General features: G+C 31.6%; 3 protein-coding genes and 3 pseudogenes across 3 annotated transcripts; 2 read left to right on the forward strand and 4 right to left on the reverse strand.

The window, feature by feature from the left end:
* Nucleotides 1-15,072: 15,072 nt before the first annotated feature.
* LOC114395289 lies at nt 15,073-17,521 on the reverse strand (annotated as a pseudogene).
* Nucleotides 17,522-24,430: 6,909 nt separating this feature from the next.
* Nucleotides 24,431-25,455, reverse strand: LOC114396895 (zinc finger protein CONSTANS-LIKE 4-like). Its single transcript, XM_028359066.1, has 2 exons — nt 25,423-25,455; nt 24,431-24,973 (listed from the first exon to the last, which is right to left on the reverse strand). Exons 1-2 carry the CDS (start codon nt 25,453-25,455, stop codon nt 24,431-24,433), a joined length of 576 nt encoding a protein of 191 aa, XP_028214867.1.
* Nucleotides 25,456-32,850: 7,395 nt separating this feature from the next.
* On the forward strand, nt 32,851-33,679 carry LOC114395287 (protein DMP9-like). Its single transcript, XM_028357027.1, has one exon. The coding sequence runs from the start codon at nt 32,854-32,856 to the stop codon at nt 33,496-33,498; it is 645 nt and encodes a 214-aa protein (XP_028212828.1). The 5' UTR covers nt 32,851-32,853; the 3' UTR covers nt 33,499-33,679.
* A 3,173-nt stretch (nt 33,680-36,852) lies between these two features.
* On the reverse strand, nt 36,853-107,384 carry LOC114396897 (annotated as a pseudogene).
* LOC114394558 lies at nt 95,059-96,739 on the reverse strand (annotated as a pseudogene).
* LOC114396749 (protein DMP9-like) lies at nt 99,257-99,922 on the forward strand. The gene has a single exon (XM_028358893.1). It carries the CDS (start codon nt 99,451-99,453, stop codon nt 99,871-99,873), a length of 423 nt encoding a protein of 140 aa, XP_028214694.1. The 5' UTR covers nt 99,257-99,450; the 3' UTR covers nt 99,874-99,922.
* Nucleotides 107,385-122,075: the final 14,691 nt, after the last annotated feature.

Below are 122,075 nucleotides of genomic sequence, written 5' to 3' on the forward strand. Positions count from 1 at the left end.
ATCGACCAATCCAAGCTTAGCACGAAGAAGCCCAAATGCACGCTTAGTGTGAATCTTGCGCTAAGCACGTGATCACTACCATACTCATTAAGCCCAGAAGGCCCACTTAGCGCGAGATCGCGTGAATTTTAAGTTACCTTAGGCCTATAAAAGGAGTAGGAAGCAAAGGAGAAAGACATATCGAGACTGAGATCTCTCTAATGAATACATCCAAAGCCTGAGCATCTCAAATCAGGGAAACCCTCTTTCTATATCCATTATCCCTTTCTCCTCCTCTATTTATCCCTCTTCTTTTTCTATCCCCATCAACCCTTAAAGTGTAAAGCCTCTCATGACTATGAGAGGCTAAACCCCTATTGTTGGGAGCCTAGCAGTCAAACTCTTGTAATGTAATTCTTTCCTACTATCTATTTAATGCAATTGTGGTTTTTATTGTTCTTTTCTATGCTTTATTGTTGTTGATTATGGTCTGACCATCCATACTCATGTATTGTTTAGGAAGTAATGCATTGGAAAACGATTATTTTCGAAGGAACTAGGAAAATGCATCTAAATAAAATCATTGCTAGGAATAAAGTGATGTTTGTTTAGCCTATTTCATGCATCTTTAATCTTAATGTGATTTATTATTTAATCTTTGAAAGGAATTTGGGAGAGGAAATTAATAAATTAAGCTATTCATGCGGGGAACCAAAGATAGAGTATCATAGTAGATGCGGGGGGAAATTGGGATAACATTAGATAGAAAAAATTATTAATATTGCATCACAGGTAGTTTTAGCATGCTAGGTCCCAACACATTTGCATTTTGAATTCATCTTTCACTTTCAAGTTATTGTTATTTTTCTTGTTTTCTTATCCTTTACTTCTGCCTCCAATTTCCCACTTACAATTCCTTGTCTTTTCTACTCCTTCTAATTGCTTAAAAATTGGATTTGCACCAATCTAAATACAAACAAAGTTCTTGTTGACTCGACACTCGAACTTCCATTTTACTTTACTACTTGTGACAAATTGGTACATTTGTCAACAAGTTAACATTCATCTTCTTGTTTCTCATTTTAAGCATTAGTGCTATTTATATGTACAAATATATGTACTTGCTTGAGATTCTTTTGTAGCCTTACTTGATCTTAATAGAGATAATTTGATTTGAATAGCCCGTGACTTGTTCGTTGCATTGAAGGGGTTTTCACATTAAAACTTTGTTATCTCTTGTGCATTTGGGTTGTTCTATTTTCTACTATATATTTATTGTTGCTCCTTATTGATTCTTACAAGTTCGGGGAAAATTTATTTTCACTGCATATTGCAATGATATTGTGTTTCTGTTGGTGTTTCCCTGGTAAGTGGTCCGTATCACGACCTACTACAATATTTGGAAGCATTAATTCTCGATTTTCACGAATTGTTTGATTAATTATGGGCAAAGGTTAGCTAATTTAGAATATACCTTTTCTATAACTAGTGAAAGATGATCGAGTGAGGTTGGTTATGTGATCTAAAAAAAGTTGATCTACAAATTGTGATCCAATTAACCTATTGTATAATTGATAACTTATGTTCAAGAGAATGATAATGCTATTAAAAATTCGATAATTAAGATCTCAAGACTTGACTTTTGTTAAAAAAAAAGCTTGTATCCATCGAATGTAAATGATGGTGGTCCTTTTTTTTCCCATTATGTTCTTAATCCTCCGATTCATAAAAGGAAAAAGATTCTGACTGATCAAGAGTTCGGCTAGGAGATAAGTAAAACCTGACTAAGAATGATTTGCGTCAAGAGATTGAACTTAGGTACTACTTAAACGACTCTACCTTAACTTCAACATATTAACCATTGATTCCCAATCACTTGGTTGGTGGTGGTCCTTTTTATGGCCTACTACAATATTTTGGAAGTATTAATTTCAAACTTTAGTTAAATTTTTGGTTAATCAAAGATAAAGATTAGTTAATATTTTTTTGGGTTACCATAACATTGGTGTGAAATATCAATGTCATAGTGACAAAAAAACTAATTTGTATTTTTAATTTAAATACTACTTTTTAATTTTTTATTTTACTACCTGTGAAGGTTGATTATGTGAGGATTTGGAAAGATGTTTGAAATATTTTTTAAACAATAACATTATAGTAATAATTAAATATAATTGAAATAAATATTATACTTTGTCATTTTGTAGGAGAAAAGAATCAACAAAAGTACTAGAAAAATGGATTTGAACAACAAATTCTGATAAAAAGAAGTATAATGTTGGCTAGGTGAGAAACAAAAGTCTTATTTATTTTACAATTAAAATCAAATTTTCATGTTGTGACACGCTCAACCCCAATATAAATATTTATATAATAAAATACATGAAAATACGAAATTACATAAAATAGATTATTTTTTAAGCATAAAAGAGTTTACGTGGATAAAAAATACACATTCACGTTAATCATCAAATTAGAAACTTATCAAATAAGGGTATGAAAACATCTTCGGTCCAAAACAAGGTTGTCCAATTTTTTTTTTAGGAAAACAAGTTAAGCAGCGGAACAACATAAAGTAACATGTTCAAAACATTATGCAAATACTATAAAAACCTATGTCCAAATGCCACATCCTATCATAGCGTTGTGTCCTAGCATTCTCTAGCACGAGGTTCTTTAAAGCCACCCACCTAACCATCTGCTCCCATGAACACAAGGTTCAATATTCTCACAAGATCGAAACACAAACAACACATAGGGAGTGAGTTATCACATTTCTAAACAGGCCGAGATAAATGAAAGTGTGTGCGTACACACACACACATAATATAAGTATAACAAACTTAACTTAGCACAATTCACATTATTTTGTCACTCATTGCATAACATCACTTGTCCTAAGGATTTAATCACAGAATCATATTCCACACCTTCTCATTAATCACATGTTCAGAACAACACTTCTCAAGTACAACACAACATCTCACACTCATACAATTTATTACCCACCATCACGTAACAAGTCACAATGATCATTACACATACGTTATGCAACAGATACACTAAGACTCAATCCTATATGCAATGTGGTATCATGTCAGTGAAAAACCTCATCAGGTGCCTAGGAGTACGTGACAAGACAAGCCACACATTGGTAAATCAGATCACTCTCACTAGGTAAAATCATAGGAAAACTAGTCAGGGTCACGTTGTTTTGCAAGAGTGCTCCAATCATGTGGGATTGACACAAGTTTAAAGGAGCACTCAAACTAAGTGTATTTACCCCCAAGGCCTACACTCCAAAGAGTTCGTCAGGGCCTCTCCCTCCTGATTTAGGTTCAACCCATAAAATATTTTAATACGCAAACTCTATCTACGAACCATACAAAACATACGCCTTCTCAATTGTTCTCAAAATAATTTTAACTCCTCATGCCTCAAAGTAATTCAACTCGTTGGGTTCCCATTGTGGATCTCATCACAATAGCATTAACTCATTGCCCTTAAAAGGACTTACAATCGTGTGATTGTACGGTTCATAACTCACAACTCAATGTACACAACATCTCAATACACATGTGATCTCACAATTTAACACATACTCAACTTGTCACTTACACCCAGTTCATCACACTTTCATAATCCCAAGACATCACATTATCACAGCTCATGCATCATATACATATCATACAATAATAATGTTAATATCTTATATTCATATGACTAATCATCTCATTAAAATAGGCATTTAAACTCATATATGTGCCACTAGAGTTTGAACAATATAATATACACAACTACTCAAATGTTTTCAAAATCATTTTAACTTGTCACACCTTAAAGTGATTCAACTCGTTGAGTTCCCATATTAGGTCCCAACATAATACTCGTTGCACATTAACTCATCGCCCTTAAAGGGTCTTACAATTGTGTGATTGTACAGTTCATAGCCCACAACTCAATGTGTACAAAATTTCAATACACATGTATCTTACAATTCAACACATACTCAATTTATCACATACACTCAATCTCAATCACAATGTTATAATTCCAACGCAACATTTTATCACACGTTATGAATCATATAAACATCACAATATTAATATTTACATGGCACAACACATGTATATATTGAATCGAACTATATTATTTTCAATTAAAAATAGCTAATAAATAATTAAACTAAAAATGCATTGAAAGTATTTATCGTTGAATCTTAATATACTAATTTCCTTCAATTAAATTTTATTATTTGAACTATTAATTCCTAATTTTTTTTAACAATTCATATACATATATATGTGTTATAATTATCAACACGTAATAAACTTGAGGCCAGAACATGACAAATAACGTTTTCAACAATCTAATTCTCATTCTAATCTAGTAAATTTTATCCAAAATACAAATGAACTATACAAAAATGCTTCTCACAACATGTGGAGTAAAACCTCTCAAACAATTTCACATAATCATAAGTTTAAAAACACCAAGAACACTCAATTTTATCAACCAATTCGCATTAGGGGATCAATTGACCCGTCAAACATAACAATCTCATGATTATAATCATAAAGGCAAAATTACAATACAATAAGCATTCCAAAATAAACCTCAATTTGATCCTCTAAGGATCCCTACACATGTTCATTCTAATCCTAATTACGATAAACATATCCCTTACCTCTAAGCGGGCTCACGTGTGTGGTCTGACAGTGATAGCGGTCTCTCTAGTAGTTCCTTAAGATTCCTTAAGCTTTTCCTTTGGTTACTTTGCTAGGGTTTCCAAGTGTAAGAGAGAAGGAGAAGGGATTGGAGCTTCAATTTCATTGTCTCCGAGCGAGGTAAATTTCTCTGTGTAAACATTATTTAGAAAATCCAAATGGTGGGAATGTAAAAAAATGAGTTTCGAAGGTGGTATCCAAATTTTAGAACGATTGAACGGTTAATGAGTTCCAGATCATAGTTTTACCGGGACAAATTTGGGTGTATGCGAAAAAATAAAGGGTTTTTGAAAAGGAAGAAGGGAGAACGAATTTGAGAGGAAAAAAGAGTGTAGAAACATATTGTAAATACAAAAACTAACCTAAAATATCTCTATTTATTGCTTGGGTACTCTGAGCTTAATATTTACTCTATTTTTCTTTATTTTACTATTTTATAAAAATAAATTCTATTTTACTCCCTATCAAATTAATAAATAAAACATCCTTTTTATTTTTTAAAAACACATATTTATTTTATTTACCTTAAAATCATTATTTTAATTAATAAAAATATTTCTCCTTATTTATTTAATTATAAAAATCTCATTCTTTTTTTTAAAACTTTATTTATTTTTAAATAAAACCATTTTTAATTTATTTTTAAAAAATAGAGCGTTACACACGTTGTATATACATTTGATTATAATTATTAAGAAAAACATCAAACTTTCACAATTATTTATTATTATTATTTATCATTTTGTGCCTTAATGAAGAAGAAAATAAAAATAACGTCAAGGAACAAAGTGTAAAAGAAGAATGAATTTGGGAAATAAATTGGAAAAAGACAATATACAATAAGGTAATAGATGTGAAATTAAATTCTCATTTGTTTTATATTAAAATCAATTTTCTACTTCATGTTTACATCCAATGTAATTCCTAATAGTATCATCAAATATACACTATTTTTTTAACTAAGGGTAATATTTACTTAATTTACAAGTTACTTTTCTATTATTTGTGAATGATGATCAAGTGAGCTCTTAAAAAAAACATTTGAAATAAATTTTTAAATGATTACTTAAAAATAATTATAACAACATCAACAATAAATATAATTAAAATAAATATTCTAGTTTGTCATTTTGTTCCTGTTGAAGAAAAAATAAAAATTCAACAAAAGTAAAAGAAAAATAAATTTGAGAAAAAAAAATGGAGAATAAAGTGTTTGGTTAAATAGGAAACAAAGTCACATTTGTTTAACTATTAAAACCAATTTTTCACATGGTGTATACATGGAAAATGTAATTCCTAACAGAAGCATTAACTTCCATCTAATTTTTGGTTATCAAGGATAATAATAATAATAATAATAATAATAATAATAGTAATAATAATAATAATAATAATAATAAATATAAGTAAAACAAATATTATATCTTCTTGTTTTGTCCCTTAATGAAGAAGAAAGGGAAAAGTCAACGGGAGCAAAAGAAGAATGGATTTGAAAAATACATTGAAGAAAAAAGAATTATAAATAACATGTTGGATTAGATGAAAAACTAAAATATCATTTGTCAAATAATTAAAACTATTTTTTTACAACATGTTTCCGTTTCAAGGTAGTTCCTAATAAAGCATCAAAATTTCATCAACTTTTTGATTAATTAAGAATAAAAGTTAGTTAATTTAGAAGTTATCTTTCAACAATTGACGAAGAAAAATCAAGTGAGCTAGCAAACTATTACAAAGAATAATCTGAATTAATTTTTAAAATTGTACCATATAATACTATATAATTCATATAAATATTATACTTTTTCATTTTGTCCATTAATGAATAACGAAAAAAAGTAAGTGAGCGTAAAAGAATAATGGATTTGGAAAATAAATGGGAGAAAAACAAAATATATAATAAGGTGTTTGGTTATATGGAAAACTAAATTTTATTTTATAATTAAAATAATTTTTTTATTGTGTAAAAATTTCAAGGAAATATACAACACACCATTAAGAATCACCTTTGAAACTTTAAACAAGTCAATGACATGTATGTGTTGTATATTTCAAAATGTTATTATCTTCATTTTATTAAATTAATTTTTTTTAAAATTAATTTAGTTTTTATGCAAACTATATATTTATTTTGACTTGGTCTCATATTATTTTTGTCTTTATAAATATCCATTTTTAATTTTTTTTTCTAAGATTTACTTTCAAAATCTTTAAACAAGTCAATGATCTTGTATGTGTTATATGTGTTGTATATTTCAAAAGGTTATTAGTTAATTTAAAAAATATTTTTGAAATTAATTTAGTACTTATCAAAAGTAGATTTTATTTTAACTTGTCTCACTTTATCATTTTGACTTGGTCTCCTATTATTTTTTCTTTACAAATATCTATTCTTAAAAATGCTTGCTAAATCTCATTAATTTTCTCTCACATTTTTTCATACTTTTTCTCTATGATTTTCTGAGTTCATATCAAGAACAAATCTTGCTATCAAGTTTTGTTTCCTCACCATGTTGGGATGATGTTTATCAAAAGTAGGCTTTTATTTTGACTTGGGCTCATCTTATAATTTTGACTTGGTCTCACTATATTTTATTTAGTAATATCTATTCTTAAAAAGTTTTCTAAGACTCACTTTCAAAATCTTTAAACAAGTGAATGACTTTATATGTATTGTATATTTTAAAAGGTTATTGATTATATTTTTTAAAATTAATTTAGTTCTTATGAAAAGTAAATATTTATTTTGACTTGTCTCACCTTATCATTTTGACTTGGTGTCTTATTTTTTTTTTTATAACTATCTATTATTGAAAATGTTTTCTAAGATTCACTTTCTTCTACATTTTTTGTTTTCACTTTTTTCTCGGAGTTTCTAAGTTCATATGAAGAATAAATCTTGCTATTTAGTTTTATTTTCCCCAACATGTTGGGATGATGCTTATCAAAAGTTGATATTTATTTTAATTTGGTCTCACTTTATCATTTTGATTTTGTCTCATACTATCTTTTGTTTATAAATATCTATTCTTAATTTTTTTTTCTAAGGCTCTCTTTCAAAATCCTTAAAAAAGTCAATGATCATATATGTGTTGTATATTTCAAAAGGTTATTAATTAATCTAAAAAATCTTTTTGAAATTAATTTAGTGCTTATCAAAAGTAGATATTTACTTTGACTTTTCTTCCCTTGTATTTTGACTTGGTCAAGCACTATTTTTTTAGGCAAAATTGCACTTTTGGTCCCCCACTTTAGCTCCAATTTCGCATTTCGTAACCCGGTATTTTAGTTCACAAATTTGGTCTCCCTATTTTATAAAATCCTGCAATGTTGGTCCCAGATGTCTCAATTGGACGTTGATCGTTAAGCAGTGACGTTGACTGTCACGTGTCAACGTCTGATAGACACGTGAAACAGTTTGCGATTTTTAACCCTCAATGGTATTTTTTTACTCTCAAAGAAACCTTAAAAGCAAATCCCTAACCCTAAACGCTCTGCAATTTTTTTTTTATTATTCTCTTTCAATGGCCTCATCCTCTTCCAGAACAAAGTCTAGTGGACTTGTTCTACACTCCCTCTCACCCTCCACCAGATTTTGCTCATACACCACTTCCAAAACTTCTTTCTCTTCTCATGCAATACCCTCGCTCTGCAACTCCATTCTCCACCCGCAATTTTCTTTTTGGTCACAACCTCGTTGAAACTCTGAAAGCAGAAGCAGCACACGCATTCTCTCTAATCTGTGCACCTCGTTTCTGTTGTTCAGCCATGGCTCCTGCTACCTCTAAGCGAGCCGAGCTAGCCAGGGTCTTCGATTCGTTCGTTTCTCAGTCTGGTGCAATCCAAGACATCTGGTTCGCGCACATAACACACTTCTTCGTACTTCCATTTCTTTTTCGGTTTCAACCTTCTTCAACTAGGCATGTCAACATCACTCTCACAGGCATCACTGTGCGGCATCGCCCACCCGTGTCAATCTATGCAGCCCTACCCGTGCGGCATGGCATGCGCAAGATCTATTTTTTTTTTCCAGATCTAAACATTTTTTTTTCAGATTTGAGTTTCTTTGTTTCAAATCTGAGCTTTTCTCCCACACACATTCCCATTTGAGCTTCAATCGTTCATGGTTTTTGCAACCTTCGTGACTCTGTTTTGTGTTCATTGTTGTTCTTGTGTTCATAGTTGTTGGTGGGTATAAGGGTTAGGGTCACGAGTGGAATTGGTGAAGGTGGTTGTGGTGCGTGTCGACGACGATGGGTATGAGGGGTTAGAATGATTGTCTTGGAAATGAGTTTTTTGGTTTTTTAATAATTTTTTAAATAAATTAAAGATAATTAATTAGGATTAGGGATTTGTGAGGGATTTGCTTTTAGGATTTCTTTGAGAGTAAAAAAAAAATTACCACTGAGGGTTAAAAATCGCAAATCGTTTCACATGCCTATCAGACATTGACACGTGACAGTCAACGTCACTGCTTAACAGTCAACATCCAATTGAGACGTTTGAGACCAACATTGCAGGATTTTATAAAACAGGGGGACCAAATTTGTGAATTAAATTACCGGGGGACCAAATGCGAAATTGGAGCTAAAGTGGGGACCAAAAGTGCAATTTTGCCTTTTTTTTATATCTACTCTTGAAAAAGTTTTTTTAAGACTCACTTTCTCTCACATTTTTTTTTTGTTTTTGCTTTTTTTTTTCTCTTAGAGCTTATAAGTTCATACCAATAATAAATCTTGCTATCTAGTTTTGTTCCCTCAAACATGTTGGGATGATGCTTATTAAAGTAGATATTTATTTTGACTTGTCTCACCTTATCATTTTTACTTGGTCTCATACTAATTTTTCTTTATAAATATCTACTCTTAAAAAGGTTTTCTAAGATTCTCTTTCAAAATCTTTAAACAAGTCAATGATCATATATGTGTTGTATATTTCAAAAGCTTATTAATTAATTTAAAAAATCTTTTTGAAATTAATTTAGTACTTATCAAAAGTAGATATTTATTTTGACTTGTCTCACCTTATTATTTTGACCAACAAGAAACACTCAGCTTCTTAAAATTGTGCATACTAATATTTGTGGACCTTTTGATGTTAGTTCTTTCAGAAAGGAAAAATACTTTATCACTATTATTGATGATTATTCACATTACGGTTATGTCTACTTACTGCCTGAGATTTCTCAAACAATGGATGCCTTAGAAATTTACTAGAATGAAGTAAAAGGCAATTAGACAGAAATATGAAAATTATTAGATATGATACAGGTGGTGAATATTACGAAAGATATGATGAAATTGGGTAACACCCAAGTCCATTTGCTAAGCTTATTCAGAAATGTGACATTTGTGTGCAATACACAATGCTCGATACACCACAACAAAATGGTGTATCAGGAAGACATAATATAACTTTAATGGATATGATTAGGAGTATATTAATCAATTTGACTATACCCACATCTTTGTGGATGTATGCTTTGAAAACTGTCATGTATTTGTTGAATAAGATTCCTAGTAAGGCAGTTCCAAAGACACCTTTTGAACTGTGGACAAATAGGATACCTAGTATAAGGCACCTGCATGTTTGGGGTTGTCAGGCAAAAATAAGGATTTATAATCTGCAAGAAAAAAAATGGATGTAAGAACAATCAGTGAATATTTCATTGGTTATCCAGAAGACTCAAAGGGGTATATGTTTTATTGTCCTAATCATAGTATGAGAATTGTCGGAATTGGAAATGCAAAGTTCATTGAAAATAGTGAAATCAGTGGGAGTGAAGTTCCACGAGAAGTGGATATTAAAGAAGTTAGAGTGCAAGTCCTTTTAGTCTGTGCCTCTAGCTGTAAGGTGATTGCTCCTTTTAGTGGTTGTTACAAAATTAATGAAAAGGAGCAACGCAATAATGAACATATTATGGAAGAACCACAAGAAGTAGCATTAAGGAGGTCTCAAAAGAGAAAGGAGACCAACTATTTCGAATGACTATGTGGTATACTGACATGAAACAGAAACAGACTTAAGTATTAATAATAATGATCCAGTTTCGTTTTCATAAGTTGTAAACTGTGATAGTTCTGAGAAGTGGTTAAATGCCATGAAAGAAGAGATAAATTCCATGGAACATAGTGGTGTTTGGGACCTTGTAGAATTACCAAAGGATTGTAAGAGAGTTGGTTGTAAGTGAGTCTTCAAGACTAAACGTGACTCTCATGGCTGTGGAAGCAAAGCTTCATGATGAATCAACAATGATTCAAAAGTTTTTTGATGATAACAATGATGACAACAAAAAGATGATGACAAAGGTGATGAACAAAAAGCTCAAAAGATCAAAGAACAACTCAAGTGAATCAAAGAACATCTCAAGTGAATCAAGAACAGGTCAAGAGTTCAAGAATCAAGGAGAATTTAAGACTCAAGAAGAAAGCCAAGAATCAAGAATCAAGAATCAAGAATCAAGACTCAAGATCTCAAGAATCAAGATCAAGATTCAAGACTCAAGATTCAAGAATGAAGAAAAGACTCAATCAAGATAAGTATTAAAAAGTTTTTTCAAAACATTGAATAGCGCATGAGTTTTTGACAAAACCTTTACCAATGAGTTTTTACCCTCTGGTAATTGATTACCATATTGTTGTAATTGATTACCAGTAGCAAAATGAGTTTGAAAAAGTTTTCAAACTGAATTTACAACGTTCCAAATATTTTCAAAAGGCTGTAATCGATTACAATGTTTTGGTAATCGATTACCAGTGCCCTTGAACGTTGAAATTCAAATTTAAATGTGAAGAGTCACATCCTTCACTCAAAAGCTTTGTGTAATCGATTACACTTATTTGGTAATCGATTACTAGTGTTTGTTTCTGAAAAATCTAAAGATGTAACTCTTCAAAAAGGTTTTAACTTTTTCAAATGGGTTTTAAGTTTTTCTAAAAGTTATAACTCTTCTGAATGGCCTTCTTGACCAGACATGAAGAGTCTATAAAAGCAAGGCTTTGTTTTGCATTTTCAATTAATCTCATACAATCCTTTACAAGCCTTGAATCTCTTTGAATCTCTTTGAACTTCTTCTTCTTCTTTGTACCAAAAGCTTTCTGGTTTTCTAAACCTTGAAAACTTGTGCTATTCATCCTTTTCATTCTCTTCTCCCTTTGCCAAAAAGAATTCGCCAAGGACTAACCGCCTGAATTCTTTTTGTGTCTCTCTTCTCTCTTTTCCAAAAGAACAAGGGACTAACCGCCTGAATTCTTTTGTGTCTCCCTTCTCCTTTGTCAAAAAATTCAAAACGACACAGTCTGAGAATTCTTTTGATTCTTCCCATTCTCTAATACAAAAGTGTTCAAAGGTTTAACCGCCTGAGAATTCTTTTGTATCCCCATTCACAAAGTATCAAAGGTGTAATAGCCTGAGATCTTTGTCTTAACACATTGGAGGGTACATCCTTTGTGGTACAAGTAGAGGGTACATCTACTTGGGTTTGACTGAGAACAAGAGAGGATACATCTCTTGTGGATCAGTTCTAGTGGAGGGTACATCCACTAGGGTTTCAAAGAGAACAAGGGAGGGTACATCCCTTGTGGATCTTTGCTTGTAAAAGGATTTTTACAAGGTTGAAAGAAATCCCAAGGACCGCAGGTCGCTTGGGGACTGGAGGTAGGCACGGGTTGTTGCCAAACCAGTATAAAAACTCTTGTGTGTTTGTTTCCTTCTTCCCTACTCTTTTACTTTCCGCTATGCATTTAATTTCCGCTTTTACTTTCTGTTAAGTTTCTCTTCTACTCCTCATTCTCTTAACAATTTAGTAAAAACCTTAAAAGAGTAATTTTTTAATTAGTAAAGGTTTAGGAATAATTAATTCAACCCTCCCTTCTTAATTATTCTGAGGCCACTCGATCCAACAATGGCAACCTTGAATGTTACAAGACTAGACTTGTTGCTAAGGAATTTACTCAGAAAGATGACATTGATTATAAAGAGACGTTTTCACCGGTCTCACAAAAGGATTCTTTCAAAATTATCATGGCATTTAGTAGTCCATTATGACTTGGAGCTACATCAAATGGATGTGAAAATTGTCTTTCTTAATGAAGATTTAAAGGAGAATATTTATATGGACTAACCAATGGGGTTCTTAGTTGAAGGAAATGAAGACATGGTGTGCAAATTAAAGAAATCAATATACAGTCTTAAAGCTAGCTTCCTGCTAATGGTATTTGAGGTTTAATGATATCATTGTTTCCTTCAGATTTAAGGAAAATACTATTCATCGGTGTATGTATCTGAAGGTTAGTGGGAGTAAGGCTATTTTCTAATTCTGTATATTGATGATATCTTGCTTGTAGTTAACGATCTTGGTCTTCTTCATGAGACTAAGAAATTTGTCTCTAGAAACTTTGAAGTGAAAAGATATGGGTGAGGTAAGCTATGTGATAGGGATGAAAATATTCCGTAATAGATCACAAGGATTGTTAGGCTTATCTTAGAAAACATATATCAATAAAGTACTAGAGAGATTTAAGATGAAAAGGTAGTTAACGTCACCTGTTCTAATTTAGAAAGGAAACAAATTTAGTCTCGCACAATGTCCTAAAAATGATATGAAACGAAAACCAATGGAAGCAATTTTGTATGCATCAGTTGTTGTTGCATCTGAAAGCTGAATTTGTTGTATGTTTTGAGACTACAATTCAAGCTAATTGGCTGCGAAACTTTATTTCAGGGCTTGGAATTGTCAACAGTATTGCTAGACCGCTGAAAATGTATTGTGATAACTTCGCAGCAGTATTTTGTAAGAACGACAAGTACTCCAAGGGTGCTAAGCATGCGGAATTGAAGTACTTTGTCGTGAAGGAAAAAGTTCGGAAACAAAGAGTGTCAATAGAACATATTAGCACAAACCTTATGATAGTTGGCCCTTTGAACAAGGGATTACCGCCCAAGACATTTGTTGAAAGTATGAACATTATTGTTATTGATGATCATTAAGTGTAATTTATCTTATGATTTTAGTGACACTCTGAGCTCAATTATGATATGTTTCTGATAACCTGTTCTCTATGTTTGCATGCATGTTTGTGTTAGAGTAATGTTAATAGGTTTTGTCTTGAATGAAGACATTATGTTGGACCAATTATGTACTCCTAACTAATGATCATATTAAGGAGAAGACTAATTTGTAATACATGGAAGAGACTATGTCGATTAAATGATGTACAACCGCCATGACTCGAATTGGTTCCTATCCTTAATCATGAAATTATGATATACCCAATGTATAGAACAATTTAGTCATTTTTTAATGTGCATTATGTTAGTTAATCTATTTATTTATTTAGTCCATAATGTTTATTAATGTCACATGAGTCAAGTGGGAGAATGTTAGAATTAATGTCTCATGTGAAAGACATGTGATTTATGTAGGGACTAATAAATAAATATAATTAATAATCAAGAACTAAATTGTAATTGAATTTAATAGAAGAAGTTTCTAGGATTAAATGCTACTTGATGAGAGTAGTGGTTATAAAATGAGATTAATACCCACTAACGTGAAATAAGGTTTTCTTCTTGACCGGAAAGTGTTTTCTCTCACTCATAGTCATCACAAACGAACGAAGAGATGCAGAAAAAAAGATCTAAGGAAGTGAAATCTTATTTCTCTTCTCTTTCAAGGAAATCAAAGTATACGGAAGAGAAGTCTTCCTATGGAGAAATATACGCATTATTATCTGTTTGTTTATTGATTGTTTGTGAGAATCATAAGTTTCAAAATCCTATTGTTTCCTATAATTGATAGTTTAGAAAACCTTTTAACAATTTTACAAATTCCCCTCATTTGTAAAAGTTAGCTAAATTTATTTATGCATATCAGATAATTCTTAATATGCTATGGTAATGAGTATGTTTTATATTTCAGAACTAACTCATGTATATAATCAAAGTCAATGACTAAACTGCAAGAGAGAATATATTTTTTAAAAACTAAATTACGTATTCAGTATAAAAGACAATAATCTAAATCGAAAAAAGAGAGTATGAAATGACACTCCAGGTTGAAGATCTATGTCCATGGCCGTGTGAACTGATAGGAATAACTCCAATATGTGTAATGTGCCATGTGCACACATCCAAGTATAATTTTGAGGGTTGAGGATAAAATATTGAAAATTAATCCAAACAATTCAAGAAGTTGGATTGCTATACCCAGAAGATAAGGTTCATTACCATTTATAGGGATATATATTACTAATACATTATGATAAATTTGACTATGAAGAAATTACCTCAATAAATTATGACAGAATTCTTGTTTTCTTAGGCTAATTGAAACCACAAAAGACAATATGGAATAACTGGTGCCAGATGAAAACAAAAACTGAAATGATCTGATTTTCCATGTTAAGTGTCTTCTTAATAAGGAAAGAGGTTACTGCCTTTGAAAGGTGTAACCATGATTCACCTCAAAAGTAAAACGTTGAGGAGTTGAAAGGATACAAATTTCTGTTCATGAAGTCAATATTTACAAGGTAGCAAAGAATATGTACGTGAAAGCATGAAACACCATACATAGACAGATCAAACAGAAGGACTAGATCTGAGAACCTTCTCAAGCTTCTCAGCTTTAATGTAATCATTGTCATTAAGGGGTCCAGTGGGAAAAAGGTGTGATTTCCACAATGATATGGGGTGTTGGGAGCTCATCAAAAAGAGCTCTCACATTGTTGCAACACACACTTTCTCCATGAGCACTTTCCCTACGGATTTGGCAACCCTACAATGGTTGTTTATTAGCAGCATGTAAGTCAAGCATGTCTTGCATCAAACTATATTAAACTATGGGTAGAAATAAATCAGATAAAAAAAGAGACCAACAATTGAAACAGGACAGAGGGGAAATTCCAACCTTGTGAGAGGTGGCATCAACAAAGTGGTCATATCTGATAATAGAGATGCAATAGCTTTAAGAAGACGTCTCCCCTCGGGCTTGGATGGGACTCTATAGTTCCTTCTAAGTGTACCCTTTGTTGTGGGATGCCATTTGCTAACCAGTTTCCTTCCATTAGCAGCTTCCTTTGCTGATCATATAAAAAATACACATAACTGAACATGTACTTTGAAACAACATCAATAATGAAGAAAAAACATAGATAAGGAAATAGGATTTGCATGCATTGGAAATGTCAAGAATTACAAATTTAGGGCAAGGGAAAAAAGAAAGGCTGACTAACAATAATAAACAGAATACAATAGGTTAGTTGTATGATATTGTAATCCAGTAGTCCTATTTATGCAGATATTTAGGTCAAGGACTAGTATTACCAGTACAAGCTCAAAGCCACTAACAATAAGACCAATAACCTTAAAATGTTATAACACTCCCCCTTAAGCTTAAACTTGTTACAAGTACCAGTAATCCCATAACAAGAGAACAAAGACCATCAATATTTAAACCAACTCAACTGATCTCATCTGAACAAGGGAAACTAGTACCACCGATCCTACAAAGGGTTGAAGTTGAAAACCGCTTGATAGAATAAGTCATATGGATCTCCATCAACTTGGGATATTTTTGAGGGAACGAGAATCAATGTTTGGTCGAGCCAAACTTCTTTCTTTTGCTTCCCCACCTGTGACTAAGGGAATAACAAAACATTGGAAACATCCTTGGCAGATAGCCCATTGCTTCTCCTCAGCATACGTCCCAAGCATATGAGATTGTTTCTAGAGTCCTCAACCTTTCTCCTCAGTGGTCCACTCAACCAATAAACTGGTCTCCAAAACACTAGTATCATACCACTCGACAGCATGGTGTGACATGGTTCACAGATAACCATGCTCCTTAAGCATATGGCACGGTTCAATCTCCAGGTCTGTGTATATGGAAAAACATTTGTTGGGAGAAGTCAACCCCTTAAATGGATCTCGGTATTTCAAGAAATTAGTATGTGATTCTCAGCTGGGGATACCCTGGGTTCACCCAAAAAAGTATCATAAAGATACTAGCCAGTAATAACCTCCTACCAAGTCTCCAAAACACTGTCATATAATACCACCCAAAAACACAAATGGGGCACTTTACTACCATCCACAAGTCTTCATTGTTCAAACCAATTACTAAACCAGAATAACCTTCACCTCACTGAGCAACTCACCCCTATGTAACTTAACACCTCACAAACCACAGTAGAAATATCCACACTTTAATAAGTTATCACTAATATAAGGGAAAATGGGACAACAACAACAACAAGTATATTAGACATTAATTGGACAGACGTGGTTTTCCTAGTATTTCCTGGGCCCATTTAGAGAATCCCAAGTCAGTAGCAGCAGCAACAGATTCATCATTAGTGTCCCCAATTTCCAAATCTGAAAGAAAACATACACCTATCTTACATAAAAATGAAGCAAATTTCCAAATGAAAAAAAAAGTAACGAATTCATTTTCCCACCTAAGACAAGTGGGTTGGCTTGAGATCCAGCCAAGCCAGCCTTGAGGAGGGCATAGAAGATGCAGAGCCTTCCAGCCCACAAAACTGGAGCCTCAACCAAAGAGGCATTCACACTGATACTCCCAACTCTCACTCTTCTTCTTCTTCTTCCATACACTGAACTACTTTTACACCAAAACACCAACCCTTTCAATTTGAGGGAAATTCCACAAGGAAAGAGGGATTTGGGCAAAAGGGTCACATGTGATGATGATGGATTATTGTGAAGAAGAGAGACACACCCGAGTTGCATAAGGGATACAGAAAGAACCATTGTTTTGCCTTCTTGGGCCAACAAATCACAAATCAAATAAACATACTCTCTTCGAGTGAATAGGCAATTTAGTCTCTGAAATTGTACCTATTTTGCATATTAGTCCCTAACTTAATATTAAATTCAAAATAGTCCCTATCTTTGCATAAGTGTTGCAAAATAGTCCTTCCGTTAAATTTTAAAGTAACGCCGTTAGTGAGGTCAATTTTAGTGCCACGTGGACTATCCACGTGGCACTAAAGGATGACGTGGCATGACACGTGGACGTGCCTGATGCCACGTCATTTGATGATAACAAAACGAGTAAATAGACAATTTAGTCCCTGACTTTGTACCCCTGTTGCATATTAGTCCCTAACTTAATGAAAAATTCAAAATAGTCCCTATCTTTTACATAAGTATTGCAAAATAGTCCTTCCATTAAATTTTAAAGTAATGTTATTAGTAAGGTCAATTTTAGTGTCACGTCATTTGATGATGATAGAATGAGTGACTTCTTCAAATTTAATGGTTTTGAACCAATTGAGGCATATATACGAAAAAGAACTCACACACACTTGCACAAATAAAAAGAACCAAAAATCCACAGCAACAACCTTATCTCTGTAGCTGTCAACACCAATGGGCGAGGTCTGCATAACCATTCTTTTTTCTTCTTTTTTTTTCCTTCAATTACCATCAATGTATCATTTTGGGTTCTGATTTTTGTGTGTGTTTTGAATAGGAAGAGAAAAAACCAGAGGAAAACAAAGTGGAGGAGAAAAAAGCAAATGAAGAAGAAAAGAAAGAAGAAGAGAAAAAACCAGAGGAATCAAAAGATGACAAGGAATCCAAGGAGGAATCTGCGCTGCCAGAAATCGTGCTAGGCACAACCTTTGCAATGCATGGACACTTTAAGCATGATTTCTGGCATCTTTTAAGTTAGGGACTATTTTGCAACACTTATGCAAAAGATAGGGACTATTTTGAATTTTTCATTAAGTTAGGGACTAATATGCAATAGGGGTACAAAGTCAGGGACTAAATTATCTATTTACTCGTTTTGTTATCATCAAATGATGTGGCATCAGGCACGTCCACGTGTCATGCCACGTCATCCTTTAGTGCCACGTGGATAGTCCACGTGGCACTAAAATTGACCTCACTAACGGCGTTACTTTAAAATTTAACGGAAGGACTATTTTGCAACACTTATGTAAAGATAGAGACTATTTTGAATTTAATATTAAGTTAGGGACTAATATGCAAAATAGGTACAATCTCAGGGACTAAATTGCCTATTCACTCCACTCTCTTCTCTTTCTGTGTGAGCTAGAAGTGATATTTTTTTTTCCCTCGTTCCACTTCCTGACGAGCGACGACGTCGTATTGTATACTTGTGGGGTCGAACCATGCTTCGGATAAGATGATCATTGATGTTTGCTGATATTAGAAAAGAAAGACCAGTGATATATAAATAATCACTTATTTATAAGTCTTGTTAAAATTTTTATTTATTTTTATTTTTTATTTTTTATCACATTATATTATAGACCTTATAATACTTAAAACGTTTTATAAACATTTATTATGCTAAAAGACATCTAGAAAGAGAAAAAAAATATAAGTATTATAAAATTTATGATATAATGAAAAGAAAGATTAAAAGAAATTAGAGATATTGATGACCTGTTTAAAATAAATAAATATTTATGTATAATTGCTCATTAGAAAATTGTTTCTTAAAAATAATGATCAAAATTACTACAGTTTTTTTTTATCAATATCAATAATAAATCATTGATACCAAACATTAATTTTAAAAGTATAATTTTGTATGGGTTGAAAACATAAAATATTTTTATATTGTAAGCCAATAAGGAATTACTGTAGCTATAATTTATAACTAATTACTGTAAAATCAATTAACTTAACATACGTCTCAATTTAGGATTGAATGAGAACATAGAAATAGAAATAGAAATAGAAATAGAGAGATAAACAAAAGTAAGTGAAAAATGACAAATAAAAATAGGTGAAAATGACAGTACAAAATGTAGGCAAAAATAATACAACGAATCTTACAAATTTTAAAATTAATTTTCTTTTAAATCTATTAAACCAAACACCATTTATTTTCATTTCTTATACTATATAAGACTCACAAGTTGTTGATTTTTCATAGAAATAAGTGCATGTATGTATGTATGTGTCAATACTTTTACTATAACAAAAATTGTATTTTTATTAGTGATTAATGTTATATAATTTTGTAAATCATATGATGTTTCTATTCTCAATCTTAAATATATTTTTATATTTGATATATATTTGATTGTTGTGTTATTATGATAAATTTTTTCTTTCAATTGGTCTCCTAAAAAAAGTGTTTTAGATCTTTAGATGATGTATTCCTTGAACATTTAGTCACAATTTGTGATAACTAAACTCATCAATATTTATTTTAAAATCAAATTTAAAATTTCTGCTTATTCATCAAATTTAAATTTTTAAAAGATTTTTTAACCGTTCAGATAATAAAAAAAATAAACTTTTTCAAATAACAGAACCACAAGAGACACATTTCTGAGGCAAATTTAAAAATGAAAAGAGAAAATTTTCAGAGGCAAATTTCTTCATATTTTCAAAACTCAACTCCACCGGTGGTTTGGGCGAGCGGATTTGTGGTGGTGCAATCGTGCATGGTGATTTTGAGGTTGAGAGAAGAAAACAAAATTTTACAAGCTGGAGCCTGTTCATCTTTTAGAATGAGAGAAAGAGCCTTTGATTTTTTGTGGATGGCATATGAGTTGTTGAAGGCTTGAACCTTCTCGAGAGTGTAGGGACACGTGCCCATGGAAATGAAAAAAATAAATATAATAGAACCAGTAAGATACGGCCTACCCACGGATAGCTCCGCTTCTTCTCTCTCTTATGTTTTTTTTTTTTTTTTTATGTTTTATTACTGAAATTCTCCTTAGATTAAAAAGTAAAATGTGTCAAAAAAATTGTAAGAAAAAATATAAAAAATTATTTGTATTTCTTTTCAAACTATTTTTTTGTGAATGAAAGGAATTGGATCTTCTTGGTTACCAAGAAAATGAACTCTTATTTTCTTCACATAACACTTGATTGTTATGAGTAAGCCGTACAATCTATTTCGTGTATTTCTCATGTGAATCTTTTAAATTCCCATTTTGCTCATGTTTAAGCGACATGTCAATGATACATTATAACTGAAGCCATATAATTGTGAACAAATAATTTATTCTAAACAAAATAAATGAAAATAACTTATATTTTGATAATTTTATCCTCTCAAACTATAATTTAATAAATGAATAACATGTGCATAAATTATATAGTTATTTAACCACAAAATTATCACATATGATAAATTTATTATTTTTATAATAATTATTTTATAAGTTATATTAAAAAAATTTATGATTAATTAATGACACAAAAACTTTAACAGACACCAAACTTTTGAATTAACTTTTATATAAAATTTCACTTTTGATAATTTTACCCTCTCCACCTATAATTTAATAAATGAATAATATGTGCATAAATTATATTGTTATTTAATCACTAAATTATCATATATGATAAATTTATGATTTTTTAATAATTATTTTATAGGTTATACTGAAAAAAAATTATATTTTTATTTTATAAAAAAAATTATTTTTTGAAGGAATCAAAAAATAATTATAAAATTTTAAAAAATATATTTAAGCCAAAAAAACTAATCCTTACCATTGAAATGTATAACAAATGAAAATATAAGAAGGTTATCCTGTGATATTAGAAGGTCTCAATAAATTATATTTTTATATATTTATACACTCTTTTAATACGATGTTTTTGTTATCCTACTCTTATATATATATATATATATATATATATATATACACACTAATCTTTTATATTTATACTATATAGATAAATTATAAAAAATATTTTTAATGATGAAAAATCACTTCAAATAAATTGTGATACTATTAACACAAAGAATAAGAAAAACTAAAAATAACTATAATTTAATAAAGGAATAACATGTGCACAAATTATATTATTACTTAACCACAAAATTATCATATATGATAAATTTATTATTTTTTATAATAATTATTTTATAAGTTATACTGAAAAAATTATAATTGATCAATGATATAAAAACTTTTACATTAATCAAACTTTTGAATTAACTTTCATATAAAATTTAACTTTGATAATTTTACCCTCTTCAATTATAATTTAATAAATGAATAACATGTGCACAAAGTATATTGTTATTTAATCACAAAATTATCATATATGATAAATTTATCATTTTTTATTATAATTATTTTATATGTTATACCGAAAAAAATTTATGATTGATTAATGATAAAAAAACATCAAACTTTTGAATTAAATTTCATATAAAATTTCTTATACGACTATTATAGCTATTAGCTATTGTTATATTTCGTCTATGGGTTTGGATAAGGAGGTCACCCCATGGTATTAGAAGGTCCCATGATATTAGAAAGTGTTAGCAAACTATACCCTTTTATGTATTTATATACTATTATAAAATGGCTTATAAACTTTGATAATTTTATCATCTTCAACTATAATTTAATAAATGAATAATATGTGCACACATTATATTATTATCTAATCACAAAATAACCATATATGATAAATTTATTAAATTTTATAATAATTATTCTATAAGTTATATTGAAAAAAAATTATGATTGATTAATGATAAAAAAACTTTTACATAAATCAAACCTTTGAATTAACTTTTATATATAATTTCTTATACTACTAAAATTGTTGTATTTATTATTATATTTAAGGAGGTTATCCCTTGGTATTAGAAGGTCCATTTGTATTACAAGATCTCAACAAACTACTATACTCTCTTATATATTATATATTTATATATTCTTTTGAACGGGTGTTTTTGTTAGCCTACTCTTTTATATATTTATTATATATATACTACTCTTATATATATATATATATATATATATATATATATATATATATATATATATATATGTGTGTGTGTGTGTGTGTGTGTGTTATAGATTAAATTTTAAAAAGTATTTTTAATGATGAGAAATCACTTCAAATAAATTGTAATATTATTAACACAAATAATAAGAGAAACTAAAAATAACTTTTTAAAAATTAGAAGGACTAATAAAAAACAAATTATTTTTTTGAAGGATGTGTTCCTTTACTGAAAAGAGAGTATACATGAAAAAAAATAACAATAAAATAACATGGGACTTATGCTCACTAAAAAAAGCTTAAGCCAATAAAGTAGTAATGAACAGAGTAAAATGCGTGGAGTCACAGGCAACCAAGTGAGGACAGAAATGTAATTTCATTGGACTATTCCTATATATATATATATGTAAGTGCATAACACTAAGAAAAATTTAGTATTTTACTTTGGCAAAAACAACTTATAGTTGGATATAATTTAGTCATGTTCTTATGAATAACCAAAAAAAAAAAAGTTTAGTAATGTTTTTATAAATTGTCTTGTTACTTGTAAGTAGTCCTCACGATTTCTATATAAAAAAAAAAAAACAAATGTAGTCCTTCTAATTCTAAATATTAAGAAAAATGCATGAATTCATTTTCTTTAAAATTTGACAATATTAAATTCTTTCTTAATTTTCATTTAATAGTTAGAAAAGACTTCTTTTGATTGGCAAAGTACATAAGTCGTTTATTGTCTCAATTCTATTACATAAATGCGTAAACTTACTATGTATTTATGTAGGTCCTCAATCCTCATACATACATGTCGCTCTAAGCAGGAGTAACTTGAAATTAAATTAGGTAGCAGAAATCTAAGTTTTAAATATAGGTTACCAGACGTCTAGTTAGGCTTAATCTACACTTATTTTAGAAATTTTTGGAATTTTTCTAATTATATCATTCACACTTATTTTAACACATTTTTTTCATAATTATATCATTCATAATTACTTTTTTTCTACTTAAAAAGATGAATTAGATGATAAATTCTTTACTTAGGTATGCTATGTTTCATGCATAGGTATATTCTCAATTGTAGTTTAAAACAAAACAAATTAATCTGTTATAGTATTTACTTGATGATGGACATGTTTGTATTGCTTTGGTGGTTGTAACTTCTTGTAACAACTATCCTTTTATATGAATGGTCGAACAACTGGTGGAAACTATATCCTCCTCCTTCTTCGTTTCTGTGGTCACAAACCAACCAAGGTGTCCCCTATAGACCAAACAGTTGTCAGCATATTAATCAAGTAAGCCACAACACTACCACACATGAGTGATGCTTGATATATATCATTTGCATATCATCTATATAGGTGTTTTTTTCTGGTTTGCATAACAGTACATGTATGGGATTTAAAATTAAACATGTAAATTCACCATTCACCATATCAAATTATCCCCAAAATATTCAAACAAAAGAAGTGAAAAAATACAATTAGTCACTACCATTGTTGTCTATTAAAATAACCGCAACAACTCAAATTCAAACCAAAACACTTATAAACTAAACAACATCTTCGACCAATGCATCTCCATATAAACTTATTCATCACCACCACCTTTCACTATTAAAAAAAGGGTTTTCCATGACGCAGTTTTTATGACAGTTGTGACGCAAACGTCTTAAAAATATACGCGGTGGAATTTTCGTAATTTGAAGTTGCTATACGAAGACGGTGTTACTCAAACCTATCTTAAAATTACTTGTTCAATGACGGGTACACTGTTGTAGAACGCGCAATGACATTTATTTTATAAAATAAATTATTTTATTTAAAATGATTTAAGACAGTGTGAATATGTACTGTCTTTGAAGCCGAGAGAGACAACGACAGTGATTTTATAAACATCGTCTTTAATTGGTTTAATTAAAATTAAAAAAATAATGCCCACGTCTCTTTATTTGCTCTTACTTTTCACTCCGAAGGTTCTAGATCGAGAGAAGTAGCTGTGAAGAAAGAAGTTTGGTGCTCGTAGGTGAACGACTTGAAGTTGCTCTGCATCAGAACGACGTCGTCGGCGGTGGCGGAACTGTTCTGCTCCGTCTTTGGATCCATGGCCGCGTAATCCAGATCTATGTAAGGAACCAGTTTGGTTTCAGAGAACAAGTACTGAGACGAATTTAGATCTGTCTTCGGATTAGCTAGCAGCCAGGATGTGACCTCGGCCTCCTCGATGCTGACGTTAGCGTCAGCGTCAGCGTCAATGTCGGAGAAGAAGCGGTGGTGGAAGTTGATCGGCGAGGAGGCCTTGACTGAGTGTTCGGACTCGAAGAACAGTGTGATGGGGATGCATTCGTGGCAGCTGGCGAGGCGGTTGGCGGAGTGGATATCGCGGTCGCAGGCGAGGCAGAGAGCAGCGGCGTCAGCCTTGCTGGTCACATGCGCCAGCGCCTGCTCGCGCAGCTCGCAGAGCGCGACGCGCGGGTGGCGCGACTCGAGCTTGTTGGCGGCATGAACCTTAATGTAAGGTCCGAGAGTAATTACTCATTATAGTGATTCTGTTACTGTCATGTATTAATTACTCATTATAGTGATTAAATCAATCTGTTGTTGAGGCTCTAGAATGGCAGTGTAAGGTCCGAGAGTAATTCATCATGTTCTTTGCAGTTAAATTTTTGCTTAATTAACAATATGTCAATGAATAAGTACTTAGGTATAATTACGTTTGTTATGGAAAAGAAATTTCTTCATTTCTAAGGCAAAGACTGCTTCATGCTAATGCTACCATGATCCAGACCAAAGAAAATTACTACTATTGATATCTGACCAAGGCTATACAGTTTGTTGTTGTTTGGAATTATATTACAAGCCTTTATTTATGGTCAATTTGATACACAATTGGGTATGCAATTTAATATTGAATGAGTCCTAGTATCTATGGTCAGAACCTCGCATAACTCTCATACTCTGTATTGGTTGAGCCATATGCACAGAGCCATGTTTTTCACATGAACAAGGACTTAAAATGTAGAAATTGTCTATATGTCTCTAGGCTTTATAATGATTGAAAAAAATTGTAATTCTACACATCAAATAAAACTTTCATTGATTATTATCCAAATGCATGTCAATTATAATTTAGAATTTACATTCAAAGAATTAATTATTGTTTATTTAATTACATTCAAAGAAAATGCATGAATGTTTTCAGGCCTTGGTTGTTCCTCAATTGGTTATGGAGAAGCAGAGGAGCTAGGACCCTTCTTTCCTCAGGACAGCAGCCAACCAAAGCTAAAGTTAAATCCTTATTCTTGGAATAACGGTTGGTGAATTTAGATTCGTAGCCAATAATTTTTCACCACATACCAAAACATATATACTATACATGGTCATTAATTCTCATAAGTTGATTTGTAAATTTGGTAAATGTGTTTATTCAAGATAAACTATATACTAGAAAAAGCAATGATCCTTAACCAATATAATTTCTATTTCTATAGCTGCCAATCTTTTGTTTTTGGAATCCCCTGTTGGGGTGGGGTTCTCCTACACAAACACCAGCAGTGATATAAGTGAGCTTGGTGATACCATTACCGATAATGTTAAATGTTGCTGTCATCTAAATATTTGTACTTTTTTTATCTTGCTTTTACTAAATGTGATTTATTGATGGTACGTTATTTGTCAACATCAGCTAAAGATTCACACACCTTTATCATCAAGTGGTTTAGAAGATTTCCATAATTCAGATCACACAAATTCTACATTTCTAGTGAAAGCTATGCAGGTATCTAGCAATGTTCTAAAACAAGCTATTGCTTGCTGCAGCTGCAACTCCCAAGTTGCTTCCTACACCTTCTTTATAACTTCCAGAATAAACAATGCAGAATGTAAAATCACATTCCGGAATACACTTTTTTTTTTTTTACTTCTAGAATGACCAATTCAAAAAGTAAAAAATCATTCCAGCATCTGGTTCTTGGCAACAAGTATGACACCAAATTGCTAGAAATCATTGATGCAAGGTGAGTTCATGAGTTCATGAATAGGTGGAATATGTCAGCATCTAGTTTTCCTTATTTTACAAGTACTTTTAAATTATGAGGGTAGGCCTACAATCCATTTTATTTTGCGTTTTCCCCCCTTGCTTCTCAACTTAGAACTTTAGTTGATAACTCATGTACCATGTATGGATCCAGATTCCTAAACTTACTATTATGCAAATGCAGATGGTCCAGAATGGTGACAAAAAATGTTCTAAAAGTGAGAAGGAGCAAATGCTGAATGCAACTATAACTCGAGTCGATGACTTGGAGCAAATGAGCATTTATATGAATGTGGTATAAATTATTTATTGTGCATGTTGGGCCATCTTGCTTTCCATTTCACTCTATGATTTGTGTTTATAACTTCATATGGTCCTAGTTTGTCTCATTATCTTGTAGTTCCTTGAATTTTTGTTGTCTTTAATTCTTGTCGATGTTGTAATTGCTGACTTGCTGTTTTTGGAAATGTTTATGTTTTCACCTCAACTGTTAATATGTAAAACTTAAAATCTGTATATTTCACATTTCATTTTAGGTTTGGCTAGTGCTTGCGGCGTCTTGAACGTGCTCATTCTCAAGGTGTCACAAGTGTTTGCTTCTCTCGTGATGGAAGCCAGTTATTAAGCACTTCATTTGACAACACAACAAGGTTTTCATTTAATTTTACTCATTTGATGCAATTTTTCGTTCTTATTTATATCTTTATTTGGAGATTAAGCCAGTTATTAAATTGAGAAAGCAATACAAGGTTTATAAAAATGAATTAAGGGTTATTGAAGGGTTACAAACATGAACGCTCATATTTTATTCCTTTTGCTTTTGAAAAAAAAGAAAAAACTCAAATATGAGAGTATTTACTTAGAATGAAAGTTTTACCTTCTGTGTGAAATTTTTTAAATTAACATAATATTGATATGAATTAATTCTAATATGTGTCAAATTTATACTCATGACGTTGTTTAATATTGATTAGCTTCTAGCTTATGGGTGTTGAGAAAGGCATCAAATTGGAAGGCTTGAGTTATATGTACCGATAATTAGTATAATTATATTTGTTCTGTTCACAAGTGCCATAATGCATGTATTGCTTGAGTTATATGTCCTGCATTAGAAGATTAATATGATTTTTTTTTAATTCTCTGGTATTGGCCTATGACCAGGATTTTGTCAAGAGATTTTTTCCTAGTACTTTCCTGGTTTCCTTTGTGGCTTTGGTATGTTTATGTCAATTAGCTTAGCATTTGATTCATCTATGTCCGTTTTACCAAGTATCTAATATGAGCCGGAAAGTATCTTTAATGAGTATTATTTGAACAACATAATGTTAGAGCTGATGCATTACCCTATCTTATTATAAAGTATTACAATTATTATATGAAAAGTCTCTTTAAGATAATTTTTTATTGTTTTTATTTTTTTAGTGACATTAAATTGAAACATGTTATTCTCTTTTATCTTCTTTTTTTCCAACGTTGTTTGGTCCTTGTGTTTGCTTTGTTGCTTTCTTTTTTGGAACTGAGGTCTTCATTTAGATCTGTATTAATTGTGCCCCATTTAGATGTTGTTTTTGTCATTTCATAATAATGCTTTTATTATTTTAAATTATTTTTTTTCCAAAATAAAATTCTAAGACGGTCGTTAGCTAATGACCGTCTTAGAAAGATACATTTCTAAGACGGTGATTAGCTTAACAACGTCTTAGAAAGGCACTTTCTAAGACATTGCTTAGCTAACGACCGTCTTAGAAAGTTACCTTTCAAAGACGTTGCTTAGCTAATGTACCTTTCTAAGACGGTGCTTAACTAACCACCGTTTTAGAAGGCAACGTTTTTCTAAGACGGATTTTATAGAGTCGTCGTCAAAAGTTTTGGCTTTCAACGACGTTAGATTCAAAGACAGGTGACAACCGTCTTTGAATGCTCTTTTCAACCGATGTAGAAAGCGCATTTTTTAGTAGTGTTTCAATTAGTTAATTAATTAATAATCCCTTAAACCAAATAGCACTTACCGGAATAGTGATGGTTAATAACTACTTATCTTGCTTACGCTCACGTGTGCGACCAAACGCGTAGTTGGCAGTTTCCAAATTTCAATTTTTTCAACACCTCCGTGTGCCACGTTATCTGACAGCACCGTAATAGACTTTGCAGACCAAATAGGCAATCATGGACAAAGAAACAACCTTCTTGAGCTGATCTTGCTACATCTTTTTTTTTTTCTTTGCTCCTTCCTTGATCAAAGATCGAGCTACAACATTAAAATTCAGGATGAAAACAAAAAAAATTGATCTAGTTAACCCAGTTTGGAAATGGAGATGAAACCCTATAACGGAAGCAGAAAGACTTAACAAGAGACGCTGAGAGAGTAATTCAAAGACCAAAAACTATTTCGTGAGGGAGAGGTGCCAATAAAGAAAAGCTGGTTCAAATTTTTTAAAATTCCAACAATGCAATGAGGACAAAAATGTATTTTCATTGGACTACTCTTTTATATTAGATATATCAGATGTTGCAACTTGAGGAAAAATACAAAAATTAATTATCATTTAAAATAAAAAATATATAATATGTAATTATAAATATGTGGGGGTAATATCTGAGATCAACTAAAGTTTATGACATATACACACAATTGTTTATGACACAAGAGTCAAAGAAGTGTTGCCTAGCACTATAAAACCAAGAGCTCCAGAATATTCCTTAGGAATTGGTGGTAGGGACGGCCATAGATGGTACATAGGATCCAATGCATGCCATGATATTTTTCCATTTGGGTTCCTCTTAATGACATATATCCACTCTTCTGCAACTCCAAGACTCTTGCAGAGAGAGTCAAAGAAATTACCAACCGAAAGACAATACCATCTTTAGCCGACTAGCCCAAGTTTACGGTGTTCAACTCGTGTGACTCGGATTAGGCATCTTCTCTGCTTGAATAAGCCCATTCGAGTCCATTTTTGGGTTTTGGGTCGGGTCAGATTTTAACCGACCTTGGCTTCCTTTCTTTGTTCTCTTCATTAATCTAGAATCTTTTGCTTCTCCTCTGATTTTGGAGTCCTGACTTGATCGTGATTTTTTTAGACAGGAGGATGGTTCTAGAATTGGGAAATGATTAAGAGAAGTTTATTTATTTTTATATTTTAATTGATTAGGATGATTTTTAACCGATAGAAAATATAAATTTGATTTTATAATACATACTAATGATCTTTTGAGCCGTCATAAATTATGTAGTCAAATATTTATTATTTATCGGATGCGTTATCACTTAATTTATAACATAGATTTAAAAAAAAAACATTTTAAATATTAAGGTGCCGATTTGAAAATAAAATTTATCCACGGCCCCGCCGGTGCCGTCTACTATGGCTTCGTCACCCCGTCGTGGCCTTCCCAGAGGATGGTAGGTTCAAGGTCGAGTTCACCGACTTCGTCCACGCAATCATGTCAATGATGGTGTCCATGGTCATTTCTATTTTGGATTATAGGGTCACCAATTTTCTTTCCCCTTGGTAGGGAGAGTTTCCTTTTGATGGTAGAGATTGTTTGCAACAGTTTGTTTCTCATCTTCCCTACTTTCAAACGTGGGATTGGTTGGATGTCTGCTAGTTAATTATGTAAAACATGTAACATGTACGTGTGTTGTGTTTCTTTTTGCTGTTTCTTTGCATTGTTTTTTTTATGTTTGTGTGACAATAATGACCAAGGATCAACAACGTTGTTGGTTTGGTCAGGTTTGGATTATTGGTTGGATAAATGTGCTTAATTAACTGTCCATTGTATAATGACATCATTGATTCAAATAAATTTAATTTTTAGTTTTAGAATATTCATTTTTGTACCATTGCTTTTCTAGAACTAGATATTATTTGTTAGAAAACCGATCAGATTGAATATCAATGTATCCTCTGATGATCCATCTTAGTACCATCATTGCAACTTTTGTGACAATTTGCAGTTTTTGTTCAGTTCACTTTTGTTTCTACTTTCGAGATTCTACAATTTTCAGAGGTCAATCTGAATTTCGAAGGAATTTTCATTTGTATATGGTTATTTATAGGATAATTTTTTTATTATATAACTAATAAAAACACTCATTGTACACATAGGATTTTTTTATCCATTAACATATGATATTATAATTATAATTATTTGGATTTGGACAAATTCAAGTATCAACATATATATGTACTAGACCCAAAATATTTTTATGGGTCTGATTTAGATCACATCCATCAAAGTTAGGTGCTCCAAAATCTTACTAACCTTTTTAGAGAACATTATTATTACCTAACACTTTTGAATTTTTTGGGGAGTTAATGTGTTAGGACCAAATTATGTCGCATGTGACTTACCTGCATATGAATTTTATAAACAAACAAAGGAGGTCTCAAACTATTGAAGCATCAACTAATTTGAGTATCAATATATCTTTGCAAGTATCTCATTCACCCATAAAATCCATCACACCATAAGATCTATCAAAGAGGAATACAAACCACAAGAAAAGGGTGCCTAATTACATCCTAGATCTTTGCTCATACATTATACAAATATTAAACTAATATACATGTATATATGAATATATGTATAAATATTTATTTTATCAATTGCTTATTTATTTTGGGAAGAATTAAAAGTGTGTTTGAATTAACATTGAAAACACATTAAATGAAAAAAATTACGCGTTTCATTGCAAAAATTTCAAGCAATTATGTTATAACTTTTATTTGAAAGTCTGTTGACATTGAATTCAACAGCTTGCCAAACACACACTTAGTTGATGATACAAAGTACATATATCATTAGTGTATACTAACGGAAGATAGATGTGCTTGAAATGAATGGAGATCCAATATAAGCATCAAAATAAATATATTTTCTAATATATAAAACAATTTTATTTATAATACACCAACACAATCAATTCGTAGTATCTTTGCTCCACTAGGCGAAATGCAAAATTGAATTTCTCTAGTGTCACAACAAAGAGTCCACTATTCCCCTGTAGTTTCTCTATAGTCCTACTTCAGTGTCTTCTTTGTTGATGCCATTATCATTGTTCCCTTGAAATTTGATATATTTATACCACCTAGCCATTAGTACATAAATTACAAGGTATGCTGTAGTGAGTGCTGCTAAGAAGAAGTAAAACATATCCAAATGTCCTTTGTTTAACTTTCCTGGGATCCATCCTGGCATCTCATCAGTGGCAGAAATCTTCATCATAATTGCAATAAGCAAGCTACTAACGCAGTTTCCTAGTGATATTGAAGTCATGCAAAGTGCACTACCAAAGCTCTTTAATCCAATGACATGAGCAAAAGTTACCCAAGGACTTGAGCAAAAGTGATGATATGGATTCCAATGACATGATTCTTTCAAATTGTAAAAGAAGTAGAGCTCATGATGGGGCAGATTTGGAGGACAATCCACTAGGGAATGTAGCAGATGACTGTATGGAAACCAGTAGACAAAATAGTCCGTTATGTTCATCGATGTCCCCATGTGCAATTGAAGGTTGTCTGTCTAAGGGATTTGCAGGACTACTCTCAACTCGTTCCTTTGTGCAGTTTGGTAGGGAGAGAAGGGCTTCCTTTTGATGAAGGACCCCCACCTATAGTTAAAGAAGTATATAGAAGTTTCTTTTGCTAGTTGATATCTATTGATGTATTCATTTTGAATGTTGGTGGCATTGTAATTTGTAACATCATCATGGTGAGTGTTAAATAACTTAAGTATCCATTGCCTTTGATTAAATCAATAAAAAAAAGTTGTGTTTTGCTTTTATGTTGACATTTCATCCCATTGTTTCAATATGTATACTTGAATTTGAGAACCAGGTACATATGTTGAACAGTTATATAAAATTTTAGAACTTGAATGAAATTTAAAAAATTCTTTGTGCTGTTTCACGTCATGATTAGTAAAAAACGTAAGACGTCCAATTCTATTTTTATTAGTTGGCTGTTTATTTATTTTTATTCGTAACGTGTTTTTATATAACACAATTAATTACTTGGCCTCCATAAAATTTTCAATTATGTTCTCAAGTGGGTTTTATTTATTGCTATTGAAAATTATGTTTTACTATGACTAAAAAATTTAAGCTTGCATCACATTCTATTTTTTAAGATTAAATCAAACATAAAAATAATGACATCATGAGTCATGTTCCTTTTCAAATTTCTGGAGAATAAAAATAACAATTTAAACTTAACCATTTCAAATTGTCACAATTTAAACTTGTAAAACCGTCAATAACCACCTAACTTTCAAATTGGCAGAAATCCTTACACTATATAAAACCTTCCATCCAAATCCACCATTTCAATTCCTTACACACAGGAATATGGATCTAAACGAACAACAAATCGGCATCAAAGTGTACAACAACAATGCAACTCCACCACCCGAACATGAAACACTGAACCCCTCTTCCAACCCTCCACAACCCAAGAAACATCGTGCCCTAATGGCAAAGGGCGTCCAAAAAACCCTATCAAAAACCTCCCTCCTCGGCAACTTCCTCCCCACAGGAACCCTCCTCACTTTTGAGATGGTCCTCCCCTCCATATACAAGAACGGCCAGTGCACCCACGTTCACACCCTCATGATCCACTTCCTCCTCTTTGTTTGTGCCCTCTCCTGCTTCTTCTTCCACTTCACTGACAGCTTCCACGGCCCCGATGGTGCCGTCTACTATGGCTTCGTCACCCCGAGGGGCCTCGCCGTCTTCAAGCCCGCCGTGGCCGTCCCGGAAGACGACAGGTTTAAGGTCGGGTTCACCGACTTTGTCCATGCTGTCATGTCGGTGATGGTGTTCGTGGCCATTGCTATTTCAGATCATAGGGTCACCAATTGCCTTTTCCCCGGGAAGGATAAGGATATGGAGCAAGTGAGGGAGAGTTTCCCTTTGATGGTGGGGATTGTTTGCAGCGGTTTGTTTCTGGTCTTTCCTACTTTCAGACGTGGGATTGGTTGCATGTCTGCCTAGTTAATTATGTAACATGTAACATATGTATGTGTGTTGTGTTGTTTTTTATATTGTTTCCTTACATTGTTTTTTTTTTTTTTATGTTTGTGAAAATAATGGCCAAGGATCAACAACCCTATTGGTTTGGTCAGGTTTGGATTATTGGTCGGATAATTGTGCTTAATTAACTGTCAGATTCTATGTTCATTCTATAATGACATCTCAAATGAATTTAATTTTTAGTTTTAGAATATTCATTATTGTACCATTGCTTTTCTAGAACTGTATATTATTTGTTAGAAAACCGATCAGATTGAATATCAATGTATGGTCCATGTTAGTACATCATTGCGACTTTTATGACAATTTGTAGTTTTTGTTCACTTCACTTTTGTTTCTACTTTCGAGATTCTACAATTTTAAGAGGTCAAGTCGTGCTTCGAAGGAATTTTCGTTTGTATAAGGTTATTTATAGGATAACCTTTTTATTATATAACTCATAAAAATACTTTGTGATACTTTAGCGCGTTAGAATCTCTTTTTCATATATTCATTCAACTATTAGAGAATGAATTCCACGGGAGAAGATGTTTATTGTAAGGTCGGGAGACAAATAAGCAAGCAAGAACAAGATTTTGACTTGGAAAATTTCTCATAATAAGGATAAAAATTTCAAGTCATCTCTCGACCAAAGAAATACTTTTACTATGACCAAAGTTGTTGCTGTGAGCAGTTTATCTCACATTTTAGATTATTGATCAACGATTCCATCGTTGAAAATTAAGAATTTTGTCTATTGAATCTACTATCTAAATTTAAATTTAATTATAATCCCATAGTAAACAAATCTTAAGTCGTGTTTGGCCGTTTGACTCTCTGGTGAGTATGTTAGTTAAACACTTAGCTTTTCATCTTTCTTTTTGTTGTTGTTCTCACAATATCTTTTAATTCTAATTTGATCCATTTATCCTTAAACAAGTGAGACAAATGAACTTATACACTTTGGGCCTCTAATTCTCCCACATAGGAATGAAGTTCAAATTAAAATGGAACATTTCCTTTCAAAATAATCATGTTCATACACAATCAAATGTTAAATATACACACATATCTCTGACAAAGATTTGAACTTTAATTTATTATGTTTTGAAAGGCTAATTTCTTATAATAAATCCAAACTCTATATCTACACAACTTAACCTTTTATTGCTAGTGAAAAGGGACCTTCTAGATTATTTTTGGTCATTGCAGGCAAACTATAAAAAAATAGAAAATAATAAGCAAATATCTTTTTCACTTATCATTTTGCGGATTGTCTGACTCATCAATGTAAAACTTTCAACCAAATTTTCTGGTTTTCATCTTCCCTTGGATAAGCACAAAGATTATACGTCGGTAAGTTCAATAAGGATATTTTTTTTTCCGATTTCTTATGTTTATTAATTTCTTTAAGTGCCCCTTAAGATTGTTCAATATAATGTGCACAAATTTATACATGGAAATAAATAAACAAAGTAGATGTTGTTCCTCTTTATAGTTTGGTGGATGTATTAAAAGAAATGCTTCAGATTATGCAATACTGCAATATGTTCCCTAACTAAATAAATTAATAGGCAGAAGCAACTGATTACTTTTTGCCCGTGACTTTGTGGTATTTGACTCAACATTTTGAGAACTTGCAAAAAGATAATTGTGTGGTTTCCACTATCTTGGACATAAATAGATTGACTACGCCAGTAAGTTTAATTAAGAAAAAAAATGTTTTTTTGACAAGAGAAAAGAAATGTTAATTATAGTTAAATAGGCAAAGCCAAATTTGGTTAGGCAAGAAGAGTCCTTGAAGGTGTGAAGTCCTCTTTAATGTTATGCTGACAGTGGATCCAGCTGTTTAACATACGACAGTTTTTGTGTGTGTGTGTGTGTGTTATGCGCTGTTTATACTTTTTTATTGTTAAAGATTTTATAGGAAAGTTCAGAAACATTATCATAATGGAAGAGAATTAGAGAATGATAAACAGATGTATGAAATAAATGTTTAAAATGATACAAGTTATTTAATAAAATCACTAAGGTCCAGAGTGTTATGCTTGGTAATATTCAGAATTTCAACTACTTGATAATAATCTTGAAGTGTATGCACCAAAACAAATATATTTTTAATATCAAATATAATTGTACTTGAAATACATCATCGAATACAATCTCTAGTTCTTCTTCTTAAACAAGAGAATAAAGCATAATAGATTTTCTCCTCCATTATTGCAACAACACTACTACAAAAAGATGATTCTACATCGGTTCTTGAAAAATCGTGTTAGAAAAACTGCACATTCTAAGACGGTTATTTTCCTGAAAACCGTCTTAGAATATGCAGTTTTTCTAAAACGATTTTTCAAGAACCGTCTTAGAATATAATTTTTTTAAGAAAAATAAAAAAAAATTAGGATTCTAAGACGATTTTCCAAAAAAGATCGTCTTAGAATACATTCTAAGAGAGAACCGTCTTAGAATGTATTTCATTTTTTTTAAAATAAAAAATATTGAAGATTCTAAGACGGTTTTCTCATAGAACCATTTTAGAATATATTTGTTAAAACATATTAAAAAAATTGAACTTCCTCCATTGGCCTTCAGGCTTCTACAGTATACAGTCATTCATCTAAAATTATAAACGTCAATTCAGTTGAAGGATCCTTAAAAATTATAAACTAAAGATGTATTTTTTTATTTTGTGGAAATTAAGAAACTAAGGATGCATTTAAATAAAGAATTTCATTGAGCACTTATTTAATATACTCCTACCAAATAAAAATTTGTTCATAAAATTAACAAAATTACTGAGATAAGTTAAAAAAAAACTTATTTTAACAAGTTTATTTGTAAATCTTATTAAAATAAAGGCTTAAATTTAATATTTGTTAATAAAAAATATGAAGATAAAACTGTTTTTTGTTTTAAAATTAGAAATTTAAATACACGAGTTAAGAATATTAGACGTACCAATCTACCCAATTTTTGGTTCACTAAATTGGAGCGTGATGCCTGGACTTGGAGCTTAATTTAGTGTTTTTTATATAACTTCAAAATAAAAAATAATAAAACCTAATTTTTAATTAAAGTTTATAAAAAATTAATTATTACAATTAGATTCTATTATTTTTAAGAGGAGCAACTAAATTGGAGCCTGATGCCTGGACCTAAAGGTGCCTAATTTACTTTTGTGGAATCTATCATGCTACATCAAATTTAAGAATTCATCATTTTTTTACTTATTTAAAAATACAAATAATTCATACATATTTAATTAAAAATTTGTTAATCTATATCACATTTGTAGACTCTAAACTAGTTGAAGAATATAATTTATTTGTTAATCTACACCATAACCTCATGATTTTCCTTTTTGATATCTTCTTCATTGTTTCCTTCAAAATTGATATACTTATACCACTTAGCCAATGCAACATAAACCACAAGATTAGCTGTTGTTAGTGCTGCTAAGAGGAAGTAAAACCTATCCAAATGTCCCAAGTTTAGGTTCCCTGGTATCCACCCAAGTATGTCACCTTTTGTGGAGATTTTCATCACAATTGCAATAAGCAAACTACTCACATAGTTTCCTAGTGATATTGATGTCATGTAGAGTGCACTGCCAAAGCTTTTCAATTCATCAGGTGTTTGTGCATTGAAGGTGGCACTTGCCAGAAAATGGAAAGTGAACTTGACCCATCACAATTGTTACAATCTTTTATTGCATACTTCAACCTGAATTTCTCTACCAACCCTGTTGAGACCATGGCCATGATTGCAAGGACTAGACCAATTCCCATCCTTTGAAGCTCTGTGAGTTTGGATTTCGTTACTTTGGCCACAAAAGGGTCGGGGGCGTGCCTATAGATGAAGATGAAGAATGCCACGCCCAAAATGTCGAATATGGACATGCTTGCTGGAGGGATTTTGAAACTTGAAATTCCAGTGGCCATAGCATCGCCTTGCACCACAAAGAGTGACGCTATTTGAGCAAAAACAACTGAGTACAATATGGTGCATAGCCAAATTGAGAGTAGTCTTAGTATGCACTTCACTTCTTCTACTTGTGTCACGGTGGATAGACACCATGGGTTGCATTTATTCTCTTCTAGCTGCTCCAAATCTTTTGATGTGATAAATGCTGCTTTATCTAAGTACCTAGCAAATCAATCAGTATAAATTCCATCAATGACTTGATACATACTTTTCAACCTTATTTTTTAAAAAGAAGTATGCTAAGAATTTAATTATAATTTAGATTTGTTAAAATGCTTGTTAACCTCGTCATGCATAATTAAAAAAGTTCTGGTGGTGGTAATTGAACGATAAATTTTACATTGAATTTCAAAATTCTTATTATATATATATATATATATATATTAAAAAAATAAAATTTTATGTATATATGCAACCACTTTATCCCAAAAAAATTGTAAGCTTAATTCAGTCTCTAGAAAAAGCCATGTCAAAATCATATCCATTGGTCTTAACATTTTCCAGTGTAAGTCAAACACATAATAAGAATATAATTTTATTAGATGGCAACATTTGTTTAAGCAGTCCAATCAATCCACACTACCACTTCAACTTTTTCCAAGTGTGTGGTTGTGCCTTACCATCACGCGGGAAATATATTTGATATCTTGTACAATCATATCCATCAATCTTTAGCACTTTCTAAACAAACAAAAAAGGTCAACAAAGGAGCAAAGCTAATACATGAACACAGTAGACACTTCGTGAATGAAAAATATGACAAGATAACAAAAAACCTTACTCAAACAAAATTTCAAATTAAGGTACTAGAAGGTTCCCATTTCTCTCTCCTTTTTAAACCAAACTATGCCCCCTCCCCTCCAAATCAAGCCACTGAAGAAAAGGTGGAACACCATCCATCATACCCTTGTAGTTGAAGTAACATTAAATAAATCCTTAACACTTCAAAAAAAAATAAAATTAGTGACCACAATTTGCAATTATAAGATATCTTCTGCCGTGTTTCTCAGTCTCCCCCACTTTGATCCACAAGCCTCAAGACCCTTCCCATGATACACACCTCACAAAAGCCAATAACAGAGATAAACCATGCAAGCAATCTTTGTTAGATAACAAAGTCATCACCATCACCAAGAGGAAGCTTTTATCATCGACTGTTATTGGGTTGGGCCCAGTATTGGTTGGGCTCTCTGTTGCTCAGCCCACAAGAGCTGAGCCAGAAAGCCCAGCTTCTTCCACCTCAAGCAGAACATCATACTCAAGGTTCCTGCATTACTTGGATGAAGGTGTTGTTAAGAAGGTGGACCTCCTTGAGAATGAAATAGTTGCTATTGCAGAGATATACAACCCAACCTTGGAAAAAATCCAAAGGGTTAAAATTCAGTTGCCAGGGTTGCATCAGGAATTGATTAGGAAAATGAAGGATAAAATGTTGATTTTGCTGCTTATCCCATGGAAGTTAGTTGGTGGCCTGCAGTACTTGATTTGTTGGGAAATTTTGCCTTTTCTTTGATATTATTTGGTTCTCTACTCTTGAGGACTAAAAATCTTGCTGGTGGTCCCAACTTGCCCTTTGGACTAGGAAGGTATCAATTTAACAATGAGTATATGTAGCAGCAACTAGCAAATTTTTTGTATTTAGACATTTAGTATTTTTATTTTTCTTATTTTTATCTAAAAGATTTTAATTAGGAAAAAGAAAAATATAAGCGTATATGCTAAGTAAGGCTATTGATGGTTCAGTTCAACACAAAAAAAAAAAAACCAAACTAAACTGGTTATAATAGGCAAGAACTAAACTGAACTGGTTCTTTGGATTCTATGAACCATTTTGTGAACTAGTTTTGATTCTTCAAACTGGTTTTGAACCAGTTTTATTTATAACCAGTTTGAGAACTGTTTCTTTTTGTTTCTTTTCTATAACCAGTTTAAAAACTGGTTCCTCTTCCTATAAAACTGGTTTGATAATTCTCAAAATAACAATAAAATGAGTAGATACAGAAGGGAAAATTGCAGCAAGCAGGTACAATGGCTGAGAGAAAAATGAGTGGAATCATGCAGTCTATAACTAATTTATTTAGTTTTGTTTGAATAATATTTACAATTATAGTAAGCAATTAAAAGGTTAAAATTTCAGGCCAAGTATCATGATTTTAATAGGACCACATACTCTTAGATCAATGAAAGTCTTTTCGAGTATATGTCACTTCCATAGATATAAACTAGTTATATGGAACAACTTCCTTGACATTATTTCATTTGATGATATGTTAACACTACTACAAAAGCAGTTTTAACATCGGCTTATTAACATCGGTTTTGGACAAAACCGATGTTAAGTTAAACGTGGTGGCATATTTGTAAATAATGTATTTTTCTTAACATCGGTTTTCCAAAAAACTGATGTTAATGCATACACGTTAACATCGGTTTTTTCAAAAACCGATGTTAACTAATGATGTTAACATCGATTTTTCAAAAAACCGATGTTAGTGCATACACGTTAACATCGATTTTTCAAAAACCAATGTTAACATCATTAGTTAACATCGGTTTTTGTAAAATCGATGTTAACGTATGATATGTTAACATTGGTTTTTCAAAAAACCGATGTCAAAAACCAATGTTAACTAATGATGCTAACATCAGTTTTTGAAAAATCGATGTTAACGTATGATATGTTAACATCGGTTTTCCAAAAAACCGATGTTAATATAATTTTTTTTTAATTATTTATATATTTTAAAAAAAATCATATATTGTGTTATTAATTATATTTTAATTAAAAAATATATAATAATTAATAAACAATTATAAATTCAAAAGGTAAGCATTTTAAAATTAAACTAAATTTTTAAAATGAATTTCATAATTTTAATTTTATTATTTCATGATTATCATTTAAATATAACACACATTTATATAAATTATTTGATATTAGTTAATTTGAAAAAAATGTTTTTAATAATAGAGTTTAACTTTTATAGAATTTTTATAGAATGTTGGTAAAAATAATTATATCGTAAAAAAATTAAAATTTATAATTAATGTATTTTTATTTAATTATTATAAAAATAAAAAATTATATTTCTTCTGATTGTTTTACATATATTATATTTCTTCTGATTGTTTTAATCAAAGATGGTAATGAAGCATTCGCTCTCAAAATACTACATATTAATTAACTGTTCTCACCAAACTTGCCCTCAAACTAAAATAATAACTAGCGTTAAATTATATATTGTGGTTGGAAGGGAGATCAAATTCGAATAGGGATTACAATATTGGCGAAAGTGAAATCACGAGCAAGGTGTTCAATGCTTTTGGTGCAATTTCCGCTATCATTTTTTGCAACACTAATGGCTTGCTCCCCAAGATACAGGTCATATTTCTATTCTTCTTTTTCTTACACAAATTAATTGCGTTGGCACTTACATAAATAGGGAAGAAAAATTATTATTTTTCTCTCTCAAGAAAATATAATAAATTAACTAGCCTAGTTTGTCGAAAGTGGATAATTAATGTCACTTAACCAGTGGAACATTACATAGATAGAAAATTGCTTTTAATTTTATTCATTCAAATATTTTATTTATATCGGTTTTCAAATAACTGATGTTAATATAAACTTTTTTTAATTATTTATATATTTAAAAAAAATCATATATTGTGTTATTAATTATATTTTAATTAAAAAAATAAAATAATTAATAAACAATAATAAATTCAAAAGGTAAGCATTTAAAAATAAAACTAAATTTTTAAAATGAATTTTGTAATTTTAATTTTATTATTTCATGATTATCATTTAAATATAACACACATTTATATAAATTATTTGATATTAGTTAATTTGAAAATATAAAAAAACTGTTTTTAATTATAGAGTTTAACTTTTATAGAATTTTTATAGAATGTTGGTAAAAACAATTATATCATAAAAAAATTAAAATCTTTTATTAATATATTTTTATTTAATTATTATAAAAATAAAAAAATTAGGTTTTTTCTTCTTAAAAAGGTAAATGGAGAATATTGTTTAAAAATTCTATGAAATCCTACTATATTTATATTATCGTATTATCTTGAAATTTAAAGTAAATTAAAATATTTGTATATACTAATTTGATTTATTGAAAGTATATGTTACAATGGTTTAATTTAAATAATTATAGTTATCTCATATATTTGTAGGATTTAAAAAAAATGACATTTTCATTATTTTTAAGCAAATTTTTCAGAACAAAAATAAAAATATTTTCATGACACAAAAATTATGTTTTAAGTCTTTAAATTTAGAGTTAATTATAATCCACATGTAATTTATTTTTACATTTATCATTTTTTTATTATTTTTAACCTCATTTGTTAATTATGTGAATTTTTTGTTAATAAATTTAATAAAAAAAATTATTTAGGAAAGAAGAAACAAAGAAAAAGAATTATATTTAAATAGTGATGATTTTTTTTTTGTCAAAAGTTATTTTAATACTCAATTAAATATATTTTAATACTCATTTAGGAAAGAAGAAACAAAGAAAAAGCATTTCGGATTAATTATTTTCAGTCTCTATTTTTTTAAAATTCTAATTTTAATATTTAAACAAATATTTGGCTTGTCAAAGTCTTCAAACTTTTCATTATTATCTTTAGATTTTGCCGTCAACTTTATTTGTTTGACAAAATGATGTTATGATAAACATTGAGACTATCACATATTAGATAAAAAAATTTATATTGAATTTTATTATTAACTTGTGTTAAAAATAAAAATCTCTAAACATGAATTATATCACCCAAAATCAAAATCAAATATGAAAAACCAGTTCCATTTAAAATTAATTTTGTAAATGCTAATCCAAATTACTATCTAAAAATTGATTATGTTGTGATGAAAATTCTGCATAAAGTTGACTCAAGGATACGTTGCACATAATAGTTAAAGTCGGCCAACTTTTCATACACATACACGAAATTTTATAATTAAATGACAATATAAAGTTTTAACAAATTCATTAAAAATCACCAATTTTTTATGACTTATTTTTCATCATTTAATGATTTTTTCTTTTTCTTTCACTAAATTTTTTGAGTCTCACTTGTCTCCTTCTTTAAAAGTGAGACCTACTAAAATTATAAATTCTAACTAATTATAAAAAAAAGGGTATGGGAGAATGTGGCTTACATTTCTCCCTTTCTCTGTTCAAACTACATTTAATTTTTACATTTTATCAATACTATTTTATTCGCTCAGTAAAACCACCGGCTACTTTTTCTTATAATTTTCTGTGTCAAATTAATTATATTAAGATTTTAAAATAAAACATGTTAAAAATTAATTTTAAAATTTTCATATAAAAAATAAAATACTACACTAGTAGTATGTGGGTTATACAAGCACGTAGTAACTAAGTTTCCCTAGTATTCTATAAAAAAAAGTATGAAAAAAGAAAATACATTTAATGTGTTTAAAACAATCTTTTTAATTTAACAAGTATTTTAATATGTGCATTAAATGAGATGAATATTTATTGTTACATAATTAAAAGCCATAATGATTAAATAAATATATATTTTTATATATAATTTATACTAATTAATTTTATTAAAGAATAAAGTACTTTTAATATGCTTTGATAATATCCTCAACATAATTTTTAATAGAAATATTTATCAATTACTTTGATTTACGCTTACTTTCGTGAAAGAAAAAACAATACGCTGACATAGTTTGTTGGCAACATGATTTTATAAAATTGATTTATTAATTTTATCAAATTAAACTATTGAAGTATGCAAATCGGAAAAAAAATTAAGGTAAAAGAGAAAAAAAATCATATATTTTTTTTGTAAAAGAAGAAAAAAGTGCAGATAGAGAATTAATTTTAAGACAATAAATTTATTTTCAATAATACTTTCTCTACTTTGATTGGAAATTCAAAATTCAAAATCACAAAATTATCCCTTAAGCCCTTACAAAGGAACCACTTCTTCTTCTCTTCATCTGTCTCACTCTCACTTTTAATTTTTTGCCCTAAAACCCTCGTTGCCATCGTGGTGGTCGCCCAAGGTAAGTCTTCGTCTTCTCTGAACTGCATCGTTGCTATTGTCATCTAAATTTCTGCATTATTATATTAATTTGTGCAAAAGAAAATTTTCACACTTTTTTTTTCTTCTTCTCTATATTGCTTCACAGAAAAGAGAATAGAGAGCGCAACCGAGTCTTCATCTTCGACTCACCATGAAGCTCGTCAAGGTTGACTGTTTATATATGTTTTTATTTCTTAGTTTAAAAACAAAGAACACATTTAAATTTAGATTTTTGCATTTTCGTTCTTTCTTGGTGTCTTTGTCGGTCCCAAAAGAAGGATAGTGGAATACGGTGTTAGAAGTTTGAATGATGAAGCATTAGGCCACATTGTCCTCTGGTAGAGCTATTATTGGCTTAACGATTTGAATGATGAAGCATTAGGCCACATCTAATTGGAATTGAATTTAAAAGTCTTAATCCTTTCCTAAACTCTGTTCAAAGCATAGTCTTGTTGTTAGAATTTATGTCTCATGTGAGAGACATGTGACTTATGTAGGGACTAATAAGTAAATAATTAATGATTAAGGACTAAATTGTAATTAGGTTTAATAGGAGAAATTTCTAGGGTTAACTGCTACTTGATGAGAGTAGTGGTTATAAAAGGGGCTTAATACCCACTAATGTGAAATAAGGTACCCTTCCTGATTAGAAAGTGTTCTCTCTCACCCATAGCCATCACGAATGGAGAGAGGCAGAAAAGAAAGGCCTAAGGAAGTGAAATCTTATTTCTCTCCTCTTTCAAGGAAATCAAAGTGAATCGGAGAGAAGTTCCTATGGAGAAAGGTACAAGTCTTCCTATGGAGAAAGGTACACATCATTATCTATTGTTGTTTATTGATTGTTTGTGAGAACCATAGGTTTCAAGATCCTGTTATTTCCTATCATTGATAGTCTAGGAAACCCCTTATGAATATTTTACATGTAGTATCAGAGCATGTGTTATGAAATTTATGATTCTCCAAGAATGATTTAATTTCTCTCAATTATACATGAACCCTAATTATAAAATTTAGGGATAATTTAATTTCTTTCAATTATGTATGAACCCTAATTATGAAATTTAGGGATAATTTAATTTCTCTCACTTATGCATAAATCCTAATTATGAAATTTAGGAATTTTATTTTCCGCTGCATGTATTGTTTTATTGGCAATATTTTATTATTGTTGAATACCAATTTTTGGAGAAAGATTATTTGAAAACTTATGATTATCAGAGAGAAAGCTGCACGACATGTATATATTAAATATAGAGAAAGTTTTTACTTCATCAAATGTTGAAAGAAAGGAAGCGTGCCTAAACGTAAAGATTCAATTTCAATTTTGAAAAGCTGTGCAGGTACGTTTGTCGTAGGAAGAATATGAAATTTTGGAAATTGCTATTTGCAACCTTATGTTTGCTATTTCCAATCCCACTTGATCTTTTTTTTTTTTCCGAAAAATTATTGTTGAACTTGATTAAAGGATTGAAAGTTTATGTTCTGTAATTAAATTAATATGAATGTTTTGCCATTATTGGTAGCAGTAAATATATGTATATGCTACATATTTGCTTGAACGTGTTTGAATGCAAAAACACAAACAAATGCAAATATTATTTTATGGCCTGGAATGAAATTAATAGAATGGCTATGAATTGTTAATAGCAATAAGTATGTGCAGGCCATACATATTTGGTTGGAATTAAATGTATGTTGAATTTGTTAGTCACCAAAGTGGCCAAATTTGTAAGGTTATTTAATTCCAACTTAATGATTATTCCAATTACTCATAGAATAATGGATGCTAAATTATATGATTATTGGTTTATGGGTAATTGAAATTCATTGTTGTAAGGCATTTATGGATCGCCCAAAGGTTGATTAGTTGTTCTTATAATTAATGAATATAATTGTAGGCAATTTGTGTGTATCATTAGTTTTATTTATATGCCCAAAGGAAATAAATACTACTAATTGGTGCATATTTAATTGCCAAATAATGTTAAAATTTTATTAGCATCATTATGCTTGTATGTTGTATGTTGGTGTATCACCCAAAGGAGAACATCAATATACATTGTCCATTATCTGAATGAATCATATGTATGACATGTATTTTATGTCTCAAAACACTTATGTGAATTTTATTATGTAATACATGTTTTGAATTCATTAGATTCTTATGTATCATCTGAGCCAATTTTAATGGGCTTAACTTTTCTAACTGAAATGAGCAAGTCCAATTTCACCTCGGTGTTTTGGATCATAATCTTGCTATGTTGGAAGAGAAGTTTGTTACTATTATTGATGTTAGTAGCAATGAAGAGAAAGTTCATTATAAAACTTGGGAAAGACCTAACAGACTCAGCCTAATGTTGATGAGAATGACTGTTGCAGACAGTATTAAGACAACTCTCCCTAAAATTGAAAGTGCTAAAAAGTTTATGGGATTAGTGGGAGAGTATTCTCAAACAGCTGATAAGTCTGTTGTTGGGACATTAATGAGTACATTGACCACCATGAAGTTTGATGGTTCACGTACTATGTATGAACATGTCATTAAGATGACAAACATTGCAACAAGACTTAAGACCTTGGGAATATAATGGCTGTGAATGAGAACTTTCTTGTTCAGTTTATTCTAAACTCATTACCGTCTGAGTTTGGCCTGTTCTAAATGAACTATAATACCATGAAAGATAAATGAAATGTGCATGAATTGCACAGTATGTTAGTTCAGGAAGAAACGAGGCTTAAGAATCAAGAAAGTCACATAGTCCATTATGTTAGCCACCAAGGGAATCAAGGAGCTTGAAAAGAAATTTATGAAGAAGCATGATAAAGGCAAAGGGTCATTAAAGAATAATGACGACTCTTTGCAAATCCAGAAGAAAGGTATCAAAGGGCAATAATTGTCAATTTTGTGAAATCAAAACATTTCCAAAGGGATTTCCTAAAGTGTAAGTCTTGGTTCGAAAAGAATTGTGAGCTTAATGCTCATGTATGTTTTGAATCAAACTTAACTGAAGTTTCCCATGATACATGATGGATTAATTTTGGATGTATGACTTATGTTTCTAACATTATGCAGAGATTCCTTACAATCCAAACCATAAGCCCAAATGAGAAGTTGATTTTCATGGGGAATGAAGTGAAAGTTCCAGTGAAAACAGTTGAGACTTATTGTTTAAAACTCAACACTGGACATCGTTTAGATTTACTGGAAACTCCTTATGTACCTAGTTTATCTAGGAATTTAGTTTCATTATCTAAACTTGATGTTACTGCATACTCTTTTAATTTTGGTAATGAATGTTTCAATTTATTTAAGCATAATCATCTCATTGGTACTGGTATTCTTGTGATGGTTTATATAAATTGAAATTAAACAGTTTGTATGCTGAAACTATTTTAACTCTGCATCATAATGTTGGCACTAAACATAGTTTAGTGAATGAACGATCTACTTTCTTGTGGCATAAACGTTTAGGTCACATTTCTAGAGAAAGGATAGAAAGATTAATAAAGAATGAAATTCTTCCTTATCTAGATTTTACGGATCTAAATATTTGTGTGGGTTGTATTAAGGGAAAACAAGCAAAACATATAAAGAAAAGAGCTACAAGAAGCACTCAGCTTCTTGAAATTGTGCATACTGATATTTGTGGACCTTTTGATGTTAGTTCTTTCGGAAAGGAATGATACTTTATCACCATTATTGATGATTATTCACGTTACGGTTATGTCTACTTACTGCCCGAGATTTCTTGGGCAATGGATGCCTTAGAAATTTACTACAATGAAGTAAAAGGGATATTAGACATAAATGTGAAAATTATTAGATATGATAGAGGTGATGAGTATTACGGAAGATATGATGAAACCGGGCAACACCCATGTCCATTTGCTAAGCTTGTTCAGAAACGTGCATTTGTGTGCAATTCACAATTCTCGGTACACCACAACAAAATGGTGTATCAGAAAGGCGTAATAGAACTTTAATGGATATGGTTAGGAGTATGTTAATCAATTAGACTTTACCCATATCTTTGTGGATGTATGCCTTGAAAACTGCCATGCATTTGTTGAATAGGGTTCCTAGTAAGGCAGTTACAAAGACATCTTTTGAACTATGGACAAATAGGATACCTAGTATAAGGCACCTGCATGTTTGGGGTTGCCAGGCAAAAATAAGGATTTATAATCCGCAAGAAAGAAAATTGGATGCAAGAACAATCAGTGGATATTTCATTGGTTATCCAGAAAAGTTAAAAGGGTATATGTTTTATTGTTCTAATCATAGTATGAGAATTGTCAAAACTGGAAATGCAAGGTTCATTGGAAATGATGAAATCAGTGGGAGTACAGTTCCACGAGAAATGGAAATTAAAGAAGTTAGAGTGTAAGTCCTTTTAGCTTATGCCTCTAACAGTAAGGTGATTGCTCCTTCGGTTATTACTACAAAATTAATGGAGAGGAGCAACACAATAATGAACCCATGATGCATAATGAACCTATTATGGAGGAACCACAAGAAGTAGCATTAAGAAGGTCTCAAAGAGAAAAGGAGACCAGCTATTTCAAATGATTATGTGGTATACCTACATGAAACAGAAACAAACTTAAGCATTAATGATAATGATCCAATTTTGTTTTCACAAGTTGTAAGTTGTGATAATTCTGAGAAGTGGTTAAATGCCATGAAAGAAGAGATAGATTCCATGGAACATAATGGTGTTTGGGACCTTATAGAATTACCAAAGGGTTGTAAGAGAGTTGGTTGTAAGTGAGTCTTCAAGACTAAACGTGACTCTCATGGCAACCTTGAACGTTACAAGGCTAGACTTGTTGCTAATGAATTTACTCAGAAAGATGACATTGATTATAAAGAGACATGTCTCACGAAAGGATTCTTTCAGGATTATCATGACATTAGTAGCCCATTATGACTTGGAGCTACATCAAATAGATGTGAAAACCGCCTTTCTGAACAGAGATTTAGAGGAGAATGTTTGTATGGACCAACCAATGGGGTTCTCAGTTGAAGGAAATAAGCATATGGTGTGCATACTAAAGAAATCAATATACAGTCTTAAAGCAAGTTTCCCGCCAATGGTATTTGAGGATTAATAATACCATTATTTCCTTTAGATTTAAGGAAAATACTGTTTATCAGTGTATGTATCTGAAGGTCAATGGGAGTAAGGTTATTTTCTAATTCTGTATATTGATGATATCTTGCTTCCAGCTAACGATCTTGGTCTTCTTCATAAGACTAAGAAATTTCTCTCTAGAAACTTTGAAGTGAAAGATATGGGTGAGGTAAGCTATGTGATAGGGATAGAAATATTCCATAATAGATCACAAGGATTATTAGGCTTATCTCAGAAAGTATATATATCGATAAAGTGCTAGAGAGATTCAAGATGGAAAGGTGTTTAACATCGCCTATTCTAATTTAGAAATGAGACAGAGTTAGTTTCACACAATGTCCTAGAAATGATATGGAACGAAAACAAATGAAAGTAATTTTGTATGCATCAGTTGTTGTTGCATCTGAGAGCTGAATTTGTAGTATGTTTTGAGGCTACAATTTAGGCTAATTGGCTGTGGAACTTTATTTCAAGGCTTGGAATTGTCGACAGTATTGCTAGGCCGCTGAAAATGTATTGTGATAACTCCACAGCAATATTTTTTGTAAGAACGACAAGTACTCTAAGGGTGCTAAGCATATGAAATTGAGGTACTTTGTCGTGAAGGAAAAAGTTCGGAAACAAAGTGTATCAATAGAACATATTAGCACAAACCTTATGATAGTTGACCCTTTGAATAAGGGATTATTGCCCAAGACATTATAGAACACGTTGAAAGTATGGGCATTATTGTTATTGATGATCATTAAGTGTAATTTACCTTATGTAATTTTGCTGACACTCTAAGCTCAATTATGATATGTTTCTGATTACCTGTTCTCTATGTTTGCATGCATGTTTGTGTTAGAGTAATGTTAACAGGTTTTGTCTTGAATGAAGACATTATGTTGGACCAATTATGTACTCCTAACTAATGATCATATTAAGGAGAAGACTAATTTGTAGTACATGGAAGGTACTATGTCGATTAGATGATGTACAACCGCCATGACTCGAATTGGTTCTTATTCTTAATCATGAAATTATGATGTACCCAATGTATAGAACAATTTAGTCAATTTTCAATGCGCATTATGTTAGTTAATCTATTTATTTATTTAGTCCATAATGTTTATTAATGTCACATGAGCCAAGTGGGAGAATGTTAGAATTTATGTCTCATGTGAGAGACATGTGACTTATGTAGGGACTAATAAGTAAATAATTAATGATTAAGGACTAAATTGTAATTGTGTTTAATAGCTAGGAGAAATTTCTAGGGTTAACTGCTACTTAATGAGAGTAGTGGTTATAAAAATGGCTTAATACCCACTAACGTGAAATAAGGTCCCCTACCTGACCAGAAAGTGTTCTCTCTCACCCATAACCATCACGAATGGAGAGAGGCAGAAAAGAAAGGCCTAAGGAAGTGAAATCTTATTTCTCTCATCTTTCAAGGAAATCAAAGTGAACCGGAAAGAAGTTCCTATGGAGAAAGGTACAAGTCTTCCTATGGAGAAAGGTACACATCATTATCTATTATTGTTTATTGATTGTTTGTGAGAACCATAGGTTTCAAGATCCTGTTGTTTCCTATCATTGATAGTCTAGGAAACCCCTTAAGAATATTTTACACTTGTTACTCGTCATGGGTGATTACGACTTCCTTGAATGAATATGTATTCTTTTCTATGAAAGTGTTTTCATTTTATAATTACATTTGTTAAAAGAATTAAACTCGATATTATATTTTTGCACAGTTCAATTCTAGCAACATTATGCTCATTTGTCAAAGTGTATTTTACTGATTAAGACGGGGGCTACTTAGTACCAGGTTTCCCTCCTATTCTCAGGTAAGCTCTAAACAAGTCAAAATTGTGGTACCAAAAAATCAAATTGAATGCAATAAATGAAGTTTCTGACTTGTGAAACCAACTGTGTTGGACTTGCAGTCTCATCAACTACATGTGTTCATCTAACAAACATCTCAATGTGACCAATACGCGTTTCCTTTGCAGCCTACACCTGTCACCACTGCCAATGAATTAATACAGTGAACATATCTATATGAGGTGCGTTTGGACTTTGTATCATGTCTTATCTTGAACTTAGGATGGGTTAAACATTATTTTTTATTAGCTATGATATTTAATTTAACATTGTTTTAAAAACATGATTCTAAGTTTTAGACTTTTCATTGAATTTGAAGCTCTTAGAAATAGCTTTTGAATCAACACTAACTTGAGTCGTATTATTAGTCATGCTATTTGTTCAATGTGTACTCTTGAACTCAAGTCATTTTAGTAATTGCCCACAAAATCAGTTTTGGTAGCAAATTTCCAAACAATAATCATATTATATACTACAAACTTATGTTTACTTACAATCAATTCTATAGAACCATGTTAATTCAAAATTAATTCTACAAACACCTCAATTCACTTTTAATATGAAATATGAAGAAGTACTAGACCGTGAACGTATGGAAAACAGAATGAAATTAACAGTAATTCAATGATAAAAAATTATATAAATTGTATACGAATGCAGCTAAATGCATTGTTCAATTAATTTAGCACTATCAATCTGCGAATTCCTTTTATATAATTTCAAAGTGGCAGTTCCAAATATACGTATTCAAAATGAATTGATTCACCAAGTACGACCACTTTAATGTGTTCATGTGCACTTGCAGTCTTGCACGTGACCGTATGATACACACCATGAAAATACATCTCCTAAATTTATTATTTTCTTTCTGATTTGTATATATGTGAAATGTTTGGGACAAAATAAGTAAAAAAAAAAAGAACAATTGTACAACACAGAAGGTGAACAATTGTATAGAGTTGCAACAGTATACAAGTCCATGAATCCCTCTAAAGAAGAATCATTTTCAATAAATGGCATTCAGTATGCTAAGAAATTATGACAATTACGTGTTATTATTACAATTGTTGTTTCATTTTAACATTGAATAACCTTTGTTGATAGCTAGTTTTTTGCTAAAACCTATTTGAAAGCAGAATGCAAATGATATATGTTGTGTGCTGTGTGGTCTGATTTTAAATTTACAGGTTAAATTTTGGTTTTATTGTAAAAACAGAGACATTATTTAAAAAAAATCCTGAAAATAACATCGATTTTTTTTTACAGAAAACCAATGTTAACGTTAGTTAACATCGGTTTTTATGAAAAAACCGATGTTAACTGTCAATAGTAACACATTCGTTAACATCGGTTTTTTTTACAGAAAACCAATGTTAACTGTCAACATTAACAAATTTGTTAACATCGGTTTTTTTTTACAGAAAACCGATGTTAACTAACGTTAACATCGATTTTTTTGAAAAAACTGATGTTAACTGTCAACATTAACACATTCGTTAACATCGATTTTTTTACAGAAAACCGATGTTAACTGTCAACATTAACACACTCGTTAACATCGGTTTTTTGTAAAAACCGATGTTAACTTTCAACATTAATATACATTTTTTGGGTGTAATTCATATTAGCAACATCGGTTATTTATATAACTGATGTTGGTAATTTTACGTTAACATCGGTTTTTAAAAAACCGATGTTAACAATAATACTATCAACGTCGGTACTTTCAACGTCGGTTCAAAAACCAATGTTGAAAGTCATAAATAACCGATGTAGAAAGCATATTTTCTAATAGTGTAACATCAGGAGTAAAGCAAAGTTTGAGATGGAACCAAACACAGGAGTTACATCTGAGGATGTTGCTGGAGTTGACGAAGCCAAGCAAGACTTCCAAGAGATTGTTGAGTTCTTGAAGACCCCAGAGAAGTTTTCTGCGGAGCTAAAATTCCCAAAGGGGTACTTTTGGTAGGGCCCCCAGGGACTAGAAAGACATTGTTGGCCAGGGCAATTGCAGGAGAGGCTGGGGTTCCTTTCTTTTCCCTATCTGGATCAGAGTTCATTGAGATGTTTATGGGTGTAGGGGCCTCAAGGGTGAGAGATTTGTTTAACAAGGCCAAGCAAAATTCACCCTTTTTGATATTCATAGATGAGATAGATGTTGTAGGGAGGCAGAGAGGTACAAGTATAGGTGGAGGAAATGATGAAAGGGAGCAAACACTGAATCAATTGCTCACTGAAATGGATGGTTTCACTGGAAACACTAGAGTTATAGTCATTGTTGCTACCAACAGACCCGAAATTCTTGATTCAGTATTGCTTAGACCTGGGAGGTTTGATAGACAGGTATGTTACTTGCAACTTTAGAATCCTTTATAATTAACCCTGCCAATGCCTATATCATTATTATTTATCAGTTTAATTTCCATGCATTGTTGTTGTAAATCATTAACCAATCAGAATTTAGAATAAATATAGCTTTTAAAGTAATTACTATAAAAATAAACAAATTTTAACATATAAGACAATGAATTTTATTATAATATGCTAGTAGTATAAAAAGTTTTGCACGATCGATCAATCAGTTGGTAGGTATGGCTTTTAAGCTAGTTAGTAGTTATTAAAAATTCAACAAAATTATAAGACATGACAATTTGCAATTGTTCCAATAGGTCACTGTTGGATTACCAAGATGAAAGAGGGAGGGAAGAAATATTGAAAGTTCATAATAACAACAAGAAGCTTGACAAGGATGTCTCTCTTAGTGCCATTGCCATGAGAAATCTCGGATTCAGTGGTGCAGACCTCGCAAACCTCATGAATGAGGTTGCCATTCTTTCCGGTCGAGGGGGCAAATATAAGATCACAATGAAAGAAGTTGATGACTCTATAGATGGCATTGTGGCAGGCATGGAAGGAACCAAGATGACTGATGGCAAAAGCAGAATTCAGGTGGCTTACCATGAAATTGGACATGCTGTTTCTGTGTAAGTACATCAAATACATATGTTGATAGAAAAAGAAATTAAGGCCAGTATGGTTTGAGAAAATGATTTTTATGTTTCTTTCTATTTCCAAATTTTCTTTAATATTTGTACTGAAAATAATGTAAACAAGGAAAATAATTTTTTATTGATTTATAAAAATAAGCAATGAAAACAGCTAAACAGGCCTTTAGAACAATTTTGAGAGTGAAAAAATTGTAAGTGTTTCATATTTTTCAACACTTTAATTGTTGTCTTTGAAGTCTAACTTAATAACATTTATACTTTGCAAGACACTGACCCCAGGGCATGATCCAGTACAGAAAGTCACTCTAGTTCTGATAGGCCAAGCCCAGGGCTTAACATGGTTCATACCAGGTGAAGATCCATTTCTCATCTCTAAGAAGCAACTATTTGCTAGAATAGTTGGAGGCTTACGAGGAAGAGCAGTAAAGGAAGTTATATTTGGTGAAACTGAGATAACCACTAGAGCTTTTGAGGACTTGCAACAAATTACACAAATAGCAAGAAAGGTTAGTAGTATCAACAAAATATGGACATGGATTCAGTACTCTAGTCACTTTTCCAAGCATTTACACATTCAGTGCATTTATAACTATTGAATCAACAAACAAGGTCTCCAACATAGTTGAGGTCCTTAAATTTGCTGACAAGGATTTATTTTTCTAACTGGATATTGTTGATGGATGGGCAAGTGCACCAATTCGTCCTAAATAGTAAAGTTAAAATAGAAATCCGAGTATTGTATCTACAAGAGATTTTGTTTGTACTTATGTAGGTGAATATTTGATTAAGAAAAAGATTTGAAAAGGTTGTTGAAAAATAGTAATTTAAATTGATAGAAAATTAAATCAAACAAGAGGAGAAATTAAACAAAAATTTAAATTAATTAATTATAGACAGAAAAGATGAGAAAATCCAATATTATTGTAGAAGAAAATTCAGAAGATGAGAATGTTGGAAACTTAGCCTACCAAAGCTACTCTTTGGTGTAATGTTAATGATTTTTTATTTATTTATAATTATTTCAATTTACATCTGCATCGACTGGTATACTCTCTAACTTTGATCCCTCACATGAAAGAGCCTAATTTATCTATTTTTTCTCTCAAATCCCTTTGCAATTAAAACATTAAATTGAATTAAGAATAACGATGTATAACAGGCTAAACAAATATCAAGATATTCCTAGTGATGACTTTATGTAGATATCATTTTCCAATTCTATTAGAAAATAATGTTTCCCAACGTTACCCCTAAAACTTATCATGCAATTGGGTGATCAAACAACAAACAATAATATTAAGCAAGATAATACAAATGTAATATTCATAAATAGGTAGGAAGAGAAATTACATCAAGAATAGTTGATTGCCAAGTTCCCAAAAAATGCGGTTTAGGCTCTCATTGTCATGGATATATTACAATTGCAAGAGAGAAATATTTAGTAAAGGGAGAAAAGATAAGAAAGAAAATAGAGGAAATGAATGACTCTCAATGTTTGTTTTTCTATCTTTTCCTTCTTCTGTCTTATTTTACAGGTGCAGGCTAGGAGTCTTATTAATTAGTTTATTTTTCTTAATTAGTCATTTTTTCTTTAATTAGTCTTGTTTTTCTTAATTAGCTATGTTTTCCTTAATTATTTCAGTCTTCTTGAATTATCCTGCTTTTTGGGCTTTATTTTACCTGCTAAGCATCATAAATTCATCAATTTTAATATTCTCTGCACAAAAATTTAAATAATTTTAATTCAATAATTATTTTTTCAAAAAAGGAAGAATTAAGAGAGAAAAATTACAAATTCATATATAATTTAATCCCAGAATATACTTATGGAGAAAACTTTGGTAGGAGAGGTAAAATTCACTTTGGTGATCTCCGTTCTTTGGGAAATTAATTTTATGACTTTCAGTTATGAGAATGCTTTGTTTTTTTTTTTAAAAAAAAAACTATTGAATGATGATTGAATGACTCCGATCTTAATGCATGTTTTAAGTCTAATTTACTGAAAATTTGATCCGTCCAATATTCATCTAACGGCTCTAAATTACTGACTGCATGAATGTATAAAGAGTGACTATAGCAATCCGGATCCTCAACAAAATTAGTTTCTTTTGTGGGGTGAGAAAGGAAATTTAGAAATTACAATATGCTAACAAAATGTTAATTTGTTTTGCAACAGATGGTAACAATGTTTGGCATGTCAGAGATTGGACTGTGGGCATTGACTGATCCTGCAGTGCAAAGTAGTGATGTTGTGCTAAGGATGCTGGCAAGGAACTCAATGTCCGAGAAACTAGCTGAGGACGTTGATAACTCAGTGAGGCAGATAATAGAGGCAGCATATGAAATTGCAAAGAATCACATAAGGAATAACTGTGATGCAGTTGATAAATTAGTGGATGTGCTACTTGATAAGGAGACCCTTAGTGGAGATAAATTTAGAGCTAGCTATCTTGCCAGAATTCACTGACATTTCTTCAATTAAGGTAGATAGAATCCCTATTCGGGAATTGATCAAAGCATAATAAGTATGGTTCAAGGGATGAGAAAGACTATATATATATATATATATAACTTTGTAACGGAGTATGACGACGCTGTACATCAGTACTGGTATAGAGCTTAGTTTAGTGACAATATTTTTAGATAATTACCTTTCATCTTGTTTCAGAAGTTGTATGATATTATTATTCTTGTATTTACTATAATTGGTTTTATCCATGCATAAAACTTAAACGTACTGCATTTTTCTATAGCAAAATTTGTTAAGAGCACGAGAGAGACCGAATAGGTAACAAGTTTATACAGTTGATATATTAAATATTAGTACTTCAATACATCAATTTTTCAAATCATGATTACCATAACATATGCAATTGATAGCGACACAACCTCAGTTCACAAAAATAATGAGATCACAATGCTACATGCACCGCCATGGTTCCAAATTAAGATCCCAACTAGTAATTATAACGCAACATCAAACAAACCCCACAACAATAGATTAATTAAGTAATATTAATTAGGAATATATAATTTTTTATTACCTTTTATTTAGGTTCTACAATTTTTTTTCTTATATATAAAGAAAGTGTATGAACTACTCAAAATTAAGGCAGATTTTGATTAAATTAAAGTTTGAAAGTTTTCTCCATTTCTCAACCTCTCAATATTCTTTTTGAACCGATGAGTTATTGAATATTTCCTTTCTTCCATTCCATCATGTATTGTGCATAATTGGAATCACTCCTTTTTTATGTTCTATTTTATCTCTCACTGTTAAGTGATTTGAAACATTAAATAAAGAATTAAAGAGAGTAGATCTAATCACTACCACCTAACAAACTAACATGTAGCTAAGACAATAAAATTCATCATACAAAAAGTGTCAAATTCAAGAGACAACAATCCAACTCCATAAAAACTTTATATGAATAGCACTAATTCCATTTGCCATGGGGATCGTATAAGATCTAAGTTGAAAAAACTAAGTAAAAAAAATTGTCAAACAAAAAAGTTAAACATAATTTTTTTATTTAGTTATCAATCAGCTTGTTATAGTGAATAAACTTAAAAGAAAATATTTAATAGACACCTATTGGATTATCCAACATCTAAAGAGAATAAAAAAAATATATAAATATTATAAGATTTATTATGAAAAATAAGAGATATTAATAAGATATTTAAAATAAAAAATAATTTGTGTGTAGGATGATTACTCTAGACCAAATTGTTCGGCCTTGAGTATTTTGTCAGTCGAACTTGGGTTTACCACCATGTAGACAAATCCTATTTTACACCACTTTTTATCCATCTTTTCCGTTTTCTTTTTCATATTCACCAAACATGTCTTTGACTAACTTCTCCATTTGTTTTTACCTATCTCAACCGTTGTAAGATATAAATACTGCATTACCCAATAGAATGGACCACTGAAAAAAATCTTTGTTTATTTTAGGAAAATTACACTCAATAGAATGGACCATTGCATTACCCATTACGAATGGTGTACTATATCCATGATAGAGGTGTATGTACACTACTTGAAAACATTGCTTTTACGACGCGCCATCTACGACGGTTCTAGAGAACCGTTTTAGAATATGGCACGGTGACAATTTTGTAATTAGGGGAACAAAAATTTGTTTTTACGTCGTACATTCTAAGGCAGTTATAAATAACCGTCTTAGAATATGACACCGTGGCATTTCTGTAATGATCAAAATCTTAAACAACTACGGGTTTCAAGAAAACCCGCCTTCGTTCCTTTACTAATTACATACTAACCCTAGCTTGCATTACTCATCCTCCCCATTGATGACAGCTTCCCTTGCCATTCCAGTTAGAGCAAGCAGTGTGCAGCCACGGCCTCACCCAGCCAATCCCAAAGATTCGAAGGCAACAACAAAACCCCTTCTCCATTCCCCAAAAAACCACCCACCACATCTCCTTCTCGCTCCTCTAAAAAGAAAACTCTAGAAACCCCTCCGCTTCTCTCAGATGCCTTTCTCAACAACCCGGATCTTAGCCCATTCCTCCTTAGGTTGGCCCACGACACCATTGCCTCGGGCGATGGGCCTTCTAAGGCCCTCAACTTCGCCATCCGGGCCTCCAAGTCCTTCGAGCGCTGCGCCGTCGAGGGAGAGCCCAACCTCGACCTCGCCATTAGCCTCCGACATTGAACGCGGCGCCGATCATGCCCTCGCCGCCTTCTCCAGCTACATGCAGCTCGACGACACCTTCTCCATGCTCGACTAGGTTGACAGATCCATCTCTTGCTACGACCAAGGCCTCCAGATCCAGATCCAAGACCTCGATGACTTTGATCCCCGTGTCATTGAGACTTGCCGGTACGCAATGGTTTTATCTTGTTCATTTTCTCGATTCTTAAATTGTTTGGATGAAACTTAGATGCAGTCAAATTATAATTAGATCAGTATTCTACACAATATTAAATTTTGACTCGTACTACCTTTGTGAAACTTCAATTCTGATTGGTGAACAACTCTAAAAGCACTTATAGAATATCTACCTAGTCAATATCTGCCTAAAGTCCTTGTTCATATAAACAAAGAACTTAATGACTCTGATGCAATGTCTGATTCAATAAAAAAAATTTAATTTTAATCTGATGTAAAGAAAATTAAACAACTGAATTGACTAATGTGGATAATGATTATGCTGAAGTTGAAGATGGTCTTAGTGAAGTTGAAGATCATGCTGAAGTGGTCAACAATGTGACAAAAGGAAATTTCTACCCAACTGAATTGACTACACTACTAAAAAAAAGGCTTTTTACGACGGTTAATAAGTGTATTTAACGATGATTATCAATCATCGTTGTTTAAAACGTTTTTTAAAACGTCGTGAAAACGAAATTGGTTTTTACGACGGTTATTATAATAACCGTCTTTGAATGTAGGAACCTTTCAAAGATGGTTATTTTGTGATAACTGTCTTTAAATGTGAAAACCAAAAACCTTTTAAAGATGGTTATAATAACTGTCTTTGAATGTCAAATGAAGAAACCTTTCAAGGACGCTTATTTCGTAATAACCGTTTTTAAATGTGAAAACCAAAAACCTTTCAAAGACGGTTATTATAAAATAACTATCTTTGTATGTCAAACGAAGAAACCTTTCAAAGACGGTTATTTCATAATAACTGTCAGAATGAAGAAACTTTTAAAGACGGTTATTATGAAATAATTGTCTTTCAATGTCAAAAGTATAAACTTTCAAAGACGGTTATTTCATAGTAACCGTATTTGAATGTCAAAGTGAAAACCTTTCAAAGACGGTTATTTCGTAATAATCATCTTAGAAAGGACATTGAAAGTGACAAATTATCAGACATTAAAATTGATATCTAGGTACTAAAATTGATATCCAACTTAGTACATATTAAAATTATCAGACATTAAAATACAATTATGGGTTTGATGACAAGTAAAAATATAAAAACTCCATGCATGAAACAATACAAGAAAGTGGACAAAGTAAAGTTCAAAATAGGCTAGGTCAAAGCAATCAACCTTAACATATAGCAAAATAAACCAATAATTATATATATCAATTCACTCACCTTTCAAAATCATCTGGGTATCATATATCATCTAATGGCTAAAAATCAGAGTGACTCCAATTGCAAAAACAACACTGCCACTTACACACCAAGAGTAAGTATAGAATAAATGAAAATCAGTAGATTTTAAATAAGGAACAAGACATCTTTCATTAACTCTTTTGTCCGTCATTACAAATTATTTGACATCCATTTAATATGCAGATTTCCAGTAGTTAAACTGTCAAAGAAAGCCAAACTAACCCAATCCAAATTCTATTTCCATGTAATTGACCATTAAAATACGAGGTAACCTCTACATTAACTTCATGCAACCCTTGCACCTCATCTAGGTTTAAAGTTGCATACCTACATGAAAATTAGATACATCCAAATTAAGGAATTATAAATATCAAGCAACTATTAGACTAATATATAAAATAGAGATCAAATGCTTAGATACAGGGCACACAATGAAGATCATACTCATTTTGTTTGTCAATTAATTGAAAGAATAACAATGAGGCAAAGAAAATAAAAGGACATAAATTTCATAATTACTTTGGCAATACCAGGTGGTGAAGTGCACGAGATATGCCGATCACATATGAAGCTAATGATCCTGTAGAAAACATAAGGATGAGATTAGTGATACTTATCATTTAGCAAAAGTATCCATAAGAACTAAGAAAACAAATAGAACATTCATTTTGGAAACAGAACCTATAATAGTTTAAACATACTTTAATATAAAGAGGCACTATGGTAATAAAGTACATTATGTCCGAAAGATAGACAATAGTAAGTATAATATAATATGTCCACTTTCGCAATGCTTGACGGAGGAATTAACGTAACAAATAACGCTAAGTGAAACTTCCAAGCTACGACAACCTTATACATAAGTCGCCCCATATTCCAATACATGATGTAAGATTATCTTTCACATTACAGTTATTCTATTAATTTCCTAGGGAAAAATATGACAATATAACTGCCCAAAATTGACAAAATTTCATCCCTGTCACAACATGCAAAATTAGATTTATTTTATATAATTAGTATATGGCTCAAACAGTAGAATTCTGAAGCATACAGGCACTAGCAGTCAATAACAAATCAAGAAAATGTAATGAAAGAAAAGTAATAGAAGTTTGGAACACTCTACAGTAACCTTACTTTAGCAGATCAAGGCCTATCTAATGTGATGTGTCATGGTCCATCAGGTCATGAAAACTAGGGGTGTCAAAATGATCAAATCAAGTAGTGAATCAAACCGTCAAACAGGCACATAAAGCACAAACACTAAACAACAATAACATTATTATTTTAAAATTCAAGTAGTGAATCAAGTAGAGAATTCAGGCAGACCACACAAAGGGATAACATAATCAAAGTTATATTATTATTTTAAAATTTAATGATAATTTGAAAAATAATATTTTTAAAAAATTGCTAATAAAATAAAGGTATGCCGGCTAACATAATAACAAGAAATAACAAAAAAACACGATAAAACAACAAATAAAAAAAGTGATAAAAAATTTGTAATTTCAAAATTTAAAATTTCGTAAAATAGAAATACTTAAAAAAAGATAAGAATGAAATTAAAAATTTTAAAATGATATACTTTTTATTACTATTTGATTATATAGATACATAGAAAAGAAGAATATATAATAATAGTAGTAGGAATTATTGACAAAAATTAATTAAAAAATTAATTATTAATTAATAGTAATATAAAATATTTTATTTAAAATATACTAATAATTCATAAGTCCAAACTTACAGTGGCGTAAGACCATTTAAAATGTGACCGCCACCAAACTTACAGGTAATTTGAAATATTGTATTAAAAACCTTAATTGCAAATCTGTCTTTTCCTTGAGAGCTTTAGGAATTGGACCCGAAAGCTTGTGGCAAATTTCCCTAACCAGTGCACTTTTTAAAACTTATTCCCCAAATGGGGTCCTTTTGGAACTAATTCCGGCATGGTGTTCTTTTTTACGTGATTTGCATGTAGTTTCCAAGCAAACCACCATTGCCAATAACGATTTGGCTGCAACACGACACATGTCTGGGCAAACCGCCAACACTGCTGGCGACTTCACGTGGAAGGGCATCTCGCCACTTGCACTGACGAGTTCGTCACTGCTGCTGAAACCGCAGGTTTGACTGGCGAGTTTCGGAAATGGTAGGCCTAGGGTGCAAGACGTGCAGGACGCAGAAGCCATTTCTGAGGGAGGGTGCAGACTGAGCAGCTGCAACGCGTCGAGGACCAGGGAATCGCCAGTCAAACTGGCGATTTGCTTGAGATGGGTAAATCGCTAGCCCCAGCAGCGATTTCAGTTGCTTAAATCCCCCCTTCCCCCGTAGACCATTCACGCGAAAAAAACGCAGAAAAAAAGAAGGAAGCTCTTGTTGGTGTTCGTGTGCCGTAGACCATCCACACAGGAAAGAAGAAGGAAGCTGTTGGTGTGTTTGTGTTTGAGCAAGCTTTCCCCCAAAACAAATCCATTTGTAGTTTTTTCACTTAGTAAGTTTGTTTAATAATTTTTTTATTTTATTTGTATTCTGATGATAATTAGTAATATATGTTATTAGTTTTCTATCTTAAGTTAGTTTTAGTTAGAAATGATAAATTAAGTTTAGTTTGATAATTATAGATTTGTACAATAGATTTATTTTCAGTTTTAGTTTTAAATAATATTAGGTTTAGGTTTAGATAAATATATTTAAATTTTCTATGCTAATTTAGGTTTATATGATACATTGTATAAATTTTTTATGGTAGATTACGTTAGATTAGATTAGTTGTAGGTTTAGTTTTAGTTAAATATATATAAATTTTCTATGCTAATTTAGGTTTATATGATACATTGTATAATTTTTTTATGGTGGATTACGTTAGATTAGTTTTCTATGATAGATTAGTTTTGTATATGAGATTTATATGATATTAGGTTTAGTTTTAATTTTACATGATAAATTACATTAATTTTGTATATATATTATATTAATTTTTGTTGATAAATATATATATATTACGTTATATATTACATTACATTAAATATATATATATTACGTTATATATTACATTACATTAAATATATATATATATATATATATATATTATGTTATATATTTAAACTTATATTTACTTTGTTTTTGTTGGTAAATATATATATTACGTTATATATTTATATTTACTTAGTTTTATTTTTAAATGGTAATCTATGTTATATATTTAAACTTATATTTACTTAGTTTTTGTTAGTAAATATATATATTACGTTATATATTTATATTTAGTTAGTTTTATTTTTAAATGATAATCTATGTTATTTATTTAAATATATATATTACTTTATATATTTATATATTACGTTATATATTTACTTAGTTTTAGTTAAAAATGATAAATTATGTTATTTATAAAAATTTGTGTTTACTTACTTTTAGTTTTAAATGGTAAATTAGATTTAGTTTGATAATTTAAATTATTTAGTGTAGGTTTAGTTTTAATTACAAATATTTAAATTTGGTATGCTAGGTTAGTTATATAATACCTTGTATTAATTTTATATATATATATTATATAAATTTATGGCCATAAATATATATATGATGTTATTTTTAAAAATTTTTTTTGCATGTAATTTAATTTATTTATGGAATAGATTTAAATAATTCTTTATATATTTAAATAAATTTGTATATTTCAATTATGTTATATATTTAATTTGTGTTATATATTTAAATAAATTCTTTATATATTTTGTTATTTATTAAAATTTAAATTATGTGGGATATATATTTAATTATTTTATTGTAAATGTAGTTAATTTTTTTTTCTTTATAACTAATGTATAAATTATTATGTGAATTTATTGTATTATATTTTATTTTGCAGTATCAATGACATCTTCGTCGTCATCTTCATCAAATATTAAAATTAAATCTGGCCCGATCGATGGAGATGTATTATGGAGGCAAGCTAAGCATGTTTCAGAACATGTTTGGAATGGGGAAGAAGACCGCCGTAAATTACACATAAGACGAGTTGTCTCCACGTATCAAGGGGAAGAAGAAATTCCAGAGGAAATTATTCCTCTCATTCGGCAATGTGGTTTTTATTGGATAATGAAGATGAACTACCTAAAAATAAATGCTTCATTAATTACTGCTTTGATTGAAAGATGGAGACCCAAAACACATACGTTTCACATGAGATGTGGAGAGTGTATGATTACTCTTCAAGATGTCTCAGTATTATTAGGTCTGCGTGTTGACGGGGCACCATTAATTGGTCAAACTAATCTTGATTGGGCTGAATTGTGTGAAGAATTATTGGGAGTCAAACCACAGGAAGGTGAACTCCAAGGCAGTGTCGTTAAATTAAGCTGGCTGACTCATCATTTTTCACACATCAATAACCATGACGGGAACGTAGAACAATTACAAAGGTTTACCCATGCATGGATCCTTAGATTCATAGGAGGAGTCCTATTTGTTGACAAAAGCAGCAGCAAAGTTTCCCTACGTTACCTACAATTTTTACGGGACTTTGAGCAGTGCAGCACGTATGCATGGGGACCTGCCGTGCTTGCCTATTTATATAGAGAGATGTGCAGCGCCACCGATTACAAAATTAAATCAATCGGAGGTATGTGCATCTTAATCCAAATGTGGGCATGGGAACAATGCACGACTTTGGCTCCAAAAAGGACTTCTCCTGTGATAGAAAATAAGCACTCGGACACAGGTTAGTTGTTTTAAAAATAAGATTTCATTTGAAAATAATTAATAATGTAACGCGTGTCCACTGATGATTTCATACTTTTTTTAGGTGGTTGCGACATGGAAATCAGCATATTGGGAATGATGATCTGATTGTATTTCGTCGCAAGTTGGATATCATGAAATGACATGAGATAAAAAGATCATAATTTATTCGTTAAACAATAAATACAATGTCATGTTTAAGTGAAAATTAACAACTTTGTTATTGTATGCAGTTTCTGTGGGAGTCTTACACAACATCTGTTATGTCGTGGTTGCCTCCAATTTGTTTGGTTGGTAGCGTAGCGTGGTGCGCGGTGGTGCCACCCATTTGTTTCCATGTTGTAGAGTGGCACTAACCCGATAGAGTGTTGCGACAATTTGGAATGCAACAACCTATTCCCGAGTGTCCTTCGCAACCATTAAATATCCATGGGCTAACGCTGAAAGGCAAACAATATGAAAATTGGTTCCAACTGTTGGCCCCAATGATCAGTCAATGGAACAATCGAGCTGAGTTTAGGGTCGACGTGTATCCTCGACATGAGGGCCTATTGAGTTTTAACTCCGCCTACATGGTGTGGTATAGGGGAAAAACAAAGATGTTTGTCGACCCAAAGAATGCAAACACAACTACATTGGTATTTTTTTTTCCAATTTTTAACTTCAATTTATTTTTTAAAGCATGGACATTAATTTACTGACCCTAATAATTACAGGCTGAAGTTGCGGAGACATTACAGTATATGGTGTCACCGCAAGGGAGGAACACATGGACAATTGATGATCTCGTGTTTTATATGGAGAAGATCACAATTTTATCGGAAGAGCAAGAGAGAATTACTAAGCCGGTGGCACATGGTCCAGCATCAGAGCGTCGATTTCCACCGCAACAGTTTCACATGCTTTAGTCAAGTGTTGAAACTCGCGGTTTTGACAGACGAAGGGAGGCCGTGGAAGCGCAAGAATATGACCAGCAAATTGAGGAGCGTGGCCATGGAATGTATTACACGCCACCAACATTTTCTCAGTATCCTTCACAGATATATCAGTATCCGTTCGAAGGTCATCACACTGATATGTCTGTAAGCGAACATTCGTTTGGTGGTGTTGCAGAAACACATCCTCATTTTTCATGGCCGACTATGACTCCTACACAGCAACATGATGCCCCAATGGCCACACCTGACGCCCCATAAGCTTCGCAATGGAATATACCCAGAGCAATACCTAATATGGGTGACTTATTAGGTGTTGATTTGCGTCAGGAGTTTTTTGCTGAGGCTGAGGAAGTACAAGCGGGGAGGCATCGTGGCAGAAGAAATCTTGATCGTCAAGTGCAAAGATGGGATCGACGATGTGGCACATCCTCACGTCACCACCGACATGATAACGAATGATTTTAATGTCTCTGCTTAAATTTGTTGTTGTATTATTGTGATTTGAATTTGACACTTAATGTATGGTATGATATTTATTAAGGCTTACTAATGTGTACAGTTTATGTCGCGCATCTAACTATTGGTACTAACTAACGATGTACAGTTAAAAAAAAAGTATATTAACGAATGTAATTGTTGGTACTAACTAACAATGTACACTTTTAAAAAAAGCATATTAGGGTTTAGGGTATATGGGTTAGGGGTAACAACTTAGGGTTTATGGTGTATGGTTTAAGGGTTTAGGGTTAGGTTTTTAGGGTTTTGGGTTTAGTGCTTATGGCTTAGTGTTTAGGGTTTAGGTTGTTAGGGTTTAGGGTTTTATGGTGTAGGGCTTAGGGTTAGGGTTTAGGTTTTAGTGTTTAGGGCTCAGGGTTTAGGGTTTTAGGGTTTAGGGTTTTAGGGTTTATGTCTTAGGGTTTAGGGCTTAGGGTTTAGGTGTTATGGTTTATGGTTTAGGGGTATGGGTAGGGGTTTATGGTTTAAGGTTATAGGTTTAGGGGTTTAGGGTTTATGGTTTAGGGCTTAGGGTTAGGGGTTTATGGTTTAGGGCTTAGGGTTTAGGGGTTAATGGTTAAGGGTTATGGATTTATGGTTTAGGGCTAGGGTTTAAGGTTAGGGTGTATTTTTATGTTTTTAAATAACGAATTCATTGAACCCCACAAATAAGTCATGTATACAAACTAAATTAAGTAATGTTTTTAACTAACGAATTCATTCAACCCCACAAATTCAATACATTGAAGAGAATTGAAACAAATGCAAGTCACTTGACTAACATACATAAATCAATGATTTGAACAACTCCCACGCTCATATTGCATTGAACAACGACACCTGTTATGCCCTTTGGCTCCACATATACTACATTGTTGTCGGTGCTCAGATGGTTCGACCCAATCCATCTCATTCCTTATCTTTGTTGATTTTGGTCGACCTTTCGCACGAATTGTAGTTAGGTCAGGGATAAGTGTCCATGCGTCATTAGAGGGAGGAATAGACGCTTCATTCCCAAGAGGCCACCATTGTGCAGAGTAAGCTTTTAAGATGCGCTCATTTGTGTAAACAACATCTATATATTGGTAGTAGTTCATGCTCACGTAACCACAAGCTACAATAATGTGTGAACATGGATAATGAAGCGCAGAATACCTTCCGCATTGACAATAATGACCATTCAAGTTAACTGCCCACTTTTGTCCATCACGTTGCATAATAGGATTGAAGGTCTCCTCTACTTCAAACCTTGTGGAGTGGATGTCATACACGCGAACGATGTGCGAACAAACTTGTTCTTGATTTTTTCTAAGTTCTTTAACAAGCTTTGAACATTATACTTGTCCTTCATTTAGCTGTCTTTGGGCTTGGCGGCCACGCTCAACAAAGTAGTTTCGACACCTACTATACGTTGATTTGACCAATGCTGTTATGGGAATGTTGCGACAATCCTTCAAAACCATATTGATACATTCTGAGAGGTTGGTTGTCATGTGGCCATATCGACATCCTTCTCTATCATAATCCATCGTCCATTTTTCCTTTGAAATGCGATCAATCCATGTTGCTATGGCTGGACTCAGTTGACTAAATTTTTCTAGATTTTGATAAAAAAATGTGCTTGCAAGGAGTGTAGGCTGCATAAAATTAGTTATGAATAACAATTTTAAGTATATATGAAAGTTAAATAAACGTGACCATCAAATATGAAATCTTACCCATTTTCTTCAACATTTCTTTTTGTTTGACATTATTGAATTTCCAATTGAAGTTGCTTGCTATGTGTCGCACGCAGTAGACATGATAACCGTGGGGAGGTTGCCAACCAAGTGCTTCGTTAGCGACAACAGACTTTATACTCGCGTGTCGATCAAATATTAGACATATACTATTTTTATCTGTGACGTGTTCATGCAAGTGTGCCAAAAACCATGACCATACTGTCAACGTCTCACCTTCGACCACCGCGAATGCTAGAGGAAAGACACCACCATTTCCATCTTGTGATGTGGCTATTAAGAGGGTCCCACGGTATTTGCCATACAAATGTGTGCCGTCAACTTGTATGATTGGCTTATAGTACTTGAAAGCCTCTTTACATTGGCCAAAAGTCCAAAAAACTCTATGAAATTGATGGTGTTCGCGACTATCCATATTCCCAACGATAAAATCGTCATGTAGTATTTGAAAATATGATCCAGGAGAATGATTTTGCATGTGTGTTAGCCACGACGAAAGTTTCGCATATGACTCATCCCAATCGCCATATTCAATTGCAATGGCTTTCTGTTTCGCCAACCAAGCTTTTTTGTACGACACCTTGTACGCAAATTCACTGTTAATCCTCTCTTGAATCAAAGAAACTTTTATTGATGGATCTTCTCTGATCATGTCTGTCAATAACATAACAAAATTTAAATGACAATTAACAAAAAATTAACATAATATGAACATAAATATGTACCTACTACACAAGTGGCAATTAAATATGAATCAAGTTTCTCGTGATCTTGTGTCATGGTCATATTCAGACATGTGTGTGGTCCACCCCATTGTGTGACTTTCCACGTATCTATTTTTTTTAGATAAAATTGCCCTCATATAGAAAGGGCAAGGACACTCTGCACTTTTATTCAAGCAACAAACCACATACTTGTTCGATTTGCTTTCAACAACTTTGAAGCTTTGATGCACCTTCATAACATATTCTTTGACTGCATTTTTGACCTCATATTTACTATCAAATTCCATGCCAACATATAATTCTTGGCCAACATTAAAGGTCGACGGCATCTCCAAACCGCAAATGTCCTCCTCATCAGGATAACTCCAGTTGATATTGTTATAATGCAAAGCATGATTCCAAAATGGATTTTCAATTCCTTGTGCACCTAATAGTTCAAAATAAAAATTCAAATCATACTTATTTAGCATTAAATACAATTGTCATCAAATAATAAATGTATTGTCTAATTTTTTTATACAACAAATTATACCTTCTGCTGGGTGAACAATTCTTACTGGTTGAATCATGTTGGTGACTTCATCATCTGTATCAGATATACCGTCAACACTGTCATCTTCGTCTAAAGACTCTTCAACGTATGAGTTAGACACAAAATAATAATAATCATCATCATCTTCGTCAACATGTAAATTGCTCATATTTGTTGACAGTTGTGTCTCATCATTAGATAAATAATTTCCACATGATATAAGCGAATTTGCAGAATGAAACATTGATCCACCAGCCACATCCTTTTCTATGTACAATTCTAGAATTGACATTTGTTCTTGTTGTTTAAAATTTTCCAGCATCGTTTCAATGTCTTCGTCGTCACAAATTTGCAAGGCAATATATTTTCCTGACACTAAAAATCTACAACTGATAGCAGAAATAATTTCATTATTTTGTAACTTTATCTTATCTCCAATTTTTTTCTTCAAAGCATTGAAACTAATTCCACGTTTAATCTGAATCGCTTTTTTACCGCCTTCAAATATTATACCATCATTATCTTCATATACCCTTCCATTGAAATACAACACTATTATAACCGAATTCATCGTGTACCTACAAAAACAATATTTTAACACGTCAAATAAATTATAAAATGGGTATCACAAAATGCCCTTGTTGGAACTTCAAAATAAAACTTTATTTTAAAAATAAATTTAACTTCAAATCAATTTCACATTAAGACACTTTAAAAACATTAACGATTTCAATGTAGTAATTTTAAACTAATCAAGATTTAATCAAAATTATTAACTTTAAATAAATTTCACATCAACACACTTAAATAACATGAATGATTTTATAAAACTTTAAATCCTAACTAATAAAATGTAATCACAAAAAGTCCCTTTATTGGAACTTCACATTCAATTTTTCTTTTAAAAAAATTTAATTAACTTCAAATTAATTTCATGGGACACACTTAAAAAAATGAACAATTTCAAGATAGTAATTTTAAAGACAAAATAAAATACATCACACTTCATATTGAAATTTTTTTCTGCACTAACATACTTACTATAAATAAATATAATGCCAAAAAAAATTTATTTTAAACACCATTCAACTTGAACGCTTAAAATTTTTTAACACACACCAACAAACCATAAACATAAACCTAATCTAATTAAAAAATTACTACAACTTCATATTTAAAAAAACTTTCACACTCAAAATACTTCAAATAAATATGATGCTACCCATTTTTTTATTTTAAACACAGTTAAAAGTATAATATTGATTAATTTTTGACACACTAACAAAGCATCAACACTAACCTAATTAAAAAGTACAATATTCAGTTAAAAGTTAAAATATGTTTTTCGCACTCCAAATATTTTCTTGAAATAAAGATGATGAAAGAAAATTTTTTATTTTACATACAGTTGAACCCATACACAATATGACATATAAAACTAATTTATTTGAACCCATACACAAATTTTTAACATACAGAATATTGATAAAAATAATTTTATTTTACATACACAATATTGATCAATTTACTTAAACCCATACACAATTTTTTAACACAAACGAATAGGCATATGACATATAAAACTAATTTATAAGAAAATTAATTCAACAAAATATTTGATGCCAGCAGTTGCTTGATTGGGACTTTCAAACCTTCATTAAAACTTTCAAGACTGATAAATTTAAACAAGGAGGCAAATTTGGACGATTTCGGTAACTTCTCAAGAACACTAGAACACTGAAACTGCTACGAAAAAACTGAAATGGCAAGTTTTAAAAACACTGAATCTGGGAGGAGTATATAAAGGGCCTGCCTAAATCGCCAAACCAAGGGGCGTGTCCCCTTTATTTTGCCCAAATCGCCAAACGTATAGGCGATTTCCCTTTACCTAAGTTGCCAAAGCAAGTGGCAACTCCCCCTAAGCCCAAGAAGTCAAAAAGCAACTTGCACCTGCACGTCCTGCACCCTAGGCCTGCCATTTCCGAAACTCGCCAGTCAAACCTGCGGTTTCAGCAGCAGTGATGAACTCGCCAGTGCAAGTGGCAAGATGCCCTTCCACGTGAAGTCGCCCACAGTGCTGGCGGTTTGCCCAGACACATGTCGTGCTGCAGCCAAATCGTTATTGGCAATGGCGGTTTGCATGAAAAATGCATGCAAATCATGTAAAAAAGAACACCATGTCGGAATTAGTTCCAAAAGGACCCCATTTGGGGAATAAGTTTTAAAAAGTGCACTGGTTAGGGCAATTTGCCAAAGCTTGTTCCCTATCACCACATGGATACATCCACGACTAGGATCAGAGATAACAATCTAGCTTAATAGTACTTATTTAACACATGAAATTCTTTAAAATCTAGCTTCAATAGTTATTCAAAGTTGTATACATAATTTTTGTAAAGATTAATAATTCAAATTAAAAAAAATGTATAAAGATTTGACAGTGAATTAAAAGATTAATAATTGATTATATTATATTTATTAAATATATTATACAATAAATGATTAATTATTTATTGTGGTTGCACCCACCTTTAAACTAACTAACTACAACAGTGGTTAAGCTAAAAAAATAAAAGATCAATACATTCTAATTAAACACTTTTTTTGTTAAATAATCATAGGAGTACTATATTAAAATTTTCATTTATTTTTCTCGGAAACTGATTAAAATACAAAGAAAAAAAGCATATTTTGGTCAGTAAAAATAAAACAGTAGTTTCAAAATTTATGAGAATCGTAGATATCAGGTGCTGGATTGTATAGACATGCATCAAGAGTCAGGACACACCTCTTTTCCTTTCTCTGCTTCAACGTCACTTTTTAGGCCGAAAGCAGTTTGAACAACATTCACACTTCTTCTATCCATACTATCAACCTTAGGTGACCTATTTTATAAGAAAAACTTTATTAAGAACCATAATATTAGGATTTAGGGATTAGGAGTGTTTTAGCTTGAATAAAAAAGTCTTACAAAACCATATGAAATGGATGAAAAAAATACATGCTACAGATTAACTCACCAATCATTAGAAAAAAAACACTAATTTTTAATCATTCAGGTGTATATTGCACTGGCCTAACTACTAAAGCATTAATATACTTAAAACAAAACTAGGCTTGATTTAATTATTTTCTAATCTTCTAAGTAAGCTTTAACTTTCATTAGTTTTATATAGCCTAACCCATCTCTACTTCTTATAACCAATCTCAAATAGGATGTCTAGTGAACGAACCAGCACATGACATGCCAATAGTTCTCAAACTCTTTTCAAATTTGACGCTCAGTTACACATTGCTCAGTAGCTCAAATATGAGTAGTCAAGTGCTACATATTCATGAGAGCTTCATAACCAACATGATCAAAGAGTAACTACCAAGTCTCTCCAAATAGTAAATTATTCTAGTACTAAATTATGCAGGTAATTTAATTAATCACATACAAATATGCCTAAAAGCTTACTAATATATCATAATCATGTTGCTGCAGACCCTAAAGATCATAGAAGGTACAGTTGACTTCCTTAAAATTTCAAACAAATATGACTAAAGCTTCATGCGTGCTATTGGGGCTATATATATCTACTTTCAAGTGTCAAACAACATGCATGACCTCAAGAAAATGAATGTCTGGTGCAATATAAATATGGCAGAATCCTACAAATAAAAAAGGATTTCAAGATTAATTAATGCCTTACAATCGGAATATATATATATATATATATATATATATATATATATATTCAACTTCAAAGAATTGATGATGTTTGCCTCTTCAATTGGCCAGGCTCCACTGCAAAAAAACAATAGTTTCATATTTTTACTACATTATCAAAGACTCAGTTTTACTTAAATAGTTCGAAGAGTGCATAGGTTCAAACTAAGCAATGCAGTCCCACCCCTTCTTGGGGCCTCTAGAAGGATTCCCCTAGACCCATCTTTGTGGACCCTCATTTAGACCGAAAAAAAAGACATATTTAAGATGCTATTTTTGTAAATGCCAGCAGCCTACAAGTATTTTTTTTTTTTGTTTCCCCTACGGATTTCTCATGCTAATTGGTATTTCAGTCACTATGACAAGAAGTTTCCTTAATATTAATAATCAATAAAGAGTATACACTATTCATTTCAATAAAAGAACAACATAATAACATTGATTGCTAAAAAATATAGAAAGAACATACATATCAATACCAATTAAAACAAGAGTTTAATAGATATGAACAGTTAGTGTAAAAAAATTTACATTGTTAATCAGAAATAATCCTTTTGTATGACTTTTAAGGTAGTTATTTTGAAAATCAAACAAACTTATACTGTACATGGCTGGCGGTTTGAAATTAAGTGACACTGTGACAGTATAACAATTCTTTACACTATCAGTGTTTATTATATTCTTAAAACAAAATCCTACTTGAACACACACACATATATACACCTAAGAAAGACAACTGCATCTCCAGAAACAAGATTCTTTTGGCTAACAAAAATACTCCAGCCAGTAGTGAGCAGATGTCACCTTGGCTGACCTGACAAAAATTACCACAAGGACTTTTTATATCATTTATATCAATATAAGATTATGAAGTCAGCCACACAGTTTTTTAATTAATTTTTTCCAATTACCTCTGTAAATATGTCGAAAATTCCACTCCACACCATGCAAATCTTTGGCAACAAGCTCTTGAGAAGGTCTTTGCTGCTTATAATCCTGTAGTGGGCACAAAAAGAAATTTATCACCCCTAAGGAGACAATGAATTCAAAACTCCTAAACAATTTAATGTTACTAGAAATTCAAAACTAGAACATGTGAGGTGTCACACCAAACGAGGAAAACAGTCTTCAGAAACTCTGCGAGGGACAGAGAACCCCCCATGAGTGCTGGTATCTGGCTGTAAGAGTTTTGCGAAACATGTGAGGGGTTGACTTTGTAGGTGTGGTTTCACTTCCCTCTTCATCTGTTCCCAATTCCTCAAGCTCTTTTCCCTCTAAATACTACAAACAATGCTCAAAGTAATAAGAAATTGTCATCCTTCTAAAGGAAAAACCAAAATTAACTAAAGTGCACCAAAACAGAATAATAACAAAAAACCAACCTCAGCCCAGGGAAGCAAAGTAACCTGTGTATAAACCTCATCATTCTCCTTATTGGCCTATTCATAGAGAAAAATACAATTAAACCAAACCAAATAAACAATCAATACAAGTTTCATTCTCAATTTGAGCACACTCACGAGTAGCACCCAATACCGATCCAGACTTCTTAGAGGACATTAGTCAAGCAGTTGACAGGTTCAAAACCCCATTTCACTAATGCCACAAAACCCATCCAAAAACAACATATATGAATTCAATCCTACATTTTAACACAAAAAGTTGATATGATCAAGTATCGAAGGAATGACCTGATCCATAGTTATATGATCAAGTATAGAAAGTTGAAAGTTAAACCATCACTATTCAAGCAAACTGCACAACACAATAAAACCAAAGGCAAGAAAATCTAGTTTTTAATTTCAGTACACTTAGAAAACAAAAAATTATCCTCTCAATAACTTGAACTGATGGTGCATAATGCATTATCTTTAACCGTAGTGATACTAGATTATCCAATTTTTACATTGAAAAATCATCACAGACTAGAAAATATTATACGTAATTAACACACATATGCTTGTTGGTAATTAACACTAGAAAATCATCACAGACTAGAAAATATTATACGTAGTGATACTAGTTTTTAATTTTTACTTACTATATTTTTTGTCGGTTTATCATAATTAACACCCATAATCACTTAATTAAATAAATTATACGTAATTTGAACAAATATGGATTTGTGTCGTTGGCATGTGACCACAGAAGGACAAAGAAACAGATATATGTGTGTTGCTCTTTGGAATAAAATGATTGGCAAAGGACTTGAAATTCATGTTAATTATTTGATCACTTATCACATGCGTACGTGGATAAGGAATCCAGGAAAGAGGTCTCCCTGCATATACTTTTAAATTTGCAAAAGTTATAAGAAAAGGCACAGCCAAACAATTAATCAAATTAAAGTACAAGAATAATCTTGAAAGTTTTGGGATAGTTGAATATAGGGGTACTATCCCACTAACCCGGTCACAGGTTAATTTTAATATAATAGGTTTGAGTTTTAAAAATTAAATATGTTGTATTTTATAATCTAATTTAAGTTATGTTTTAGGTTATTACAATTTCAGTCAGTGTTTTATATTCTTAAATATATAGGAGTGGGAGTTTTAAATAATTATGTATTAATGATGAATTTTAATTTGATAAATAATATTTTATCAGACATATGATATTATATTTAAAATGATATTATATATAATAAAATATATTTTAATTTAAGTTTTATGTTATATATTTTTAAATTTGATTATATACAATATTATGATATATTAAAATATTTTTTTTATAGAGTTTAATTTTTATGGATTGGTTTGCACTAATAATCAATCAAAAATCATGTAATTAAGATTAATTTTAAAAATAATTATTATAAAAATTGATAAATTTATGATACTCTATGATAATTTCTATTTAGTCAATAGTGTACAAATTGTTTGCACTATCCATGTATTAATTTTTTACTTCTTTTATAAAAATATCCTTTTACTTTTAACACACTTCTTATTATTAATTATAATTTTTATAATTGAATAACATCATAAAAAATTACTTTCTAAAACCCATATTTTTTATAAAAAAGAAAGAATAAATAGTGCATTTTAAAAAAATATGCTATTAACCTCATTTTTAAATCATGGCTCCTTAAGAATTAAGGTTTTAATTTTTACTCAGGCAAATATTTTATCTTTAGTGTTGAAAGAATAAATCATTACATAATCTTAACAATTTTTACGTCACATATAACATTAACAAATTATATTATCTCTTTATAATAAACTGAAAAGGTTAAATTTATGATACTCTATGATAATTTCTATTTAGTCAATAGAGATGACTCTTAAAGTGCTTCATTAAAAGAAAAATAAAAAAACGATGCTAACCATCTATCTATCTAGCTTAGCCCTTGACTTAAAAGAGACAAGAACCAGGGTGTCAATGAACTAGGGGGTTTTCGTTTACCTTATCATGGCTGTCAAAATAAGAAAAAGAGTAAAAGAGTTAAAATAAATGTAGAGAAAAAAATAAACAAAACAAATTTGAGTACCTTAATGGTAGCAGATTCGACTCTTACCACGTCAAAAATGGGTATGGCCAAAAGATTGAAAAGAGATGAATGAATCGGAGGGATGCAACTGATGTTCATTCCTTCTATTTCACCAGATTTCCTGAGGAGATGAACGAAACAGAGCTGTGGCATGAATTTAAATGGGGGCTAGCTAGAAGAATTCATGAAAGCCAACCTTTATACTTGGTAGAAAAGGAACCAACATCAGAACTCAATCCAAAACCAGAGCCACTTATTTAATACTAGTACATAATTTAATATAAGGGACAGTATCTTAGTGTGCAATTACATGACATAATTCTCTTTTAGAAAGTTATCTTTGTGCAATAAATCCGTACATTTTTTTTATAATTAAACATCGTAAACCACAAATTGAACAATTTATTATATGCACTTAATTCTCCAAATTTGCACATCCGGACATCTACTAACTAACTCAGTCTTTTTCTCAAAAATTACTTTCTTTAATTCTATTTTCATTACCAATAAAAAAATTCCATACTATAATTCTTAAATCTCAACAATCATAGCGCAACCTTCCCACAAAACCATTTATGCACACATCAAGTAGGACTTACATCCTTTATTAATCGAATGACATCCCATACAATTTATCATCATCTTTTCCTCTGCTAAGGGGAGAGTGACATCCTAGAGTAATTATCCGCATACAACATATGTTGTTCTTTTTTTAAAGCATCTTATATCCTATTTTCATATCACATTATCACCTGCATACACAAATAATCGCGACAAAGGAGCATGTTATCTTGTACCAAGCTGTATAAGCAAAAATGCCCAAGTAAGGCTAGCTCTCCTTGTATGATCCTGAGAATACTACAGTATTTAGTCATCTAAACAAAAATTTACACCTCCGAATTGGGGGTATCGGGGGAAGATGCAGATGATAGAACCAACATTTCAAACAGGGAAAAATAAAAGGCATTCAAGATTGCTACCACCCAACTAAAAATTAACAAATTAACCAACCAAATTCCTCAAAAGAGAAAAGACATTTGACATACCAACAACAAACTGGTGGAAAAAAATCATTTAACATTTCAAGTCCAACTTTTCATAACAGAACCATGCAACAATAACCTGCTCAACGAGATTGAAAATCATACACCAACTAGAATACTTGAACAAATGTATACATAGCTATGCACAGATCATAAATATGAAGGATTCATATGAAACACAAATAGTTGAATAGAGAATGTGTTCTTCTCAATGCATATGGAATTTTCGTAACTTTACAGTCAACCAACCCTGACAAATTAACATACCACCCGATCCTCCCAAAACAAAGAGAACCAGTACCAACAATGGTCAGGTCAAGCTAAAATTGATAATTTTCACTGCACACACGAGCAAGTAGACGTAAAATCCCTTATGCACAAATAATAATGAAAATTCAGACACACTATATACAAGTTCCTTAGAGTAGACATTGTCACTTCCACATAATTGATAAACCACCATGAATACACATTTCGCAAATCCAAATTCCACCATTCATAAACAGGAAATTAAATAATAAACAAGCACTTTTGTTAGCAGATACTACACAAGAGGAACAAGGCCAATACCATGAGTAATTGTGTCATCATTGAAAAAAGCTCAAAGGGATATCATAGGTCAGGCAGCCAATTCGATTTCCACAGTCACAAACCAGAAAACCAAAAGAAGACGCAAAAAGACGTTTCAATCGGATCACAATTCAAAACAAGGCATATTAAAAACGGCATTTATATTATTTAAAAATAAATCTTTAAATTTTACATCTACACCCTCAAAAGAAACAAAAAGGAAAATAAACCCTAATTTAAAAATTCGAATTGAATCGGAGTCAACAGAAAACCCTAATTGAAACACAGGAAAATACTGAATAGGAAAAAGAAATCATTAAAAAGAATTAGTAACAATACCTCTGCACCATGATGATCAATAATAAATCCAACAAGATCGGCACATTCAATTCGAGTTTGGTTATTCTTTGAGCGCAAACCCTCTAATATATAAGGGAAACATTTACACGCAGAGTATATGGCAACAAATTGTTTTATCAGCTCCCTCATTTTTTCTCGTACTTTCTCAATGTTATGCCTTAACTGCAACATTAAAATAAGAAATGAATTGTGACTACCTCGTCTGTAACACCCAAGGAAGTACACTAGTCAAATCTAGAACCTATGTAAACCAAAAATTTGCTGAAATCACCTACACTATCAGAAAGATTCACTGGAATAACAACATCCTCAGGTACCACAAATATTAAAGTTGTTAATACAAACCTTCTCTACTAAGCATGGAAGAAACACTACCCCTTCAGATTTGGTCAAAGAGTACCCCTCGTCCTTCAAAGTGTCAAGCAGTTTAGGAAGAAATTCTAGCACCTAAGAAAAGATAAGACTCTATCAAGTAAGTATACTCCTATAAATTAAATTGAATAAAGTTAAGACTAACAACATACATCTCCATGATAAGGAAGGAAACACTACTAGAAAAATCTCATTTTACATCGGTGGAAAACGTATTTCAAAGACGGGTGGATGCCCGTCTTTGAAACGAGTGTCGTTGTAGAGGGTAGATTTCTACGACGGTCGTAAAAGGACCGTCTTAGAAACACGTGATTTTCTACATCGGTGGTGTTGTAGACACGACTTCTTTTATGATGTGTTCTACGACGGTCCTTTTATGACCGATGTAGAAAGTTATGATTTCTACATCACTTCCTTCAAAGAAACGACTTTGTTTATCACATGTTCTACATCGTTCCTTTTACGACCGATGTAGAAAGCTTTATTTTCTAGACATATTCATACATCGGTGCCTATTTATATATAAATTAACCAACATAATGAAATGCACCCTTAGTTAGCATAGAAAGAAAAAAAAGTAAGCACCCCATTCCGCATTTTAAAACATAAAGCAACAAATATTAAAAATGAAATGCAATAGTGAATAATATAAAGAATAAAACATAAAAAGGTGGTGTTAGTGTTAGTATTACCTCCTGGTGAGCAGATCTACGAGTTCTGTCAGTCTGGCAGGCAAGACGTATCTTCTTAAGGACATACCTAATTTTACAAACACAAAAAATAACAACATAATAATGAAAAAAATTATATATATATATATATATATATATATATATATATATATATATATATATATATATGCAAGTTTTTCATGAGTGTGAGTGAGAATAAAGAAACATGAGAGAGACACGATAAGAGTGAGTGGGCTCACCTTTTGTTTCCGTGCCTGTGTATGACAAGTAGAGCTGAAGCAAAGGAACCTCTTCCAATGTGTTCAAGAATTTCAGGTAGACAAAACATGAGTTAAAAATTTTCAGGTAGACAAAACATGAGTTAAAAACATGAGTTAAAAATTCATAACATATCCAAACCAAGGTAATAACATATTAAGTTAAATGATTGAATTTGTCTACTTAATGCAAAGTTTAGCTTCTACCTAAGTTTTATCTCTCGAGTTTTTTAGCTTCTAATTTTTAATCCCTCAAATTTTTTATAATAACTTTTAGTCTTTTATTAATTTTTTTGACATCACTTTTAGTCCCTCTAAATTTTTTGTCTATTTTTAATCCCTCATTTATTTTTATTGTTCAAAATTACTCTCAAATATAAAATAAATAAGGGGCTAAAAATAGACAAAACATGAATTAATTTTAAGAAATAAAAATAAACAAGGGACTAAAAATAGAGAAAAATTTAGAGGAACTAAAAATACTAAGAAAAATTGAGGAAAGACTGAAAATTACCCAAAAAAACTTGAAGGACCAAAAATTAAAATTTGAGGGACTAAAATCCTAATTAATCCAACTTTTTTTTTGTTTTCGTCACTTGTCATGGAGGAGAGGTTATATACCAATTTGGCCCCAACCATGAGGTTACGTACTTATGTAAAAGAAAAGAATAGAAACAATACTGAAACTATTAATAGCTTGTGCATTTGATTAAATAACAAGGAAATAATGGCCATACACAAATACACAAGCAGAGGAAAACCAAATTCACAATACTAAAACTATTAATAGCTTGTGCATTTGATTAATTAACAAAGAAATAATAGCCATACACAAATACACAAGAGGAAAACCAAATAATAGTCGTACACAAATAATAGCCATACACATACTACTAATAGCTCAACTCAATCATGTTTGACGGGGGCTTTGATCCAATGAACACAAGTCACAAGCAGGCCCATCACCCAAAAGGAAAATCCACAAATAATATTTCAAACAATATTATATATTCCTTTAATTGTTTGTGTAAATTTTTTAAATTGAATTATAGTAATATAATCATACCGGGGAGAATGATTTAATTAGTGAAAAAAATGTGTATTTAATTTTTACCGTGATTAGTTTTTAATTCAATTGATTGGAAAACAAATATAATTTCTGACCTAACAAATAAATGTTTATAAGATTTGTTAAGTTATACTTTCTTATTTTTTTAATTAAAATAAATTAATGAATTATAACTAAAAATTATCTTAAAATCAAAATGTAACCTATTAACATACTTTAATTAAAATACAAGTGTATAACAATAAAGCAATTTATTTTACCAAAGCAATAACTTTTCAAGTAAGCAAAAGTAATTCATTCTCTAAAAGCAAATAAACTTACATGTTTAGCCATTCCAAAGTCTGTCAGCTTGATTTCACCATTAGGATCAACTAGAATGTTAGCCCCTCTAAAACAAATGAAGACTTAAGGCAACATGCATAAAACTTTAAAAATAATAGAATTACCTGATTAAGTTGTTTGAGGCACTCTTTTGATGATTGGTCATCACAGACAACCCTGACTTCTTTTATTGCACACAATTGTCCACTATCACTATCAAAGTTGCAACACAAGTGTTTTAGAGATGTACAACAAACATAGGAAGCACAATATATATAGTTTCAAACTTGTCCATAGCATTGGCATTTGGGCAGAGTGCAGATTCTAAAAGAAGGCTGATGATACCATTCTGTAAACATAGTTGTACTTCAAAGCTAGTTTTTTTTCTATTGCCAATAACAAGTAGCACTGTAATATTTCCTTTTGTAACCTACAGATTTGCTTCAAAAACCACAAGTAAGTTTCCTATTAAAATTGTGCACACTCTTTATTCACATGTAGGAGCATCAAATCATCATGGCATGTACCCAAAATTTTCAAATTTGAGTAATCTTTCAAGATAGTATATATATAATCAAATTCAATTAATCACTTGTTAATAAATAAATATACTTACAGGTTGTTTGCTAACACGGCACAAGTAATGCATATGCTAGGCAGAGCAAGCCAAACATTACTTGAAGGAAAAAAAAAACACATCATTCAAAGAGCACATAAAAGAAAAGTAGAAGCATTAGTTACAAGAGTAGAAAAGCATACAATTGATCACAAGTAATGCAGCAATTATAGCTTCTTATGGAGATGGAGGCCAATACATTCCTGCCACCAGCCACAAAGTCCCAGGCCAAGTACTCTGATGACAAGTAACACCACCTTCATTAATTTAATTTTCTTCCAGCCGAAGAGATATACAATGTCCTAGGATATCAACTTAACTAAATGAGTACTGTTTAATGTGAAATAACAGCATTAAAACTATACTAAAATGAGTCAAATTTACAGCCTAATGCTACACTTTTGAGGGCACAAAATTGGAAGCATCTTTTGAAAATCACCAACCAAATAATTATAAATGAAGGGAGGAGGATAAGAATTGTACAGATCCAGTAGTTTAAAAGGTTTCCCACCCACCCAGTTCATCTAACCAAACACCAAACCGCACCTCAAGAGGGAAAAGGAAATGAAAACTAGGAAGTTTGTGTAATTTCACAAAACCTCATAGTTAGTGTAATTTACTCAAGAATAAATTTGTCTTTTGTATGTATATCTGGATTCTACATTTCAATAGAGCTAGATGTATCAGACAACTTTAATTTAGATTTTTTCAATTGTCTCCTCATGTTCTAACATATATCCTTATGATGTATTTAAATCAACTAAAAACAAAATTTGATAGAAACCATCGAAAACTATACCAAGAAAAAAGAAAAATTATCTCTCTGTACCTAGCCAGGTACACCTTAAGCGGCTCTATGTAGTCTTCAAATTCTAAAGTGTTAGAGAGATAAAAAACGGGAAGACAAATACCAAGTGGCTCTCTGTACCTAGCCAGGAAGCATCTTTTGGAAAGGGTTAAAGAGATCGAAAACGGGAAGATAAAGGGAATGTTGAGGGCACAAAATTAAACTTGCTAAATTGAAGATAATTGAAAAAATCTCAACTTTATATGTTCATCTCACAGACATCCCCAACAACATGAAGCAGAGAAAATATAAAAGCAAGAAAATTCCCTCTCAACAAAAAATAAAAATATGGAATTTTTGCCTAACAAAACAGAAATTAGTACATTTTTTTTGGTGGGGTGAACCCAACCGATGCAGCCTCTTCTTTTGCTGGTGCCTCTATGGTGTCGTCATCGGCGGCTGCTGCTTTGATTATTCTGGAGAACTTGAGGGGCTTCAAGCGGGAGAAGGAGAGGTGCGGCGTTACACGAGACTGAGTAGGGTTTTATTGAAAATATATATATTAAAACAACGACGTGTTTATGATAGGACCGTCTTAAATCATCTTTCATTTAATTTCAAAAATGCCACTAGACCGTGCTTTCTAAAACGTCTTTAATGCAACCGTCGTAAAGTTCATTCTAGAAATGCTTATATTTACGGTAATGCCACCGCATTATTAATTAAAACGGTTTTCTCACGACCGTTGTAGAAGGGACGTCGTAAAAAACCTATTTTTTAGTAGTGAAAGGAAAAGAAGAAAAATGAAATCACAACAAAAACAAAAATAAATTGAACTAGGTTGTAGAAGAACAAGCTTAAGGAAGCCAACCTCGGGTTGTAGAAGAACAACCTCGGCTTCAGAACAGTGAACAGCCTAAGGGCTTGCTTCAAATGTGAAATGAGCGACAAGGTTAGGGTTCAAAATAGTGAACTCAAATGCGAATGCAGCTTAGGGTGTTCAGAACTAAAATTTTATTTTTTATTTTTTTTTCTTTTTTTATTTTGATTTACAATGGTTTTTTAATATAAACCGGCGTAAATTTTATTACACAAAACATTCTAAGGCGGTTTTCAATAACCGCCTTAGAATGTGCATCGTGGATTCCAAATTTTAGCACAATAATTACAAAATTACCACCGTACCACTTTCTAAAGCGGTTCCCTTATAACCGTCGTAGAAACGATGTCGTAAAAAGGCTTTTTTGTAGTAGTGATAGTGTGGATAACGATTGAAAAATCTTATTGAAAAATCGAGTGCAAATATTATTGAAAAATCTTATACTGTTACTAAGCTTTTGCCAATCCAACTTTTGTGGACTAGTAAAATATTCTCCACTATGCTCTAAACTTTTCATCTATGATTCTTTATTTAAAATATAAATGATTTATTCATGTGCGCCCATGAAATTCTCGTTTTTATGCTCCACATTTGAGGACCATAATAAAACAAGAAAGATAATTACATTTTCAGTGAAAAGAAGCCTCCACTAATGCCATATAATGTAATTGTGTCCTTATTTGTAGGATAGGAAGTTTATAACAAACATTTCAGTCTCAAACAGAGTGTTAAGGGAAGAACTCCTCAAATGGAGACACCTTTAGTGATCCAGAAGTTCACTTCAGAATCTGACTACTTGCCGATGAAAAGCTTGAAGGATTTAAAGTTTGTTTTATGGACAGAGATAGTGAAGATATGGAGAATAGCATTCCCTATGGCACTGTCTGCATTGTTTCAGTTTCTCACAATCTCCTCAACTTCCATCTATGCTGGCCATCTTGGAGACATTGAACATTCTTCTATCTCTGTTTACCAAGGTGTCATCAGTGCCATCTATTTTAACTTGTTGGTTAGCACCTGTCCTGACCTCTCCCATTCATCAAAAGCTTAGTTGTTATTTGTTATTTGTTTTTTCTTTTGCTTTTAAACACAAAATGGAGTTACCAAATCCATTAATGAGTAATTTAAGTCTCTTTATGGCCAAAAGACACTAGCAAGAAAAGGTAAATGTGCATTCTGATTTTCTTTCATTTTTCCATGTTAACATCATTAGTTAACATCGATTTTTCAAAAACCGATGTTAACGTATGATATGTTAACATCAGTTTTTCAAAAAACCGATGTTAATGCATACACGTTAACATCGGTTTTTGAAAAATCGATGTTAATATAAACTTTTTTTTTTAATTATTTATATATTTAAAAAAAACATATATTGCGTCATTAATTATATTTTAATTTAAAAATAATAATTAATAAACAATAATAAATTCAAAAGGTAAACATTTAAAAATTAAACTAAATTTTTAAAATGAATTTCATAATTTTAATTTTATTATTTCATGATTATCATTTAAATATAACACACATTTATATAAATTATTTGATATTAGTTAATTTGAAAAAAAACTGTTTTTAATAATAGAGTTTAACTTTTATAGAATTTTTATAGAATGTTGGTAAAATCAATTATATCGTAAAAAAATTAAAATTTATTACTAATTATTATAAAAATAAAAAAAATCTTCATAAAAAGGTAAATGGAGAATATTGTTTAAAAATTTTATGAAATCCTACTATATTTATGTTATCGTATTATCTTTAAATTAAAAATAAATTAAAATATTTGTATATATTAATTTGATTTATTGAAAATATATGTTACAGTGGTTTAATTTAAATAATTATAGTTATCTCATATATTTGTAGGATTAAAAAAAATGATATTTTCATTATTTCTAAACAAAATTTTCAGAACAAAAATAAAAATATTTTCATGAGACACGAAAATTATGTTTTAAGTCTTTAAATTTAGAGTTAATTATAATCCACATGTAATTTATTTTTATTACATTTGTCATTTTTTTATTATTTTTAACCACATTTGTTAATTATGTGAATTTTTTGTTAATAAATTTAATAAAAAAATCATTTAGGAAAGAAGAAACAAAGAAAAAGAATTATATTTAAATAGTGATGAATTTTTAAAAGAGTAATTAAATTAAAAAAAGTTAAAAGTAAATGTTTTAAAATATTTTTTTAGCTGATGAAAGAAAAATTTAAAAATTAACTAAAATAGTATGTCAAGACTTATTTCGAATACACTTGACAACGCATTGCCTTATGACTTATGTGATGCGTCGAGGAAGACAGTGTCGAGAAATAATATTACAACATAAATTTTTGCATCAATTTAATAATATGAAAAAATTATCTATAATCAAACAATTTTCTATGCACGTATAGAAAAATTGTCACTCTAAGCTTACTATAAATAACAATTAATATTTATTATCAAATAATAGTGTAAAAATAATTTATACTATCTATATATGTATAAACTATTTGCTCTTAAAATTTAAATGTCCAACATAGGTATATTAAACTAATAATTAATCTACACATTAAGGAAATTACTATGGTATATTGGTAGTGACATGAAGATAATATGTAATAATACGATGAGTTATTAACTATTTGTTAAATAATGATTTTATACTAAATGTTCGAAATTATAATATTCTTTTTGGTATGAAATGTTTAGAATTATTTTTATAACGAGTATCATGCCAAAAAAACATGATGGATATTAATTTAATATATATAATATTCGTTTATTAAAAACGTCAACATGTTAATGTTTTACTTTATTTACAAAGCATTCTCAAAATTAATTGTATACTAAATTTATATATAAATAAATATAAAATCTAAGGAAACTACAACTTGGGGATTTGCTACTGTTAAGGGGTCCACAACAAGCATGCTCCTCACATTACAAATGTGTTACTGGCTTAATTGACATCATGTTAAAAGAGGATTATATTTTAGGAAAAATAAAAAGGCAAATAAAGTGACCATGATGATAAAATAACACTCAGATGTGCATATGAATTCTTTTAATTTATAATTGTTGATAATTAAATTATCGATACCAAAATAATTTTTTAAATAAGTAAAGAAACCCGATGCTTTGCATCTTAAACGGGATGTAGTAGTGTAGCTATTTTAGGGCCACCAAAAGGAAGGGGCATGAAAGGAGAGGACTTGATTGGACTCGTTTATTGCTCCCTCCACTCCAAACAAAAGGGCGTGAAAATATGCAAGCGTGAAACTTCCAGAAGAAAGGCAAGAAGCAGCCGTGTGGGACACCTCATTGGACTGACTTCACCGCAGAAAGGGGAGGGAACTGCAAATCCGTAATTCTCTCTCTCCCGATAACGCCACAACACAGTTTCTTTGTATTCCACAGTACAATCAAGTAAACTTGTTTTTCTTCTCTTTTATATTGATCCTTTTGATCTATTATGAACTTCATTGATGCCTTCATGTTGTGTTTTTCTGTTACTGATTTCTATTGTTCGTTGCGTTTCGTTGAAATGAATGCTTTGTTTCGGTGGAGCTTTTTCAATTGGATTCACCTTATTCATGTTTTGTGTTCTTAATCATTAATAATATATCATGATACCATAAGAAATTTCCAAATCCACAGCTACTCTCCGTAAAACCCTAACCAACACCTCAATCTCTGTCAATCGAAGCCCCAAACGCCGTTTTGCAAACGCGTCGTGAACTGACGCACGGCATCCTAGCCCAAAGCCTTTTTTCTTTTTCTTTTTTTCCATTCGTTTGGGGTGTGTTTGGTTTAGACCAGAGAAATAAAGTAGAAGGAAGATAATTTGAAAAAGGAAAAATAAATTAGAAATGTAATGATATGTTGTCTTGTATAGTTGAAGAGAAATAAGTGAGGAATAATATTTTTTTTTCAAGAAAATTGATTTTTTGTTCTAAAAAATTGATTTTTGCTTTAGTTTGGTGTTGATGTTGGTGTTGGCATTATTGTTTTTGCTTTAGTTTGGTGTTATTTTCCACACCGGTGGGACAAAAAGAGAGGAGAGAGTTTGGAAAATAGGGGTATGGGGTGAGAGGTAGAAGTAGAAGGTAAGTGTGTTAGGAGTGAATGAATGAAGTGAGAGGAACAAGGGATAGGAATACAATGGGGTATTTATGGAGGAACAAGGGATAGGTACACAAGGCAGGATTAAGTAGCTTGATTTGAATAGTGAACATTTATTAGTCGATGGTTATGCTAGAAGAACAAGCTAGAATTGGGGAGAGTTGATAAGAACAAATCGTGGCTGATATGCAAGCATGTGTCATGCAAGGGTGAATTCACGGATCATTCTTGTTGACGTGTGGGTGGCCTAAGAAGATGCCATGCAAGTAATGAATCTGGACAAAACGAACAAGCCCGCTTTTGTCTCTCATGTTTCTCTCACTCTCATTCTCTACGATAAAACCTCCTTTTTAAGATCAACTTCATCCCTAGGTTTGGTGTTATTTTGCACTTTCAAGAAACAAAGGAACAAGAAAAGGTTAAGCAACAAAAAGATAAACATGGAGGACAAAAGGACCGCAATCACAAATAACCAAGCAAGGAAGAAAATCCACCCATTAATTAGAAGCTTAAGCATTGGCGGCGAAGGTGGGATTGTGGGGCTTGTTGTGTTCGGTGGAGCCTTGGCCATTGCGGGTTTCATGGAAGTTGCTTCTTTTGCGAGCAACAAAAATAAGGCAAAGGACACTCATGATGATCACCAACAAAAATAAGTGTGTTAAAGTAGAACTACCGAGTTGAAATTGCTACGTGGCAATCATATACATGCAGTTGGCATGGTGCAATGGTCCACTTTCTCTTCTTCATACCTTTTTCTTTCTTTTATTATTATCACTGTATCATTTAATTAGTCTTCTGGTCTGCATTTATTGATTGAGGGAAGCGTGTGAGAGTGAGTGAAGTGAAGGGTGAGGAGTCACTGTGCATGAAAGGGGAAACTGAGACTGAATTAAATATTTGAACTTTCTAGAATATGAATGTTATTATACGTGTTTTATAATATATTAAAATTTTAAAATATAAATTATTAACAAATCATTGATAACTTATTTGAACTTTCTAGAATGTGAATGTTATTATACGTGTTTTATAATATATTAAAATTCAATATCTTTTAAAGACGATTCTTTGATTTTGGATTGAAAAATATTCGGATTAAAAAAATGAAAATATATTATTAATGCATACGAATATAGACTATTTATTTATGATAATATAATGATTTATTATATTATTATCTTTTGACATTTAATATAATGATAATTTTTTATTTATCCAATGTAATGATGTTTGATAGAAAAAAAAGAAAAAAAACAGGATAAAGATATGTTTCCTTTGTTTGTTTAAAGGGAAATAAAAAAAATAATTTCTAAAAATAAATTTTATTATTTCTTTATTAATTTTATTATTTCTTTATTGTGTCTATGAGTTTTAAATTTACATTTTATAATTTATAAAAGGTGGTCTGTGGTTCTAAACGGGAAAACAATTGGTGTTAATATAGAAGATGATGATTCATACATGGACACTTATGTTAGTCCTTTGTCTACACAAATGACTTCTAACAACGTCGGAGAAGAAGAAGCTGACGACGTTCATGCTAATCGTAATGATCATGATGAAGGAGAATTAATTAACATCGTCTAACGTAATTTTCTAATATAATATTTCATTTCGGTACATTCATTTACATAACTCATACAGTGTTTTTTGATAATATTAACTAATTCAACTTTTTCTCTTTAAAGGACCATGGCTACTCCACCTGCCTCGCCTCCTCCTCCTCTTCCTCCTCCTCCTACAGACGCTGATGCGTCTCCTCAGAAGGATTTGATATGGGAGGATATTCAGGTATTTGAGTTTTCTTCGTTGATTTTCTTTAATAGTCTAAATTTGTTATTTACTTACAATAAAACCTAATTTAGTTTGTCAGGCGGAATTTCAAATCCCTGAAGCTTCTGACAGTAGGACAAAGAAGAAAATTCTTCAGATTGTCGACGAGCGCTGGAGGCAGTTTAAATCTGACTTGACTAGGAAATGGGCACTTGCAGTCGACAAGGACGGTGCGGACGACATTGTCTGTGAAAAATATGGCATTAGCAAGGAGAAATGGACTCAGTTTTGTCAGACCCGCAGAGACCCCTCATGGGAGGTATGTACTTTGTCATTTTAGTTGTTTTCCACAACAAAATCACTTCTTATAATTTATTGTAATAATCATTTTCATTAATGTTAAACTTTTGTAGGATGTACGGAAAAAGGCACAGGCCTCCCAGAAGCAAAACACTGCCCCCCATGTATTGTCTCGTGGGGGTTATGAATATTTAGAAGAAAAGATCATGGCTGAGAAGACAAAGAAAAGACTGGAAGAAGCTGCCCAGTCAGGAAGCACTGAGGGCATCATTGACCCTCCAACTCCCATCAGACGCCATGTGAAATGGAAGATGGCCCGCACGAAGAAAACTGGACAGATGACGTCTGAGGCAGCAAAGGAAATAGCTGACAGGATTGTAAGTCATTTTTAATTAATAATTGTAATTATCTTTGTGTATTTTGTGAATTCCTTGGACAAATATGTGTTCGGTACAGGATTCTTTAGACGAGCAGGCGTCACAGGGATCGTTCGTCCCCCATGGACGTCAGGATATCCTGACTGTTGCCATTGGGCGACCAGAGCACCCTGGCCGTGTTCGTGCTGTTGGAGCCGGTGTCACCATAAAGCAATACTTTGGATCAGCTTCACGAACATCCCGCAGTTCTTCCTCCATGCCTTTTGAAGACCTAGAACAGCTGACCCAACAAATCAGAGACCAACTGGAGGAGTCAATCACAGAAAAAGTGACTCGAAAGATGATGGAATCCTTTAGCCAGATGCAGTCCCAGTTTCAGTCTCAGATGCAATCACAGGGAATTGCACTACCTCCAGAGCCAGAGGTTGGTCCCTCAGGTCCTCGTGTCAGCACAAAGGAGAGTTGTGTTGCTCCCTCAGGGAACGATCCAGGGACGGGTGACTCAGACAAATGCGGCCTATATATTGAAGAAAATCCTTCCTGCTTGGTTGCCCAAGGAAGACTTTACGAGGGATCCACAACAGTTCACAACATCCCTTTGTTGCATGGCCAAGTCAAGGTTGGTGTTGAGGAGGTTAAAGATACAGAGGCTCTCGTTCCTGTACCCACTGACGAGGTTACCTTAGTGGGGCAGGCACTTAACACTTTCCTTGCTTGGCCAACACATCTTGTGAAGCGTTTATCAGAACAGGTATTTTACTCTGATTATAGGTTTATTTTTTTCAATTAATTTATTCACTGTAATCAAAACTTGCTAATTAACTATGTTTTATCAATAGGCAGCTGTGTCTCCAGCAAAACCTCCAGAAAGTCCGGATGAAGAGGTCGATGATCCCCTGTACCTGATGACATTGACCATCCCACAACTATTTTTGAAGTCGCTCCAGGTTATGTGGGATGCTACCATATTCGGGGTGTTTAATCAAAACTTCCCGTTGTATATAAAGCACGAAGATCTCTCTGAAATTGCACATGGTGGTCAATGTCTCAGCATATCTGTTATACAGTTGTGGATTCTGTAAGTCATTTTAGATTATTATTAATTACCAAAGTAATTGTTTTAAATTCATACATAATTAACTTTGACTTAACAACACAACCATCTGACTGAGACAAGTGTGCGAGTGGGGAATTCTGATGTTTATGGATTCCTCGAGCCACAGTCCATTCAGAGATCTGGGCAATCACAATTTGAATCCGAAATTTACATCAAGAGTTGGATACAGAGTTCAAAACGAGATGTTTACCTTAGAGCCTATCTGAATAGGTAAGTCAAACACAATAATTGAATTTAAATAATCTATACTACTACAACAACCCATATTCGTCTCTACTGCAGTGGACACTGGCAAATGGTCGTCATTCTACCTAAGGAAAACCTAGTTGTCTGGTTTTGTTCTTTGCATAACAGGCCAGACAACTACCTTAAGGGAATAATTAACAAGTCAGTATTGTTTTCAATACATTTTCATTGGCATAACTCAACAACATCAATATTTTAATGTTCCTTATATTCAACACTAGTGCTTTGAAAGGACTTGATGATACTCCACAACCGAAATCCAAGGCTGCTGCTAGGTGGATTGTTGTTAAGGTACGTGATTTAAATAAAAGTTCTACTTATATATATTTTATGTGTGTGTACACTAATTGTAGTTAACGTTTAATTAATATCCAAATTTCATTATGTATTTAGTGTAATAGACAAAAAGGAATCACTGAATGTGGCTACTATGTGATGCACTGGATGTCCACGATAATCTTAGGATCTTTCAGGAATAATTGGGAGACGGTAATTGTTTATTACAAACAAATTTGGTTTTTTTATAATTGTTATTACATTATTAATTTATTTTTTTATTTGATCATGCAGTATTTTAATGAAGTTAGACCATTGGAAGCAGAGAGATTCAAGGCACTTCGCATATAGTGGGCACAGTATTATCTAAAAGTTAGAAATCAAACATAGGATGTTAGGCAACTATGTAACTTTAGGTTAATTAATTAGTTTACGTACTTTGCATTACATTTTTTTATAATTGTTGTTTCATCTTAACATTGAACAACCTTTGTTGATAGCTAGTTTTTTGCTAAAATCTATTTGAAAACTGAATGCAAATGATATATGTTGTGTGCTGTGTGGTCTTTGTAAAAACAAAGACATTATATAAAAAAAATTCCTGAAAGCATCTGTTTTTTATAAAAACCGATGTTAACGTGGGTTAACATCAGTTTTTTGAAAAAACCGATGTTAACTATCAATAATAACACATTTGTTAACATCGGTTTTCTGTAAAAAAACGATGTTAAAATTCAATAGTAACACATTCGTTAACATCGGTTTTTTATAAAAACCGATGTTAACGTGGGTTAACATCAGTTTTTTGAAAAAATCGATGCTAACTATCAATAGTAACACATCCGTTAACATCGGTTTTTTCAAAAAACCGATGTTAACCCACGTTAACATCGGTTTTTATAAAAACCGATGTTAACTGTCAATAGTAACACATTCGTTAACATCGGTTTTTTATAAAAATTGATGTTAACTGTCAATAATAACACATTCGTTAACATCGATTTTTTATAAAAACCGATGTTAACGTGGGTTAACATCGGTTTTTTTAAAAAACCGATGTTAACTGTCAATAGTAACACATTTGTTAACATTAGTTTTTTTACAGAAAACCGATGTTAACGAGCGTTAACATCGGTTTTCTGTAAAAAACCGATGTTAACTGTCAACAGTAACACATTCGTTAACATCGGTTTTTTGTAAAAACCGATGTTAACTTTCAACATTAATATACATTTTCTGGGTGCAATTCATATTAGCAACATCGGTTATTTATATAACCGATGTTGGTAATTTTACGTTAACATCGGTTTTTCAAAAACCGATGTTAACGATAATACTATCAACGTCGGTACTTTCGACATCGGTTGAAAAACCAATGTTGAAAGTCATAAATAACCGATGTAGAAAACATATTTTCTAATAGTGTCCTTGGCATTGTTTTCATGATTGTCATTTTCTTGAGTAAAGATGAGTTTGCCAAGATCTTTACCAACAGTGAGGATATGATACGAGCTGTTGCTGATTTAGCATACCTTCTTGGTGTATCAATCATGTCAGGTGATTGTTTGCTTTTAAAACTTGTAAAGTTCATTTTGTAATATATTGCCCCCATCTCTTGATTGTTCTTCTATTGTTACCATTATAGGTGTGGCCGTTGGGAGTGGATGGCAAGTTATGGTTGGTAACATAAACCTGGCATGTTATTACGTTGTTGGACTCCCTATTGGAATATTCCTTGGTTTCAATCAACATTTAGGGGTCAAGGTAATCATGTTCTTGTTATGGGAATTGTTTCTTTACTTCAATGTCAAAGGCTGCTTATATTTAGATAATTTGCAGTGTAATAAATTGCCAAATTGTCTTTACTTTTAAGTTAAGACAATTTGATCTCCGACTTACCCATTATGATTTCCCTTGAAATTTACACACTTAAATGGTTTTGTGGCTTAGGGTCTCTAGGGAGGCACCATGTGTGGCAGGATTCTTCAAATGTTAGTCCTCTTAGTCATTATTTGGAAGACCAACTGGTCCAAGGAGGTACTCACTTGAATTTTTGCAATAAGCAGCTTTTACTTTTGCACTCAATTCCAAATTTTTGCATTGATGTTTTGTATGCTAATTGTGCTGAAGATAAACTATTACGCTTTTGTTTTTAATATGCATCATGAAGCGCCACGTGATTTTTGGGTTTTAATATTGTTTAGGTGTAATTTTTTCCAAATTTATGAATTGGGGAATTATTATTCATTTTTTGGAATAAGTCGTGTTACAAATTTTTATTTATTTATTTTTTTAACTGAAGTTGTAAACTTTTTATGACTTTAATTTTTTTTTTTTATTTTTCAACTTTAAAATTGTAAAGTTGTTTTTTTTTTATATTTATGATTTTAAAGTCATCAATGTTTTCTTTTTTACTTTTTTACGTTAATTTTTTAAAAAATGGAAAATATTTTTTATTTAATTATTTAATAAATACATGTTTCTTTTTAATTTTTTAGTTTTATTTAATATTTTTTATATATTTTTTATATGATTTTATTTAATATCTATATATTTTTTAATATTGTTTTATTTAATATATTTTTCATATTTAATATTTTATATTTGCTAATAATGTTAAGGAATTTGATTTGTTTTGTAAATGAAAAAAATAATACAAAATGCTTAAATCAAATAATGAAAATTAATATAAAATGAACAATATAAATTAAAGAGAAACATAATACATTAATTTAGTAACAACTAATATTATTTTTACTTTTTATGTCTTTAATTTGTATTGTTCATTTTATATTAATATATTATGTTGTTTTTATTTTAACAACAAATTTTATTATTAATTATTATCTATTATTAATATTAAATTCTACTATGTTCCATCTTGTAATTTGAGTATTTAGAGGTAGAAATATTTTGATTCAAAGCTACATTACTTCTTTTCTTATGTTACTTCTTAATGAGCAGGAAGTTTTAATTGCTTTCCTTCTTGGAAGCTTTTAAAGATTAATAAATGATTTCCTATGAATGGAATAGTAAGTACATTTATTGAATTTTGTGATTTTGGCTAAAATATTCTTCAATTATGATAGGATTTGGCAAAAGCTTTTATCCAAGTTCTTGGTAATGAGAAGACCAGCAAGGAAGTATTCAACATCTCGGGAGAGAAGTATGTTATGTTTGACTGATTAGCAAGAGCATGTGCTAAGGTAAGTCACTCTTGCCTTGTCATATTTAAGGTGACCAATAGAGAGCAGTGGGAAAATGCCTTAATAAGTGAACTTAATGATGTGATTATTCATTTACTATTTTCATTGCTGAATTTTGACCAGGGTTTATAAAGTAAGTCTCATACAAGACTTTAGGTTCAATTATATTTGCATATTGTTATTGCCATTCATGAACAAAAAGCAAAAAAATAAAATAAAAATTAATAATTCTACATCAATTATTAGGACAACCGATGTAGGATTGCTGGATATTCTACATTAGAATGATTTACCATGGGGTAGCATTCTACGACATTTCATGGCCACAACCGATGTAGAATGTTGGACATTCTACATCGGTTATTAGGACAACCAATATGGAAATCTGGCATTCTAAGACGGGTTTAGAAACAAACCCGTCTTAGAATTGGTAGAATTCTACATCGGTTTGACGCCACAACCGATGTAGAATGGTCAGAATTCTAAGACGGTCGGTCAACCGATGTAGAAAGACGCGGGTGTTTCAACGACGCCGGTTACAATGACGTGTGATAACCAATGTAGGAAGACACTGTTAACCGATGTAGAAAGGCTATTTTGTAGTAGTGGTACCAGATATTCCCATTACTATACCTATTATTATTATTGCTAATATGGCTACAACCTCATACCCAAATTTCTTATATGTGCCTGAAATCTCCAAGTAGCATAAGCATGGAAGCAGGATAGAAGCCATGATACTTAGAAATGCTCCAACCAAAGACATTAGATCTCCAAAGAAAGGAACAATTAGGGCAACAATGGCAGTGCTCATTACCAAGACAGTGCTGCCTAAGATGCTGGTTACTTTATTCCTGTACGTACTTGGGAGCAATTCTTTCAAAGCATCGATAATAGGTGTCACCATCAAAGCAAACTTGGATATGGGATTGACCAGGGTAGTATATATTGCTAATTTTGATCTTACTTGTTTAGTGGCAGGTTTAATGTGACCCGTGATTCAATGTGTGAGCCATACATTAGGTAACAAATTATAGCCATAGATGCATAACCAACCGTGGTTAACAAAAAACATGCAAACAGGACCTGCAATGTTAAGAAAAATAAAATTCATTAGAGACAAAAAAGTAAGAAAATCAAAGATACATCCACTCTTTACTTATAGGATTAAATTTACCACTTTAACTCAAATCAAACATTTACTTGATTAGTGTATGCATTTTGTCATTCTAGCTAGAGGTGTTAGATTGCAAAGATTAAAAGCACAACACTTCCAAAATATGTAAAATTGTTTAAAGCACTTACATAAGAGAACTGGTGTTTGTTTGTCATGGGATTATACAAAGTAGGGAAGACTGGATGTGCACGATAGCAAAAGGCATATAAGCTAACAGCTGTGGGGATACCATTCCAATTAACAAGAGTTCCCTTTTGATGAAAACCAACTCCATCAAATGTTGCAGTCCATGATATTGATAGGATAATGAAAGCAGAAGCAAAAACTCCACTTGTAGATACATAAGAGAGCATACTCAAATTATCCAACCAAACTGTGGGCAAGATGATAAGGGTAACCAATATCACAAATAGTTGCTTCCCACCAATTGCTAAGCCAGCTATTTGAATCTCCCCAATAGGGAATAAGTTACTCAAGTTATCGCCCTCCAGAATCAAGAACCCTGTTGAAACTAAGTAGAGCTCCATGTACATGGACACTGATATTATTAGCCTTCCTGTCTTTCCAAATGCAAGTTCACCTATATTAGGGTAGGTTTTTATATTTGAATTCTTGTCCATGCATCTTTCATCAACGTGCTTGTGTAAAATGTTATGGTGGCAATAGAAAACAAAAGACCCAAGCTTAACCACCCTCCTGATGCAAGAGCATATGGAACTGAGAGAATCCTAACACCTGGAAACCAAAGCCAAAGCCACACGTGCTGAAAACATAATTAGCATTTTATAAGTTTTTGTTTTAACAGGAAACAAGATCTTGATTATGAGGTTGGCGTAACAAAGAAAAACATAATTATGTCTTTAAAATAAGCTGAATAATCCGTAAATTTTTCTTTGAATTAACTTAATGAAGTGCATGTGTTTGTAGAAAAGGAAACCTGATATTGCATTGAGTCCATTAAGGCAGGTGCAAAGAGGGATACAATAGTATTTTTGGTAGAATGATGAGAGGCTATATTGGCTTTCTCATCAAGGTGATTCCACTGTGGTAGTAAAGGAACATCCAAGGATGATTTGCAGGAAAGTTCTTCTGACATTTGAGCAAAATCGGATATAGAGGTTTATGAAAAAACTTTTAATTTTTTGCAATGAGCAAAAGTTTGCAAATCTCAAATACTTGCAGGTTGATTAATTAATCAATAAATTTTGTACCTGACTTCATCACTTTAGTACAAACGTTTGAAATATGACTCAATTCAACAACTAATTTCGATGTTACTGTCTTGTCCCTTACATAACACAAAGTTAAGTATGTCACCTTCAAAAAGGACCAGCCTGAGGGGCGATGATCTACAATCTAAGGTTATGAGGAGCAACAAATAAAAAACACAAAAAAGGTCTAAGTAGCTGTGAAGAGAAAAAAAATGCCTTCAATTAATCGTCTCCTTTGCCCTGCTTAATCATTTCCTTTGTTAAAAGTGTTTGCACTTTAGATGGACGTAATATTAGGAAAAATAATTTGATGAAAAAAACTAGGATGAAGAATTTGTCAAAAAATGAAAAACTAGGATGAAGAATTTATTAGTAACTTTTTGGGTGTCCTACTAATATTGAGGTGTCATTCTGTTTAACCATTTTTTATAAGAAAAATAAATATTTTCAAAATAAACTAAAATCTGCTGGAATTTGTTTATATGAAAACTGGACAATGCAAGTTAAGTGCAACTTATAAATTCTATCATCCAAAACTTGCGTGTGTCCAAATTCTAGTGCAGTAAAAGAAATCTGGTCTACACTTTTATCTAAGAGAGATTTAGTTTACCCGGTTGAACATCATAATCTTAGCAGGGCACTAAGCTAAGACCATGGTCCACATCTATGATCAGTTTGGCACAAATAAACTCTTGTACTAGAATTAAAAATTCTACAATTGATTACCAAAAATAAAAAAATATAGGAAAATCTACTATTGATATGTGAAGCATGTGTAGAACAAACAAAGTTAAGAGTTTATCTAGTGCGCCCTTCAAAAGGGAACTTTTTATTTTTGTACTCCAGTGTGGGGTTGTTTCCAAGACACAAGACAGGGAAGGCTCATACAATATATAATTGTTGGATAATTTTTGTGTGTAGTTAGAGATGATTTCAACTGCTCCCTTTGAAAATCATGAAGCAAACAAGAACTTCAGATGTAATTGGTTGATTATTTTGCATAAAAGCGGATTCACATGTGCATAATACATGCAGCTAGTGAATGTCATGCTAAGATTGTACCTCCAAATTATATTTTTATGATTTTTTATATTCTTTTATGATCTTTATAATCAATATGATTCTTTTTTTAAAATAATTGACCTTTCATTGGGGGTGTTGGATTGTTGGCTAGTTAAAAACATAAAATCTCCCTGAAATAATAAATTCAGAATTCAAATGTATAAAGTGGATGAAAAGAACATGAAAGAAAAAATAAGAAGAAAATTAGCTTGATTTTTTTATTGCATGTGTAAAGTGTAGACTATAGAATGGTTAATGAGTTCTGATTGATTAATTTCTAGTTGTTTACTGTGTTGATAACAAAATTTAAAACTTGAATGAGTGAAGGAATTAAGTGAAGAAATTGCCATGTTCCTTCTTGCACAATTTGATGGATAGTCTTAAAACGGTGGAGGAATGGACAAACTGTAGAGTTGTGGGAGGCTCATAAGGCACCGGTTCAAACTGTCATAAAGCTACCCTCAAGAGAGCTTGTTATAGGCAGGTACTAGGTATTGCTACTTGTTGATGCATTTTTGTCAACAATTTTTTATTATGTCTTATTAGTTCATAGTCATGTTTTTATTGGTATACTGCCTATTAAGTTAGTATTTAATTAATTTTTTAACTAAATACTTCTTTTCAGATCATATAATACGACCTTAATCTTGAAAGTGGTATAAATAAATATTAATTAGCTGACTCCTAAGAACTTCAAGTTAGCAAAAAGCTAGCGGCTCTAATATTTATATATATTAAAAAAAGAATTCTTTCAATGAAACAATTTTCATATCAAAAAAGAAAAATTTGCACAATAATATTTTAATCAAACCTTATTTAATTTTGATTCTAAAATATCTACATAAAAAGAAAAACCCCGTCACAAATGAAATGACTCGAGATTCAATTTTGTCAACTTATTTTTCTTCTTCTCTAACCTTTAATATCTCTCTATCTTGCCCTCCTTTTTCTTTTTGTTTGTTTGTTTTTTCATCAAAGTTTTCAACTTCCCTTCTAGGAGATAGGGGACACAAAGTTAGTGTCATAATCCTTAACTTTAAAAAAGAGAGTTCATTTGGTCAATTAATGCACCAAGTCCTTTTCACTATTTCCAAATTTGTTTGTTTGGTTTTTAGTCCAAGTTGGCTCCAGTATGATCGTGAACGTGAAAGGCACTTACCACAATATTTATCTGGCTTACGTTACGTAACATTTTTTTCATTCTTATTTACAACATATTTTTTCACATATATTTTCCTGATGGGAAAAACTAACATAAATAATAATACACAACAATAATAATATCTTCAACCTGCAAGAATCAGCGGAGGTACTAACAAATATAAAGTAGAAAAGTAAAAACCACAAGCACACGTAAGACATAAATTAACAACCACCGTGATCTCACCCTGTCCTCAGAGGAAATCATAGACTGTTACCAAGTCAGTTACAGACACGAACACAAATTATATTCTATCCATTTGACACATCTGATGCATATAAAACCGTCATTAACCGCCCAACCGTTTCAAATTTTCAGATCAATTCATGCACTATGTATAAAACCTTCCATCCAAATCCACCATTCCAATTCCTTACACACATGAATATGGATCTAAATGAACAACAAATTGGCATCAAAGTGTACAACAACAATGCAACTCCAGCACCCGAACATGAAACACTGAACCCCTCTTCCATCCCTCCTCAACCCAAGAAACGTCGTGCCCTAACCTCTCTCCTCACCTTCGAGATGGTCCTCCCTTCCATCTACATGAATGGCCAGTGTGCACCCACCCTCATGATCCACTTCCTCCTCTTCGTCTGTGCCCTCTCCTGCTTCTTCTTCCACTTCACCGACAGCTTCCACGGCCCTGCCAGTGCCATCTACTATGGCTTCGTCACCCCGTCGTGGCCTTCTCGGATGATGGAAGGTTCAAGGTCAGGTTCACCGACTTTGTCCACACAGTCATGTTAGTGATGGTGTTCGTGGCCATTTCTATTTCGGATTATAGGGTCACCAATTGCCTTTCCCCTCGGGAGGGAGAGTTTCCTTTTGATGGTAGGGATTGTTTGCAGCGGTTTGGTTCTCATCTTCCCTACTTTCAGACGTGGGATTGGTTGGATGTAGTTAATTATGTAAAACATGTAACATGTAGGTGTGTTGTGTTTCTTTTTGTTGTTTCTTTGCATTGTTTTTTATGTTTATGTGAAAATAATGACCAATGATCAACAACGTTGTTGGTTTGGTCAGGTTTGGATTATTGGTTGGATAAATGTGCTTAATTAACTGTCCATTGTATAATGACATCATTGATTCAAATGAATTTAATTTTTAGTTTTAGAGTATTCATTTTCATACCATTGCTTTTCTACAACTAGATATTATTTGTTAGAAAACCGATCAGATTGAATATCAATGTATCCTTTGATGATCCATCTTAGTACCATCATTGCAACTTTTGTGACAGTTTGTAGTTTTTGTTTAGTTCATTTTTGTTTCTACTTTCGAGATTCTACAATTTTGAGAGGACAATCCGAATTTCAAAGGAATTTTTGTTTGTATATGGTTATTTATAGGATAATTTTTTATTATATAACTCATAAAATCATTGTACATATAGGATTTCTTTATCCATTAACATATGATATTATAATTATAATTATTTGGATTTGTACAAATTCAAGTATCAACATATATATGTACTAGACCCAACAAAGATCTAGACCCAAAATATTTTTATGGGTCTGATTTAGATCACATCCATCAAAGTTAGGTGCTCCAAAATCTTACTAACCTTTTTAGAGCACATTATTATCACCTAACACTTTTGAATTTTTTGGAGAGTTAATGTGTTAGGACAAAATTATGTCACATGTGACTTATCTGCATATGAATTTTAAAAACAAACCACAAGAAAAGGGTGCCTAATTAATATATCTCTCTCCAACGACAAGGAAAAACCCTAACAACGACGATTGGAACTTCGGTGCAAAAGAAGGAATAGAAATGGAACCTCTGATAGTACACATATGACCCACAACATAGTTTTGCCACGACAGAGGCCACGACGGCGGAGATGAAGACCTTTTTTCTGAGATAAAGGGCGTTACGCGGCTAGAGATGAAGGGGGTTACGCAACTAGGGTTCTGAGATGAAGGTTTTTGGAGATAAAACACAATTTAAAAAATACAATCAAAGACGTGTTGTGTTAACAAATGATGTTATATTGAATGCTTGTATGGGTATACTACGACGTTGTTTATGGCAGCATAGTCATTTAATGAGCCACTCAAATACCACTACGATCTTTGCCAAGAACGATGTCGTTCGTTTCGTGGTATTTACAAAAATGTCACCGCGTGTATTTTACAACTGTCCCCGAATAACCGATGTCGTCTTCTAGTCGTAGAATATTGTTTTTCTAGTAGTGTCTGCTCCTAGTAGAAACTAATTTCTGTAATGATGTTATTAGTTGTGCATCAGAAAAAAACACATACATAAAACTTGATGGCATTTGTTAATTTGACTTGGATTTTGTCCTTAGAAAAAGGGAAATGAGAAAAAGAAAAACATGAAAAATGCTAATTAAATAGAAAACCCAAATGGTGAAAATTGAGAATGATATATAATCTGCAAGTCTAATTAAGCTTGACATATATTGGATGATATATAGAATATGTAGAAGTACATATATAGATACATACATAAAGAAAATTGTGAATAATGTGTTGCTTTTAGTTCCTCTCACAGTAAGGATGATGACTTCCTTGGTTGTATATTCATTCACTCACTTCCACTACCACTTTTTAGGTACCCCCACTAACAGTCTATTTAATTTTCTCTTCACCTTGGCTTTGCAATATCTCAGTTGTAAGTACCATCTTTGAGCTGTGATCTTTAGTAGCACTTCTTTTCTGATCACAAATGCATTCTGTTCATTGAATATGTTGCTGCTACAACATTCAGAAATGATCAATCAGGGCTACCCCAAGAGAAGCTGCTCGAGAGAAATGCTTCAACGGCTGAAGAGTTCTTCAATCAGTTACAAGCAAGAAAGAGCTCTTCTGGTGAGTCAATTAGCTCTAAGCTATAGGTTCTATGTTTGTAGCTTGACTTTTGGTATGTAAGCCATAAAACAATTATTCTGATGAAAAAAAGATACAAAGATGGAAGAAGTTGGTGAAAATAACAAAGCTAGTGATAGAGGAAAATTATATATTTATCGTCAATACATGAAGTATTCTTTTAAAATAAAGTAAATATAAAAAATATGACTTTAATACACTACTGCAGGTGTATTAATGCATCTTCTCTGTACGTTATTCAATTCAATGATCTGAAGCTGATGCATTTGGTTACTCATTTGAATTGTCTTTTTGAATGAACATGTTTTGAAAACACATATGATAAATTTGGATTAGCATGGCATACGATTGAAAAGTTAAATTAATTGCTTTCTTTTCTTAGGTGCTTCCATATGTTTTGATATGCAAAAACAGAAACTTATTTGTTTCAATGTACATAAAGTTGAATTTGGGAAAATATGTAGGAATACCTTGCAAAATCCCTTATGGCCAAGGATCAATTTTTGGATTCTTCAGCCAAGATAATGTACAAGTTGGGGATATCATCATCAAAGATCAAGTCAGTATTTTGCCCTCTATTATTTTTCAGTCAGAATTGTGATTGAATTTTATATGCTTTTGTGTTTATTGATGTTTCTTGTTTCCATTTTAAATTTGAATAGAAGTGCAAAAATAATGGTATGATTGTATTTTCTTATAATAATAGGGGAGAAGGATAATCAGACTTCCCTTTTTTATTTCTAGACTTTTTGAATGTCTAAGATACAGTGATTAGTTTTGCGACTGCAGGTATAATATTGTTATTGCCATTGATGAAGAAATACGAGAAAAAAAATAATGATTCAACGTCGGTTATTATGACAACCGATGTTGAATTATGAATATCCTACATCGGTTATCTGGAAAATCGATGTAGAATGACTGACATTCTACATCGGTTAACTAGACAACCGATGTTAAATTATGGAATTCTACATCGGTCCACGCCAAGGGACCGTAGTAGAATAGAAGCCAATCTACATCGGTCCAACCAAGCGACCATTGTAGAATTAACGTCATTCTACATCGGTCTCCGCGACCATCGTAGAACACCAACCCCCTTTTTACGACGTCTTCTACAACGTCGATCCATAATTGATGTAGAATGCGCTTGCTGTAGTAGTGTTTGAAGCTCAGCGAGTCCTTTTAATTTCATTGTTCTAGGCTTCTAGCCACGAGAGGGTCAAGAACTCGCCTATAAATGAATATGACAACCGCTACACTTAGAATGTCAAAGGTGGACATGCTTGCGGGAGGAATGTGGAACCTTGAAATTTTGTGTCCATGACATCACCTTGCTCCACAAAAAAGTGACGCCATTTGAGCAAAAACAACTGAGTACAATATGGTGCATAGCCAAATTGGGAGTAGTCTTAGTATGCATTTCACTTCTTATACCTGTGTCACAATGGATAGATACCATGGACTGCATTTACTCTCTTCCATTTGTTTGAAATTCTTTGATGTGATAAATGCTGCTTTGTCTAAGAACCTACAAAATCAATGAAAATCCCATCAGTTAGTCGCTAACATATACTAATTCTTTAAAAAACGAATTGGACTGTACTAGCACTCTCTACTCTTATATTTTAGAAGGAACATCTTAATAAATGGTAATTTAAATTTGTTAAAATACTTTTAAGGGTATAACTTGTTAAAACAGAAAAATTAAAAATTATACAGTCATACAACTATTGTTATACTTCTTTCATCAAAATTAATATTTTATTTTTTTAAGCAACGTCCCTTTTCTTTTTGTATAAGATAAACAATTTTTGTTGAAATAGAATAGGATCACTGTTCCAGATAAAACTCTCCCTCTATTTAACGTATTGCATATTCTGTGTTCAAACTTTAAAGAATTAGTTAAACTGAAACAATTCTATGCCATTGATCCACACATTTTGGTGAATGATAATCACTATTCACTTTAGTTATTACTATGAAATATTGACTTTGATTAGAGAATTTCACAAAATTGCTATATTGAGATCGATGAAATATCAGTTTTAATTAGTAAACCCAATTTATCTGAGAGAGGGGGAGAAAGAGAATTATAAGCATACCTGAATCCTTCGGTGTGGAACATTTTTCTCCCTTCATTGGTTGAGAACTCATCAACCTCGTAAAGTTTATCATCTTGTAGCACCTTGGCCTTCCATTTTCTTGTAGCAGCCACAAAAACTTGGCAAAATCTAGGAAGAGGGTTTCCATTAGGCTTAAAGTATCTATACCTTCGTGTGCCACAAAGAAACAAAATCAATGCCAGAGCAGCAGATCGAGCCAGCTGAAGCCCAGAACCCCAAAGTCCATAGTCCATCATCATCCTCAAAATAATTCAATATGGTGTTGGAGAAGAGTGACCCAATGTTCAAAGCCAAATAAAAATAGCTGAAAAATACAATTTTTTAATGTTGTTCCCTGGGATCTCCTTCATCAAATTGATCAGCCCCAAATGTAGCAATGTTAGGATGGTATCCTCCATTTCCTAGAGCTATTAGGTATATGGAAACATAGAGTAAAATCGTTTGGTATGATGAGTGTATGACACATGACCAAATTATTTCCTTATAAATTTGAAAGCGTATGGCACATATCATTTTCATATCGACAGCGCCGAGTAGCATCACACTGTAACCACAAACACTGCCACAAGATGTCTTACTCCACTCCCCAATGTTGACATTATCATTAGAGGTATTTGCAAGTCATGAAGTTATATTAATTTGTCTTTCAGTATTCTAAAATTCAATTAGATATTTCGTAAAACAATGAGCTTAGCCATAAACACGAAAAAATCCGACAGCATATGATGCTAATTAACATTGAATCGTATTAGTCCAAAGTTAGATCATTAATTGGATGCTAGCTTCTGTATACAATATGGATAACTTACAATAACAAATATGACCTGGAAGATGGCACAGGTCATATACCTTCCCCAGTAAGAGTCACTAAGGAAGGCTCCAAGAAGAGAGAAGTGGTAAACCGTCCCAGTCCACTTGCTCACACTGTTGGCTGCTTCAGCATTATCTTGACCCATCACTCTCGTCAAAAACAGTACCAAATTCACTCCAACTCCAAAGAATGCCAAAGTAGCAAGCCCTTGATTCACTATTAGAGTACGTAATTAACCAAGTAAACTAATAAATATATCACTCATCAATCACCTTTTCTTAGAATATCAGATACATAAAATTAAATATAAATTATGCTATATATATATATATATATATATATTAGATTGGAAGAAAACTAAAACTTTTATAATGTGAAGAACTTTTTTATTACTTTAATATATGTTTAAAAATGGCATAGATATCATTAGATAAGGATAATTTTTTTAAAAAAAAACTTTCTAATTTATGTATGAATTTTTATTATAACTTTTATAATTTTAATTTAATTTAAAATAAAATAGGCACACGGAGATAAGGAGAGTTTAAAAAAAAATCTACGCTGTGATTAATTGTGGATGAAATTCAAAGAAGAGAAGAACAAAAAATGTAAATAATGAAGTAATAGAGAGAGTAAGGAAAATGAGAATTTCACTTATACTTGTGTACTCTAATTTATAAATAGAGAATATATATAATTTATTGGTTGTATAGTTGAAGAGTTGAGTGATATATACCTAAAATCAAAATTGCAGCAACACAGTCACCCGTTTTCTTTCGAACTGCAGGATGACCATGGCTATCAATAGCTCCATCGGATGTGCAAACCTGGTGCTCCTTATTAATCTTTTCTTCCATTGTGTCCTGAAATATTTAGTCATAAGAAAATCAAATATTATAATAGTACGTTATTACAGTTTTATCGCAATTCTTGCTAAATTACAACCTAGAGTTTATTTTATCATACTATCAACTAATATATAAAAAATCATCTTAAGTATGATTATTAAAAAACAGTAAATTTATCATATATATATATATAGCAATCTTTGATTATCAATACATTATAAACAAATTAAATCAGCAAAAAGAAAAAATATGCTGGAAAAAGTGAGCATATTGTTTTTATTTTTCAAGGAAGTGTATTATTGTTGGAACATGTTCTTTTCATCTTAAGCACCGGACAGTTCCTCCATCTCTTGCATGTGCATTGAGACATGTTCAATAAAGTAAGCAAGTAATAAAAACTTTGATCATAAATTAACTTAACGATGAAGTCATATATAAGCAATCCATGATCACGATATTGCAAGCAAAAATATCTTGAAAATATAAGTTGGACATGTGAGGCAGCAAGATTATTAAAAGATCGACCAGATTCATTGTTGAGGGAGAATACATTGAATAAATAGGTTATATATTATCTCTTTACACGTGGGGGAGTTGGAATATTTAGGAAATGCAAGATCATGATTCACTGATAAGTATTGATTAGTTTGATATTTTAAGAGAAATTATATTATTCAATAAATATATACAACAACTTATATAAAATAAGAGAGATAATTAAGAAAAAAAATATGATGGATGATATATATATATATATATAGAAAGAAAAAATATTATTGCATGAGTTATTATATAATTTTATTGTATGAATATGATATTTCATATTTTAATATTTAATTACTTGTCACCTTTTTTTTTTCTCAATTGACAATAAATTTCACGTGCATCATGTAAGTGTCATAATTGTATTACTCATAGAGGCAAAACCCAGCACAAGACTTTGCTGCCATCCAGATTTTATGAGCCTTTTGAAGTTTCAATATAACTAACTATATATATAACACATGTGGCACGCACTCACAGAGTGGTATACATGCCATCATATTAATCACGATATATATTTAAAGGGATAAAATTTAGATGTTCTTTTGATATTTTTATATCATTTCTAATTAAAATTGGAATTTACTTTACTAATATGCACAATATAATTCAGCACTTAACGTTGTCATTTAATTTTCAAGGAAAATCTACCTCTATTTGTGATTAAAAAACATTAACTCTAAAAATACTTAAAATAGTTACATCTAATTAAATTTTTTTCTTTTAGAAATTGGGGAGCTTTCACAGTTCCCATTCATGTGTGCATTAAATCAAAGCAAAAGAGAAAAAAAAAACAAAATAAATTAAGGATCGGAGGAGATAAATAAGTACTCACTGGTGAGGATAATTAAACTCAACTAGAAGATAAACCGATGAGGATGATCTCCTCCCTAGCTATAAAACCTTATCTACCAGAATAAAAGAAAACACGAAAAAAATAAAATGGAAAATAACACTAACCAATCTTTCTAAGAAAATACAAACAACCCATTAATTACTGGGACTAATCTTGCAAGACGAAGAACTGAACGATTGGAAGCGTCGGTGAAGAGATTTTGAATAAATGAACTTGATTGATAACAAGATAAATTACACGTAGAAAGTGACAGATAAATTAAAGAGGGTGTCTCTTGCCGTTTCACAGGAAAATTTTGAAGAAACGTGATAAAGTTTGATACATATCACTTACTAACAACATATAATAATCATTATGAATTTGATAGAGTATCACGTTTTGGGTGTACTCTAATTAGGAAAGCTATCACTGATAATTACATATTTGAAACATGCGTGCCCAACATTCAAAATGTACTTATATAATATTTACCTTTACAATTAACTTTTTTTAATTATTATTATTATTATTTTTATCTGGAGCACATATATTTTAGATTTATTAGAGACAATTTTATTCTAATCAGATAAAATTATTATAATTTTTTTAATATTTAACATAATTATATATTGAGAACTCAAACTTAAAATATTTAATTAAATTAAAATAATTCACATTAGTTGATCTATGTGCTAATAAAATTATGTTCATTAATTATAACAAACTAGCTGGGAGATAAGGCTTATCATGATAATAAATATATTTTAAAAAGTATTATTACTATAAAAGTAATCAGGTCTAAGACATCTAAGATTGAATTTTAATGATAACAAAACAAACATGTATAAATAAAAACAAATTTTTTTAAGTAGATTGTATCGTCTCATTGTTTCGTCTAAGTAGAAGACAACTTGATGTGTCTAATAAGCTTCATCAATCACTTAACTTTAAACTTCGTCTCTTGCATGATTGTTCATTGTACAAGAATGTTATCAAGAGCCATGACTACTTCAAGGCATTCAAACAGATAAGTAACTTGGTGTATCCAATAAACCTGAAGCTCATTGCACTACTAGAAAACGGTCAGAATCGCGATTCAACAACTACGCTTGACCGTTTTTAATTATAATGATGTTGAAACTTAAAAATTTCAACAACGGTCCATAAACAAATGTTGTAGTCAGCTTTTTTTTTTTTTTTTTCTAAATCGGTGCTATATTATTGACCGATGTAGAAACCTTAGTTAGAAATACGCCGCCGAAGTCAACAAGCTTAGTTTCTACATCATTTTTTAATTAAGAAACGTTGTAGTAAGACTAGTTTCTACATCGTTTTTTAATTAAGAAACATTGTAGTAAGACTAGTTTCTACATCCTTTTTTAATTAAGAAATGTTGTAGTAAGACTAGTTTCTAAGTCAACAGGCTTAGTTTCTACATCATTTTTTAATTAAGAAACATTGTAGTAAGAGTAGTTTCTACATCCTTTTTTAATTAAGAAATATTGTAGTAAGACTAGTTTCTACATCCTTTTTTTTTTATTAAGAAACGTTGTTGATCCCCTATTGTCTACATCGGTGCTGACGTAGGCACCGATGTAGTAAGACTAGTTTCTACATTGTTTTTTAATTAAGAAACGTTGTTGATCCCCTATTTTCTACATCGGTGCTGACGTAGGCATCGATGTAGTAAGACTAGTTTCTACATCATTTTTTAATTAAGAAACATTGTTGATCCCTTATTGTCTACATTGGTGCTGACGTACGCACCGATGTAGTAAGCTGCGCTTTCTAAGTCATTTTTTAATAAAGCAACGATGTGAATCTCTTATTTTCTACATCGTTTTGCAGAAAGAAACAATGTTGAAATATGATATTTCTACATCGGTAGTGACGTCAACACCGATGTAAAATCATGTTTAACCTGCAGAATAATTTGAGGTTATTTAAAATAAATAATTTATAATATGATAAAATTATCTATAAATAAAATTATAAGATATTAAAAAATACTTGAGTAGAGAAATTTACTAGCTAGTGAATACGCGAATTATATGCGAATTAGCATATGCAACAACTGATTTGAGAAGTTTCAACTTCCAAAGAAGAGTATCCCTTGGTATAAATACAGATTGACAGTTCAATATAATCCCATATTATATGGACTTTAAGAATTTGTCTAGAAAATAGAACAAGGAAAAGGGAAAGAGGAAAAAGACAAGACAGATACTACTACAATCCAGAAAATAAGAGGGATACTTTAACAACCATAAGTTTTACCAACAAGGTGCAAAAGAAAGCTTCATAATTGTGTACGTGTTAGTTAGGTGCATAAATTATTTGTCATTTTTAAAATAGATGCTTGATTTTTTTTCCAAGTGTGCCCCGTTAAATAAGGACCTAATTAAAAAATAAATAAAAACTCAAAGACCTAATTAAAATTTGGTGAAAAATCAGAGGCATGTAGAATAATGAAACCTAGGAAAAGAAAAGATGGAGAAAAATAAAAGATATTAATAAGATTTTTTTTTGCATCACATCATTTATTACTTTTTACTTACTTTTATCTTCTTTTTTTTTTCTTTTCCAGTCATTTCCTCCCAGAAAGAAAATGTGAAAGACATAAAAGAAAAGAAAGTGGAGTAATTCAATTGCAAGGTGCATGCGTCCAAAGTAGTACACTAGCGTATGAGCTAAATCATGAAGGCATTAGAAGAAAGAAAGTTGGCAAACTGAAATGTGAGTGGAAGAAGGGGATGTATATATATCCAACTATATATATACACAAAATAATACAATGGTCTGATGATGGCCACAACTACTAGTCTAAATCGGAGGCAATTTCGACGACACATATTTGACGCAAAACAACATAACCAGGAAAGCAATTCAATCGCATTTAATGCCCAAATTGGTCTCTCTAAGTGATGCAACAAACAAAATCTGCTTCAAACGTGGGACCGACCTAATGCCCAATAACAACCCAATAAATCTATGCATCCACTACTACAAAACTTGCTTATTACGACGCGCTAACAACGTCGGTCGATATACCCCTGTCTTTGAAAATAATGGAATGGCACGCTCATAATTAAATTATAAATTTAAGGACGGTCATTGAAAAGATCGTCGTGGTGCTTCTCTATGCAAAGACGATCTTATCCCACCGTCTTTGAATGATTATATTTTTATTATTTTTTTTCTCTCTCTTATTTTGCTAGTAGCTGCAGAGACCTGTGACCCTTCATTTCTTTCCTTAGTCTCGCTTCTCTCTCTCGGGCGAATAACTCTTTGAGGATCAGAACCCCTCAATACCTTCCTTTTCCCCTCAAATTCCACACCTCCTTCTCCTTCAAGTCTTCGACCTTAACCTTCCGCGCCTTCTCCGACGCGAGGAGGACGAAGAAGACGATGAAGAAGAAGACCAAGATCCACTGAATGTTTCAGGCGAATGCCGAGGGAGATTCTGACGAGCTTGTAGATCCACTGAAGGTGGAGGACAAGATCGGTGTTGTGCCTCATGACCTTTCAACCGATTCAGATGTCGTCAAGAGGTGTGCATTGTTTGATTTCCCTTTTTCCTTTTATGAATTTATTAATTATTCTAACACTTTTTCGCTAAAGGGTATCATTTTCTAGTTCTGGTTGCGGGAAAATTTTGCAAATGGAAGAAATGAAGGTTGATTCAGACTTGTTGGTGGGTGACCCTGCTTCACTGGAGAAGAAAATTGATGCAATTCGTTTCGGTGGTCCCTAGAAGCTTCAGGTTTTTGCATGCATTTGGTTGATAATTAATTTAAGTGTTGTATTGTGTATTCCATAATTATTTTTGTGTGTGTGCGCTAAATGAATTGGCTCAATGTGATGGCTTAAAAAATGGGTTGCCTTCGAAAAATAGTTTTTCCCTGAACATTTTGTTTTCAGAATCAACTTAAAAGGCGACTCCATGCTTTAACTATTGCTTATGCAACATGTTTTATGTTTCCTATTGCCATGAAGGACATGATCATAGTGAGTTCTTTGTAATTTTCACTTTTACGTCTATATTAAATAGGGTTATGTCTTTATGGGATTCTTATATTGTTTTGTGATTTTTGCAAGATTGACATTTGACAATTTTCATAACCCTCTTGTTCCCCCCTCTTTCATGTCCTTCAGGGATCATCATCTGAATCTGATAGCAACACAAAGCTTCCTTTTTCTGCTTGGGCCTTCTTGAGCACTATTTTGTTTGGAAATATAGTGATATTTTATGATGACAGTATTGCAGAGGAGAGGTATGCCATGAATGATAATAATCTTGCCATAAGTAAAGTGAGTAATGGGAAGGTGTTTATGCATTTTGAAATTAGGTTTCTTATGCTCTTTAGATTATCAGACAAGGTTCTATAAAATAACTATTAGCAAATGGCATAAGCATTCCAGCAGTAATATCCTCCTAATCCTCATTAGAATCAATTATTCAATTTTCAGTTTTATGAAATTATAATTTCTTGTCTAGAAATTAATTAAGTGACCTATCTGACTTCATCAAATGTATACGAAAGAAGTTGGATAGAAATTAGGTCAAATTTAAATCCAAAATTGATTTGGGAAGATCTGAATTGTATTTGAATTTTTAAGTTCTGTATGGTGCATGACATTTGGAACTCTTTGTTGTTGTGAAGTAGCTGAAAATTCTTACTTTTCTTTTTGTAGATTACACATGGTTTTCTCCTCGCCAAGACATTTAGCAGCAGCTAGTGAGTGCATGGAATTATTTTAGAAAGCAGTTTTTGAAACCAAAAAGCGAGAAGGAAGTTAAACAGGCCCTAACTTGTTTTTATGATACTTTGCTTCTCAGATTCTATATACATTGGTTTTATCTCCTGGATTTTTAAATGACATTCATATTCTGGAAAAAGGTTAAATTTGTTTTAAACTCAGCTTATCTTGAAGCAATTCATGTTGAATTCTTGAACTTCACTGTTTTTTTTATTGCCTCTTCTTACTAGTAATAATTTGATTTTTAAGGAGGCTCCAAAATTACTAGTCAATATTCACTACCATTCAACTACATTTTCCTATCTTCTAGAATTGAGCTTGTATTTCAGAGAGAGTAAATATAATGATTACTGAATTAAGGATTTCTTGTTTCTGTTTTTCTCTTTTAGTAGCTAATAATCTTAAATGTTCATTGTAATGGAATAATGTAGGGATATATGAAGCAACTTCATTGGAGCACAATAGAAATGATTCTATCCAAAATTCAGATTTATCCAATGGAGAATTTGATGATGAGCAATCTCAGAGCTGAAGATTATATGATTTCAAAGATATCATAATTTTCTGTAAGTGCTATGAATGAATTTGTACAATGGTTGGTTTTTTGTTGTTTCAAGTAGTTCCTTTTCTTCTACTAGGAGTGGAGTATGGCCACCTAATTGCTGGAAACTTCATATGTTTGTCAACTTTTTAGTGCTTAATAGTAGAAATTTTTTGTTATGCAGCTGAGGGCTTCAAATCATGGTTGTTGGACACATGGTGTGAGTTCTGTTTGCTTCATATGTACTTATTTACATAATATTAATTTATTTATATGATGCTTAATTATATGTACTTATGATAATTAGTAAAAAAATAAGTCAAATAATTTTTAAATTTTTAGGTTATATTATGGTTTTATTATATACATAATTTAATATTTAATATTATATAATTTAATATTATATACATAACTTTCAGCTTATGAATAATTTTTATATTTTTAATATTATATACATAATTTTCAGATTATATATAATTTAATATTATTATATAATTTTAAAATTTTGACCTTATCATAATTACTTGACAATAATAAATTTTAAATTTTCAACTTATACATAGGTTTTAGTTAATTTAATATTATATTATTAATTTAACTAAGCATCATTTTATATAATCTTAATAAATATAAATAATTATTTTTATTATCAATTTATATATAAAAATTATTTTAGAAATAACTACTTTCTACATCGGTCGTTTAATAACCGATCTAGAATGTAATCTTTTCTACGTAGGTTTCTATGTTGTGCCGACATAAGTAACGACGTAGAAAATATTACATTCTAGATCGGTTATTAAACGACCGATGTAGAAAGTAGTTTTTCTACTACGTTCCTATTCTTTGCAACGACTTTCTTAGGGGCGTCTTTCTAAAACGGTCTTGTAATGACCGTCGTTGAAGGATCCGTGCTATACAACGTAGTTAGTTTCAAAGACGGGCGTCCACCGTCTTTGAAATGCTTATTTCATCGACGTAAAACACAGTTTTCTTAGTAGTGATCAGATTCCAACTTGTCTTCAGTTTCATATATTCTTTTAATTGTAAAGCCTAATTTAAGGTACTTATTTGATTTCATTTTATTAACTCCTAGCTACTTAACATCTTTTATCCTCTATTTATTAAACTCTAAATTATTAATTAAGTTAAAAAAACTCACGTGTTAATCTACAAGAGGCGGTATGATTTTATTCACTATTGTTTCAATTATATTTTTTGGTTTTTTAAAAAGAACATTATAACTAAAATATTAATATAATATTTTTATTTTATAATTAAATGTATTAGAAAACTTTTATTTTGAAAAAAGCATATATATATTTATCATAAACATCTTAACTCTTTGTTCGTTTGAGGTGAAAGTGGAGAGGTAAAAGTAAAAGTGAGTGAAAAGGGAAAATTACATGTTATTTAGTTGAACTGAATAGAAGATGAAAGTGATCAAATTTACATGGACCCAACGAATTCACTTTTACTTAAAAATGAGGTAAAAGACACCAAAAATGCACAATAATTTATTGAGATTTTTTACATTCCAAAACAATTCCTTGCTTAAGCCTCGTCAGTCTCGTGGCATGAAAACTGTAAAGGCACATATTGGATTATGCCTTAACTTGGGCATAATCAATTATATGCTCATGGTAACTTTTTTTTACTGCAAATAATCGATTATGCCTCAGGCATGAAGACATAATCAATTAGGAGGCGTAATCGTATATAAGCTTGTTCATTTTGAAGAGAAAAAAAAAGAGTTTTCATAGGAAAAAAATGAATTCTTTTTAGTTGGAGTAAAACGGGAATTGAATAAATGATTAATTTTTGTTTTTTTATTGTAAGAATTAATGTCTCATGTGAGAGGCATGTGACTTATGTAGGGACTAATAAGTAAATAATTAATGATTAAGGGCTAAATTGTAATTGGGCTTAATAGGAGAAGTTTCTAGAGGTAACTGCTACTTGATGGGAGTAGTGGTTATAAAAGGGGGTTAATACCCACTAACGTGAAATAAGGTCCTCTTCCTGACCAGAAAGTGTTTTCTCTCACCCATAGTCATCACCAACGGAGAGAGACAGAAAAGAAAGGCCTAAGGAAGTGAAATTTTATTTCTCTCCTCTTTCAAGGAAATCAAAGTGCACTGGAGAGAAGTTCCTATGGAGAAAGGTACAAGTCTTCCTATGGAGAAAGGTACACATCATTATCTATTGTTGTTTATTGATTGTTTGTGAGAACCATAGGTTTCAAGATCCTGTTGTTTCCTATCATTGATAGTCTAGGAAACTCCTTAAGAATTTTTACATGTGGTATCAAAGTATGTGTTATGAAATTTATGATTCTCCAAGAATGATTTAATTTCTCTCAATTATACATGAACCCTAATTATGAAATTTAGGAATAATTTAATTTCTTTCAATTATGTATGAACCCTAATTATGAAATTTAGGGGAAATTCAATTTCTCTCAATTATGCATAAATCCTAATTATGAAATTTAGGAATTTTATTTTCCGCTGCATGTATTGTTTTATTGGCAATATTTTTATTATTGTTGAATACCAATGTTTGGAGAAAGATTATTTGAAAACTTATGATTATGGGAGAGAAAGTTGCAGGACATGTATATATTAAATTTGGAGAAAGTTTTTACTTCTAATGGTGAAAGAAAGGAAGCGTGCCTAAACGTAAAGATTCAGTTTCAATTTTGGATAGCTGCGCAGGTACGTTTGTTGTAGGAAAAATATGAAATTTTGGAAATTGCTATTTGCAACCTTATGTTTGCTATTTCCAATCCCACTTGATCCTTTTTTTCCGAAAAAATTATTGTTGAACGTGATTAAAGGATTGAAAATTTATGTTCTGTAATTAAATTAATGTGAATGTTTTGCAATTATTGGTAGCAGTAAATATATGTATATGCTACATATTTGCTTGAACGTGTTAGAATGCAAAAACACAAATAAATGCAAATATTATTTTATGGTCTGGAATGAAATTAATAGAATGACTATGAATTGTTAATAGCAATAAGTATGTGCAGACCATACATATTTGGTTGGAATTAAATGTATGTTGAATTTGTTAGTCACCAAAGTGGCCAAATTTGTAAGGTTATTTAATTCCAACTTAATGATCATTCCAATTACTCATAGAATAATGGATGCTAAATTATATGATTATTGGTTTATGGGTAATTGAAATTAATTGTTATAAGGCATTTATGGATCGCCCAAAGGTTGATTAGTTGTTCTTATAATTAATGAATATAATGGTAGGCGATTTGTGTGTATCATTAGTTTTATTTATATGCCCAAAGGAAATAGATACTACTAATTGATGCATATTTAATTGCCAAATAATGTTAAAATTTTATTAGCATCATTATGTTTGTATGTTGTATGTTGGTGTATCACCCAAAGGAGAACATCAATATACATTGTTTGTTATCTGAATGAATCATATGTATGACATGTATTTTATGTCTCAAAACACTTATGTGAATTTTATTATGAAATACATGTTTTGAATTCATTGGATTCAAAACATCTGCAATTTTATGTATCATCTGAGCCAATTTTAATGGGCTTAACTTCTCTGACTGAAATGAGCAAGTCCAATTTCACCTCGTTGTTTTGGATCATGATCTTGCTATGTTGGAAGAGAAGTTTGTTACTATTATTGATGTTAGTAGCAATGAAGAGAAAGTTCATTATAAAACTTGGGAAAGATCTAACAGACTCAGCCTAATGTTGATGAGAATGACTGTTGCAGACAGTATTAAGACAACTCTCCCTAAAATCGAAAATGCTAAAAAGTTTATGAGATTAGTGGGAGAGTATTCTCAAACAGCTAATAAGTCTGTTGTTGGAACATTAATGAGTACATTGACCACCATGAAGTTTGATGGTTCACGTACTATGTATGAACATGTCATTGAGATGACGAACATTGCAGCAAGACTTAAGACCTTGGGAATATAATGGTAGTGAATGAGAACTTTCTTGTTCAGTTTATTCTAAACTCATTACCGTCTGAGTTTGGCCTGTTCTAAATGAACTATAATACCATGAAAGATAAATGGAATGTGCATGAATTGCACAGTATGTTAGTTCAGAAAGAAACGAGGCTTAAGAATCAAGGAAGTCACTTAGTTCATTATGTTAGCCACCAAGGGAATCAATGAGCTTGAAAAGAAATTTATGAAGAAGCATGATAAAGGCAAAGAGTCATTAAAGAACAATGACAACTCTTTGCAAATCCAGAAGAAAGGTATCAAAGGGCAATAATTGTCAATTTTGTGAAATTAAGACATTTTCAAAAAGGATTGCCTAAAGTGTAAGTCTTGGTTCGAAAAGAAATGTGAGCTTAATGCTCATGTATGTTTTGAATCAAACTTAACTGTAGTTTCCCATGATACATGATGGATTAATTCTGGATGTATGACTCATGTTTCTAACATTATGCAAAGATTCCTTACAATTCAAACCATAAGCCCAAATGAGAAGTTCGTTTTTAATGGGGAATGGAGTGAAAGCTCCAGTGGAAACAGTTGAGACTTATTGTTTAAAACTCGACACTGGACATCGTTTAGATTTATTGGAAAATCCTTATGTACCTAGTTTATCTAGGAATTTAGTTTAATTATCTAAACTTGATGTTACTGCATACTCTTTTAATTTTGGTAATGGATGTTTCAATTTATTTAAGCATAATCATATCATTGGTACTGATATTCTTGTGATGGTTTATATAAATTGGAAATAGACAGTTTGTATGCTGAAACTGTTTTAACTCAGCATCATAATGTTGACACTAAACATAGTTTAGTGAATGAACGATCTGCTTTCTTGTGGCATAAACATTTAGGTCACATTTCTAGAGAAAGGATGGAAAGATTAATAAAGAATAAAATTCTTCCTTATCTAGATTTTACGGATCTAAATATTTGTGTGGGTTGTATTAAGGGAAAACAAGCAAAACATACAAAGAAAGGAGCTACAAGAAGCACTCAGCTTCTTGAAATTGTGCATACTGATATTTGTGGACCTTTTGATGTTAGTTCTTTCGGAAAGGAAAGATACTTTATCACCATTATTGATGATTATTCACGTTATGGTTATGTCTACTTACAGCTCGAGATTTCTTAGGCAATGGATGCCTTAGAAATTTACTACAATGAAGTAAAAGGGCAATTAGACATAAATGTGAAAATTATCAGATATGATAAAGGTGATGAGTATTACGGAAGATATGATGAAACTGGGCAACACCCAGGTCCATTTGCTAAGCTTGTTCAGAAACATGCATTTGTGTGCAATACACAATTCCCGGTACACCACAACAAAATGGTGTATCAGAAAGGCGTAATAAAACTTTAATGGATGTGGTTAGGAGTATGTTAATCAATTAAACTTTACCCATATCTTTGTGGATGTATGCCTTGAAAACTGCCATGTATTTGTTGAACAGGGTTCCTAGTAAGGCAGTTCCAAAGACATCTTTTGAACTATGGACAAATAGGATACCTAGTATAAGGCACCTGCATGTTTGGGGTTGCCAGGCAGAAATAAGGATTTATAATCCGCAAGAAAGAAAATTGGATGCAAGAACAATCAGTGGATATTTCATTGGTTATCCAGAAAAGTTAAAAGGGTATATGTTTTATTGTTCTAATCATAGTATGAGAATTGTCAAAACTGGAAATGCAAGGTTCATTGGAAATGATGAAATCAGTGGGAGTACAGTTCCACGAGAAATGAAAATTAAAGAAGTTAGAGTGTAAGTCCTTTTAGCTTATGCCTCTAACAATAAGGTGATTGCTCCTTCAGTTATTACAACAAAATTAATGAAGAGGAGCAACACAATAATGAACCCATGATGCATAACGAACCTATTATGGAAGAACCACAAGAAGTAGCATTAAGAAGGTCTCAAAGAGAAAGGAGACCAGCTATTTCGAATGATTATGTGGTATACCTACATGAAACGGAAACAAACTTAAGCATTAATGATAATGACCCAGTTTCGTTTTCACAAGCTATAAGCTATGATAATTCCGAGAAGTGGTTAAATGCCATGAAAGAAGAGATAAATTCCATGGAACATAATGAAGTTTGGGACCTTGTAGAATTACCAAAGAGTTGGTTGTAAATGGGTCTTCAAGACTAAACGTGACTCTCATGGCAACCTTGAACGTTACAAGGCTAGACTTGTTGCTAAGGAATTTACTTAGAAAGATGACATTGATTATAAAGAGACATTTTACTGGTCTCACGAAAGGATTCTTTCAAGATTATCATGGCATTAGTAGCCCATTATGACTTGGAGCTACATCAAACAGATGTGAAAATCGCCTTTCTGAATGGAGATTTAGAGGAAAATGTTTGTATGGACCAACCAATGGGGTTCTCAGTTGAAGGAAAAGAACGCATAGTGTGCAAACTAAAGAAATCAATATATACAGTCTTAAAGTAAGCTTCCCGCCAATGGTATTTGAAGTTTAATGATATCATTGTTTCCTTTAGATTTAAGGAAAATATTGTTTATCAGTGTATGTATCTGAAGGTCAGTGGGAGTAAGGTTATTTTCTAATTCTGTATATTGATGATATCTTGCTTACAGCTAATGATCTTGGTCTTCTTCATGAGACTAAGAAATTTCTCTCTAGAAACTTTGAAGTGAAAGATATGGGTGAGGTAAGCTATGTGATAGGGATAGAAATATTCCATAATAGATCACAAGGATTGTTAGGCTTATCTCAGAAAGTATATATATCAATAAAGTGCTAGAAAGATTCAAGATGGAAAGGTGTTTAACATCGCCTATTCTAATTTAGAAATGAGACAGAGTTAGTCTCGCACAATGTCCTATAAATGATATGGAACGAAAACAAATGAAAGTAATTTTGTATGCATCAGTTGTTGTTGCATCTGAGAGCTGAATTTGTAGTATGTTTTGAGGCTACAATTTAGGCTAATTGGCTACGAAACTTTATTTCAGGGCTTGGAATTGTTGACAGTATTGCTAGGCTGCTGAAAATGTATTGTGATAACTCCGCAACAATATTTTTTTGTAAGAACGACAAGTACTCTAAGGGTGCTAAGCATATGAAATTGAGGTACTTTGTCGTGAAGGAAGAAGTTCAGAAACAAAGAGTGTTAATAGAACATATTAGCACAAACCTTATGATAGTTGACCCTTTGAATAAGGGATTATTGCCCAAGACATTATAGAACATGTTGAAAGTATGGGCATTATTGTTATTGATGATCATTAAGTGTAATTTACCTTATGTAATTTTGCTGACACTCTAAGCTCAATTATGATATGTTTCTGATTACTTGTTCTCTATGTTTGCATGCATGTTTGTGTTAGAGTAATGTTAACTGGTTTTGTCTTGAATGAAGATATTATGTTGGACCAATTATGTACTCCTAACTAATGGTCATATTAAGGAGAAGACTAATTTGTAGTACATGGAAGGGGCTATGTCGATTAGATGATGTACAACTGTCATGACTCGAATTGGTTCCTATTCTTAATCATGAAATTATGATGTACCCAATGTATAGAACAATTTAGTCAATTTTAATGCGCATTATGTTAGTTAATCTATTTATTTATTTAGTCCATAATGTTTATTAATGTCACATGAGCCAAGTGGGAGAATGTAAGAATTAATGTCTCATGTGAGAGGCATGTGACTTATGTAGGGACTAATAAGTAAATAATTAACGATTAAAGGCTAAATTGTAATTGGGTTTAATAGGAGAAGTTTCTAGAGCTAACTGCTACTTGATGGGAGTAGTGGTTATAAAAGGGGGTTAATACCCACTAACGTGAAATAAGGTCCCCTTCCTGACCAGAAAGTGTTTTCTCTCACCCATAGTCATCACGAACGGAGAGAGGCAGAAAAGAAAGGCCTAAGGAAGTGAAATCTTATTTCTCTCCTCTTTCAAGGAAATCAAAGTGCACTAGAGAGAAGTTCCTATGGAGAAAGGTACAAGTCTTCCTATGGAGAAAGGTACACATCATTATCTATTGTTGTTTATTGATTGTTTGTGAGAACCATAAGTTTCAAGATCCTGTTATTTCCTATCATTGATAGTCTAGGAAACCCCTTAAGATTTTTTACATTTCTTACATACTAAATCACTTTAAGTTAAATATTTTATCTATTTTTTAATCTTTTTTCACATCAAACAAATAACCTAACTCTCTTCTTACTTTTTTTTCATCTCTTTTTATTCTTCACACTTTCATTTCTTTTCATTCCATTTTATTGAACAGTGTAAAATCCACATGTGGCAATTTGGTTCTTAATTAAAACCTAAATTAAGTATATTACTTAAGCCTCCCTGCTTGAAAGCTTTGAAAAGGCAGATTTGTATGTCTGCAAAATGATAAGCAGAATAAGTTATCGCTGATATTAGCATATTCATTTCTACAGTATAAGCAAGTTGCGCCACTTATAAAAAGCAACGCTTTTTGCTTTTGACAACTAATTGCACAATAAAGTAATATAAGACGTATGCCAATTGAATATGGCGCGCGTGTCTTTCACAGTTCATATATACTAAAAGCCAATTTCACTACTACAAAAAGCAGTTTTAACATCGGTTTATTAACATCAGTTTTGGACAAAACCGATGTTAAGTTAAACGCGGTGGCATATTTGTAAATAAAGTATTATTCTTAACATCGGTTTTCCAAAAAATCTATGTTAATGCATACACATTAACATCGGTTTTTGAAAAACCGATGTTAACATCATTAGTTAACATCGGTTTTCAAAAACCGATGTTAACTAATGATGTTAACATCAAGAAGCAGCCGTGTGGGAACTGCAAATCCGCAATTCTCTCTCTCCCGATAACGCCACAACACAGTTTCTTTGTATTTCACAGTACAATCAAGTAAACTTGTTTTTCTTCTCTTTTATATTGATCCTTTTGATCTATTCTGAACTTCATTGATGCCTTCATGTTGTGTTTTTCTGTTACTGATTTCTATTGTTCGCTGCGTTTCGTTGAAATGAATGCTTTGTTTCAGTGGAGCGTTTCGTCTCTGTCAATCGAAGCCCCAAACGCCGTTTCGCAAACGCGTCGTGAAGTGATGCACGACATCCTAGCCCAAAGCCTTTTTTCTTTTTCTTTTTTTCCATTCGTTTGGGGTGTGTTTGGTTTAGACTAGAGAAATAAAGTAGATAGAAATAGAAGGAAGATAATTTGAAAAAGGAAAAATAAATTAGAAATGTAATGATATGATTGTGTAGAAAGATTGGCCTTGCACTTGTAGTCTTGTCTTAAATAAGCGAGTTTTTTTTTATCTGTGGAGTTACGATTTTTTATGCAGGTAGGAGCTACTGCATCAATGCTGGTAAGATGCCCCTTTGAATATCAATTTGTATCACTTGTAATTTGGGTTCTCGTAAGTCACTAGATCACAACTGTAAAATAGTTACTAGTATTCCTTTTTGCTATGGTCTTTTTTTCTTTAGAGCTCACTCATTTATATAATGTTTTGTCTGCAATGGATTAATTAGTTGTGTGCATTTGGTGAAGCTTTATTGGCCCTCTTATTTGACTTGTTGAGTTGTTATGCATTACAGATGCATGTGAATCTAATCT

The sequence above is a fragment of the Glycine soja genome, chromosome 18 (genome assembly GCF_004193775.1).
Source record: "Glycine soja cultivar W05 chromosome 18, ASM419377v2, whole genome shotgun sequence".
Lineage (NCBI taxonomy): Eukaryota > Viridiplantae > Streptophyta > Magnoliopsida > Fabales > Fabaceae > Glycine > Glycine soja.

Bases quoted from the DNA above. Each gene is read 5' to 3' on its own strand.
- LOC114396895 (XM_028359066.1), bottom strand. From the start codon at position 25,455: ATGGCTCTGTGCATATGGCTCAACCAATACAGA. The intron at 24,974-25,422 runs GTATGAGAGTTA...CCTTACATTAAG, and splicing joins TATGGCTCAACCAATACAGA to GTTCATGCCGCCAACAAGCT.
- LOC114396749 (XM_028358893.1), top strand. From the start codon at position 99,451: ATGTATAAAACCTTCCATCCAAATCCACCATTCCAATTCCTTACACAC.
- LOC114395287 (XM_028357027.1), top strand. From the start codon at position 32,854: ATGGATCTAAACGAACAACAAATCGGCATCAAAGTGTACAACAACAAT.